Below are 144179 nucleotides of genomic sequence, written 5' to 3'. Positions count from 1 at the left end.
CTAATTAATGTGCTAACTATGAATTTAAAGACATTTCCTAAGTTATTACAAAGTCCATAAGTCAAGACTTCTTCCGGCGAGCTTCCGACGAACTTTCGACGGTCTTCCGATAAACTCTTGGAAACCATTCTACGGACTCCCAGCAAGCTCCTAGACTTCACGATTTGATCTTGGCGAGTTCCGACAAGCTTTTTCAACAAGCTATGATCTTTCTCGGTGAGCTCCGCGAACTTTCGACGTACCTTCCGGCGAGCTTCCGAAAACCCTTCGGCAAGCTACCTACTCATTCTCGGCTAGTTCCGGCAGCATTCCCGACGAACCTTCGGACTTCCGTCGGACTATCGAACTCCCAACGGATCCTTCACGCTTGACTCCGGCACTTTGTTTTGCTTTATTTCTTCATCGTTATCATGGTTAATCCTGCACACACAAGCCAAAACTCTACTCTGATCTAGACAATTATTACAACGCGAATTGACATTCTGTTGCCTAGCACGTCATTGGTTGGCGCTTCGTTCAATTCTTCAGCGCATCGTCCTCTCTTGCGGCTTGTTGCCCAATCGGCGGTTGACCTCCGCAACCCCGATATCCTTGTCGCAATTCTGCTCTCCTTGGCCCGATGCTCGATGTCCGAAGTGTTCTACCGTCCAATATCCTGACATGATCTCCTCCGGCGCAACGTCAATTCCTCCTGCGTCAATTGTCTAATCCTGATAGAGTAGACCTGCATCACTCAAAATGCAATTAAACATCTAAACACAATCAATTAGTTTCATCATCAAAATCCGAGATTCAACACATGAAACACCCACGATATTATTTTGATCCATGCAATGATGAAATATTGATGATGAAAAATTGTTTTGACATTCACAACTTGATTTTTCATCTTTGTTACTTTACCTTTGTCATAATTTGAAAATTGATGTAAAGGGTCTTCCATTCTTTTTAGCAATGACAAAGGAGGAGATAAAAGATGTTAGCTTGCACAATACAAGAAGAAAGCAAATATGCTAAACTTGCACATCTCTAATTTTGCTAGCTTGCATATCATAAAGAGAAGCAAAATTTTGCTTAACCTCATGTTTCACATATTGCTAGCTTACATGCTCTAAAATGATATAAAATTTGCTAGCTTGAATGTTGCAAAACTTGCATATCGTAAATTTGCTAGCTTACATGTTCTAATATGATATAGAAGTTGCTATCTTGAATATCACCCAAGATTTGCTAGCTTGTAATCTAAAGAAGCAAAAAATGTTAACTTGCACATCTAGCAAATTTACAAACTTACAAAACTCATAAAATCTGCTAACTTGCATGATGATTAAACTTGAGATTTATTATGCAATGATTTGAACTGTAATATCTCAAACACTTGAAAATTGAACGTCTCCTTTTTGTTGATAACAAAAGGGGAGAAGTATGATGTTATGCATAAGTTTATTATGACATGTATAACATGTTGCTTGGATTTTTGAATCCAAGAGTTTCTATCAATATAGCATATTGATAGGGGGAGTTTGTTTAAACTCCGGGAGTTAAAGGTTAACTCCGTCATCAATTGGTTGTCATCATCAAAAAGGGGGAGATTGTTGAATTTCATATTTTGATGATGAAACCAATTGATAAGTGTTTATGATTTGATCTGCATTTTGTGTGATGCAAGATGCTTCGATCAGGATGAGACAATTAAAGCAAAAAGAATTATGTTGGGCCAAAGGAAAACATGTCAGAAGATTAGACGTCGAGCCGGAAGATTGGTCGACATATCGATAGAAGGCTTTGGGCCATGGATTCGAGCATTGATCTAAGAAGAGCGGATATTGCACCAAGGATATCGGAGTTGCGGAGGTCAATTGGCCGAATGGGCAATAGGCCGCAAAAGAGGACGATGCGTCAAAGAATCGAACGAAGCGCCGATGGACCAATGACATGCCGAACAATATGATTCATGCTTAGTATTAATTATCTAGATCGATGTGTATTTTTACATGTGCAAGATTAACTATGATAGCAAGGCATGAAGTAAAATGAAGTCACAAAGTCTAGGACGTGATTTCGTTGGGAGTTCGAGAGTTCATCAGAAGTCCGGACGTTCGTTGGAAGTTCTACAGGAACCAGTCAAGAAGTCCAGGAGCTTGCTGGAAGAAGCTTGTCGAAACTCACTAAGCAGATCATCGTGAAGTCTAGGAGCTTGTCGGGAATCCGTTGGAACATTGTCGAGAGATCGTCGGAAGTTCGTCGAAAGATCGCTAGAAGCTCTTCGGAAGAAAACTTGACTTATGAACTATGTTTAGTTTATTAAATGTCTTAAAATTCATAGTTAGCACATAATTGAGGTTAGAATTAGAAAAACCTAATTAGGGGAAAGTTGGGCTAAGAGAAAGGCCCAAATAGTGACCGCCGGACAGAGCTCGAAGACCGAGCTCTGGTAGTACCACTGCTTGACAGGGGTGTACCACCGCTCAGAACTCCTAGGAGACCGAGTCTCCCAAGCGGTGCCACCACCGGCCATGTTTTCAAGTGCTGAATGGGTTGTTCAATCCGGCCCAATTCAACCCTATTAATGGCCCAATTGGCCCCTAACTGAGTTAGCGGGATCAATTCCCAATCCTAACTCAATTTATGGTTCTAACTACAATTAAGGCAAGTAATTAGTCCGGTATGTCAATCTTTCCCTCGACGATCCTCCGACGAACTTCTCAGCGAGTCCTCCGGCGCACTTTCGGCGAACTCCTAACGATCTTTCAGCGATCTTCTGATGAACTCTTAGTGATCTCCTAACAAGCTTTCAGTGATGAACTCTCAGTGATCTTCAAATGAGCTCTCAGCGAGCTCTCAGTATATCGTTTGAATCTTTGACTCCGGCCCATCATTTGCTTTATACCTTATCGCTATCGTAGTTAATCCTGCACACTTATCTTAACACATAGATTAGGTTAAATAATTTACCAATTGATTTCATCATCAAAATCCGAGATTCAATAATCTCCCCCTTTTTGATGATGACAACCAATTGGTGGAGTTAACCTTAATTCCCCCTATCTATATGCCATACTTGAGTAAATATAAACTTGAATTCATAACCTTGAATTCAAGCTTTGATCGAATTTAGAAATATTGTGCATCATCATAATTTCATGTCATCAAGATATTTAAATGTATAAACACTTCATACATTTATAAAATGTTTCATCATAGCCTTTTATCACTACTTGCATGAGGTAATATCATTAGTGCTTGTAGCACTCAAAAGTTAAGAATCTGATATTGCATCATGTATGATTTGTTGAATCTCGGATTTTGATGATGAAGTCAATTGTAATTTATTTAATCTAATCTATATGTTGAGAAGAGTGTGCAGGATTAACTATGATAGTAGTAAGATATAAAGCAGGTGTTATGCTAGAGTCAAGATCGAGATCTCATTAGGAGTTCGAGAGTTCATCGGAAGTCCGGACGTTTGTTGAAAGTTCTGTCAGAACCAATCGAGAAGTCTAGGAGCTTGCCAAAGACGCCCGTCGAAACTTGCCAAGAAAATTGTTGTAAAGTCCAAGAGATTGCCGGGAGTCTGTCGGAGCATTGCCAAGAGTTTGTCGGATGTTCGCCGGAAGTACGCCGGAAGCTCATCGGAAGAGCAATTGACGCACCGAAACAAGAAGTGCAGCAAACATGTCTTAATTGTCATAGTTAGAGCATAAATTAAGTTAAGATTGTGAGGTAATCTCACTAACTTAATTAGGGGCTAATTAGGCCCTTAATATAGCTAAATTGGGCCAAATTAAGCACTCAATTCTGCCTCTGAATTCTTGGCTGATGGTGGCACCGCCAGGGCTGACGGTGGCAATGATTGGAAAACAGTGTCCCAGGAAATCTAGGCTGTGGTACTGCCTAAACTGGGCGGTGGTGCAAGCTTCGTAGTTCTTTTGCCGGCCAATACTCTTCTATCCATGTGCATTAATGATTCAATCATATAAATCATAAATACAGAAAAATTCAAGTCACAAACATTAAGAAATAGTGTATTCATATAACTCCTTTCCTTAGTTAATGCGAGGCAGAATCATGGGAGAAGAGTTTAGTGAAGAGTTTAAAAAGAAATAGGGTGAAGGAATAAATATTTGTATTGAAGAATATCTATGAGAAATAAGAAGATTATTTTATGTATGGTATATCTCAAGTTGTAAATAGCGACATATCATCTCAATAAATCCAAAGTCATCATCACTTTTTGAGAAACCCAATGGAAGCAATGTAGATAAGTTCCTATAAGATTAAGGATAGCTAAGTATGTTGTAGTATTTAAAAAAAAAATCATGTATCATTATTTAAAACCGAAAGACACTACATAAACCATCTTTAATCGAAGGGTTTATCCGAGACTCAAGTATCAAATATCGAAAAATCAAATTCATGATTAGGATAAAACTTTTTTTTAATTCAAATTTTTAAATCATCAAAATCACTTTCAAGAGATAAATAGATTCATTAATTTCTTATTGAAAACATGATAGGATTTAAGGGAAAGAGACATTTTCAAGAATAATGCATTCCCCCTTTTTTATGCGTTTCAACTTATGTGATTTATTTTATACAAGTATGCCTTTGTCTTTTATGCCAAATAAAAACTTACATCATCGTTTAAAACCGAAAACCAAAATAAATCTTCAAGATCAAATGTGTAGCATATAATTTCAAAACATAGGATTTTAAATTACATCAATAAATCATCAAGCATGATTTTATTGAATATAAAAGCATCTTCATTTAAAATTATTTTGTTACCGATAGTTCTAATTCTAATGATATTTCCTTTATTATTTTGGCTAGAGAGCTTTATGAAGTATTTTGGATCTCCGACCATAAGCCTTGACCATCCACTAACAAAATATCATTTTTGCTCTTATGATTGTAAACATATCTAAAAGAGAGTTTTCTTTTAGGTACTCATTTGACCTTGGTTTCCTTATAAATAGATCTACATTAAGCACAAAGTGATGACTTGAATGCTAAATATAGGATTAGTATCATCCACGTAAACATCATTGAATATTGATTTAAATGCTAAATTGCACCACTGGAATACTAAATAGAGTTGCTAGGTTGAAATGTAAAGCTTAAATAGTTGAAAGATAGAATTGCAGCTTGAAAATGGGTAGAAGGTAGTGCACTAGCGGTAGCACCACTAGACTAACGGTGGCACCGCTAGAGCACATTGCCCATTAGGTGGTAGCATTGCCTAGTTGGCAGAACTGTTAGGAACAAGTCGACACTAAAAGGGGGGTGAATTAGTGCAGTAGTAAAAATCACGTCGGTTCTAAAAACATTTTCAATTCGTATGATAAAACTGATTTCGAAAACTTGCTCAACTTGAAAGCATATTCATAAACGTCTTGAAAGTAGTAAGCAAGTAAGGAGGTTTGCAGCAAGATAAATTATACAAAAGAAAAGGCAAACCGATTTATAGTGGTTTGGTCGTCGTGACCTATATCCACTCCTCCGATTCCTCTTCCGTCGAGGCCACCGGCTTTTGTTGGGAAATCCTTGGGGGTGACATCATATGCACAGCGGAAAAACAAGAAAAACAAAATCCCCGATTCCCAAAGAGATGTTCGTCGTCGTGCGAAGATTGGTACGCAAAAATCCGCGAAATATGAAACTGCGTATAGAGTAGATTGTGTTACCTAGGGAGATCGTATATCCCTATTTCCTTGCAGATCCTTAGGAGAGGGTGAAGGAGGTCAAGCATCCTCCTCTCTAGCGGTGATCCACACAGTAGAGTTGCGACGACGCTCCTCAAAACTCCAGACCTACTCTGAGGTGGAGATGGAGAGGAGAATAGGAAAAGGCAAACAAAAGCTCTCTAGCCCATGGGGCTCTGAATCCCTCCTATTTATAGAGGTCCCCTGTCAAACCCTAATGGGTCCTCCCCTAGTGGGTATTAGATCTGCATCCAACAAGAAAAGGGCTCCGTCGGATATCTCATATCCGAACCTATATTCATCGCAATGCCTACCATATGTGTGTGACCCTCTATGCCCAATATCGACCTGGCCGTGAGTCATACCTGTCAGAACTCCTTCTAACTCAGTGAATTGTTATCTCTGTAATAATTCACTCGATTCATCGACTACGGACGTACTAGGCCACTACGCCGTAGTCCCCAAACGATATAGGGGAATCCAATCCATTGGACCTGTCTGTCCTCAGTTACCGTGTACCTATAGTCCCTCATCCATCTAATATACCAGAGACCGTATATCGAGCATGGTGTTGTCAGACCCACACGGTTTCTTCTCGAGTCTCGCTCTAATCGGATTCTCCCGGAGAACAATTTCTCTCTCAACCCGAATGACCGAGGCCAGGGATTTGTCTGAGCAAGAACACATGGGATATTCCTCTCATGATGCCGAGAGTGGATGATCCTCTATCGACACTCAATAGCCCTCGTAAAGTCGACTACCACTCCCAATGACCAGCTGTACTAGATCTGGGTCAGCCAAACCTATAAGTCTGGTATCAAAGAGCGGAGCACTCATACAGAACATCCTTGGTGTCTCAAGTTAAAGGACCATATACACCACTAGGACTACAGAATCGCTGTCTGACAATAAGGCATCATCAACCATCCAGCATTCCGTAAGCGGATCAATCAGTGAACTCATTCTCTAATGAGCACCTATATTGTATCCCTAGTGTCGCTACACAAGCAGCTATGAGACCAGCTGCATCTATCATATGGACGGGTATACAGCACACCAGTCTGTCCGGTTATCACGATATCCCTCTCGAGTAACCTATGACCGGGATTATTTAGGATATGTGTTTAAAGGAGAATCGATCTCACTATCGTGATCTCATCACGATCCGATTCCCATTGCACAAATCCAAGGACATCACAATATATGTATGCATTTATGCAATAGTTATAAAGTGATATATGCCAAAATATAATAAGCAAAAAGATTCTATATTAAGTCACACGTGCCATCACTCACGTGATTGACTTGCTGGGCACCTATGACTAGCAATCTCCCACTTGACCTAAAGCCAATCACCTATGTGTCTGATCCCCAACAGACCCCTGTGACGCTCAAAACAAATCTGAGACAACGGCTTTGTTAGTGGATCTACAATGTTATCTTCGGTTGAAACTCTTTCCACTACTACATCTCCTCGGGTCACGATCTCTCTGATAAGGTGGAACCTCCTCAGAACATGCTTAGATTTCTGATGTGACCTAGGTTCCTTTGCTTGAGCAATCGCCCCATTGTTGTCGCAATATAGGGAGATCGGCTCTTCGCTACCCGGCACGACTCCCAAATCTGTGATGAACTTTTTCACCCAAACTCCCTCCTTTGCTGCATTTGATGCAACAATGTACTCCGCCTCTATGGTCGAGTCAGCAGTGGTATCTTGCTTAGAACTCTTCCAGCACACTGCTCCTCCATTCAAGGTGTACAGATACCCTGAATTCGACTTGCTATCATCGACATCAGACTGAAAACTTGAGTCAGTGTAGCCTTCAACTTTAAGGCTATTACCTCCATATACTAGTAAAAGATCCTTAGTCCATCTCAAGTACTTAAGGATACACTTTACTGCTTTCCAATGCTCCAAGCCTAGATCCGCCTGATACCTGCTCGTGACACTCAGAGCATGCGCTATATCAGGCCTAGTACATAGCATGGCATACATGATAGACCCTATTGCTAAGGCATAAGGTATCATATCCATGTTCGCCCTTTCTTCTGGAGTCTCTTTTGACAATGGTTTTTATGTACCTGGACTGGGACAAGCCAAGCATCCTCTTGGATCTATCTCTATAGATTCTAATCCCCAAAATATATGATGCTTCCCCTAAGTTCTTCATGGAGAAGTGTCTAGATAACCAAGCCTTTACTGTGGATAGCATTCCTACGTCATTCCCAATGATCATGATGTCATCCACATATAACACCAAAAAGGTGATAGCACTCCCACTTACCTTTCTGTATACACAAGGCTCATCTTCGTTCTTAACGAAGTCATAAGATCTGATTGCCTCATCAAATCTTATGTTCCAACTTCGGGAAGCTTGCTTTAATCCATAAATGAATCTAAGCAACCTACACACCTTATCTGGATAGTTCTTGGACATGTATCCCTCAGGTTGTATCATATACACCTCCTCCTCGAGGTTCCCATTGAGGAATGCGGTTTTCACATCCATCTACCAGATCTCATAATCATAGTGTGCTGCAATAGCCAATAGAATTCTGATGGATTTTAGCATTGCTACGGGTCAGAAGGTTTCGTCATAGTCAACACCTTGCCTTTGACGATACCCCTTAAGCACTAGCCTTGCTTTATAGGTCTCTACCTTTCCATCTACTCCGATCTTTTTCTTAAAGAGCCACTTGCAACCGATGGGTACAATACCTTCGGGCGCATCAACTAGGTTCCAAACCTTATTGGAGTACATAGAATCCATCTCATAATTCATGGCTTCTTGCCACTTCCCGGAGTCTATACTCATAATAGCCTCCTCGTAGGTCTAAGGATCAATATCCTCTGCATCCTCTCCTCTAATATGTCCCATATATCTCTCAGGAGGATGGGATACTCTATCAGACCTGCGTAAAGTTGAAACTTGTGTATTAGGTACCTGAACAGACTCAGGCTGTAGAGTGGTGCTTGAGCTTGGTTCTCCAACCTCGCTCAATTCTATCATTCTCCCACTATCTCCGCCAAGAATGTGTTCCTTCTCAAGGAACACTGCTCTCTTAGCTACAAAGACCTTTTGGTCCTCGAGATGATAGAAATAATACCCACAAGTTTCCTTGGGGTATCCCACAAATTTGCATCGCTCTGTCCTTGATTCTAACTTATCGGGGTTGTGTCTTTTAACATTTGCAGGGCAGCCCCAAATCTTAGCAACCTTAAGATCAGGCTTCTTCCCTTTCCATATCTTATATGGTGTAGACACTACCGACTTAGTTGGAACTCTGTTCAGAAGGTAAGCTGCGGTTTCTAGGGCATATCCCCAGAATGAGATGGGTAGGTCAGCGAAACTCATCATGGAACGTACCATATCTAATAATGTACGATTTCTCCTTTTAGAGACACCATTGAGCTGAGGTGTATAAGGAGGTGTCCATTGGGATAATATCCCATGGTCCTTGAGGAACTGAGTGGACTCTGTACTTAAGTACTCACCTCCTCGATCTGATCGAAGAGTTTTGATACTCTTTCCAGTCTAGTTTTCCACCTCATTCTTATACTATCTAAATTTCCCAAAGGCCTCAGACTTGTACTTCATTAAGTACACATATCCATACCTTGAGAAATCATCAGTAAATGTAATGAAGTAGGAGTAACCTCAAATGGCATGAGTTGACATGGGTCCACATACATCACTATGTATGAGTTCCAAAAACTCAGTGGCTCTCTCTCCAGTTCCACTAAATGGAGAGTTGGTCAGTTTTCCACGAATGCAAGGCTCACAAGTTGCATATGACACATAGTCGAATGGATCTAGATATCCATCATTTAGCAACTTTTGAATCCTTCTTTCATGGATGTGACCTAGCCTATAATGCCACAGGTATGCACTATTCAACTCATCTCGTTTCCTTTTGGACACATTTACATTCATGATATGTGGAGTGGTGTCTAATAAAAATAAACCATTATGCAATGTTCCTTTCATTATGATCTTATCATCTAATAATATCGAACAACCATTGTTCTCAAAAATAAATTTATATCCACTAACTATTAAACATGAAATGGAGATAATGTTTTTGATAATAGAAGGAACAAAATAACATGCATCTAATGCAATAAAAGCTCCACTAGGCAGATGTAGGGCGACCTCGCCAATAGCTACTACAGCAACTTTTGCTCCATTACCCATCTTGAGGTCCATCTCGCCTCTCTTTAGTCTCCTAGGCTTTGCTAGAACCTGCAACGAATTGCATATATGATAAGCACTACCGGTGTCCAATACCCATATGTTATCATAAGAGTCTAACAAATGGAGACTGATCATGAATGTACCTGAAGCTTCATCAAGCTTTTGTTTCGCCCTTTCTGCAAGGTACTCTTTGCAGTTTCTCTTCCAGTGCCCATCTTTACCACAGTGGAAGCATTGGCCTTTGTCCTTTGTTGGGTCTTTCTTAGCAACCTTTGCTTTACCTGGTTTGACCTTGCCCTTTCCCTTCTTAAGGGACCTTTCTGCTTTCCTTTTCCTTTTGGTCTCACTTGTGTAGAGAACTGGCTTCTCTTTCTTGATAGTACTCTCTGCCTCCCTCAACATATTGAGAAGCTCTGGGAGAGTCACTTCAAGCTTGTTCATATTAAAATTCATTATGAACTGTGAAAAGGAATCTGGTAGGGACTGAAGCACAATGTCCACACACAAGTTATCCTCTAGGACCATTCCTAGACTTGTGAGTTTCTCTATCCACTCAATCATCTTTAGGACATGGTTATGAACCGGTGTCCCCTCAGTCATCCTAGCGTGGAAGAGGCTCTTAGACATCTCATATTGCTGAGTCCTTCCCTATTCCTCAAACAATTTGCAGACATGTAGGAGAATGGATCTGGCATCCATCTTTTCATGTTGTCTCTGTAACTCAAGAGTCATAGAGCCCAACATATAGCACTGAGCAAGAGTGGAGTCATCAATGTACTTCACGTAGCGAGTGATCTCATCCTCGTTTGCCCCTTCTTCGGGCGCAGGCATCACTGTATCAAGGACGTACGCGATTTTCTCCGCTGTGAGAATAATTTTCAAGTTACGGAGCCAATCCGTATAATTTGGACCAGTGAGGCGGTTGACATCACTTATACCACGTAAGGGATTTTAAAAGCCACATTTTCTGAAAATAAAGATGCAGCAGAAATGAATAACATGTAGATTTTGCAAGAAATTGCTAGTCATAGGTGCCCAGCAAGCCAATCACGTGGGTGATGGCACGTGTGACTTAATATAGAATCTTTTTGCTTATTATATTTTGGCATATATCACTTTATAACTATTGCATAAATGCATACATATATTGTGATGTCCTTGGATTTGTGCAATGTGAATCGGATCGTGATGAGATCACGATAGTGAGATCGATTCACCTTTAAACACATATCCTAAATAATCCCGGTCATATGTTACTCGAGAGGGATATCGTGATAACCGGACAGACTGGTGTGCTGTATACCCGTCTATATGATAGATGCAGCTGGTCTCATAGCTGCTTGTGTAGGGACACTAGGGATACAGTATAGGTGCTCATTTGAGAATGAGTTCACTGATTGATCCGCTTACGGAATGCTGGATGGTTGATGATGCCTTATTGTCAGACAGCGATTCCGTAGTCCTAGTGGTGTATATGGTCCTTAGACTTGAGACACCAAGGATGTCTTGTATAAGTGCTCCACTCTTTGATACCAGACTTATAGGTTTGGCTGTCCCAGATCTAGTACAGCTGGTCATTGGGAGTGGTAGTCGACCTTACGAGGGCTATTGAGTGTCGATAGAGGATCATCCACTCTCGACGTCATGAGAGGAATATCCCATGTGTTCTTGCTCAGACAAATCCCTGGCCAGGGTCATTCGGGTTGAGAGAGAAAGAGTTCTGCGGGCGAATCCGATTAGAGCGAGACTCGAGAAGAAACCGTGTGGGTCTGACAACACCATGCTCGATAAATGGTCTCTGGTATATTAGATGGATGAGGGACTATAGGTACACGGTAACTGAGGACAGACAGGTCCAATGGATTGGATTACCCTATATCGTCTGGGGACTACGGCGTAGTGGCCTAGTACGTCCGTAGTCGATGAATCGAGTGAATTATTACAGAGATAATAATTCACTGAGTTAGAAGGAGTTCTGACAGGTATGACTCACGGCCAGCTCGATATTGGGCCTAAAGGGTCACACACATATGGTAGGCATTGCGATGAATAGAGGTTCGGATATGAGATATCCGACGGAGCCCTTGTCTTATTGGATGCAGATCCAACACCCATTAGGGGAGGACCCATTAGGGTTTGACAGGGGACCTCTATAAATAGGAGGGATTCAGAGCCCCATGGGCTAGAGAACTTTTGTTTGCCTTTTCCTATTCTCCTCTCCATCTCCACCTTAGAGTAGGTCTGGAGTTTTGAGGAGCGTCGTCGTAACCCTATTGTGTGGATCACCGCTAGAGAGGAGGACGCTTGACCTCCTTCACCCTCTCCTAAGGATCTGCAAGGAAACAGGGATATACGATCTCCCTAGGTAACACAATCTACTCTATACGCAGTTTCATGTTTCGCGGATTTTTGCGTACCAATCTTCGCACAACGACGAACATTTCTTTGAGAATCGGGGATTTTGTGTTTCTTGTTCTTCCGTTGCGCATATGATGTCGCCCCCAAGGATTTCCCAACAGAAATAAACTATCAAGATATGGACTTCTATCTTAATATGCTCCCACTGTTTTACTAACGAGTCACGCGACACCCTCAGCACGTGAAACGGAAGTCTCCGGTAGACTTCTAGTGGGGATCAGGATCCAATCAGCATCTTAGTGTAACCTCGAGGGACTCGACCAATCCCACTAAGCCTAAAAGGTAGGCAACTCTTGTCGATCACAACTCCTTGTGATTCCCGTCCTGTTCGGCCTCCAAATCACCATGGCCTCGAGGGACTCGACCAACCATGATGCTCGGTTAAGTCAACACCTTCGTTACAAGATGAGTCTGATTTGATGATATACCCTCGAGGGACTCAACCAAATATACCATGCCCTCAGGTCACCGATGACATCTCTATGTCGTAAGCAAGATAGCGAATCGCGATATAGGTGAGCTCGAGGGACTCGACCACCTCAACTTACGCCGGGAATCGGTTCCTACTTATAACGATGGAAGGCCACGTGGGTCAATCTAATTGCCTCACGTTTACCGACTTAATATTATCGAGAGATTTTTCTATGATTTGGTCTCCTAATATGACATGTCACACATATACATATTTATTATATATCTACATCGCATGCAAATATATATGCATATCTAGTATGTGTATAAGCAATTACACCAGATGATCATGGACCACAACCTAATATGATTAGGCCCGAGCCAGTAGGCCTAATCACTCACATCAAGATCTATGTGTGCAACGGTGCATCTCCATGCCCTATGATCGTCCATTTCGTCCTTGTCGGTTCCGTCGACATCTTGATGCATCTTCATGCATCACGATCGTCCGTCTCGTGGGTCCCGCTATCGCATCCACGCTCCCGCTGTGCCTCCTCATATGATTACAACTTAATCATAGGCATGCAGGCCCGACAATAAACAAGAAATATAATGGAGGTTCACAGACCTCAATAATAATAATCACAAGTACACACATCACACGGTCCATGATCATCCGTCCACACATCATACATCACATGTATAAATAATCATCATCATGTAGGACTCCTTGATAATAATAATAATAAATAATAATCAACTAAACCTTTTAATTAATTAATATTTTCTGAAATCAGGGACATTATAGGGAATTTCTGAATTCATAAGGATATTTTCATAATTTGGACAAAAGATAGAAACTGGAATTTCTCAAATTCCGAGGGGCAAAACTATCTTTTTCCCAGAAAAACCTAATGCCCTTTCCCCTTTTCGCTGATGCCGCCGCCGCCACCCTGCCGACGGCGGCCTGTGCGGTGGGGCGAGGGCACTGCCCTCGCCTGCAGGCGGCACGCCCGCTGGCAGAGCTATCGCTGCGGGTGGGCGCCGCCGCCTCCGCAAGCGGTGCTGTCCCACCGGGCGACTGGCCCTATGGGGGGTTTTGCCCGCGGGAGCAGCGGCGGCGGGCGTCGCTGCCCTGCGGCGTCTCTGCCCGTGGGCTGCCTGCCTATGGCTGCGCTACACGCACGCAGATCGAGGGCAGCAACTGTTGCTGCCCTTCCTTGTTTTTGCGTCAACAATTTTGACGTCAAAATTCTTCCTAAACACAACACACGCAGTTCAAAATCAATCATTCGCATGAGCAACCTAGCTCTGATACCACTGTTGGGAAATCCTTAGGGGCGACATCATATGCATAGCGGAAGAACAAGAAAAACAAAATCCCCGATTCCCAAAGAGATGTTCGTCGTCGTGCGAAGATTGGTATGCAAAAATCCGCGAAACATGAAACTGCGTATAGAGTAGATTGTGTTACCTAGGGATATCTTATATCCCTGTTTCCTTGCAGATCCTTAGGAGAGGGTGAAGGAGGTCAAGCGTCCTCCTCTCTAGCGGTGATCCACACAACAGGGTTGCGACGACGCTCCTCAAAACTCCAGACCTACTCAGAGGTGGAGATGGAGAGGAGAATAGGAAAAGGCAAACAAAAGCTCTCTAGCCCATGGGGCTCTGAATCCCTCCTATTTATAGAGGTCCCCTGTCAAACCCTAATGGGTCCTCCCCTAGTGAGTATTGGGTCTGCATCCAATAAGACAAGGGTTCCGTCGGATATCTCATATCCGAACCTCTATTCATCGCAATGCCTACCATATGTGTGTGACCCTCTAGGCCCAATATCGAGCTGGCCGTGAGTCATACCTGTCAGACCTCCTTCTAACTCAGTGAATTATTATCTCTGTAATAATTCACTCAACTCATCGACTACGGACGTACTAGGCCACTACGCCGTAGTCCCTAGACGATACAGGGGAATCCAATCCATTGGACCTGTCTGTCCTCAGTTACCGTGTACCTATAGTCCCTCATCCATCTAATATACCAGAGACCGTATATCGAGCATGGTGTTGTCAGACCCACACGGTTTCTTCTCGAGTCTCGCTCTAATCGGATTCTCCCGCAGAACTCTTTCTCTCTCAACCCGAATGACCCTGGCCAGGGATTTGTCTGAGTAAGAACACATAGGATATTCCTCTCATGACGCCAAGAGTGGATGATCCTTTATCGACACTCAATAGCCCTCGTAAGGTCGACTACCACTCCCAATGACCAGCTGTACTAGATTTGGGACAGCCAAACCTATAAGTCTGGTATCAAAGAGTGGAGCACTTATACAAGACATCCTTGGTGTCTCAAGTCTAAGGACCATATACACCACTAGGACTACGGAATCGCTGTCTGACAATAAGGCATCATCAACCATCCAGCATTCCGTAAGCGGATCAATCAGTGAACTCATTCTCCAATGAGCACCTGTACTGTATCCCTAGTGTCCCCACACAAGCAGCTATGAGACCAGTAGCATCCATCATATGGACGGGTATACAGCACACCAGTCTGTCCGGTTATCACGATATCCCTCTCGAGTAACCTATGACGGGGATTATTTAGGATATGTGTTTAAAGGTGAATTCATCTCACTATCGTGATCTCATCACGATCCGATTCCCGTTGCACAAATCCAAGGACATCACAATATATGTATGCATTTATGCAATAGTTATAAAGTGATATATGCCAAAATATAATAAGCAAAAAGATTCTATATTAATTCACACGTGCCATCACTCACGTGATTGACTTGCTGGGCACCTATGACTAGCAGCATTCACTATCGATCTTCCTTTAATAGGTGAAGATCAACCTCCTTACACGAATCTTTTCCTTTTACCGGGTTTAGGAGACAACCTTTACAAGCACGCACACTCCTCTCTAAACATAATTCTAAAGTTAGATCTAGAGGAGGGATTTCTAAAGTGATTTCTGCAGCGTTTTCTCACTTTAAAACTCTCTGTGCTTTTGTATGTTAACCAGTGATGAGAGGGGTATTTATAGGCTTCAATTTAATTCAAACTTGGAGCCTAAAAAGGTCTCATCCCATGTTTCCTGGGTATTGATGGTACCACCGCTATTCCTGGGTGGTACTTGATGGGGATATAAAGAGGAATAACCTTTGTATAGGAACAAATACTAAAAGACCATAATACGCTGCGGAATAAAATGGAAACGCAATCAAACAAAACACTAAGATATACGTGGAAAACCCCTTCAATGTGAAGGGTAAAAACCACGGGGGAAACTAGAGATAATCCACTATGAGAATAATGAATATACAAATCTCAATCTCTTGCCCAAAACCCTAGCAACAACCACAAGAGAATAACTGGGATACAAGGATCACGTCACTACCCATAATATCTAAAACCTCCTCCAGTAATCACAGCAAGAGTCTACTGTAGATTTGATCTAACCTGAGATGAGAACACTGCTAGATGATTGAGAACAGTCTCTCTACATTGTCCTTGTCTTCTTCCCTTTATTTCTCTTCCTTTTTTGCCTTGTTCTCCTTCTTCTCTTTGGAATCCCGTGGCTGCAAAAATCTACCTCGTTGCTGCCTTTTTATAGCTTTAATCTGCCTCTAAAACGCAGCCACCACACCCCCCTAATCTTAATTAGCGTTAGGTTAAGAGAGGGTGTGGGCTGTGGGCTGCCCTAGCCCACATGGGCTGAATATGGGCTATCAGCCCAACAACCTCCCCCTTCAGCCCATAAGGGAGGCTATCTCATGACTCCTCAATGTAAAGCCATGCCGACCAACTATCGGCATATCTCCTGTCTTTCTTTTGGTAAGATCTTCGTCAACATGTCTGCTCCGTTGTCATTTGTATGAATTTTTTGAAGCTGCAACTGCTTCTCTTCAACTGCTTACTGGTAACTCTCTGGTTCACCTGCATCAGTAAGCATCACATACTCATCTGTAGAGTATCTTCTGGAAGGTTGACATTGTCTAGAAGATCTTCTCAATTGAGGTTCTGCGGGAACTTGCTCTCCTACTTCTTCTTGCTCAACATGTCTTGCAGGTAAATCAACATCAGGCTCTACACTATTTTCTTGCACATCTCCCCCATCACCCTGATATACTGGAGGAATAACTGGGTCACAATCTGCTAATCCTTCTGCAGAAGTCTTGGCTGGTGCATTCTTCTTCAAATCCTCAAAGGTTTGATCCTCAAAGAAGACCACATCTCTGCTCCTAAACACCTTCTGCTTTTCTGGATCCCAAAGCCTGTAACCAAACTGATCATGTGAGTAATTAAGAAAAATACATTCTTTAGACTTACCATCCAGCTTGGACCTCTCATTATCTGGAACATGTGCAAATGCACGACAACCAAATACTCTCAAATGCCTGTAGGAAACATCTTTCTCTAACCATACATGCTCTGCAACATCACCATCTAGGGCTGTACATGGTGATAAGTTGATCACATCAACTGCAGTCCTCAAAGCCTCATCCCAAAACCTTTTGGGTAGCTTGGCTTGTGAAAGCATACATCTGATCTTTTCCATGATGGTGCGGTTCATCCTCTTTGCAATTGCATTATGCTGAGGTGTACCAGGAACTGTCATCTCATGTTGGATCCCATGTGACCTGCAATAGTCATTAAACAATCCCGTATACTCACCACCATTATCTGATCTTATGCATTTCATTTTCCTTTCTGTCTCCCTTTCAACCCTGGCATGAAACTCTTTGAAGACATTAATAACCAGATCTTTGGTCTTCAAAGCATAAGCCCAAACTTTCCTGGAAAAATCATCTATAAAAGTGACAAAATAAAGTGCACCACTTATACCAAGAACATCAACAGATCCACCAGGAGTTTTTGTCCTTAAAGGACCACATACATCTGTATAAACACGGTCTAAGGCATGTATTTTTCTAGACAAAGCAGCACTAGCAAATGAAACTCTCTATTGTTTACCAGCCAAACAATCAATACAAGGGTTCAGATGTATACCTCTGAGATCTGGCAATACCTCTCTCTTGGAAAGAGCTTGCAGCCCCTTCTCGCTCATGTGCCCCAATCGCCTATGCCACAACTCCATACTGAAGTCTTTCTCTGTAGCATTTAACTGCTCACCATAAGCTTTAGCCTGCAACCTGTACAAAGTATGACATTTCTTTCCATTAGCTATAACAAGAGAACCCTTACTGAGCTTCCATTACCCTTTGTGAAATCTGCTTTCATACTCTTCATCATCTAGTCTTCCAACTGAAATTAAATTCAGCCTCAAGTCAACCACATGCCTCACATCCTTAAGTACCAACTTGCAGCCAAGGTTGGTCTTTAAATGGATATCACCCATGCCAATGATGTCTGCTGTGCCATAGTTGCCCATCTTGACAACACCAAAGTTTCCAGACCTGTATGTAGAAAAAAACTCTCTCTGAGGTGTAGCATGATAAGAAGCACCTGTGTCAATCACCCACTCAAGATCCTGACACACACAAGAAAAAATATCATTAGAAGGAGACAAAATCAAATAATCACCACCCTGCACTGTAGCTGTAGTATTATCCTTTGACTCTGTAGACTCCACTTCTTTTCCCTTTTTCTTGTTCTTCTTAGGTTGCTTACATTGGTTCTTGTAATGTCCATTCTCACCATAGTTATAGCAAACAATATCTTTTCTTGATCTTGACTTGCTCCTACCCATACGTGAACTGCTTCTAGACTTTGACCTTCCTCTGTTCTCTAAGATAAGTGCCTGTGAATCATTCTGAGATGTTGCCGAACTCTTTTTTCTCAACTCCTCATTCAACAAACTACTTGTTACTTGACTCATAGTGACAATACCATCTGGCGCAGAATTACTAAGGGAAACCACCAATGTCTTCCAACTTTCTGGTAATGAACTGAGGAGTAACAATGCCTGCAACTCATCATCAAGACACATTTTCATAGAGGATAATTGGTTAGTAATACTCTACATTTCATTCAAATGCTCAGCAATAGAAGCACCCTCTCTATATTTTAGGTTCACAAGTTTTCTGATCAAAAAAGCTTTGTTGCCAGCTGTTTTTCTTTCATAGAGACTTTCCAATTTTTTCCAAAGAGAATATGCAGAAGTTTCAGTAGAAACATGGTGAAAGACACTATCATCAAGCCACTGTCTAATAAACCCAATTGTTTTTCGATCTAACCTCTTCCACTCATCATCTGTCATAGTTGTAGGTTTTGCACTATCCCCCTGCAAAGGTCCATACAAATCTTTGCAATACAAGAGATCTTCCATTCTTGGTTTCCATATCATCCAATTGTTTCCATTCAAACTAATCATGCGAGAAACGTTACTGGCCTCCATGTTCAAATACAAAAATTAAATCACCAAAACCCTGCTCTGATACTAGTTGATGGGGATATAAAGAGGAATAACCTTTGTATAGGAACAAATACTAGAAGACCATAATATGCAGCGGAATAAAATGGAAACGCAATCAAACAAAACACCAAGATATACGTGGAAAACCCCTTCAATGTGAAGGGTAAAAACCACGGGGCAAACTAGAGATAATCCACTATGAGAATAATGAATATACAAATCTTAATCTCTTGCCCAAAACCCTAGCAACAACCACAAGAGAATAACTGGGATACAAGGATCACGTCACTGCCTACAATATCTAAAACCTCCTCCAGTAATCACAGCAAGAGTCTACTGTAGATTTGATCTAACCTGAGATGAGAACACTGCTAGATGATTGAGAATAGTCTCTCTGTGTTGTCCTTGTCTTCTTCCCTTTATTTATCTTCCTTTTCTGCCTTGTTCTCCTTCTTCTCTTTGGAATCCCGTGACTGCAAAAATCTGCCTCGTTGCTGCCTTTTTATAGCTTTAATCTGCCTCTAAAATGCAGCCACCACACCCCCCTAATCTTAATTAGGGTTAGGTTAAGAGGGGGTGTGGGCTGCCCTAGCCCACATGGGCTGAATATAGGCTATCAGCCCAACAGTACTACCGTCGCAGGATCTACGGCTGGGCAGTACCACCGCCAAATATGGGTGGTACCACTACTCCCAGCATTGCTATCAGCAGTACCACCGCCCAGATTTCCTGGGGTGCTGTTCCCCAAGCGGTTGCACTACCGGCCCTAGCGGTGCCATCGCTAGCCAGGGTTTCAGCACACTGGTTGGGCCTTGAATCCGGCCCAAACCAGCCCAAATTTAGGCCCAGTTGGCCCTTAATAGAGTTGATGGGATTACCTCACAATCCCAACTCTAATTATGTGCTAACTATGATTTCTAAAACATATTCTAAGCAAGATAAGTCTGGTTTCTTCCGATGATCTTTCGGTGAACTTCCGATGATCTCTCGGCAATGTTCCGGTAGACTCTCAGCAAGCTCTTGACTTCACGACGATCTTCTTGGTGAGTTCCAACGAGCTTCTTTGGCAAGCTCTAGGACTTCTCGATCAATTCCGACAGAACTTTCAACAAATGTCCAGACTTCCGACGAACTCTCGAACTCCCAACGAAATCGCGTTCTTGACTCCGGGACTTCATTTTGCTTTATGCTTTGCTATCATAGTTAATCCTGCACACATAAAAATACACTTCGATCTAGACAATTATTACTAAGCATGAATCATGTCGTCCGGTATATCATTGGTCCATCGATGCTTCATCCGATTCTTCAGCGCATCATCCTCTCTTACGGCCTATTACTCAATCAGCTAGTTGACCTTGCAACTTCAATATCCTTGGTGCAATATCCACTCTTCTTGGCCCGAAGCCTTCTGTCGATATGTTGACCAATCCTCCGACATGACGTCCAATCTTCTAACATTTTTCTTTGGCCCAACATGATTCTTCCTGCTTTAATTATCTTTTCCTGATCGAAGCATCTTGCGTCACTCAAAATGCATATCAAATCATAAACACTTATCAATTGGTTTCATCATCAAAATCCAAGATTCAACAATCTCCTCCTTTTTTATGATGACAACTAATTGATGACGGAGTTAACCTTAACTCTCGGAGTTTAAACAAACTCCCCCTATCAATATAACATATTTGAGTTGAACTCTTGGATTCAAAAATCCAAGTAACATGTCATGATAAAATCATGCATAACATCAATATACTTCTCCCCTTTTGTCATCAACAAAAAGGAGAAGTTCAATTATCAAGTATTTTAGACATACCGTCAAACATTGCATTTATTATTATGTAATTTGTAAGCTTGAAAATTTAGCAAGTGCTACATTAAGTAAGCTATCAAGTTTTAGATATGCAAGGTAGTATGATAGCAAGTATATACAAGCTAGCAAAAATTTTGAAAGCAAATGCAAGATCGCTTTCTTGTTGAAGTGTGGAAGCTAGCGATTCTTGCTTTCTATTGCAATATGCAAGTTGCAAGTTTTGCTTCTTGAGATTGGCAAGATAGCGATGTTCAAGATAGCAAGCTCTTTCTTCTCTTTTGAGAAGTACCATTTTTGCTTCCTTTACAAAGTGCAAGCTAGCACAATTTTACATTATTTTACAACAATCAAGCTAGCAATTTGGCAAGTGTTACTTCTCTTTGAAGTATGAAGGCTAGCAAGTTTTTGAAAAATAATACAAGATAACAAGCTAGAAAGATACAATGTTTTACATGAAGCAAGCTACATGAAGTACATTTGCATCTTCTCTTTAGATATGCAAGCAAGCAAGTAAGTTTTTGCATCTTCTTAACTTGTGCAAGCTAGCTATCTCCCCCTTTGTCATTGTAAAAAAGAATGGAAGAATACAATTTTATTTTATTTTTTTTCCTTTACATCAATTTTTAAACCATGACAAAAGTGAATAGTATAGATGAAAATTCAAGTCATGAATGTCAAAATAATTTTTCATCATGAATATTTCCAAAATATAAAATATATGATTCTAAATCATCATTCAATATTTCAATCATAAAAAATGAAAGATCAAGTCTAAAATTCAAGAGATCAAGATCATAATATGAAAAATGTAGAAGAAGAATTTATGTATTTGGAAGATTTAACATGTCTAAGTTTATCATTTAAGCTAGCAATTTTCTTTCTCCCCTTTGTTATTGTAAACAAGGAAGAAGTAGAGTGGAAGAATACAAATACATGTTAGATCTTACACATCATGTTATGGAAGATAATAATATCAAATCATGAATGCTACAAGACATGATTTATTTCATCAAATCTCTTCTTTTTATAAATAGCAAAAAGAAACATAGGAGATCAAATGATATAATATCTTGATTTATGCATAAGAAATCTCAAGTTATAAATCTAAAAAAATCAAGATAAAGCTCATTCAAATTCAAATCGTCAAATCAAAATCATTTTCAAAAAATTCTAATAATAAAGATAGGTTCATTAGTATCTCCTTTTTGAAAAGTCAATAAAGTAGAGATATTTTTCAAGGAGAAAGCTTTCTTCTTTTTAGTAATTCAATTCATAAGATTGATTTCATAGATGCATGCCTTTTTCATTTTTGCCAAATAAAAACATGCATTAACGTTTAGGATCGAAAAGTAAATTTCATCATAAAAAACCATCAAGACCAAAAAAGTATAACATATTAAACATAAGGCTTCTTTAAACAAAATATTTGATTTATCATTTTAATTCCAATGATAATATATTTACCTTTTTATTTGTTTCATTTTAAGTGATTGATTTCATATAAGCATACTCAAGTTTTTTCGTATGAAAACCATACATCAACGTTTAAAACACAAAGATCAAAAATCATCAAGATCAAAAAGTATAACGCATAATTCAAAAACATATGATTTCAAATCATTACTTCAAGTCATCATGCATAAAAATCACCAAGCATGATGCAAATATTTATTTTCAAAACATTCATCATGATAAGGCATACAAGCCAAAGAAAACATAAAGCATATTCATCGATCATGGTTTCATTGAGCATAAGACATTTTCAAACAAAATAAAAAATCAATACAAAAATCATCAAGATATACATTATTTTTTCTTGAAAAACATACATAGGATTATCATTAGATTTAAATCTAACATTTTATTCCTTTAACATAAAACATGTAATTTTTATTATCATTTTCAAAATTACTAGCATGATAAGCATGATCCTATTTTATTTTTGTATCTTTCATTACATCATTAAACATGCAAATTTCAAGAAAAAAATTAAACTAAAGCAAAAATAACTCATTAAAAGTATCATGTAATTTTTAAATAAATTAAAGGAGTTTCATTTGAGTTGTTTACCTCATTGTAGAAAGCCGTTAAGGCATAGTTTGCCACCTCACCTTTAATTGAATTTCTCCTTGTCTTCGGAGAAGCTTGATTCGTCCTAAAGAGCTTCCTTCTTCTTACATTCATAGCAAGTAGTTACGTTATTTTTAAGTTTATGTTTGTTCTTTTACTCTTGTTTCATGAACCTTTTAAATTTCATAGTGAGGAGTTCATGTTCACCATCACTTGAGCTTATGCTCTAGTGGTCTTCAATTATTCTAAGTCTGAAATCCTTCATGTTCTTTGGACGGTTATTCTTGAGTTTCTTTTTTGTCATATTATTCATTTCGTAGATCATTAAAGACCTAATTAGTTCTTCGAGTGGAAGGTTGTTTAGGTTTTTAGCTTCTTGTATGACAGTTACTTTTGAATCCCAATCTTTAGAAAGAGAACGTAAAATTTTGTTTACAAGTTCAAAATCCGAAAAACTTTTACCAAGTGATTTTAAACCATTGACGACATCCGTAAAACGGGTGTACATGTCAACAATGGTTTCGCTTGGTTTCATATGAAACAATTCGAAATCATGTATTAAAATATTAATCTTCGAAACTTTTAATCTAGTAGTGCCTTCGTGTATGGTTTCAAGAATGTGCCAAATATCGAAAGTTGTTTCACACAAAGAAACCCGATTGAATTCGTTTTTGTCTAAGGCACAAAATAGACCATTCATAGCTCTAGCATTTAGAAAAAACGTCTTCTTCTCCAAATCATTCCAATTGTTCATTGGAAGAGAAAACCTTTGAAATCTATTTTCGACCATATTCTATAAATTTAAATCAATCGAAAGCAAGAAAACTCTCATTCGAGTTTTCCAATAAGTGGTATGTCCCATTGAAAAAGGGAGGACGAATGAGAGAAAGTCCCTTTTGAAAGCTGAAATGAATCATTTCTCTTGAGTGTTTAATCAAATAAGAAATACGAGGCTTTGATATCAACTGTTAGGAATAAGTCGACACTAAGAGGGGGGGTGAATTAGTGCAATGGTAAAAATCACATCGGTTCTAAAAACCTTTTCATTTCGTATGATAAAACTGATTTTGGAAACTTGCTCAACTTGAAAGCATGTTCGTAAATGAATTGAAAGCAGTAAGCAAGTAAGGAGGTTTGCAGTAAGATAAATTGCACAAAAAAAAAGGCAAACTAATTTATAGTGGTTCGGTCGTCATGACCTACATCCACTCCTCTGATTCCTCTTCCGTCGAGGCCACCGACATCCACTATCGATCTTCCTTTAATAGAGGAAGATCAATCTCCTTCTTACACCTCTCTTCTCCTTTTACCGAGTTTAGGAGACAACCCTTACAAGCACACACACTCCTCTCTAAATAGAATTCTAAAGTTAGATCTAGAGGAGGGATTTCTCAAGTGATTTCTATAGTGTTTTCTCACTTTAAAACTCTCTATGCTTTTGTATGTTAACTAGGGATAAGATGTTGAATCTCGGATTTTGATGATGAAGTCAATTGTCATTTGTTGTCTAATCTATGTGTTGAGATAAGTGTGCAGGATTAACTACGATGAAAGTTAGACAAGCAGCAGGAGTTATGCCGGAGTCAAGATCATGATCACGTTGGGAGTTCGAGAGTTCGACGGAAGTTCGGACGGTCGTCGGAGGTTCTGCGAGAACAGATCCGAGAAGTCTAGAAGCTTGCCAAGCGAAGCTCGTCGGAACTCGCCAAGTGGATCGTCGCAAAGTCCAGGAGTTTGCCGGAAGTCCGCAGAAGCATCACCGAGGGTTCATCGGATGATCGACGGAAGTTCGTCGGAAACTCGCCGGAAGAAGAGATTGACGCACCGGAGCAAAGCTGCAGAAATTGTCTTAGATTTAATCGTAGTTAGCACATTGATTAAGTTGGAAAATGGGAGGTGATCCCATTAGCTTAATCTTGGGGCAATTGGGCCCCTGAAAAGATTGAAATTGGGCCGAACGGAGCTAACCATTCGGACCCTAATTGCACCAGGAGGTGCAACCGCCTAGGCCAGGAGGTGGCACCGCCTGGGCTAAGTCTCCCAGCGAGACTGGGCGGTGCAACCACCCCAGCCAGGAGGTGCAACCGCCTGAGCTCAGTCTTCGAGCTAGACTGGGCGGTGCAACCTCCCTGACAGAGAGGTAGCACCGCCTGAGCTCGGTCTTCGAGCTCTAGCAGAGAGGTGCAACCGCCTCAGTCAAGAGGTGGCACCGCCTAGGGCTCAGTCTCCGAGCCAGACTCAGGCGGTGCAACCGCCCCTGACAGAGAGGTGCAACCGCCTGAGCTCAGTCTTCGAGCTCTGCCAGGCGGTGCAACCGCTCCAGTCAGGAGGTGCAACCGCCTGATCCTGAAATTCCGGGATTTGATCGTTTTGAGCTCCAAATTTGAACTGGGTTGGGGCCTATAAATACCCCACCCATTCAACACAGAAATTATATAGACCTACACCGAAATCTTGATTCTTTCTGTGATTCTAAGAGCTCAAAATTGTTGTAAAGCCTTTAAGTCTCCTCCTTTTGTTCTTCAAGCTTTTGAATTGTAAAGTGAGGAGAGAAAGGTTCTGTAAGGGTTGTCTCTTGAGCCCATCAAAAGGAGTGAAACTGTAAAAGGGCAGTTGGCCTTCGCCCATTGAAGGAAGGCAGCTAGTTGACGTCGGTGACCTCGTCGGAGGAGGAAGCCAAAAGTGGAGTAGGTCAAGACTGACCGAACCACTCTAAATCTTGGGTTTGCTTTTATTTCGAGTACCTTATCATTACTGCAAACCTCCTACATAACTACTGCTCTCTGCGCCTTTACGAACAAGTTCTAAGTGCTGATCTTTTCGAATCTGCATTCAGACGTAAATCTGTGTTTTTCGTACGATCAGCTTACGTTTGCGTTTTGAGTCTGCAAAACTGTCTTCTGTGCTTTTACGAACTAGCTTCTAAGTTTAGATCCATTTGAAACTGTTTTAGATGCAAACTACGTTTAGACGTAAAACTGCGTTTAGACGTAAAACTACGTTTAGACGCAAACTGTGTTTAGACGTAAAACTGCGTTTAAACGTAAACTGCGAAAACTGTGTTTAAACATAAAACTGTGTTTTAGACGTAAACTTCTTTTAAACGTAAAACTACGTTTAGACGTAAAACTGCGTTTAGACGCAAACTGCGTTTAGACGTAAAACTACGTTTAGACGTAAACTGAGTTTAGACGCAAAACTGTGTTTAGACGTAAACTGCGCAAACTGTGTTTAGACATAAAACTGTGTTTTAGACGTAAACTACTTTTAGACGCAAACTGCGTTTAGACGTAAAACTGCGTTTAGACGTAAACTAAGTTTAGACGCAAAATTGCGTTTAGACGTAAAATTGTGTTTAGACGCAAAACTACGTTTAGACGCAAACTGTATTTAGACGCAAACTGCGTTTAGACGTAAACTGTGCTTAGACATAAACTGTGCTTAATCTTAAGTAATCTTAGAATCGGCTTTTACATCGAAATCGTTTTTATCGGACGAATGCAGCTTTCGTTTTTAAATCGCTGAAAGATTTCCACTGCACTAATTCACCCCCCCCTCTTAGTGCTCTCGATCCTAACATAAGAGAGGTATTTATAGGCTTCAAGTTGATTCAAACTTGGAGCCTAAAAAGGTCTCATCCTAAGTTTCCTGGGTACTAGAGGTACCACCGCCGTTCTTGGGCGGTACTACCATCGCAGGATCTACGGTTGGGCGGTACCACCGTCGAACAGGGGCGGTACCACCGCTGGCAGCATTATTGCCGATGGTACCACCGCCCAGCCTAGGCAGTACCACTGCCCAGATTTCCTGGGGTGTTGTTCCCCAAGCGGTGCCACCGTTGGCCAGGGTTTCAGCACCCTAGTTGGGCCTTGAATCCAGCCCAACTTCGGGCCTAGTTGGCCCCTAACAGAGTTGATGGGATTACCTCCCAATCTCAACTCTAATTATATGCTAACTATGATTTCTAAGACATATTCTAAGCAAGATAAGTCTAGTTTCTTCCGGTGAGCTTCCGATGATCTTTCGGCGAACTTCCGATGATCTCTCGGCAATGTTCCGGTAGACTCCCGGCAAACTCCTGGACTTCACGATGATCTTCTTAGTGAGTTCCAATGAGCTTCTTTGGTAAGCTTCAGAACTTCTCGCTCAATTCTGGCAGAACTTCCAACGAACGTTTGGACTTCCGACGGACTCTCGAACTCCCAATAAAATCACGTTCTTGACTTTAGGACTTCATTTTCCTTTATGCCTTACTATAGTAGTTAATCCTGCACACATAAAAACACACTTTGATCTAGATAATTATTACTAAGTATGAATAATGTCGTCCAACATGTCATTGGTCCATCGACGCTTCGTTCGATTCTTCGGCGCATCGTCCTCTCTTGTGGCTTATTGCCCAATCGACCAGTTGACCTCGCAACTTTGATATCCTTGGCACAACATCCGCTCTTCTTGGCCTGAAGCCCGAATCCATGGCCCAAAGCCTTCTATCGATACGTCGACTGATCCTCTAGCGCGACGTCCAATCTTCCGACATGTTTCTCCAGCCCAACATAATTCTTCCTGCTTTAATCGTCTATTCCTGATCGAAGCATCTTGCATCACTCAAAACACATATCAAATCATAAACACTTATCAATTGGTTTCATTATCAAAATTCAAGATTCAATAGGAACCACCACCCAAAACTTGCCCTATAAAAGGGATTTTAGGGCCGGTGGTAGAACCGCCCCCAAACCCTCCTCATCTATCGATCCAATAGTAACTCGACTAGATCAAATTAAACTATGTCAAGATCATATCTTAATCGAGATGCAGCAAATTCGTCGGCAACTGAATACTTTGTTTAAGTATTTTGATTTACCACCACCTGAATAAGTTGTGTATTTCCTCTTGCTGATAAAAGGGAGTAGGGAACTAAAAAGTACCATGATGACTTGTACTCTTTGATATACTATACTTCTTATATTTTATGACGTACCTTTTAACATTATGTGCTTTTCAATATTATGATATGCTTGTTGATGATGGTTTAATGCTTGCAACACTCTAAGAATTAGTCATGATAAATCTTTTGAATGCATAAATTCCTTGATACATTTTTTGAATTTCTCAATTTTTTTTAAATCGATATCATTTTTCTTTCTTGTGATGTTTACAAAAGAAAATATTTGGCTTTTGGTATTTACAAGAAAAGGCATTTGATTTATTCATGGATATTTTATCCTTCATTTGATGATCCTCTCCTATGAATTATTCCTCACTCTTCTCACAAAAAAAGAATTTTTATTCATGGACTTTTAGTATGTGATGATCATTTGCAAGAATAGGGATTTGATTTTGTATAGACATCTTGATACTTTTAATGAATCCTTTCTCTTTGTTAGAATAGAAGCTTGATATAATGAAACTCATTTATTATAGATTTGACTTGGTTCAAATCTTTTCATGAATTTGGTTCTTGATTTTTTTTTTGTGAAGAATGAATTCATCCCTTCCTCTTCTTCTTATCTTTCTATGACAAAGAAAGAAAGAAACTTGCACATCTTAAAAAGAACTAAAAAGCTCTTAAGCAAAAATACTAGCTTCTCATTTTTCATGCAAAGTTTTTGCTTTTCTTTTTTTGACTTAGATAAATTGGTGTAGAACTTACTTGAATATTTTTTTTTAAACACTTGTATTGTTGAATGGTTCTCCTTTTTGTTGATGATAAAGGGGGAGAAATGTGGCAAATTGATGGCAACTTGGCATTATGAATATTTGAAATAATGTGTAAAATGCATCGTATCATAAATGCTTGAATGTATTACGAATACTTGAAATACGATTGGTATCGTCAAATACACCGTAAATATTTGAAAAATATCAAAATGTATCGCATATGCATCATATGTATTGTAGATACTTGAAACGTATCGTAATGTGGTATGGATACTCGAAAATGTTTCATTCTTAACATAATACTTGATTTCGTATCATTATGATGAGGTGTCAAGCTTATCATGCTTAATTTCCTATTTACAATTGGTATATGTCTTGAATTGATGAATTGTCATCTTTTATCAAACTTAAAATTTGAATCTTGTTAAATTTCATATTTGAGATTGGTATCATACTTGAAAATGATGATTATCTATCATCATTTCATATTGGACTTGACAATGGATGTCATGCTTTGACATCTTTTTTATTATGATAAATACATGGTATCATATTTTGAAATGGTAAATTATGATTAGTATCATAATGTGCATGTCAATAAGTTTAAATGCACATAACTTATCGATTTGATGCTTGAATTCAAAATGCCTTGAATTGAATAGTATCTTTTCTCAAGTATGATATATAGATAGGGGGAGTTAATGTTAACTCTGTCATCAATTGATTACCATCATAAAAAAAGGGGGAGATTGTTGAATCTCAAACTTTGATGATGAAATTAATTAGTAAATTGTTTGATCCAATCTATATATTGAGAAAAGTATGTAGGAATAACTACGATAGCGATCAAGGCATAAAAGCAAAATAAAGTGCTAGAGTCAAGATCGAGAATTCGTTAGGAGTTCAAGAGTTCATCAGGAGTCCGGAGGTTCATTGGAAGTGCTGTCGGAATTTGCCGAGAAGCTCGTTAGAACTCGCCAAGAAGATCATCGTAAAGTCTAGGAGCTTATCAGGAGTCCACTAGAAGATTGCCGAAAGATCATCAGAAGTCCGCCGGAAGATCACCGAAAGTTTACTAGAAGAAACCTAGACTTACTAGACTTGTTTTGTTTAGTGTATGTCTTAAAAATCATAGTTAGCACATAATTAGACTTAAGTTTGAAAGGTAATCCCATTAAACCTATTAAGGGCCAACTAGGCTCGTAATTATATTGGTTTGGGTCGGATTCAAGGCCCAACTAGGTTGCTGAACACTGTCTAGTAGCGGCACTACTACACTGGGGTGATGGAACTGCCTAGGGCTCAGTCACCAAGAAGCTTGGGCGGTGGTATCACCGAGACTGAGTGATAGTACCATCAATAATTATTACTACCAGGCGATGGTATTACTAGAGCCTAATCTCTGAGGCTTTGTCAGGCGATAGTATCGTCAGGACGGTGTACGAACTACTTTATTCGTGTATCTAGTTTATGATATATTTTTTAATTGTTAATATGTGATTTTTTTTTATTGTCAAGTTCTTTTCTTGAGAGAAAAAGGGACACTAATCAATAAACTAGTTAATTTTTTATTTTTATTTTTGATTTAAATAAATGCCAATGCAAGGGATAAACAACAAATAAAAAATAGAACTATGATTAGCTAATCTGATTAAAATTTTTTAATCTAGATCAGATAACCCCAACTTAAACTTGAACAGAGTTGCTGTCATTCGAAGAGAGACATCAGGATGCAAGTACATTACATAAGCATTTTATTAATGCTGACTTGGTCAACGTAAGAGGAACGTGAAATGCCTGTCAAATAACGGGAGTAGGGGCCACATGGCACGTGCAACAAAAGAATAGACGTCAATTTAAACTAGGCTCAATTCATAAGCACGAGGGACTTTGGATGGATCTTGCCGCCTAACGTCTTCAAATTGGCTTGAACGGCACGCTTCTAAAAGTTCACACTGTGACGGAGAAGCTACCGATTAAAAAGGGGTTCCGAGAAGCCGGTGGAACAGCCGACCGCACCCCTTCTTCCCCAGCTATAAATATGTGAGAGTGAGAGAGAGAGAGAGAGAGAGAGAGAGGCTTTAATTTGAATCTGTCGGTAATGCTTTCCCTTTGAACTCCTCGGAAGGGGAATTTGACCTTGCTGTTATTGTGGGCATTGTGGCTGCTGATATTTTCCTTCAGAGGTACGTTTGTAAATCTCATGCGAGATATCGAGCCCTTGGATATTCAAGTAATGTTTGATTTGGTAGATATTGCGATACAGAAGTTAAATTTGTTTTCTTTTGAAGTTTTACTAAGAATTTCGTTTGGATTCTGTTCTTGGTTTACGGCTTCATAGAAATTCTTCTCGTTTTTCTATGAGTTCTGGATTTTGGGGGAGTTTTGGTGCGTCATTTGTGCTCAAAACCCGTCGCTTTTATGTTGTCTTTTGAAGGATTTGGTGTTGATTGTGGAAAAGTTGAGTCCTTTCAAGCTCTTTGTTCGTGCCCTGCTACGTTTCCTTGTCTGGTAGTTTTGACCGGATCCGTGGGAATGCAGTATGCTTTGACTTCCCTGAATGCCTTTGTTTGTGATTCTCCGTTTGATGTTTGCGGCACATATAAACTTCAAGCTGTTTGGTTGGTTTGATTAAATTAGTCTCTCCTAACTTTCAAGTTCCCTATTTGTCGTTAGTTCAGTTTGTATTAGCTTAGCTAGTCTGATGTGTTAAAATTACAATTCTAAAGCTGAAGGCCGTCCTAGTGTTTTATTTCAGTAGGATGGCAGGTGGACCATTTCAAACTTTGTACTCGAAAAACATTAGAGTTAGCCTGCATGTTCCTTGCCATATGTCTCACTGATCGTGGTTGGAATCTTCTATTTGGGAACTGAACCCACTTTTGCATCTCTCACTCTCTTTTTCCAACACTCTGTTACAATATTTTGTTTTGCTAATAACTATCATGATCATCAAAATAGACTAAATAGTACTAGTCTACATGTAACCGGTTTCTGAATGTTTCTGACACCAAATATCACGCGCTTCTGTTAGCTGTACTAGCCAAAGGAAACTGGACCAATTTTTCCCCACCATTCCTTTCCTAAAATTTAAAAAGGAATGGTCTGTTTTGGTTGCTCTCTTGGCCGTCTTGAACGTCCCAGACATCCTAAAGCTGAGAAGGTTGTGCATGGATAAGAAGTTAGGGTGATTAAGTTGGTTGTTCTTATTTTTAAGCTGAATAAAAGAGCTGGGGCATAATGTTTGTAATTTATGTTGTGGATGATTCAAGATTCTTCCATTATTATTGCATTGTTAAGTTCAACTTATGCAGAAATTTGTTGATTCCCTTGAATGATATATTCTTTTACATTTCCATTTAGTCTATTGCCTTCTTGCATTTCATGCATTTACAACTAGATACCATATTTATATTTGCTTATTCTTGTAATTTGTCCTTTTCTACATGATGTTCGCTAGGATTAACTCATTTAATTATTAACAAGCTCAATTGATTGACTTGGTTAATTTTGTATTCAGTGCATAATAGTATCTCCTTATGGCATGCTGCTTACTATGATGATATGAGAGTCAGCCTTGAGGTTATTGATCCCCCTAAAATTGAGGAAATGGTGGAAGTAAGTGAGCATGTTAATGACCATGTTCAACACTCACCAAAGACAAATCTTTCAGATGCCAACAGTGTGCGTGAACTTTTGGAATGTCCTGTGTGCTTAAATGCTATGTATCCACCAATTCATCAGGTCTGATTTTATACATTCCTGTTTTTTGCCTGTTTATTTACCTGTGGTTATTCCATCACCATAATTAGTTAAGTTGTGTTGATCTTGATAGGAAGAAAGGATAGAGTTATCAAACAGAGGAAGAGTAGACAAGCTTTAATCTTCTATATTTCTCTCAAGAAAACTCTATACAAATTCAAAAACTCTATCTATTTCATGACTCAACATATGGGGTTTATATAATCCCTAAAGATATATTATATTAATTATATTCAAGATGAATCATTTTTTTCAAGAAACCTTTTCAAGAACCAATAATCAATTTGACTTATCCTTCTATAGACTTTAAATATATTTTTTCTTCTTGATGTAATGAATCTTTCTCTTGATGCAATGAATATTTCTTTTGATGAAATGAATCTCTTTATGACACTTAAACAAGTTTAATTCCAACATTCTTCCCCCTTAAACTTGTAAAATATATTTTTTCTTCCCACTTAAACAACTTTAAATATATTTTTTCTTCTTGATGTAATTAATCTTTCTCTTGATGCAATGAATATTTCTTTTGATGAAATGAATCTCTTTATAACACTTAAAGATATGCTTCGATCTTTCATGATATACTAGATTCTTGGCTAAGGCAATAACTGATTTATTATCAACATAATTCTTGGTTGACTTCTCCTGTGGCATATGAAGTTTTTGGAGTAATCTTCTTAGCCAGATCGCATGACAAACACTAGAAGAAGCTGCTATATATTCTGCTTCATAGCTTGATAGAGCAACGATCTGTTGCTTTTTTGAAGATCAAGTGAATGCAGCTTCACTAAAATAAAATACAAATTCAGTTATACTCTTTCGATCATCGTAGCTTCCGGCCCAATCATTGTCACTATATCCAATAAGCTCTAACTTTTTAAATGATGAATATAATATTCCATACTCAATTGTTCCTTTAATATATCATAAAATTCTTTTAGCGACATTTAAATGAGATATCTTAGGAACTTCCATATATCTACTTATTAAACCAACTCCAAATAGTATATCAGGTCGAGTGCATGTCAAATGCCTTAAACATCCAACTAGACTTTTATAATAAGTTGGATTAGTGTATTTACCTTCACTTTCCTTGGTCAACTTGATGTCATATTCAACAGGTGTATCTGTAGGATGATAATATTCTATAGAAAACTTCTTTGAAACCTCCTTTGCATAATTTTCATGTGAGATAAAAATTTCTCCATTATCTTGTATAACTTCAATACCAAGGAAATAAGTCATTAAGCTCAAGTCGGTCATCTCAAACTCCTTTTTCATAGAGTGCTTAAAGTCTTTAATCATAGAGCTACTATTGCTTGTAGATATTAAATTATCTATATGCAGGCATACAAACAAGATATCTCAATTAGAGTTAGATTTCTTATAGAGAGGATGTTCATGTGGACATTTAGAAAAATCATTTTGAATAAAATAAGCATCTATTCGAGAATTCCATACTCGGGCTTGTTTAAGCCCATAGAGAGCTCTCTTTAACTTGTATACTTTATCCTCTTATTCTTGAATAATAAAACTAGGGAGTTGTTGAATATATACCTCTTCTTCATGAACTCCATTAAGAAATACTGATTTGATATCCATTTGTAAAATTTTTCATTTTATTTAAGCTGTTAGAGAGATAAGTAATCTTATTGTTTCTAATCGAGCAACTGGTGCAAATACTTCTTTATAGTCAATCCCATATTGTTGTTTGTATCCCTTTGCAACCAATCTGGCTTTGTATTTCTTCACCTCTCGTTTTGTATTTCTTTTTGTTTTGAAGATCCATTTAACACCGATAGCATGGTGGTCTTCTGGAAGGCGTAGTAAGCTCCCATGTATTATTTTTGTTAATGGTAAGAATCTCTTTATTCATAGCTTATCGCCATTTTTTATCTCTATAAGCTTTTTCAAAGGTTAATGGATCATATCCTGTAAAAAGATAAAATAAAAAAAGTTCATCATTGTTAGTATCAATTATTCGAGTTATATCATATAGGTCTTGAATCGGTCTTGTCCTTCTTATAATTGGACTTCTTGAATCATGTGACTTAGCTGATCTAGGTGATGATTCCGGCAAAGCCGCTTAGGTGCTTGCTTGTATTATATCATCTTCTTCTGAAGCTATAGCTTTCTTATGCTGCTCATCACTTTTCTAGTTTAAAATCTGTTATTCATCAAACTTAACATTTCTTGCCATCACAACTTTATTTGTGATAGGATTGTAGGGTTTATAACCATTGGAATTCTCTGGATAACTTAGCAAAATGCATTTATGACTTTTATCCTCCAAATTTGTTCTTTTTTCTTCTGGTATCTTAGTAAATGTAACACTTTCAAAAATCCTCAAATGATAAACTCTTGGTTTTTGTAAGCTCCATGCTTTTTCTGGTGTAACGTTACCAATTTATTTTGTCGGAAACCTGTTAAGCAAAGAAACTGCACAAGCAATAGCATCTCCCCAAAATTCTTTAGGAATTTTTTTTTCCTTTAACATGCATCGGACTATATTAAGGATAGTCTTATTTTTTTTTTCTGAGACACCATTTTGTTGAGGTGTGTATGATATGATGAATTGATGTATAATTATATTATTTCTATAAAAACTTTCAAATTCATTTGATATATATTCACCATCCTTATCTGTTCTTAAACATTTAATCTTACAACAGCTTTGTTTTTCAACCAAATCCTTAAATTTTTTGAATTTGCTTAAAACTTTTTTCTTTTCTTTTAACACGTAAACCTAAGTTTTGCCACTATGATCATCAGTGAAGGTAAGAAAATACCTGCTTCATCCAAGTGATACTGGATTGATAGGGTCACAAACATCTGAGTGCATCATATCAAGTCGATGTCATACTCTTTTTATTCTTCTCACTTTGAAAGATTTTCTTTCTTACTTATCTATGATACATACTTTATAAAATTTTGATGAGCGATCAATTTTTGGCATTCCTGTCACCATATTATACTTCTTTAGAAGTTTCAAAGCCTTAAAATTTAAGTGAGCATATCAAAGATACCAAAGTGTAGAAATATCATCAATATCAACTTTAAAACAATTTGACTGATTAAAAATACTTAAATGCAGAGGAAACATTCTATTCTTTATCATTTTTACATGTGATATCAATGTTTTATTCTTGTCACGAATTGAGAGAGCCATATCTTTCATCTCAATATCATAACCTTTTTCAAGTAATTGTCCTAAGCTTAGAATATTATTTTTCATATCAGAAACATAATAAACATCTAAAATGTATAATTCTTTGCCATATTAAGTTCAAGGAGAATTTTACCTTAGCCTCTTACTGGTCTTTGAGACAAATCACCAAATGTAATGTTCCCACAATAACTTGTATTCATTTCTGAAAATAGCTCTTTGATGCCACATATGTGATTTGAAGCTCTTGTATTTAGATACCATGTCATAGACTGATTATTTTTTAAATTATCATAACTCATTAGTAAAACTTGATTTTCGTTCTTTTCTTCCTCAACAAAATTTACCTTATTACCTTGATTGTTAGGATTATAATAACATTCATAAGAGTAATGTCTATACCTTTTGCAAATATAGCATTGTATTTCAGACCTTTTATAATTTTTGCCACGTTCACGGCCTTGGCCATGTCCTTGGTCATAACCTAGGCCTCTTTGGCTAGAATTTTCTCCACCACCTTCATTGTTTGGAGATTCTTGTTTGGTCTGATTTTTGTCTCCTCTTCCTCTTTGTTCTCGTCATCTTCTTCTTTGAGAATTTGATTCACCTTTATTTTTAAGAGTAAGCTTCATTTGTAGTGCTTGCCCTATAGTTTTGTCTTCTCTTCTTTTTGTAATCCTTTGTTCATGAACTTAAAGGGAACCCATAAGTTCTTCTAAAGATATTTTTTTCAAATCTTTAGATTCTTCAATCGCAACAGCAATAAAATCAAATTTTGGATATAGAGATCTCAGTATTTTTTCTATTATTCTTTGATCATTTATTTATTCATCATTTCGTCTTATTTGATGAACAATAGAAATAATTTTTGAGAAGTAATTAAAAATAGTTTTAGAAGTACCTTGTTATAATTTTTCAAACTCGGCTCATAAAACTTGTAGACGAAGTTTCTTTACCTTATCAACACCATTGAATGCTTTTTGAAGTATTTCCTAAGCCTCTTTTGAAGTATTTACTAGAGCGATGATCTTGAACATTGTATCATTAAGCCTTTGGTAGACGTGAACAAAGTCTTTTTCTCCTTCCTTCTTTCTTTGAGTTGTTTTCTTTCTTCTGCATTCATTGCTCATTCTTCTACTGGACTTGGTTCAACAAATCTATCTTCTACAAACTCCCATACATCTTGGGAGCCTAGAAGAACCTTCATTTGGATGCACTATATATCATAATTTTCTTTTGTCAATTTGGGAATCTGGAGTTTGATGGTACTTGAGGAAGAGGTTACAACTTAACCTATGCTCTGATACCAAATGTTGATCTTGATAGGAGAAGGGATAGAGTTATCAAACAGAGGAAGAGTAGACAAGCTTCAATCTTCTATATTTCTCTAAAAAAAACTCTTTACAAATTCAAAAACTCTATCTATTTCATTACCCAATATATGGTGTTTATATAATCCCCAAAGATATATTACATTAATTGTATTCAAGATTAATTATTCTTTTTCAAGAAACCTTTTCAAGAACCAATAAACAATTTGATTTATCATTCCATTGACTTTTAATCTATTTTTTCTCCTTGATGTAATTAATCTTCCTCTTGATGTAATGAACATTTCTTTTGATGAAATGAATCTCTTTATGACACTTGAATAAGTTTAATTCCAACAAGTTAATCCACTATGATTGGCTTTTAACCTGTTATCTTTTAATTGAGCCCAAACCGATGAATTTTTAACAGATTATATATATATATATATATAAATATATAAATATATAAATATATAAATATATAAATATATAATATATATATATATATATAATATATATATATATATATATATATATATATAAAAATATATATTTATAAATAAATACATACATATATATATATCCATACATATATATATACACACATATATATATATTATATATATGTACATATATATTTATAAATATATATAATATAAATATATAATATATATATACATACATATGAATAAAATCAGAACATCTATATACATATGTATATACATGTATATATATATATTTGTATATACATGTATATATATACATATATATGTATATAATTATGCATATATATAAATATGTATATATATATATGTGTATATATATATATATATTTATATATATACACATATATCTGTATATATATATATATATGTATGTGTATATGTATATATAAGTATATGTATATATATGTGTATATATATATATATACTTAAGATTTACGATTTCGAATTGTATCGCCTGTACCGGTCCGACCGCTACCGAGCGGTTTGCTCGATATAACGACCTTGCTGCAGCAAGGCTGAGGGAGAAGCATCAAAGAAGAAAGAAGAAGGAGAGTGCATTCGAAGAAGAGGGAGAATCGGGAGAAACTCGATGCAAACTTGTTTTCATGCCCTTTCTCGATCCTCATCTAGCGCCGCTCTCTCTTGATGATCCCAATCCAGGAGGTAACGACGAGGAGAGTCATAAAAAGGACGATATAGAGGTGTGAGGATTAGGGCAGGTGATGGCTAGAGTAGTGAAAGAGGCGGTCTCCTTCATTGCCTGTCTGCGACTTTGCGACCTTCTTCTTTGTCGGGTTCTTTACCGAAGGCCAGAGATGTCTTTGGCCTTCGTCGCGTTATTTGCCAAAGGCTGGAGACATCTACGGCCTTAGACTTCTTCATCGCCTTCTTCGCCAAATGCCATAGATGAAGCGAGAAGGAGAAGAGAAGGAGGCGATGTCGTTGAGGTTACGTATGCCTTTATTTTTTTAATATTTTTTAATATTTATATATATTAATTTTTATATTTTTATATAAAAATATATATTTTTATATATTAATTATATATATATATATATATATATATTTAGGCATACTGCTCAATATTCCCTGGCATACCGCTCAGTATAATGTACCATACCGAGCAAAGCTCAATACACCAGTATTTTAAACCTTGTATATATATATATATATGTATGTATATATATATATATGTATGTATATATATATGTGTATGTATATATATATGTATATATATATATATATATATATATGTGTGTATGTATATATATATGTATATATATATATATATATACATATATTTATGTACGAAATTTTAAACCTTGTATATACATATATATATATATATGTATATTGTATATACATATCTATATATATATACATATCCATATATTTATACATATCCATATGTATATAAATATTCATATATATATATACCATATACACACACACACACACAACACACACACACACACATATATATATATATATATATATGTACATACATACATATATATAAATATGTTTATAAATGCATATATGTATACATACACATATATATATACATACATATATATGTTTATATATATATATATGTTTATATATATATATATGTTTATATATATATATATGTATATAAATATATATACACATATATATATATACATATATATATATATATATATATACATATAAATATATATATACATATATATACATAAATATATATATACATATATGTATATATATATATATGTAAACATATATATATGTATACATATATATATATATGCATACATATATACATACATATATATATACATACATATATATATATATATATATATATATATGTATATACATACATATATGAATATAAATATATGAATATACATATATATGTACATACATATGTAAATAAATAAATAAATAAATAAATAAATAAATGAATATATATATATATATTTATATATATAATGTTGTATCAGTTGATAGACTAAAGTAGATAATTTTTTGGTTTCTTGTAGATAGTATTTTAATTAGTCTTTTTATAGTATTCTTATTAATAGCTTTTCCTGAGTGCAAATATTCAGATAATTCTTTAGCTGTAATTATTTCCATATATTTTCTAGAATAGCTTTTGGGAATTTTGTTTTATGGATTAGCTAAGAGAATATTTTGCATTTAAATCTGTATTCTCTATTATAAATTTGTAACTGGATCTTTTGATAATTGAATCTTCTGATTTTAGATTGTCTTATGATACTGGAGTGCTTGTTAACGTCAGAGTTTTGTTTAGATATTCTGCTGTTGCTGAACTTCGTCATCGTGTTATGTTGAAAACCAACCAACACAGGTCATGTTTTGCCTAACATGTCAAATCTTCCTACTTTGGTATAAACCCATCAATATTTTTCTCTTAGATGATGATGCTTGTGTTCCATAACCTTGCTGATCCTTTGAATGCCAATTTCAGATTTCAAAAGTATGATCGAATTTATGAATACCTTGAAAGTGAATGGTCCTGTTTCAGTCACATATACAAGTGGATGAATATATAGTATACAACTTGAAAGTGAATGGTCTCTATTGAGACATTGGTTAGTGCATGCACAAGTGATAGGACCTAGGTTTGAGTCCATGTGTTAGCATCATGTACACCACTTAATATATATATTTTTTAAATATATTACATATTTATATTGAGAAGAATACATGATATTGCATCTTTGCCACAAAGCTATATTCTTGTATGATCCCAAATTTTCATTTTAGTCATTTTATTCTACTATTTCTTATATTAAATTTTGTTAATATTATCTCTAATTCTTCTTTGTCGTTCTACATTTATGTCTTTCTTGTTAGCATCTTTATTTTCTTAATGCATTATTGGAAGTTCATTTCACTTTTAGTGAGTCGGACCCTACAAATATTGGTTTTTATTTTAGTTAGTTAGACCTTGCAAAAATATGAATTTGGGCTTTATTTATGTGGAATATTGACATTTTCTCTTCCACTTTAATAAGTTAGATGTATTTGATGATTAGCTGTAACATATGAGCTTTTGAATAATGTTTATATATTCTTAGTTTAACTTTTCTCTCTCTCTTTTAAGTAAATTGGTTTATTTACAAGCCCCTATGATATTACAAAAGTCCCTGGCTATGTTATGTTGTTACTGATAATTTGACCCAAATAAACCATCTCAGTTATTCAACAAAAGCTCTTTGCCAATTATTATCTTGGACAAACAATTTCCTAATATTCTTTAAATTAGTATTCATTGTAATTAAAGAAAAAATTGAAAAAAGCTCATATACCTAACATTTATAATTCTAGCATTATCGTTTTTCTTATAGATTTAGTAATTCTCTCCTCTATTCATTTTCTTCACCATGAAGCTAGCCTTTTGTTACAAGTTCCTCTCCGATCACCACCATAACACCATCTTAGAGCCTTCACTTCCTCCAAATTGGTTATTGCACTGACCTTATGGTCAAGAGAAAAGAGGACCCTAAATTAGTAATTCTCTCCTCTATTCATTTTCTTCACCATGAAGCTAGCCTTTTGTTACAAGTTCCTCTCCGAACACCACCATAACACCTTGTTGGCGGCACTACCTACTCGGATCACGATTTATGCTGAGGACAAACAACATTGCTTTGAGTTATTTCCAAACTCAGAAGAAGCTCTCCCCAAAGCAAGCACGATAGTAGGACTTCCTGATTGAGTTTGATATGGCAATGGAGTACAAGTCCGGAAAAGAAAATGTCATGGCCGATGCATTGAGCCGGAAAGTGGAGTGAGTGAATGCCATATAGTTGGAGGGCAAAGGCCAAGCAAGTCAATTGCACTCCAACTTCCTTTCCAGAATCAGGGATGGATTGTACAGTGATCCCCAAGTAGTAACCCTAATGTAGCTAATCAAAGAAGGTAAGACACGACAATTTTGGGTCTAGGAGGAACTCATTTACACAAAAGGGAATATGATTTATGTTCATCGAGTGGACAATTTGAGGCGTGAACTCTTAAGAGAGTGTCATGATTCTCTTTGGGTTTGACATCCGGACATTCACAGAACCTTGGCTCTCGTGGAGAGGGCTTTCTACTAACCGAAGATGGGGACTGATGTGGAGGAATATATTTGAACACGACTCACTTTTCAACAAGACAAGGTGGAGCAGTGAAAGTTGGTGGGACTTTTGGAGTCATTGCCTGTACCAGAAAGGTCGTGGGAGAGCATTTCCTTAGACTTTATATCAAGCTTGCCGGTAGTAGGGGGACTTGGATTGATACTCGTGGTGGTCGATCGATTTTCAAAGTATGCAACTTTCATTACTGCTCCCTTACACTATTCAGTAGAGGAGATAACCAAGCTGATGATGAAGAATGTGGTGAATTATTGGGGAGTCCCACATAATATCATCAGTGATCAAGACGCTCGGTTCCTAGGATAATTTTGGACCGAACTATTCAAATTGTTGGGGTCTAAGTTATACTTATCCACAAGCCTCCACCCTTAGACAGATGGTCAAACCGAAAGGATAAACTCGCTCCTTGAGCAATATCTTCGACACTACGTGAGTGCCAACCAACGAGATTGGGTGAAGCTGTTGGACATAGCCCAATTCTTCTACAACTTGCAGCGAAGCTCTACATCCAATAAGAGCCCCTTCGAGATTATTATAAGACAATAACCGTCGACTCCTCACACTTTGGCTATCGGGTAAACTAGGAGTAGTCCGTCAGCATATCATTTTGCAAAAGAATGACACCGAAATGCAGATATTGCGCGGGCTTACTTGGAGAAGGCGACCAAAAAAATGAAAAAGTGGGCTGACTTGGGAAGGCGACCGTAGGAGTTCAAAGTCAGCGATTTGGTGTTGGTGAAGCTCCAACCAGCATCACTCCAATTCTTTAGGAACAAAGTACACAAAGGATTGGTGCACAAGTATGAAGGGCCCTTCCTAATTATCAGTAGGGTGGGCAATGTCTGCTACAAGTTGTAGCTGCCGATGTGGCTCAAAATTCATAATGTTTTTCATGCCAACAACTTGAAAGCCTACCACTTAGATTCGCAAGATGTTTCCCAAAGTGTTCCAACTTGGCTACTCCCCACCAGAGCCTCCTACGAGAAGTGAGTTAAAACCATTCTAGCGGATCACAAGATAAAGTTACCTAATGGAGCAGAGCAGATCGAGTACTTGGTGAAGTAGTGAAAGCTTCCCCAAACCAAAGCCAATTGGGAGCCCGAAGACGCCTTACGACATGAAGAAGCAGTCATAAAAAACTACCAACAAGCATTGACGAGGGCGTCGACAATTTAAGTGGGGGAGAATGTCACAAACGGTTGTCGCGCACCTGCAACAACTTCATTCAACGAATCGTTCACCACTTTTGCATACATATATAGATGCTTGACAAGATGTTTTGCCATTGTTTTGTGTGTTTTTGCTTGCAAAAATATATGTTCGAACAGGTTGTAGCGCTACAGTGCGATCGCTCACCACGCCGGGCTAAAAAGCCCCAAAATGCTTCGTTTTCGTGTGTCGCGGGCTGTTTTCTACAGCCCACTGCAGCACCCAAAATGTCAGCTATCTCAGCACCCTAGAACCCCCTGGGTGGCACAGGGCTGGATGGGGCTTCGGTATATTATCGGGCGTTGAAAAATCTTCATAAGTTTGCACGTTAACTTGACGGGAACTTGCCTTTGCTCTCGGCACATAGTGAGCAGTTGTTTGTGGACTTGCAACTCTTCGTTCTACCTTCTAAAGTTCTTGTTTTCCTCCTTCCTCTTTGTTCTCTTATGCATGCAAGGTGCTCGTAACTTTCTCTTTTATAGATCCTTCGGGACCTGAGTGAGGTTGCAAATTGGCTGACCCTTTGCAGATGTATATCGCAAGGGCGCGCCATGACTTAGGCAATCCTAGCTAAGTCCGAGAAGTTGGCGAGAGGGTGCTTTGTGACTTAGGCAACTCAAGCTAAGTTCGCGTCTTTGCCGCAAGGATGCCTCACGACTTAGGCAATTATAGCTAACTCTGTGACAGTTAGCGTATGGAGAAATTGGTTGAGTTAAGAGATAGAGTTGATTTAGAAATGTTAGACTGTTTTGGTTTTGTTTCTAAGGTATAAACATACCTAGAATATCCTCTTAAGATTTGTAAATGGTTGTCATGAAATGATCTATGCATGAGATGACCTCCCAAGACTCTACTGGTGAGTTATATGTGTTGGCTTCCTAAGAGCAGATAGGGTTTCATAATAATTCAAGTATGTTCTTTTATTTATATAGGAACATAACTTTTAATTGTAAATATGCAATTCGTGAGATCATTTTTCTCCTTTGCTTCTTGCTTCCATAGTGCTTCTCAATTCTCATGAATGTCACTTGTCTACAGGCATATTCAGCATTCATGTTTATTTGCTGAAACTTACTGTGACTAGTGGATGTGTAAGATGCTGACTATTGTCAACAACTTTTTTCCTCTACAGTAATATGTTTTTCTCCAATCTTTACAATTATCTTATTCCTGGTTTTCATTTTAAGTAGTATTGCAGATTTAAAGACAATCATGGCACTTGAGCTACAATGAAATTGAAATGATCTGGCACATGGAATTTCTTTTCACAGTATCTTCCTTGTTTGTACACAGTGCTCAAATGGCCATACATTATGTTCTGGATGCAAACCTAGAGTTCACAATCGATGCCCCACTTGTAGTCATGAGTTAGGCAACATAAGATGTCTTGCATTGGAGAAGGTTGCAGCTTCTCTTGAATTGCCCTGCAAATACCAAAGCTTTGGTTGTTTGGGTATATATCCATACTACCGTAAACTGAAACATGAATCACAATGCACATTTAGACCCTTCAATTGCCCCTATGCTGGATCCGAATGCACGAGTATAGGTGACATTCCTTATTTGGTAACTCATCTAAAAGATGATCACAAGGTTGACATGCACAATGGAAGCACCTTCAACCATAGATATGTGAAATAAAATCCACAAGAGGTTGAGAATGCAACATGGATGTTGACGGTATTTCTTCTGATCTTTTCTGTTGTTATTTTTCTACTATGAAGAAAATGTTATTTTGTTTTATTTGTAATCTTATGAGACCTGCTATATTCTATTTGCTTTCTCTGTTTATTGCTAAGAACTTGTTAGGTTTTGTAAACTTGAAATCTAATTAGCCATGTTGTAGCCTTCTACTATTTTCATATCAGAACTATTCTTCGAGTTTTAGCAAAACAGATCACAAGAACATAATATTTGGTTAACAGATCATCGTTTAGATGAATATGATGTAAAGCATTAGTATGTATGGTCTCTTTTCGTCTGCACACATGTAGGACTATAAGCATGATGACTAATTTATGTTTGTCGATAACAGGGGTTCCCCAATCCAAGTTATTTGAAGTTAAATTCCATTGTTAAGTCACATCTAAATATTGTTTTTTGAACTCAATATTTTGAATAGATGTTATTGACAACAATAGGAATAAGTCATAAATTTTATTGAGTCCCAACTATGTAGGGTCAGTTATGTAAATCCTTCTCGATCATTGAGCTATGCAAAATATCCTTGGTTAAATCAAGAGCATTCAAATATGTATTTATAGTTTCCACTAAGATTTGTTTTAGTTCGCCTTTTCTCTCTTCACATCACTAATACTAATTGTCTCATCTCATTTATAGGACTTTTTAGAACATGTCCATATTATCTTAATTATTTACAAACAAAAATGTTTCTTTAAATTTTTGAATAAATGACTTTTGGTAAATGAATCATATGCTGTTCTTAGTTCACTTATGGAACTAATCGGGTGCTACTTAGTTCTTAGTTCACTTTTGGTAAATGGAACTAAGCAGATAAGCTGGCACGCAGTATAGAGCTGTTCTTAGTTCACTTATGTCATCCCCTATGAAATTAGGAGATGACATACAGATGATAATCGGGTGCAATTTCATCCGCGCCATGCAAGGAGGAGTCAGAATTGAAGGAAATACGGTAACCTTCTACAAGAACCTGACCACTATTAACACCCTCCCATATGTTCCAGTTACAGTTGCTATAAAAGAACTGGAACTAGAAGAAGAAGACTACATCCAAATTCAGGAGCTGGTTCTATACTCAGCCGAACCTCAAAAGGACGAAGACAAACTCAGAGCACAGTTTGGAAGCCTGATCGAAAAATTAAAGGCCCAAGGGTACATTGGTGAAAATCCTCTTCAACACTAGAAGAAAAACAGGTTGATGTGTGAACTGGAAATCAAGAACCCAAACCTTACAATAGAGGACAAGCCATTAAAGCACCTCATGCCTCAGGCCAGAGAATCCTTCTCTAAACACGTCAAAGCACTTCTGGACATTGGTGTGATCAGACCAAGCAAGAGCAGGCACAGGACAACAGCAATCATAGTCAACTCTAGCACAACAGTAGATCCAGTCATTGGCCAGGAAAGAAGGGGAAAGGAGAGAATGGTCTTTAACTACAGAAGACTAAATGACCTCACTGAAAAAGACCAATACAGCCTACCAAGGATAAACACCATACTAAGAAAGGTCAGCAACATCAATATATACTCCAAGTTTGACCTAAAATCCGGATTCCATCAGGTAGCAATGCACCCGGACTCCATAGAATGGACGACTTTCTGGGTACCAGATGGACTATATAAATGGCTGGCAATGCCATTTGGGCTAAAAAATGCCCCTGTAATATTTCAGAGAAAGATGGATGTCTGCTTCAAAGGTACGGAACAATTTATAGCAGTCTATATAGACGACATCCTAGTATTCTATGAAAATACGAAGGACCATGCTAGGCATCTTCATAAAATGCTAGAAATCTGTCAAAAAAATGGATTAGTATTAAGCCTGACAAAAATGAAGATTGCAGTCAAAGAAATAGAATTCCTAGGGGCAGTATTAGGAAACTCAAGGATTAAGCTGCAGCCCCACATAATAAAAAAAATTACTGAGTTCAAAGAAGAAGACCTAACAACCAAAAGGGGTTTAAGGTCTTGGTTGGGGATTCTAAACTATGCCAGGAATTACATTCCAAATCTCGGCAAACTCCTAGGGCCTCTCTACTCGAAAACAAGTCCAACAGGAGAAAAGAGACACAATGAACAGGATTGGAAGCTTATCAAGGAAGTCAAAAGCAAAGTCCAAAAGCTTCCTGATCTAGAAGTACCACCCCCAGATTGCTACATAGTTCTAGAAGTTGATGGATGCATGGAAGGATGGGGAGGAGTGGGTAAATGGAACTCCCAAGCCATTGACGCAGAATTACACGTAGTCCTGAAAACTCTCGAAGCCCTAAAGATCTACTATCTGGACAAAAGAGAGATCCTGATAAAAACGAACTCCCAAGCCATAATCAGCTTTTTCAACAAATCAGCTCAAAATAAACCATCAAGAGTCCGATGGATGACATTTATTGATTATATCACCGGAAGTGGGGTTGAAGTCCAATTCGAACACATCGAAGGAACAAGTAACATCCTCGCCGACTCCTTATCTAGATTAATCAACATTCTTTTAAATACAGGATGGAGGGAAGAACAAAAGGACCAACTATCACTATTGGCGGAAGCAACCCAAGAACTCAAAGGCCAAGCCCAACCCAAAGGCGGAAGCCTCTCTGAATCAAATAGTCTACAAAATAATAACCTCCTATTCCAGTACACTGATAAGCTCACCTGCCTTCAAAAGGGAAAGAAAAGGTTACTTAATGACGAAGACTCCATAAAGAGGACGCTCAGAATCTTACAACAGAAGGCAGCAGAATAAGCAATCAATGCCTTGCAGCAATATAGAGACATCCACTCATTTAAAGTGGAAGAGTACCGGTGGCGAAGCTCAGGAAAAGGCAACTGGTATAAAGACAGGCTACCAGCTGTCCTCCAACAACAACAACAGCTGGAGAGAGCCTTGGCGCTTACAAAAGACACCGCCCAAAGGACGCCAAACTTCAGCATCTAGGGACACGGTGGACCCCTAAATATGTTGAAATCATGCAAACCACCGCCACCTAACGCAATAAGTTAGAAAGTCATGGGCTGAGCCTCAGGGAGCCGCCCGACAAGATAAGCTGGCACGCAGTATAGAGCGTACCTTCACTACGTAGCAGCTAAGTAGCACTTTTGAGCTGTGCCTCGAGGAGCCGCTCAAAATTTAAATAATTGTACAAGAGGGAATATAAAAGAGAAAGCGAGAAGAACGCGATGGGGCCCAATGAGTACCCGGTTCTATCCGCCTCTTCTATATAAACCTCTTAGTAGTTCTCTTGCAGGACAGGCAGTTGAACACTGAAGTTCTACTTGACCAAAAATCCCCTAGATCTTTGTAAGAATCCTTCTATTTTTCTAGTTCCTTCGATATAAATCAGTTCTTCGTTATCTAATTGTTATCCTTTGAGTTCTATATAAATCAGTTCTTCGTTATCTAATTGTTATCCTTTTAGTTTCGTGTTCCTTTTAAACGTGATCCTTTTAGTATATCCTTTGAGTTCTATATAAATCAGTTCTTCGTTATCTAATTGTTATCCTTTTAGTTTCGTGTTCCTTTTAAACGTGATCCTTTTATGGTATCAGAGCCTTTCGTAATCCCAGGTTATGGATGTCCAAAACTTTGTTCATAATAGTTCTTTCCTGAAAAAGGAGGACTAGTTTATATAAACTGTAAGTTCCTTCCTATTTTAAGACATTGAAACTAGTGGCACAGAGGCTGGACCTAGTAAGCCCATTGGACTTGAAGTCTTAATTAACCTTGAGGAAGTACTTATCTGATATAGAAGTAAGTCAATCAAAAGACGTAGGGTTTCAAAAGGGCAAGGAGACCCGAAGGAACACCGAGAAGGTGAGACGACTGAAATCTAGAAAGGATAAGGAAAACCAGGTTATGAAAGTCTAAAAGTACATGTCTGAAAAATGGGAAGAAGCCATACAGCAATGGTACACTAGTTCTCACACTTCAAAGCTTGACTACCTTGACCTTGCTGAAACCCATAGCCTCACCAGGAAAGAGCTAGCCTATAATCTTGCGGTTATTTACGACATAACCTGTCTATCTAGTTGAGTCAATTTATAAAACTTAAGGTCATTATTGAGAAAAATCATAGTCTAAAGAGGGAAATCAAAGGACTCAAGCACTCCATAAAAACTCTCACTGCCTTACACTCGGAAAATAGACCCCTCACGAAACAAGAAGTGCGAGATTTGGTTGTAGAAATTTCCAGGCAACCAAACCTTGTGGAAGAAGAGGCTCTCAGACTAACTCAAAGCTTAAATCAAAAGCTGCAGAGGGTTGAACAACTTCTATCAAGGATAGAAAAACAAATATTTGGATGAACTATCTGTTCTCCAAAAACACCGAATCCTACAAAGAAGCCCTCAAGGCCACAGAACCTATTGATCCCCCATCCTTAGGATTTCTCAAAACAAACGACTACTCGGGAACCCTTAGCCACCAAGCAGCTGTGATTAAACAGCACAACACACAAATCCAACTCGTCACACAGATCGCTGAGGATATAAAAGGGATACGAACATAACTACAAGCTGTAAGGAAGTTTCAGCAAGCTAAGACAGAACCACCCCAGAGCATCCCAGAAGATTTGATAGCAAAACTCTCCAATTTAAGCCTAGGTCCCTCAGAAAGACCTAAAGAGGCAAAAGGAAAAATTTTGGTGTTCAAAGATCCTATACAAATCCTGAAACAAGTCCAGAAATGACGACCAGAACTCAAGAAGTCTCCACGTCTGCCCCCTTGATCGAAGATCAAATCCGAGATTACAGAAGAAATCAACGCAGGATCTTTAACGCTCGCCAGGCGACAAGACGTGTAGGACAAAGATTATTTGGAGGTTCAGTCTCCACCCAACATGTCCTAGAACAACAGATAGATCCTCAGGCACAACTAAGGTTATCTATGCGCGAAAGATCTACTATAGCACCAGCTGAAGTGCTATACCACTCAAGAAAGGACGATGCCCATCACAGGGTATTCGTTCACCGATCTGAAGAGGCCATGCTGGTTATAAACAACCAGGAGGATAGATCCTTCATCATGGAGGAAAGTTACGAAAGGCTTCAGAGGTGTAGAATGCAGTATATCCACCTGGGAACACTCCAGGTACAGCTGCAAACCCTGCATCGACAGGAAGAAGGGACACTAGCACTACTAGTGTTCAGGGACAACAGATGGATGGATGATCGGTCCATCATTGCCACCATGGAAGTAGACTTGACTCGAGGGAGTCAGCTGGTCTACGTAATCCCCGACATCATGATGACAATAGGGGACTTTTACCGCAATATTCAACTCTCAATCCTCACCAGAGGATATGACACATGGTGGAATGGTGAAGCTAATTTGCTTTCTCAAGTAAATTAATTTGCAATATGCATATTCTTTTATGGTATCAGAGAGTCAGTTGAATAGCATATTCTTTGCTTTTTCTGGTTTGGCGGCTTCTTTTGTCTCGGCTGATAGTATCTGCTGTTTTTCCTCCATTAGTAAGACATAGGTGTTTTCCTTTTCTTTTTGTTTTAGGAGATCGGTCTCCTTTTGTAAGTCTGCCCTTTCCATGCGGAGTCTGTCAAGTTCCATATTTTCTTGTTCCAGCTCTCAGTATTTCCTTTTCAACTCTTCTACTTCACGTTTTAGCTGGAGGTTCTCCTGGGCAATTGTAATGGTATGTTGATTGGCTTCCTCAATTTCCTTTGCCTTTTCTTTTTCTGCTTCCAGTGTGGCTTTCAGTTTCTTTATCTCTGCCTTACAGTGGTTAATATAATCCTGCTGTTGTTGGAGGAGATTCTTGGGTTCAAACTTGACTGGTTCCTCCAGTGCTACAGGGGTCTTTTTGTTGAAGTAGTAGATGCTGCACATCCCGCACGAGGTGATTTCACACAGCGGGCAATGTCGTCTGTGCCTTTGTTGTGAGATTCTTTTACAGCAGTTGCACCTTTCCAGTCTTGCCGGTAGTTACTCGTTTATCCTCCAGATGTGGTTGCACTCGGCCTGTTTTTGCGAGACTTGTATTCTTGCTCTGTATCCTGACTCTGGTCCAGTCCACCAGGTCCTGCTATTTTCAACAAGAGCAAATATCTTATGGGTGAAGGAGTGTATACCATGTTATAATCCCTCTATGTCTTCTCCCTCAGAAATTGAGTAGATTGCGTCACTTTGGTTTTCTCCTTCTTGGACAGAGATGATTTCATAATCCTCTGGAAGGTTTAATTGTTCAAACATTGCAACCCTCTTTATGTTTTTGCGATCGTTAGGACATTCCCTGGCGAAATGTCCTTCCTCACCACACAAATAGCACTTGCACCTTTTGTTTCTTACCAGGTGCTTTCTTTTTTCTATCCTTGCATGTGATGAGTGGGGCTTGCCTTTATATGTTGTGGATCTCCTAACTCCGTATTTCCTTTCGGGCTTGTTATAATATCCTGGGATGGGTATTTCACTACAGAAAGACAGGTCTTTGAGCGCCCTTTTGAATGCGGCGTCCTTGCATTCTGCTTCCAGATATTTGTAGGAAAATAAGATCCTAGGGATTACCCTGATCGTATTACCCCTGTATTTGGATTCAAAGGCGTCCTTTATCCTTTTTCCTAATTCTCCGGGCATCTTGGGCCATAGTTTTTTAGATAACTCGGGGCTTGTGAACAACCTTCCCGTTTTTTAGGCTAACCTCATGTAGTCATTCAGGAATTGGATAATATGTTTCAGGCTGTTGCACGAAAGCCTCTCCAGGTCTCTGTAGGCTTCTTCTTGTATCCCGGTTGATCCCTGAAATGGTTCTTCAAGTATGAAGATTGTTCGTAATTGAGATAGGATATTTTGGGTACCTCCTACTCCGTCGGCGTTTGCCAGTAGTAGTTGGTATTCGTCAGGGTACGCCATCCTCCATTGGATCCAGGCTAGCTTCTCGGATTCACCGAGCAGATTTTCGATAAATTCCATCTTTGCTTGGGAATCTGTGAATCCTTGGAGTGAGACTAAATTCTTAGTTATTGACTCCCATCTCATAAAAACTTCATCAAACATCCCTAATTGTGTAGGGATAATGAACATGGCTCCATGCTGTTGAAACGCTGAGGGTAGGTTCCATGCTTCAGAAAAATCCTTTGTTTTGAATTTGGCTTGCCTAGTGTATCCTTCGAAGGTAGGCTTATGGATGGTTGACTCTATGTTAATTGCGGGGGGGTAGTTTGCTCGCCCCATAGTAGAGTCTGTAGGTGGTCAGTAGTTTGATACGGTAGAGGTGGAATATACTTGTTGGGAGAGTTTTGCTAATTGTGGGTATTCCACTTCCCAATTTTCCTCAAGTCCTGCTGCTATAATTTCTTCTTGAAATTTTTGGGGATATGACATCTCCCCACCACCTTCTGAAACGTTAATATCCTGAAAATAAAAATTCAGGTTATTCCGCAAGCCTTCCGCCTCATTGTCTTTGCTGCTTGATGTTTATATTATGACAGCTATTGTGTGGCTCCGGATTTCTTCCTCATCGCTGAACGTCTCGTCATCAGCAGTATTGTAGTTGATCCGGCTTGATATAGATGCAGCTTTGTAATTGTCAAAGCTGATAGATATCCTTCCATCTAATAAATTTCGGCTTCGTGCTTCTGAAGGCTGCATTGGTATTGAGACTTGGGTTGGTCGGATGACCCAGTCTCTTCCTTGTATATCTGCTGTAGAGTACCTCTTCCCTGGTAGTGCCCTTACACCGTGGCTGGTGAGGTAGTCCACCACCCTTGATACTTCGTACGCAAAGGCAACATTCGGGGTATTTGAAAGTCGCCCTACCACTCCTCTGGTGACAAGCAAATTAGCTTCACCATTCCGCCATGTGTCATATCCTCTAGTGAGGATTGAGAGTTGAATATTGCGGTAAAAGTCCCCTATTGTCATCATGATGTCGGGGATTACGTAGACCAGCTGACTCCCTCGAGTCAAGTCTACTTCCATGGTGGCAATGATGGACCGATCATCCATCCATCTGTTGTCCCTGAACACTAGTAGTGCTAGTGTCCCTTCTTCCTGTCGATGTAGGGTTTGCAGCCGTACCTGGAGTGTTCCCAGGTGGATATATTGCATTCTACTCCTCTGAAGCCTTCCGTAACTTTCCTCCATGATGAAGGACCTATCCTCCTGGTTGTTTGTAACCAGTATAGCCTCTTCAGATCTGTGAACGTATACCCTGTGATGGGCATCGTCCCTTCTTGAGTGGTATAGCACTTCAGCTGGTGCTATAGTAGATCTTTCGCGCATAGATAACCTTAGTTGTGCCTGAGGGTCTATCTGTTGTTCTAGGACATGTTGGGTGGAGACTGAACCTCCAAATAATCTTTGTCCTGCACGTCTTGTCGCCTGGCGAGCGTTAAAGATCCTGCGTTGATTTCTTATGTAATCTCGGATTTGATCTTCGATCAAGGGGGCAGATGTGGAGACTTCTTGAGTTCTGGTCGTCATTTCTGGACTTGTTTTAGGATTTGTATAGGATCTTTGAACACCAAAATTTTTCCTTTTGCCTCTTTAGGTCTTTCTGAGGGACCTAGGCTTAAATTGGAGAGTTTTGCTATCAAATCTTCTGGGATGCTCTGGGGTGGTTCTGTCTTAGCTTGTTGAAGCTTCCTTATAGCTTGTAGTTCAGTTCGTATCCCTTTTATATCCTCAGCGATCTGTGTGAGGAGTTGGATTTGTGTGTTGTGCTGTTTAATCACAGCTGCTTGGTGGCTAAGGGTTCCCGGGTAATCATTTGTTTTGAGAAATCCTAAGGATGGGGGATCAATAGGTTCTGTGGACTTGAGGGCTTCTTTGTAGGATTCGGTGTTTTTGGAGAACAGATAGTTCATCCAAAAATTTATTTTTCTATCCTTGATAGAAGTTGTTCAACCCTCTGCAGCTTTTGATTTAAGCTTTGAGTTGGTCTGAGAGCCTCTTCTTCCACAAGTTTTGGTTGCCTGAAAATTTCTGCAACCAAATCTCGCACTTCTTGTTTCGGGAGGGGTCTATTTTCCGAGTGTAAGGCAGTGAGAGTTTTTATGGAGTGCTTGAGTCCTTTGATTTCCCTCTCTGGACTGATTTTTCTCAATAATGACCTTGAAGTTTTTTAAATTGACTCTCCTAGGTAGACAGGTTCTGTCATAAATAACCGTAAGATTATGGGCTAGCTCTTTCCTGGTGGGGCTATGGGTTTCAGCAAGGTAAAGGTAGTCAAACTTTGAAGTGTGAGAACTAGTGTACCATTGCTGTATGGCTTCTTCCCATTTTTCAGACATGTACTTTTAGACTTTCATAACCTGGTTTTCCTTATCCTTTCTAGATTTCAGTCGTCTCACCTTGTCGGTGTTCCTTCGGGTCTCCCTGCCCTTTTGAAACCTTACGTCTTTTGATCGACTTACTTCTATATCAGATAAGTACTTCCTCAAGGTTAATTAAGACTTCAAGTCCAGTGGGCTTATTAGGTCCAGCCTCTGTGCCACTAGTTTCAATGTCTTAAAATAGGAAGGAACTTACAGTTTATATAAACTAGTCCTCCTTTTTACAGGAAAGAACTATTATGAACAAAGATTTGGACATCCATAACCTGGGATTACGAAAGGTTCTGATACCATAAAAGAATCACGTTTAAAAGGAACACGAAACTAAAAGGATAACAATTAGATAACCAAAAACTGATTTATATAGAACTCAAAGGATAACAATTACTTAAAAGGATCACGTTTAAAAGGAACATGAAACTAAAAGGATAACAATTAGATAACGAAGAACTGATTTATATAGAACTCAAAGGATAACAATTAGATAACGAAGAACTGATTTATATAAAAGGATCATGTTTAAAAGGAACACGAAACTAAAAGGATAACAATTAGATAACGAAGAACTGATTTATATAGAACTCAAAGGATAACAATTAGATAACGAAGAACTGATTTTTATAGAAGGAACTAGAAAGATAGAAGGATTCTTACAAAGTTCTAGGGGATTTTTGCTCAAGTAGAACTTCAGTGTTCGACTGCCTGTCCTGCAAGAGAACTACTAAGAGGTTTATATAAAAGAGGAGGATAGAACCGGGTACTCATTGGGCCCCATCGCGTTCTTCTCGCTTTCTCTTTTATATTCCCTCTGGTACAATTATTTAAATTTTGAGCGGCTCCCCGAGGCACAGCTCAAAAGTGCTACTTAGTTGCTTAGTAGTGAAGGTACGCTCTATACTGCGTGCCAGCTTATCTTGTTGGGCGGCTCCCTGAGGCTCAGCCCATGACTTTCTAACTTATTGCGTTAGGTGGCGGTGGTTTGCATGATTTCAGCATATTTAGGGGTCCGTCGTGTCCCTAGATGCTGAAGTTTGTGTTGGGCTGATAGCCCATATTCAGCCCATGTGGGCTAGGGCAGCCCACAATCCACACCTCCTCTTAACCTAACCCTAATTAAGATTAGGGGGGTTTGGTGGCTGCGTTTTAGAAGCAGAAAAAGGCTATAAAATGGCAGTAACGAGGCAGATCTTGATAGCCACGAGTTTCCAAAGAGAAGAAGGAGAACAAAGGAGAAAAGGAAGAGAAAGAAAGGGAAGAAGACAAGGACAAGAAAGAAAGGGAAGAAGACAAGGACAACGCAGAGAGACTGTTCTCAATCATCTAGCAGTGTTCTCATCTCAGGTTAGATCAAATCTACAGTAGACTCTTGCTGTGATTACTTGAGGAGGTTTTAGATATTGTGGGCAGTGACGTGATCCTTGTATCCCAGTTATTCTCTTGTAGTTGTTGCTGGGGTTTTGGGCAAGAGATTGAGATTTGTATATTCATTATTCTCATAGTGGATTATCTCTAGTTTGCCCCGTGGTTTTTACCCTTCACATTGAAAGGGTTTTCCACGTATATCTTGGTGTTTTGTTTGATTGTGTTTCCATTTTATTCCGCTGCGTATTATGGTCTTCTAGTATTTGTTCCTATACAAAGGTTATTCCTCTTTATATCCCCATCAGTTTGGCGTCCTTTGGGCGGTGTCTTTTGTAAGCGCCAGGGCTCTCTCCAGCTGTTGTTGTTGTTGGAGGACAGCTGATAGCCAGTCTTTATACCAGTTGTCTTTTCCTGAGCTTCGCCATCGGTACTCTTCCACTTTAAGTGAGTGGATGTCTCTTTATTGCTACAAGGCATTGATTGCTTGTTCTGCTGCATTCTGTTGTAAGATTCCGAGCGTCCTCTTTGTGGAGTCTTCGTCATTAAGTAACCTTTTCTTTCCCTTTTGAAGGCAGGTGAGCTTATCAGTGAACTGGAATAGGAGGTTATTAGTTTGCAGGCTATTTGATTCAGAAAGGCTTCCGCCTTTGGGTTGGGCTTGGCCTTGAGTTCTTAGGTTGCTTCCGCCAATAGTGATAGTTGGTCCTTTTGTTCTTCCCTCCATCCTGCATTTAAAAGAATGTTGATTAATCTAGATAAGGAGTCGGCGAGGATGTTACTTGTTCCTTCGATGTGTTCGAATTGGACTTTAACTCAACTTCCGGTGATATAATCAATAAATGTCATCCATCGGACTCTTGATGGTTTATTTTGAGCTGATTTGTTGAAAAAGCTGATTATGGCTTGGCAGTTCGTTCTTATCAGGATCTCTCTTTTGTCCAGATAGTAGATCTTTAGGGCTTCGAGAGTTTTCAGGACTACGTGTAATTCTGCGTCAATGGCTGATTTGATGGGGCTGAATTTTCCGCTAGCATAGGCACAGATTCTTTCTGTGCTTCTTGGATCTCCTTTCTTATTCTTCCATTTACCTACTCCTCCCCATCCTTCCATGCATCCATCAACTTCTAGAACTATGTAGCAATCTGGGGGTGGTACTTCTAGATCAGGAAGCTTTTGGACTTTGCTTTTGACTTCCTTGATAAGCTTCCAATCCTGTTCATTGTGTCTCTTTTCTCCTGTTGGGCTTGTTTTCGAGTAGAGAGGCCCTAGGAGTTTGCCGAGATTTGGAATGTAATTCCTGGCATAGTTTAGAATCCCCAGCCAAGACCTTAAACCCCTTTTGGTTGTTAGGTCTTCTTCTTTGAACTTAGTAATTTTTTTTTATTATGTGGGGCTGCAGCTTAATCCTTGAGTTTCCTAATACTGCCCCCTAGGAATTCTATTTCTTTGACTGCAATCTTCATTTTTGTCGGGCTTAATACTAATCCATTTTTTTGATAGATTTCTAGCATTTTATGAAGATGCCTAGCATGGTCCTTCGTATTTTCAGAGAATACTAGGATGTCGTCTATATAGACTGCTATAAATTGTTCCGTACCTTTGAAGCAGACATCCATCTTTCTCTGAAATATTGCAGGGGCATTTTTGAACCCAAATGGCATTGCCAGCCATTCATATAGTCCATCTGGTACCCAAAAAGCCGTCTATTCTATGGAGTCCGGGTGCATTGCTACCTGATGGAATCCGGATTTTAGGTCAAACTTGGAGTATATCTTGCTGTTGCTGACCTTTCTTAGTATGGTGTTTATCCTTGGTAGGCTGTACTGGTCTTTTTCAGTGAGGTCATTTAGTCTTCTGTAGTTAAAGACCATTCTCTCCTTTCCCCTTCTTTCCTGGCCAGTGACTGGGTCTACTGTTGTGCCAGAGTTGACTATGATTGCTGTTGTCCTGTGCCTGCTCTTGCTTGGTCTGATCACACCAATGTCTAGAAGTGCTTTGACATGTTTAGAGAAGGATTCTCTGGCCTGAGGCGTGAGGTGCTTTAATGGCTTGTCCTCTATTGTAAGGTTTGGGTTCTTGATTTCCAGTTCACACATCAACCCGTTTTTCTTCCAGTGTTGAAGAGGATTTTCACCAATGTACCCTTGGGCCTTTAATTTTTCGATCAGGCTTCCAAACTGTGCTCTGAGTTTGTCTTCGTCCTTTTGAGGTTTGGCTGAGTATAGAACCAACTCCTGAATTTGGATGTAGTCTTCTTCTTCTAGTTCCAGTTCTTCTATAGCAGCTATAACTGGAACATATGGGAGGGTGTTAATAGTGGTCAGGTTCTTATAGAAGGTTACCGTATTTCCTTTAATTCTGACTCCTCTTTGCATGGCGCGGATGAAATTGCACCCGATTATCATCTGTATGTCATCCCCTAATTTCATAGGGAAAGCATATGTGTATGGGATTCTGAAGGAGTTGTCACCTATCACCATCCTTCCTCCACTCAATTTCTTATCTGCTGTTGTCTTTGATGTAATCCCGCTGAAATGTACCAGGTAGGGATTCTTTTTCAGTGCTTCCCTTGGTATCGAGCCTTCATCTATGCAGCATGTGGTGGCCCCTGTGTCCAGAATGGCATTTACTTTGATTATGGGAATATTGGGTATTTCAAGTTGTACCTTTAGGTTGAATAGCATATTCTTTGCTTTTTCTGGTTTGGCAGCTTCTTTTGTCTCGGCCGATAGTATTTGCTGTTTTTCCTCCATTAGTAAGACATAGGTGCTTTCCTTTTCCTTTTGTTTTAGGAGATCGGTCTCCTTTTGTAAGTCTACCCTTTCTATGCGGAGTCTGTCAAGTTCCATATTTTCTTGTTCCAGCTCTCGGTATTTCCTTTTCAGCTCTTCTACTTCACGTTTTAGCTGGAGGTTCTCCTGGGCAATTGTAATGGTCTGTTGATGGGCTTCCTCAATTTCCTTTGCCTTTTCTTTTTCTGCTTCCAGTGTGGCTTTCAGTTTCTTTATCTCTGCCTCACAGTGGTTAATATAATCCTGCTGTTGTTGGAGGAGATTCTTGGGTTCAAACTTGACTGGTTCCTCCAGTGCTACAGGGGTCTTTTGTTGAAGTAGTAGATGCTGCACATCCCGCACGAGGTGATTTCACACAGCGGGCAATGTCGTCTGTGCCTTTGTTGTGAGATTCTTTTACAGCAGTTGCACCTTTCCAGTCTTGCCGGTAGTTCCTCGTTTATCCTCCAGATGTGGCTGCACTCGGCCTGGTTTTGCGAGACTTGTATTCTTGCTCTGTATCCTGACTCTGGTCCAATCCACCAGGTCCTGCTATCTTCAACAAGAGCAAATATCTTATGGGTGAAGGAGTGTATACCATGTTGTAATCCCTCTACGTCTTCTCCCTCAGAAATTGAGTAGATTGCGTCACTTTGGTTTTCTCCTTCTTGGACAGAGATGATTTCATAATCCTCTGGAAGTTTTAATTGTTCAAACATTGCAACCCTCTTTATGTTTTTACGATCGTTAGGACATTCCCTGGCGAAATGTCCTTCCTCACCGCACAAATAACACTTGCACCTTTTGTTTCTTACCAGGTGATTTCTTTTTTCTATCCTTGCATGTGATGAGTGGGGCTTGCCTATATATGTTGTGGATCTCCTAACTCCGTATTTCCTTTCGGGCTTGTTATATTATCCTGGTATGGGTATTTCACTACAGAAAGACAGGTCATCGAGTGCCCTTTTGAATGTGGCGTCCTTGCATTCTGCTTCCAGATATTTGTACGAAAATAAGATCCTGGGGATTACCTCGATCGTATTGCCCTTGTATTTGGATTCAAAGGCGTCATTTATCCTTTTTCCTAATTCTCCAGGCATCTTGGACCATAGATTTTCAGATAACTCGGGGCTTGTGAACAGCCTTCCCGTTTTTTAGGCTAACCTCATGTAGTCATTCAGGAATTGGATAATATGTTTTAGGCTGTTGCACGAAAGCCTCTCCAGGTCTCTGAAGGCTTCTTCTTGCATCCCGGTTGATCCCTGAAATGGGTCTTCAAGTATGAAGATTGTTCGTAATTGAGATAGGATATTTTGGGTACCTCCTGCTCCGTCGGCGTTTGCCAGTAGTAGTTGGTATTCGTCAGGGTACGCCATCCTCCATTGGATCTAGGCTAGGTTCTCGGATTCACCGAGCAGATTTTTGATAAATTCCATCTTTGCTTGGGAATCTGTGAATCCTTGGAGTGAGACTAAATTCTTAGTTAAGGACTCAAGCACTCCATAAAAACTCTCACTGCATTACACTCGGAAAAGAGGCCCCTCACGAAACTAAAAGTGCGAGATTTGGTTGCAGAAATTTCCAGGCAACCAAAACTTGTGGAAGAAGAGGCTCTCAGACTAACTCAAAGCTTAAATCAAAAGCTGCAGAGGGTTGAACAATTTCTATCAAGGAAGAGACTAGGTCATCCGACCAACCCAAGTCTCAATACCAATGCAGCCTTCAGAAGCACGAAGCCGAAATTTATTAGATGGAAGGATATCTTTCAGCTTTGACAATTACAAAGCTGTATCTACATCAAGCCGGATCAACTACAATACTGCTGATGACGAGACGTTCAGCGATGAGGAAGAAATCCGAAGCCACACAATAGCTGTCATAATACAAACATCTGGCAGCGAAGACAATGAGGCGGAAGGCTTGCGGAATAACCTGAATTTTTATTTTCAGGATATTAATGTTTCAGAAGGTGGTGGGGAGATGCCATATCCCAAAAATTTCAAGAAGAAATTATAGCAGCAGGACTTGAGGAAAATTGGGAAGTGGAATATCCACAATTACCAAAACTCCCCCAACAAGTATATTCCTCCTCTGCCGTATCAAACTACAGACCACCTACAGACTTTACTATGGGGCCAGCAAACTACCCCCTCGCAATTAACAGAGTCAACCATCCAGAAGCCTACCTTTGAAGGATACACTAGGCAAGCCAAATTCAAAATAAAGGATTTTTCTTATATCGATCTCTAGTTGTTACTGATGTATTGACACATTGTAGGTCGTGTGTATCGAAGACTTGAAGAGGAAGAAGGAGAAGATGAAGGAACAAATGTCGATGAAGGAAGTCATCTATTTGGTGGAAGGATTTGTTAGGATCAAGAGTGCACTAAGAGGGGGGTGGGGGGTGAATTAGTGCAGCGGAAAATTTTCATTGGTTAAAATCTGATTTCATCGAAAACCATTTCGGAAAGATCTTTAAATTGAAAATATACGGAAGTGTAGTTGATAAAAAGTAATGAAGGCAGTTTGCAGTTAAGATAAATAGCAGAAAGTAAATGCAAACCAAGATTTATAGTGGTTCGATTAATCTTAACCTATATCCACTTTTGGCTTCCTCCTCCGAAGAGGTCACTGACGTCCACCAGAGGCTTTCCTTCAATAGGCGAAGGCCAACCACCCTTTTACAGCTTTTCTCCTTTTGACAGGCTTAGGAGACAACCCTTATAAGTTTTCACTCCTCTTTGAATGATCAACATTTAGAAAGAAAGAGGGAGAAAAACTCTAGCCTTTATAACACTTTTAAGCCCTCAATTACTCAAGATTAAAGAGGGTGAATTAGTGCAGCGGAAAATTTTCATTGGTTAAAATCTGATTTCATCGAAAACCATTTCGGAAAGATCTTTAAATTGAAAATATACGGAAGTGTAGTTGATAAAAAGTAATGAAGGCAGTTTGCAGTTAAGATAAATAGCAGAAAGTAAATGCAAACCAAGATTTATAGTGGTTCGATTAATCTTAACCTATATCCACTTTTGGCTTCCTCCTCCGAAGAGGTCACTGACGTCCACCAGAGGCTTTCCTTCAATAGGCGAAGGCCAACCACCCTTTTACAGCTTTTCTCCTTTTGACAGGCTTAGGAGACAACCCTTATAAGTTTTCACTCCTCTTTGAATGATCAACATTTAGAAAGAAAGAGGGAGAAAAACTCTAGCCTTTATAACACTTTTAAGCCCTCAATTACTCAAGATTAAAGCAAGCTTTTCGGTGCCCTTTCATGTAGGAAAGAGTGGGGTTTATATAGGCCCAAATTAGTTTGAAAATAGAGCTCAAAAGTGTTAATTCCTGGATTTTCGGGGTCCTGGCGGTACCACCACCATAACTGGGCGGTACTATCGCTTGTCATCTGTCACTGAGCGGTACCACCGCTCAGTCTGGGCGGTACTACCGTCTGACTGTTAGGACTCTAGCTAGTAGAGTCCTAATTGAGAGAGACATTCATGTAAAACCTACCTAAGCCGACACCTATTAAAGAGGTGAAGAGGCCGGCTAGGGTTAGGAGATTGTTTCTTAGAGATAAATTAGGAGTTGTAAAGAAATAGGAGTCTTGATTAGAAGTCTATTAGGAGTTGGTTAGAAGGAGTCTTGAGTAGGAGTCCTATTAGGAGTTAGGGTTTAGAAACCCTATAAATAGCCATGTATTCCTCCTCTTTTCACAAGCAATAGATGAATCTTTTCTGTAGCCTTTGAGCAGCAACTTGGAGGGAGGAACTCCTATAGAGTTCCAAGGAGGCCGATCCCCTAAAGAGATCAACCCCAAGTTTAGAATCTGCAAGGGTTCTAACACCTGGTATCAGAGCAGCGTTCTTGGCGTCTCGCTGCCCTTCCATAGCCATCCATCAACCCTCCACAACCGCCCAAAGCAATTCCCACAATTGCTTAAGAGATCGTTGTCAAATTCCACCGTAATCTCCACCACCACGGATCATCCTTTGATCTCCCCGTGAATTGTAATAGGTTCTGGTTTTCTACTTTACTGCTGCTGCAATTTAGTTATCCTTATTAGAAAATCCCAAAAAAATTATTCCTATATTGCTGCATATACTTTTCGTCATAAAGTTTTCATCTCTACGACGAAAGATACATTGCAGAATTCCAACCATATAGCACCGTCTGTTTGATCTTGCTACTGTGTTTTTTCTATCCAAATCTCTACGAAATTTTTATGACATCTTTGACATTTCCTAATAGCAGATTCCCTTTGGTTTCATAAAAAAATTCTCAATATAAACCACTGATCTTTTACGTCTAATCTGCTATACTTAAAAATCTGTGCTGCAGAAAATTTCAGCCGCATATTGTTGCCTTAACCCATCTATTTGCAATCTTTTTTGAATGAAATTTCTTATACACTTCATAGATCATCTTGGCTTCCATCTAAGATTGATCTATAAAGAAATTCATCTCTAAAAATGATTTTGTGTTGCTACAAATTTTCGTCGTAACCTGCTGGAATTTCTCGACGAGAATTCTACAATCGCAACTTGCACCAATTTCCTTGCTGTTATACTACCGAAATTTTCTTGATTAAATTAGATATCCTTGCTGTCATATAAATTGTGATTTTGCTATCAATTCCCTCCTCAATTCTCTCACGTTTTTGGTGGGAATTACGTCGAGAAACCGTTGTTTCTTCGACGACAATTCTACTCTTACAAGACAGCACATACTTGCTGCAACTTCCATTGATTTCTACCAAACCTTTGCTACCATCTATCACAGATCCAAAATTTTTATCTATAGCCCTAAAACTCTACCAAACCACACCCTCAACCTGCACCCAAAATAGCCACAAAACAAGCCTAAACCGTAGCCTACATCCACCAATCTACCAACCCTTTCGACCATCACCTCTCTCAACCAATACATACCTTTAACCCGACAACAAAAGAGAGATCTTGATATCACAGATTAGACGGCATATACTATGATATTTGAGGAGGTATTCAACGCTAAATTCGAAGCCTTCGAGGCGCGAATGGAGGATAAGATTGGGATGCTCTTTACCGAACTCAGATTGGGCCGACCACTAAGCCTGAAGAAATCACATCAAGGAGAGAGCTTTGCCCAATCGTACCAAGCCCAAAGATATGACTTCCAAGAGAGGAGAAGCTCTATGACCAACCTCAACTATCCATGCATGAGAGTGGACTTCCCTAGATGGGAAGAAGGAGACCCGATTGGTTGGATCTCGCGCGCGGAGCGATATTTTCGGTACCACAAAATCACAGATGCATCTATGGTGAAAATTGCAGCTATACATCTTGAAGGGGATGCTATACAGTGGTTTGACTAGTTTGAACATACTTATGGAGTCTTTTCATGGCAATAATTCAAAGAAGGACTGCTGAAACGCTTCAAACCAACCGATTACGAGAATATTGATGGACAACTAGCAAAGATCCGACAAACCTCCACCATTCAGGAGTACCAAACCAGGTTTGAAAGGTTATCTAATCAAACTCATGATTGGTCTCAAAAATAGCTATTGAGGACCTTCATTGAGGGCTTGAAGCCGGAGATCCGAGGAGAAGTTAAAGCGCGACAACCGTATACGCTTATGGCAGCCATCTCTTTCGCACGACATCAAGAGGAGCAATTGAACCATAAGGCTCGGAGGACTAGGGTCACTCCTCAACCAGTAATATTGAAGCCCTCAGCCCCCCCTACTGTCGACCAAGTCCCTACACCAAAGAGGTTAACAGGAGAAGAGCTTCGGGAGCGATATGTGAAGGGGTTATGTTGGCATTGTGACGAGCCGTGGAGCCGTGAGCATCGCTGTAGTAAAGGGAGACTTCTTATGATTGAACCAATAGAAGAAGAGGTCATTGAATATTCAGAAGAGAGCCTGGAACATGAAGAAGAAGATACAGAAGAAGAGCCACAATCGATCGAAGTTACGGTACATGCACTAGCCGACTACTCAAACCCGCAAACGATGAAAGTTGGAGGCCTTCTCAAACAACAACCAATCATTGTTCTCATCGACACGGGCAGTACTAATAACTTTCTAAACAGTAAGGCTGCTGTCCAGATAGCTTTACCTATTGAGAATTGCAGCAGGTTTGACGTTAAGATCGCCGATGGATGAATTTTGAAGTATGATCGTAGGCGCCCGCAAGAGAAACTATTGTTGCAGAACCAAGAGATAATTGCAGATTTCTTCCTTCTCCCGCTTGATGATCATGAGGTCATGCTCATAATTAAATGGTTGACAACATTAGGTAATATTTCTTGGAATTTTATGCAACTAATTATGAAATTTTACAGTAAGGAGAAACAGGTGATACTGAACGAGAAACATGGGGGCGACGTAACGATGATTTGCACACAACAAATGGAGAAGATTTTGCATAAAGCATATCACAGATTTTTGGTACAACTTGAGTAGCAAACTAAGGGAGAGCAATAGAATTTGAAGATCCAAACCTACTTCCTTTGCTTGCTGAATTTTCAGATATATTTGACGAACCTTACAACCTACCTCTTAGCCGTCGGCATGATCATTATATAACGATTCTTTCAGACAAACCTCCAGCAAATACTCGGCCATAACAATATCTACATCTCCAGAAGGATGAAACAGAAAGGATTGTAAAAGAGATGCTCCAAACAAGAGTTATTCGGCCAAGTTGCAACCTCTACTCTTCACCGGTGCTACTTGTACGCAAGAAGGATGGAACATGGCGATTATGCATTGATTACCGAGCTTTAAATGGCATCACCGTCAAGGACAAGTACCCAATACCAGTGGTGGATGAACTTCTTGATGAATTAAAAGGAGCTCGAGTCTTCACGAAGTTGGACCTCCGATCAGGTTACCACCAAATTCGGCATTTACGGATTGTTCTGACGATCCTTCGGGAGAATACTCTTTTTGTAAAGCAACCAAAGTGCAGCTTTCTCCAGCAAAAAGTAGAGTACCTTGGGCATATAATATCAGAAAAAGCAGTGGCAGTAGACCCAGCAAAAATTGAGGCAATGCAAGGCTGGCCGAAACCTACAAACGTGAAATTACTACAGGGGTTCCTTGGACTAACGGGCTACTACCAAAATTTTGTTAAGGACTATGGGAAGATCAGTGCACCACTCATCATTGAGGCAGCCATGACAACGACGCCGGTGCTTGCGCTACCAGATTTCAATAGACCCTTCATCATTGAGGCCGATGCATCTGGAGTCAGAATTGGAGCCGTTCTCATGCAAGATGGTCGACCACTCACATACACTAGCAAGACACTATCTCCCTCCAATCAAAATAAGTCAATATATGATAAGGAGATGCTTGCCATTGTGCGCGCAACAACGAGGTGAAGACCCTACTTGAATGGTCGACGATTTCAAATTAAAATTGACCATAAAAGCCTCAAGTACTTTTTGGAGCGAAAGATATCATCCCTTAAGCAACAAAAATGGGTAACAAAACTTCTTGGATTTGATTATGAAATAACTTACAAAAAGGGGAAAGAGAATATTCTTGCAGATGCGCTTTCGCAACTACCCGAGCAAACTGAAGTTTCAGCCATTTCACTTCCGACTAGTGACTTCCTTGAGGATATTAAGATGGAATGGCAGGAAGATTCAAAGATAAGTAAGATTATAAAAAAATTGCAGGAAGCACCAAGCTCCGTGGCTCATTACAATTGGGACTCAAAAGAATTACACTATAAGGGACGCATCGTGCTTATGATAAATTCTACTTGCATCTTCACGAGCAGATTTTGGACAAAGTTATTCTATATACAGGGTACTAAATTGAAAAGTAGTATGACATATCACCCGCAAATCAACGGCCAGACAAAATTTGTAAATAGGTGGTGCTTGAAGACAGCCCAAAGCCACCCACCAAATATGACTATCCAAGGAGAACTCTAGACCTAGCCAAGTGTCATTATTGATCGACGGATCGTGACTCGACGACGACGACCCACTACTACAGTGGTAATACAGTGGGTGAACCTACCAACAGAAGATGCCACTTGGGAGAACTATGACGACTTGGAGATCAAATTCCCAAAATTCATGAATCGTCAGCCTCGAGGACAAGGCTGATTTGAAGAGGGCGGGTTTGTTAGGACTCTAGCTAGGAGAGTCCTAATTGAGAGGGACATTCATGTAAAACCTACCTAAGCCGACCCCTATTAAAGAGGTGAAGAGGCCGGCTAGGGTTAGGAGATTGTATCTTAGAGATAAATTAGGAGTTGTAAAGAAATAAGAGTCTTGATTAGAAGTCTATTAGGAGTTGGTTAGAAGGAGTCTTGAGTAGGAGTCCTATTAGGAGTTAGGGTTTAGAAACCCTATAAATAGCCATGTATTCCTCTTTTCACAAGCAATAGATGAATCTTTTCTGCAGCCTTTGAGCAACAACTTGGAGGGAGGAACCCCTATAGAGTTCCAAGGAGGCCGATCCCCTAAAGAGATCAATCCCAAGTTTAGAATCTGCAAGGGTTCTAACACCGACAGTGCTCGAAGACCGAGCTCATGCGGTACTACCGCTTAACAAGGGCGGTATCACCGCTGGCAGTAATAACTGTCGGCGGTACCACCTTTTGACACGGGCGGTACTACCGCTTAGAACTTCTGGGAGATCGTGTCTCCTGGGCGGTGCCACCGTCGGCCAGGAATTCTGGGTCCAAATAGGCTATTCCATTCGGCCAAATTTGGGTCTGTTAAGGGCCCAATTTGGGTCTATTAAGGGCCCAATTGGCCCCTGATTAAGTTAGTGGGATTACCTCCCAATCATAACTTAATCTACATACTAACTATGACAATTAAGACATCATTACTGCAATTTGTGTTTCGGTGCGTCAATCGCTTCTTCCGACGAGCTTTTGGCGAACATCCGACGAACCCTCGGCGATGCTACGACGGACTCCCGACAAGCTCCTGGACTTCACGACGATCTTCTTGGCGAGTTCCGATTAGCTTCTTTGGCAAGCTCTTGGACTTCTCGGATTGTTCCCGCAGAACTTCCGACGAACGTCCGGACTTCCGATGAACTCTCGAACCCCCAACGTGATTCTGGTCTTGACTCCTGCTCAACACCTGCTATTGTAGTTAATCCTGCACACTTATTTCAACATATAGATTAGATAAACAAATGACAATTGACTTTATCATCAAAATCCGAGATTCAACAGGATTTAGTGATCAAATTCTTTTTCCGAGCAGATTTATGCTTTATGGAAGGATTAATCTGGACATTGGAAATTATAAATCTAAAAGAGAAAAGGATTAGATTGTTTCTTGAAAAAGGAATACCTATTTATATAATTGTAAAGAGATTTCTTGAGTAACAAGCTTGGACTTAGCTTCTGATGGTTTCTCTTATGTTGCTACCACTTTCTCTTTGCCCTCTTCCTAGGGCTAGTACAAGTTTAGACCCTATTCACCAACTTGATCAATAGATTAAGAAGGTTGGGTGGTAGCATGTCTAGTATAAGTCACATTATAATAGCCATATAAGTTAATGATCATTTTTTCAACTTCCCTTAATTTTTTACTAATATAAACATCTAAATGTAAATAATCATAAATAGTACTTAAATAATAATATAAACCATCTATTCTACGGTGAGGATAAAAAACAAAAACAACAAGATGAATAGGTAAAATATTAAGTCATTTAGTTTTCATTCCCATAGTAGTCATATTCAATTAATCTAATGCCCTAATAATATTAATATATTTAATTAAAAATATCTATATTAAACTTCTAAAATATCTAATTTTATTTTAAACATTATAATATTATGGTTATAAATTTGCTTAGCTTACAATATTTATAATAAAAGTATAAAATAATTTACTATATTTAAAACTCTCATTAAGTAATTCAAAAGTTGAATTTCACTGGGTAGAAATATTCTGGGAAATTTTCTAGGAAGATGAAGACTAATGAAGATGAGATGACAAACTACGGTATGATGGCTCTCAACGACGAGGTATGTGATTTAATCGAAACCCATTTATCTTATGATGAATTACTTAATACTTTTTATAATTTATATAATGATTTTAAATTAATTGGTAAGAAGTATGAATTTCTAAAAACGGATTATATTTCTTTTATTAGCAAATTTAAAAAATTAAAAAATAAGCATGATAATTGCATGTTAACCTCTTGTACTCAATATGAAGAGTTAGACTTAGTCAAAAGGGAAAATATAGTATCATAACAAACATTAAAAAAATTTAAAATTGAAAATAAATTATTAAACATAATCCTTGCTAATAAAGGTCATGCATATAGAAAAGAAGGAATTGGCTTTGTGAGATGTAACACTCAACAAAAGCCGATTATATTTATTAATGGACCCACATTGCATGTTTTCCCTAAAATTAAATGTAATTTTTATGGTAGATGTGGTTATTGTGCGTATAAATATTTATTTAAAAAATATAGTTCGTATAAATTAATTTAGGTTCCTAAATGGATCATAAATAACTTAATGCCGATAGTCAAGATAGGTAGATCTATTTATGAGAGACTAACTGATATTTATATATATTTATTTGGACCAATTGATATCACAAGTCTAGGAGATAGTAAATATGTTTTTGTGATTATTGACGATTATAGTAGATATACTTGAATATACTCCTTGGCATATAAAAGTGATTGCTTTAAATATTTTTTAAAGTTTTACAAACAAGTTCAAAAAGAGGTTTTATGATTTCCTCTATTCGTAGTGATAATGGTAATTTAAAAATCATGAATTTTAAGATTTTTATAATTTAAATGAGTATAACCATAATTTCTCTACTCAAATAAGTCCATAATAAAATAGAGTGATTAAGAAAAAATATAAGAGTTTACAAGAGATGACAAGAATCATGTTTAATAAACATAGCCTACCCAAATATTTTTTGGGCCGAAGCCGTTAACACAATATGCTGTGTCATAAACAGGGTTCTCATAAGACTACTATTATCCAAAACTACTTATAAATTATGGAACAAAAAAAGACCCAACATTTCATATTTTAAATTTTTTGGTTGTAAATATTTTATTTTAAATAAAAAGGATGCCTTAGGAAAATTTTATGCAAAATCCGATAATGGTATTTTTCTTAGATATTCTTGTATTTTAAAAGTTTATCGGGTTTTTAATAAAAGAACCTTAGTTATCGAGGAATCTATCTATATTGTTTTTAATGAGTTTTTTAAATTTAAGAAAAATGATCTTGATAATGATTTTAATTTTAATATTTTGAATTTAAATGAAAATTCTCCTCTCCCAAGCAACTTGGATGTATCTATTTCCAAAATATCTTTATCTAAGTTATGAAAGTATGTAGATACTTATCCTAAGAAGCTAATTATTAAAGATACATCAAAAGGTGTCCAAACTCGTTCTTTATTTAAAAATTTTTATACTAATGCTGCCTTTCTATCTCAAATTGAAACTAAATGCATTAATGATGCGTTAAAAGATGACTCATGGGTTTTTTCAATGTATAAAGAATTAAATTAATTTGAGAGAAATAAGTTATGAAAGCTTGTTCCTAGATTTAGTGATTATCTTATAATTGGCACCAAGAGAGTCTTTAGGAATAAGTAAGATGAACTTGGTATCGTGGTTCGAAACAAGGCTAGATTAGTGGCCAAAGGTTTCAATTAAGAAGAATGTATCAACTATAAAGAAACCTTCGCTCTTGTGGATATGCGAATGGCAGCCGGATTGAGAAGATGACTATAGGGGACACCGTGGTAAGATTGGCCACAATGTCCATAAATGTAGAGATATATAGGGGACACCGTGGAAACGTATATGTAGCCACGTTTCCAAGGCACCCGTCGACACCGTGGCTTGGAAATGATAGTACAATACAGGCTAGGCACCCGTCGACACCGTGGAAACATATCCTTCTCTCAAAGGATAGTACATATCCTACTCAAGGTCTTCCGGAAGACTTGATCACCAAATTATCAAATCTAAGCCTAGGATCTTCGGAAAGACCTAAAGAAGCTCAAGGAAGAATCCTTGTGTTCAAGGATCCTATTCAAATCCTCAAGCAAGTTCAACAATGACGACCCGAACCTCTAGGCAAGAAGCGTCAACATCTGCCCCCTCTCGTCGAGGATCAGATCCGCGATTACAGGAGGAGCCATAGAAGGCTATTCAACGCGCAACAAGCGACAAGGCGAATCGGGCAAAGACTGCTGGGAGGACCAACCATTTCCCAGCAAGTACTTGAGCAACAGATAAACCCCCAAGTACAACTAAGGCTCTCCATGAGGGAAAGGGCAACAATAGAACCTGCAGAGGTGTTATACCACTCCAGACGTGATGATGCCCACCATCGCGTGTACACACACCGATCGGAAGAAGCCATGCTGGTTACTAACAACCAGGAAGATAGAGCTTTCATTATGGAAGAAAGCTACGATCAATTGCAGAGAAGCCATATGCAATACATCCACTTAGGAATACTACAAGTCAGGGTGCAAACCCTTCACAGACAGGAGGAAGGGACACTAGCACTACTGGTGTTCAGGGACAACAGATGAACAGATGACAGATCCATCATAGCCACCATGGAAGTAGACTTAACTCGAGGCAGCCAACTAGTCTACGTGATCCCAGATATAATGATGACAATTAGGGATTTTTTTCACAATATCCAACTATCAATCCTCGCTAGAGGCTACGACACATGGCGGGATGGTGAAGCAAATCTGCTAATTACACGAGGCATGGTGGGGCGACTTTCAAATACCCCGAATGTCGCCTTCGCGCACGAAATATCAGGGGTGGTGGACTACCTAACAAGCCACGGTGTCCGGGCACTCCCCGGAAGAAGGTACTCTACAGCTGAGCTACGTGGCAGAGATTGGGTTATTCGACCAACCCAGATTATGGTACCAATGCAGCCTGCAGAAATAAGGAGTCGCAACCTTATTGATGGAAGGATATCCATAAGTTTCGACACCTACAAAGCTGCATCAACATCCAGCCGAATCAACTATAATAACGCAGACGACGAGGCACTCAGTGATGAAGAAGAAATTCGGAACCACACCATAGCCGTCAACATTCAACTATCTGATGACAGCGAAGATGAAGCTAATGAATTACGTCAATATCTAAATTCTTATCAGGAAGTTGACGTTTCTGAAGATGGAGGGGAATTACCATACCCTCAAAAATACCAAAAGGAAGTGGTTGCAGCCGGATTGGAAGAAGATCTAAAGATGGAATACCCCCACCTGGCTAGATTATCTCAACAGGTATATGCATCGTCGGCAGTATCAAATTACAGACCACCCACCGACTCAACAATGGGACCAGCTAACTACCCCCCAACAGTAAACATAGAATCAACAAGCCAGAAGCCTGCGTACGAACGCTACTCCAGGCAGCCAAGGTTTAAATCAAAAGACCTGTCTGAAGCATGGAATCTCCCGTCAGCATTTCAACAGCAAGGGGCGATGTTCATAATCCCATCCCAACTTGGGATGTTTGAGGAAGTATTTATGAGATGAGAGTCAATAACAAAGAATTTGGTCTCCCTACAAGGATTCACCGATCCCCATGCCAAAATGGAGTTTATCGAAAATCTGCTTGGTGAAGCAGAAAAACTAGCATGGATCCAATGGCAGATGGCGTACCCTGAAGAATACCAGTTATTAATGGCCAACGCGGATGGTTCAGGAGGAACACAAAACATCCTCTCACAACTGAGGACAATTTTTATTTTAGAAGACCCCTTCCAAGGATCCACCACAGCACAAGAAGAGGCCTACCGGGACCTTGAAAGGTTATCATGCACAAACCTTAAACATATTATCCAATTCCTGAATGACTATATGAGGCTTGCGTCAAAAACAGGAAGGCTATTCACAAGCCCAGAACTCTCAGAGAAATTATGGTCTAAAATGCCCGGAGAACTAGGCAAAAGGATCAAGGAAGCATTCGAAACAAAATACAGGGGAAACACAATAGGGGTAATCCCAAGAGTATTATTTTCCTACAAATACCTAGAGGCAGAATGCAAGGACGCGGCTTTCAGAAGGGCCCTTAAAGATCTATCCTTTTGCAGCGAAATTCCCATTCCACGATACTACAATAAACCAGAAAGAAGGTATGGCGTAAGAAGATCAACAACCTACAAAGGAAAACCACACTCCTCCCATGCTAGAATTGAGAAAAGGAAGCACTTGATTAGAAACAAGAAGTGCAAATGCTACCTATGCGGGGAAGAAGAGCACTTTGCAAGGGAATGCCCCAATAATCGCAAAAATATTAAAAGGGTAGCCATGTTCGAACAGCTTGACCTCCCAAATGATTATGAAATCCTATCAGTACAAGAAGGAGAGAATCAAAGCGATGCAATTTACTCCATCTCTGAGGGAGAAGACGTGGAAAGTCTACAGCATGGTATCCATTCCTTTACTCATAGAATATTTGCCCTCATTGAAGATAGCTGAACCTGGTGGATCGGGCCTGACACGGGATATAGGGCCGGGGTGCAAGTCTCCCAAACACAAGCCGAATGCAAACATATATGGGAAATTAACACGGAACTACCAGCCAGCATGGAAATATGTAATTGCTGCAAAAGGACAACCGAAAGGAGGCATAGGAGGCACTGCCCTCTATGTGAAATTACTTCATGCGGAATGTGTAGCATCTATTATTTCAGAAAAAGAACCCCAGTAATGACCGAGGAACCACCGAGGTATGAGCCCAAGAATTTGCTTCAAAACAGCAAGATTACATTAACCATTGTGAAGCAGAAATCAGAAGACTGAAGATGGCTGTAGAATCTGAACAACAGAAGGCAAAGGAATTAGAAGAAATATAAATACAAGCCATAGCAACTGCCCAAGAAAACCTCCGGTTACAGCATGAGATATGCGAATGGAAGAAAAGGTATGATCAGCTGGAAGGAGAGGCAATAGAAATTGATCGACTAAGGTTAGAGAAAGCTGATTTACTAAAAGAAATGCAAGAGCTTAGGACAAAAGAAGCGGAGGAAAATGAAGAAATGTTCGTCCTACTGACCGAAGAAACACAGAAGGCTTTATCTATAGAAACAAAGGAAACAGGAGGATCCAGAAAAGCCAAAAACATGCTCTTCAACCTAGAGGTACGAATTGAAATCCCAAGTATCCCCTCCTTTAAGATAAATGCCATATTAGACATAGGAGCCACCACCTGCTGCATAGATGAAAATTCCATACCAAAAGCAGCAATGGAGGAAAATCTCTACATTGTACATTTCAGCGGGATAACATCCAAGACAACGGCCAACAAAAAACTAAAAGGTGGCAAGATGACTATAGGGGATAACACATTCAGGATCCCTTATACATATGCTTTCACAATGAAGCTAGGAGACGATATCCAAATGATAATAGGGTGCAACTTCATACGGGCCATGCAAGGAGGAGTAAGGATAGAAGGTAACACCGTTACTTTCTACAAAAATCTTACTACAGTCAACACGCTACCCTATGTCCCAGTATCAGCAGCAATAGAAGAACTGGATTTTGAAGAGGATGAGTATATCCAGATCCAGGAATCTGTCCTCTTCTCCGTAGCTCACCAAGGCAGTAACCTGATCAAAGAAAGGTTCGGAGGCCTACTGAATCAGCTGAAGGCCCAGGGATACATAGGGGAAGACCCCCTAAAACACTGGGAAAAGAACAAAATTATATGCAAACTAGAGATTAAAAACCCAGACTTCGTAGTAGAAGACAAGCCCCTTAAGCATCTTACACCACGAGCAAAGGAGGCTTTCTCTAAACACATAGACGCCCTTCTAAAGATTGGAGTAATAAGGCCAAGCAAGAGCAGACATCGCACAACTGCCATAATAGTCAACTCCAGAACAACAGTAGACCCAAACACCGGAGTGGAAAAAAAGGGCAAGGAAAGGATGGTATTCAATTACAAAAGGCTGAATGACATCACGGAAAAGGACCAGTATAGCCTACCAGGGATAAACACCATCCTACGAAAGGTCAGTAATAGCAAAATTTACTCAAAATTTGACCTCAAATCAGGATTTCACCAGGTAGCCATGCATCCTGACTCAATTGAGTGGACTGCCTTTTGGGTTCCCGACGGACTATATGAATGGCTAGCAATGCCATTCGGATTAAAAAACGCATCCGCAGTATTTCAGAGAAAAATGGACGAATGTTTCAAAGGTACGGGAGAATTTATCGCAATATACATTGACGATATTCTAGTATTCTCGAAAAACGAGAAAGACCACGCCAGGCACCTGGCCCAAATGTTGGAAATCTGTCAGAAACATGGCCTGGTACTAAGCCCATCAAAGATGAAGGTGGCGGTCAAAGAGATAGAATTCCTTAGGGCAATCTTGGGAAACTCAAAAATTAAGCTATAGCCCCACATCATCAAAAGAATCACAGAGTACCAAGAGGAAAATCTCACCACAAAGAAAGGTTTAAGATCGTGGCTAGGCATACTAAATTACGCCCGTAATTATATCCCTAATCTGGGAAAACTCCTGGGACCACTCTATGCCAAAACAAGCCCGACTGGTGAGAAGAGGTTTAACGAACAAGACTGGGAGCTGATCCCGAACAGGAATCCCCCTTCGAGATCTCGAAACAGTTGAAAAAGAGCTCAAAATTATTCAAAGAGAGGCCGCCCGACAAGCCTGCGTCACACTACGGTGCCTCCTCAGCATCCACTCAGCAAAGACGGAAGAATACCAAAGGAGGAGTGGAGGAAAAGACAACTGGTACAAAGACTGGCTACCAGCTGTCCTTCAGCAGCAGCAGCAATTAGAGAGGGCCCTCACACTAACACAAGATGCTGCCCACAGGCTGGAAAGCTTCAACTTTTAATAGTTATGGCATTTTTAGGTCACTAGCTGTCGCACTGAGCCCCGGGGAGTCGTGCAAAGTTTGGAGTCTAGCGTCGGCGTTCTTTGCCTTTTAAGAAATCTGGAGTCTAGCGTCGGCGCCCACAGAAGGGCGCCCTTGGTTTTTAGCGTCGGCGCCCACAGAAGGGTGCCCTTGGTTTTTAAAGGGAACGGCTGGATAAAGGGTGTCGACGGGGGTACTAGAGATCACCCGACCCTATGCCTTCAGTTCTCTATATAAACAACTGCATCTCTCATTGCAGAACACAGAAAAATTCTGAAGTTCTACTTTGAGAAGTCTTTCCAAGGTTTTTATCCAGAGTCTGTAAGTTTCTTACTAGTTCTTAATACATATCTCTACCTTTAAATCTTGAAGCACGCATTCCCTATCTAGACTATAAAAAACTGCCGACGATGGGTCTTGAAGCATATACCTGTTCGTCCTTTAGGGAATGACGATGGGTCTTGAAGCATTTTTAGGTCTTGGGCTCATACTTCTATAGCAAGCCTTCTTTTGTCCTAAGCTCTTGCATTTCTTTTAGTAAATCAGCTTTCTCTAACCTTAGTCGATCAATTTCCATTGCCTCTCCTTCCAGCTGATCATACCTTTTCTGCCATTCGCATATCTCATGCTGTAACCGGAAGTTTTCTTGGGCAGTTGCTATGGGAAATTAACACGGCAAGGTGGCAAGATGACTATAGGGGATAACACAAGCCGAATGCAAACATATATGGGAAATTAACACGGAACTACCAGCCAGCATGGAAATATGTAATTGCTGCAAAAGGACAACCCAAAGGAGGCATAGGAGGCACTGCCCTCTATGTGAAATTACTTCATGCGGAATGTGCAGCATCTATTATTTCAGAAAAAGAACCCCAGTAATGACCGAGGAACCACCGAGGTATGAGCCCAAGAATTTGCTTCAACAACAGCAAGATTACATTAACCATTGTGAAGCAGAAATCAGAAGACTGAAGATGGCTGTAGAATCTGAACAACAGAAGGCAAAGGAATTAGAAGAAATACAAATACAAGCCATAGCAACTGCCCAAGAAAACCTCCGGTTACAGCATGAGATATGCGAATGGAAGAAAAGGTATGATCAGCTGGAAGGAGAGGCAATGGAAATTGATCGACTAAGGTTAGAGAAAGCTGATTTACTAAAAGAAATGCAAGAGCTTAGGACAAAAGAAGCGGAGGAAAATGAAGAAATGTTCGTCCTACTGACCGAAGAAATACAGAAGGCTTTATCTATAAAAACAAAGGAAACAGGAGGATCCAAAAAAGCCAAAAACATGCTCTTCAACCTAGAGGTACGAATTGAAATCCCAAGTATCCCCTCCTTTAAGATAAATGCCATATTAGACACAGGAGCCACCACCTGCTGCATAGATGAAAATTTCATACCAAAAGCAGCAATGGAGGAAAATCCCTACATTGTACATTTCAGCGGGATAACATCCAAGACAACGGCCAACAAAAAACTAAAAGGTGGCAAGATGACTATAGGGGATAACACATTCAGGATCCCCTATACATATGCTTTCACAATGAAGCTAGGAGACGATATCCAAATGATAATAGGGTGCAACTTCATACGGGAGATTCCATGCTTCAGACAGGTCTTTTGATTTAAACCTTGGCTGCCTGGAGTAGCGTTCGTACGCAGGCTTCTGGCTTGTTGATTCTATGTTTACTGCTGGGGGGTAGTTAGCTGGTCCCATTGTTGAGTCGGTGGGTGGTCTGTAATTTGATACTGCCGACGATGCATATACCTGTTGAGATAATCTAGCCAGGTGGGGGTATTCCATCTTTAGATCTTCTTCCAATCCGGCTGCAACCACTTCCTTTTAGTATTTTTGAGGGTATGGTAATTCCCCTCCATCTTCAGAAACGTCAACTTCCTGATAAGAATTTAGATATTAACGTAATTCATTAGCTTCATCTTCGCTGTCGTCAGATAGTTGAATGTTGACGGCTATGGTGTGGTTCCGAATTTCTTCTTCATCACTGAGTGCCTCGTCGTCTGCGTTATTATAGTTGATTCGGCTGGATGTTGATGCAGCTTTGTAGGTGTCGAAACTTATGGATATCCTTCCATCAATAAGGTTGCGACTCCTTATTTCTGCAGGCTGCATTGGTACCATAATCTGGGTTGGTCGAATAACCCAGTCTCTGCCACGTAGCTCAGCTGTGGAGTACCTTCTTCCGGGGAGTGCCCGGACACCGTGGCTTGTTAGGTAGTCCACCACCCCTGATATTTCGTGCGCGAAGGCGACATTCGGGGTATTTGAAAGTCGCCCCACCATGCCTCGTGTAATTAGCAGATTTGCTTCACCATCCCGCCATGTGTCGTAGCCTCTAGCGAGGATTGATAGTTGGATATTGTGAAAAAAATCCCTAATTGTCATCATTATATCTGGGATCACGTAGACCAGTTGGCTGCCTCGAGTTAAGTCTACTTCCATGGTGGCTATGATGGATCTGTCATCTGTCCATCTGTTGTCCCTGAACACCAGTAGTGCTAGTGTCCCTTCCTCCTGTCTGTGAAGGGTTTGCACCTGACTTGTAGTATTCCTAAGTGGATGTATTGCATTTGGCTTCTCTGCAATTGATCGTAGCTTTCTTCCATAATGAAAGCTCTATCTTCCTGGTTGTTAGTAACCAGCATGGCTTCTTCCGATCGGTGTGTGTACACGCTATGGTGGGCATCATCACGTCTGGAGTGGTATAACACCTCTGCAGGTGCTATTGTTGCCCTTTCCCTCATGGAGAGCCTCAGTTGTACTTGGGGGTTTATCTGTTGCTCAAGTACTTGCTGGGAAATGGTTGGTCCTCCCAGCAGTCTTTGCCCGATTCGCCTTGTCGCTTGTTGCGCGTTGAATAGCCTTCTATGGCTCCTCCTGTAATCGCGGATTTGATCCTCGACGAGAGGGGCAGATGTTGACGCTTCTTGCCTAGAGGTTCGGGTCGTCATTGTTGAACTTGCTTAAGGATTTGAATAGGATCCTTGAACACAAGGATTCTTCCTTGAGCTTCTTTAGGTCTTTCCGAAGATCCTAGGCTTAGATTTGATAATTTGGTGATCAAGTCTTCTGGAAGACCCTGAGTAGGTCCAGTCTTTTGCTGCTGGATTTCTCGTATTGTTTGTAACTCTGTTCGTATCCCCTTTATATCTTCAGCGATTTGTACTAGTAGCTGTATTTGGGTATTATGCTGTTTGATTATGGCTGCCTGATGGCTTTGGGTTCCTGGGTAATCGTTAGATTTCAGGAATCCAAGGGATGGAGAATCAATAGATTCTGTGGCTTTGAGTGCTTCTCTGTAGGACTCGGTACTCCTAGTGAATAAGTGGCTCATCCGCAGATTTGCCTCTCTATTTTTGTTAGGAGAGTTTCTATTTTGGAGAGTTTCTGGTTGAGTCCTCTTTCTTGAAATTCCTTTGATAGTTCTATTATCAGGCCTTTTATCTCCTGTCTTGATATTGGGTTGTTTTCGGAGAGCAAGGCTGAAAGTGTCTCGACTGAGGATTTTAGTGCTTTGATTTCTTTTTCGAGAGACTGGTTCTTTTCTATCAGAATTTTGAAGTTTTTCAGTTGAACTCTACTTGATAGGCAGGTTCGGTCATAAATGACAGCAAGGTTCTGGGCTAGTTCTTTTCGAGTTGGGTTCTTGCTTTCGGCAAGGTCTAGGTAATCTAACTTAGAGGTGTGAGTGTTAATATACCATTGTTGTATAGACTCTTCCCATTTTTCAGACATCAACCTTAGGCCTTTCTAACCATCAGATTTCCCCTTGCTTATTTCTTTCTTAGATTGTCTCACCTTTTCAGTGTTTCTTTAGGGACTTCTTGCCCAATTACACCTTACGTCTGTTGACAATCGTAGTCAGGTTATAAGCAAAGATATTTTGACAGCTATTTAGGCTTTCTCGATTGATTCTAAGTTGTGGGTAGAATCTAGCAACAAGATAGACTAAAACACATAGGATGGATAAAATAAAGCTCTGATACCATTAGAAGGAATGCGTGCTTCAAGATTTAAAGGTAGAGATATTAGAAGAGATATTAGAAGGAATGCGTGCTTCAAGATTTAAAGGTAGAGATATGTATTAAGAACTAGTAAGAAACTTACAGACTCTGGATAAAAACCTTGGAAAGACTTCTCAAATTCTGAAGTTCTACTTTGAGAAGTCGCTTTCTATGTTTGAGAATGCATCACTGGGATATGCGAGCCATCATACCTGCATCTTCTCAAAGTATCAAACTTATGGAACCGGCTGCCATTCGTATATGTACTTCCACAACATAGATCTGTTAGCGTCGGCTAGCAGATTTTGAGGTACAATATGTACAGTCCTACATATGTACTTACACATATGTACAGTCCTACTGTACACATATGTACAGTCCTACCGTGGAAACGTATTCTGTGTTCTCCACAGAATGGCCATCATACCTGTATCCCTCGATGTACATTGAGGGTATGGTATGATGGCTCGCCACATTACCTTCATACGCTTATAGACTCAGGTATGATGGCTCGCATATCCATCAATGGAACTACCTCTCATTGTGCATTTAGTTTCTCAAAGTTGATACATAACAGATTTCCAAGCGAAATAACCACCCCTGCGGGTGCCTTAGAAAGAGTCTAGCGTCGGCGCCCTTTTTCAACCTTGGAAACATAGTTTGATACTGTAGTAAGATTTTGAGAAGTCGCTTTCTTATAGGGATAGTATTGCAGGTATATGCTGAAATACGCTAGCCTTCGCAGTCTAGCGTCGGCATTCTTCCCATTCCTGCGTACATATATGTACTTGAAGCGATAAGAATACTCCTTGCCTATGCATATTGTAATAATTTTGAGTTATTTTAAATGGATGTCAAAAGTATTTTTTTTAATGACTTTATTTTCGATAAAGTTTATGTTGATTAATCACCCGGATTTGAGAATGTTTTTTTTCGAACCATGTTCTTAAGTTATTTAAGCTTTTTCATGGATTGAAGCAAGCCCCAAGGGCTTGGTATGAGAGACTTTGCTCATTTTTTATTAAGAATAATTTCTTGAAAGGTAAGGTCGATACCATACTATTTATTAAATATTTTTTTAAAAAAATTCTTATTATTTAAATTTATGTTGATGATATTATTTTTGGTTCTATAGATAAGTCTTTGTATGAGTCTTTTGCTAAAAGTATGAGCCAAGAATTTGAAATGAGTTTAATGAGTGAATTGATATTTTTTTTAGAATTATAAATTAAGCAACTAAGTGATAGAACCTTTGTTAATCAAACTATGTATCCTTTGGATATATTAAAACGATTTTATATGGATAGTGCTAAGGTCATTAATACACCAATGAGCAACTCTATAAAATAGATATGGACAATGAAGGGGAATATTTTGATCAAAAGACTTATAGAGGTATAATAGATAGTTTACTATACCTCATAGCAATTAGACTTGATATTATGTTTACTATTAGACTTTGTGCTAAATTTCAATCTAATCCTAAATAATCTTATTACAAAGTAGTTAAAAAGATTTTTAGATACTTAAAACTAACTCCTAATATAGGATTATGATATCAAAAATTTAAAAATTTTGAATTGATTGCTTATGCTGATGTTGATTTTGCTGGATATGAATAGATATAAAAAGTACGTTTAGAATATGTTAAATCTTAAGTCATGCACTTGTTTCTTGGTCTTCTAAGAAATAAAATTCTGTTGCATTATATACAGTCGAGGCTGAATATGTAGCAGTAGGTGCATATTGTGCATAAGTTATTTGGATAAAAAACACTTTAGAAGACTATGAATTTTACTTAAAAATATTAATATAAAATGTGACAACACTAGTGCAATTTGTTATTCAATAGTCTAGAACTAAACACATTGATATTAGACATCATTTTATTAGGGATCATGTTAATAATTATGATATATCTTTAGATTTTATTAACACAACATCAACTAACAGATTTTTTTACGAAACTATTGAATGAGGAATAATTCGATTTTATCAGAAGAGAGTCATGTTAAATATTCCAAATGTATGAATTCTTCTTATATATTTTTTATAGATCATTATCTTGATTTCTTGGTTTTCATGACGAGTTTTCTTTTGAATCAAGATCATTTCCTATGATTCATTCTTCTTGCTATTTACAAAAGAAGAGATTTGTCAAAATGATTCATGGTCTTCGACTTGATCTTTCATTTTTCGTGTGTTGATTGAAACATTGATGTAAATATTTGCATCATTGAATCCTTCCCTACTCTTTCTTGTTTTGATAATGAGAAAGGGGAGAAAGAGAAATGCTATCTTGCACATCTCAAGAGAAGCAAAAATTGCTAGCTTGCACATCTAAAGAGAAACAAAACTTGCTAGCCTTCATATTTCAAAGAGAAGCAAAACTTACTAGCTTTTATGTTTCAAAATCTTACTAGTTGTACTTTTCTACTTTGTGTAAATGACAAAGGGGGAGAAGTAATGATAATTTAAAATTTTAATATTTTGGAATTATGTATATTGATTTGAAGTTATACCCAAAGTTATGATGATTTGTAATTTTTATGTTTTGGAATTATGCATTATGCCTTGATGATTTAAAATCTTTGATATTATGATGATGCATATGATGTATGCAATGATATGTTAACTATGCAGGTGACTTGTGAAAGTTACCTTCATTAAATTTTTTCGACTTAAATTCAAAGATATTATGATTAGAAGGTTATCATTTTCTGAATTCAAGTTTATTTCGATATGACATATAGATAGGGGGAATTTAGTTAAAACTCTATCATCAATTAGTTGTCATCATAAAAAAGGAGGAGATTGTTGAATCTCGGATTTTGATGATGAAATCAATTGATGAGTTTATGATCTAATCAACGTTTGAGAAAAGTGATGTAAGATTAACTTCGATCATAGAAAGGCAAAACGATTGAAGCAGGAGAAGTAAACGTTGGGTCGGAGTCAGAGATTAAGCATCAGGTCATAAGAATCAGATATTGTGCCAAGATCGGATGTTGCGGGAGTCAATATGTCGATGGATCAGATAATACATCGAAAGAAAGTACGATGCAACGAAAGTTCGGATGAACCAATGACATGCTAGACAATATAATATTTATGTCTTGTAATCGTTTATGTCTTGATCATCGTAGTTTAGGTCTTAATTGAGTTAGTTTTAGGTGTAATTATGCTAACTTAATTAGGGGACCATTAGGTCTGAATCAGGACTGATTTAGGCCTATTAGGAGGCCCATTCAGTAACCCACAGTTGGGTCAAGTGGTGGCACCATCAGACTGGGCGGTGGAACCGCCTATGAGCTGGAACATATAAAGTGTACATTTTTCGGAAGACCCGACGATGGCATCGCCAGTGTATACTACCCAGACTAGCGGTAGTACCACCAGTACATGGTCTTCTATGTTGTCAGGTGGTAGTACTGCCCAGACTGGATAGTGGTACTATTAATGCTCAGTGTTGCAAGCGGTGGTGCTGCCTAGCACTAGCGGTAGTGCCGCTTAGCACTGGCGATAGTACTGCTAGGACCTCGAAAACCCGAGGATGAGACTTTTTGGCTATTTTTAAAATCATTTGGGGCCTATAAATGCCCTACTCATTCTTGCTTGAATAGTACGAAAAGTGAATGAAAAGGCTTATGATCCTAAGTTGTAAACTTCTGAAAAGTGTTGAGTATTCCCCTCATCCTCTTTAAAGTTTAGAGCTCATTTTAAGGGAGGTGTGAGCCCTCACTATTCTCTTTTTTTGTTTCATACAATTCCATGATATATCTATATTCGTTGCAATCATGGTACTAAATATCATCCAAAGACTTAATATTTTATCTTGACTTGCCATGTTGAGATTCACCATTGTCTGAAATCATCCTCGACAAACTCTATCCTGATTAGCAAATGCCTCACTCTTCATATTCCTAAATTTATCCTTTATCCTGATAATGTTGATAATGTTAGACACCAAAACTTCTTCAACTTATTCTAGAGTTATATATTTTCCACTTAGAACAAAGTTGCCATTGGATTTGAAAGTGATGTAGGAAGTAACATCTTATCATCTTTATCAATCTTTACATCAATTTTATTTAATTGATTGGATATTCTTTTGAATATGTTAGATGACTTACTAAGTCTTCGTTTTCCTCCATCCTAAGCTATCATAACTTTCGCATTATATATAACTTGTTCAATCTTTTAACTAGATAAAACATTTCTAATTTATTTCAGATAATCGCGATAGAGTCCTCGTCAATAACATTATTAGTAATATCATCAATGATAAAAAGATGAATATTACTTGCACTTTATTTTAAGCTCCTAATTGTTGAACAACTTTTCAATCATGTCTACTCGTCCCTTCAACATCCTTGCTGTTATATTGAAAATTTTTTATCCCCAAGGTTGAAATTGTTTCTTCCATCAAATTTCTCCATAATAAAATTTATGAAATCAGCCAATAACATTCTTCTTTTATCTCTGATTATCGTGTCTTTTGGACTTTGAGACTAGTTTATTAGTGGAAAGAAGATTTTAAAACCAAAAGAGAAATTTCATATATTAACAATCAAAGACTATGCTAGAAAGTCGGTAAATGATATACATGGTTCAGCACTTATTGTCTATTCTTCATTATATGAGAAAAATCAAATATAAGGAAAGACCTAAAGTGAGAATATTCTGGTTTTCATTTGAAAAAATCAAATAAATGGACAAATCTCAACTTATTGATACCAGAATTTTCAAAGACCCCATAAAAATCTTCCAAGAGGCAAGAAGATGACCTCCAGAACTCAAGAAGTATCTACATCAACTCCTCTCATGGAAGACCAAATCAGGAATTACAGGAGAAACCAGAGGAGAATATTCAACGCCAGAAGGCGACTCGGGCAGCTTATCTCCAGAAACACGAACTCGAATACACAAATTCTGGAACAACAGATAGACCCTCAAGCACAGCTACAATTATCTATGAGGGAAAGGGCTGCAATAGCACCTGCTGAGGTGCTATATCGTTCAAGAAGAGATGATGTACATCATAGGGTCTACACACACCGGTCTAAAGAAGCCATGTTGGTCACAAATAACCAGGAAGACAGGGCTTTTATACAAGAACAAAGTTTTGACCAACTGATCCGAAGTGGAATGAGATACATTCATCTCGGGATCCTTCAAACGAGAATTCAGACACTCCACCGACAAGAAGAAGGAACGCTAGCACTATTGGTGTTCCGCGACAACAGATGGGCTGATGACAGGTCCATCATTGCGACTATGGAAGTAGACCTGACTAGAGGGAGCCAATTGGTCTACGTGGTACCAGACACCATGATGACGGTAGGAGATTTCTACCGTAACATACAACTTTCTATACTAACCCGTGGTTATGATACATGGCAGAATGGAGAGGCCAACTTATTAATCACCAGGGGATTGGTAGGGCGACTTTCAAATACCCCGAATGTCGCCTTTGCATATGAAATCTCAGGGGTGGTGGACTACCTAACAAGCCATGGTGTAAGGGCCTTGCCAGGCAGGAGGTACTCCACAACAGAAATTCAAGGAAGAGACTGGATGATCAGACCTACGCAGGTCTCGATCCCCATGCAACCTATCGAGCTCAGAAGTCGGAACCTGATCGATGGGAGAATCTCGATTAGTTTTGAGAATTACAAAGCTGCATCAACATCTAGCAGGATCCAGTATAACAACGCTGATGATGAAACGTTCAGCGATGAGGAGGAAATACGGAGCCACACAATAGCTGTCAATATCCAATTAGAAGATAGTGAAAATGAGGCCGAAGAATTACAAGAAAACCTCAATTTTTATTTCCGGGATATTCATAGTACAGAAGAAGAAGTAAAGCTGCCATACCCCCGGAAGCATCAGAAGGAATTAATTGCAGCAAGACTAGAAGAAGAACTGATAATGGAGTATCCACAACTTGCGCGATTATCCCAACAGGTATACTCATCATCTGCTGTTTCAAATTACAGGCCACTAACAGACTCAACTATGGGGCCAGTAAATTACCCCCCCGCTGTGAATATAGAGTCTACAAGCCAAAGGCCGGTATATGAGGGATACTCAAGGCAACCTAGGTTCAAGACAAAGAACTTTTCAGAAGCCTGGAACCTCCCTTCGGCCTTCCAGCAGCAAGGAGCTATGTTCATAATCCCATCCCAACTAGGGATGTTTGACGAAGTCTTCATGAGGTGGGAATCAGTAACGAAAAACTTGGTATCCTTACAAGGATTTACTGACCCCTTAGCAAAATTGGAGTTCATTGAAAACCTGCTCGGGGAAGCAGAAAAATTAGCATGGATCCAATGGAGAATGGCCTACCCAGAAGAGTACCAACTACTGATGGCTAATGCGGATGGAACGGGAGGAACGCAAAACATCCTCTCACAGTTAAGGACAATATTCATATTGGAAGATCCATTCCAAGGATCCACCACGGCACAAGAAGAAGCCTACAGAGACCTTGAAAGGTTATCCTGTACTAATCTCAAAAATATTATTCAATTTTTAAATGATTATATGAGATTAGCATCAAAAACAGGAAGGCTATTTCTAGGACCAGAATTATCTGAAAAATTATGGTCTAAGATGCCAGGAGAATTGGGAAAAAGGATCAAAGAAGCTTTTGAAGCAAAATACAGAGGAAACACCATAGGAGTAATCCCAAGAGTACTTTTCTCCTATAAATACCTGGAGGCAGAATGCAAAGATGCTGCCTTCAGAAGAGCGCTAAAGGACTTATCTTTCTGTAGCGAAATTCCTATTCCAGGATATTACAACAAGCCTGAGAGAAAATTCGGGGTAAGAAGATCAACTACTTACAAAGGAAAACCCCACTCATCTCATGCCAGGATTGAAAAAAGGAAGCACTTAATCAGAAATAAGAAATGTAAGTGCTATCTTTGTGGAGAAGAAGCACACTTTGCGAGAGAATGTCCTAATGATAAAAAGAATATCAAGAGAGTTGCAGTGTTTGAGCAACTAGATATCCCAGAAGATTATGAGATATTATCAGTACAGGAAGGAGAAAATCAAAGTGATGCGATCTACTCAATTTCTGAAGGAGAAGACATTGAAGACCTGCAGCATGGTATTCACTCGTTTACTCATAAAATATTTGCCTTAATTGAAAACAACAGGACTTGGTGGATAGGCCCTGAGACTGGCTATCGTGCTAAGATCCGGGTCTCACAGGCTCAGGCAGAATGCAGACATATATGGGAAATAAATACTGAGCTCCCACCGGAACTAGAAAAATGCAAGTGCTGCAAAAGGATCTCCCAAAGAAGACACAGAAGACACTGTCCATTATGTAAAATTACTTCATGTGGGATGTGCAGCATATATTATTTTGACAAAAGAACCCCTGTTATGATGGAGGAACCACCAAGGTACGAGCCTAGAAACTTACTTCAACAACAGTAAGATTTTATCAATCACTGTGAAGCAGAAATAAGAAGGCTTAAAGGGGCTGTGGAATCTGAACAACAAAAGGCCAAGGAGCTAGAAGAGATGCATGCTCAATCTATAGCCGTGGCTCAAGAAAACCTCCGCCTCCAGAACGAGGTAACAGAATTAAAGGCGAATTACAAAAAATTAAAGGAAGAAGTACTGGAAGTAGACCAACTGCGACTGGAAAAGGCTGACCTCCTAAGGGAAATACAGAGATTGGGGAAAAGAATAGTGGAGGAAAGCGAAGAAGAAGAAGAAGAAGGCGAAGGAGCCCTCGTCCTTCTAGAAGAAGAAACCCAAAAAATTCTGTCAATGGAGACAAAGGAAACAGGAGGAGCAAGGAAAGCCAAAAACATGCTCTTCAATTTAAAGGTACAAATGGAAATTCTTAATATTCCCGTTTTTGAAGTAAATGCTATACTAGACACAGGTGCAACCACCTGCTGCATAGACGAAAGGGCTGTGCCAGAAGCTTCATTAGAGGAAAACCCTTATATAGTACACTTCAGTGGGATTACCTCCAAAACAACTGCAAACAAAAAATTAAAGGGAGGAAGAATGACTATTGGGAATAATACTTTCAGGATCCCCTATACTTATGCTTTTACAATGAAGCATGGGGATGACATCCAGATGATAATTGGATGTAATTTCATAAGGGCAATGCAAGGAGGAGTCAGGATTGAAGGTAACACTGTTACATTCTACAAAAATCTAACTACTGTCAATACTTTGCCCTATATCTCGACGGCTGCAGCAATAGAAGAATTAGATTTGGAAGAAGAAGATTACATCCAAATCCAAGAAGCAGTACTATATTTAGCAGGAACTCAACAAGATGATGGGGATATAAGAAGAAAATTTGGGAGTCTGCTGGATCAACTAAAAGCCCAAGGCTACATTGGAGAAGATCCGCTTAAACATTGGGAAAAGAATAAAATTACATGCAAATTGGAAATCAAAAATCCAGACTTTGTGGTAGAAGACAAGCCCCTGAGACATCTGACACCACAAGCAAAAGAGGCCTTCTCTAAGCATATAAAAGCATTACTAGACATAAAGGTAATCAGGCCAAGCAAAAGCAAGCACAGAACCACTGCTATAATTGTCAACTCAGGAACTACTATTGATCCCATAACAGGGATAGAAAAAAGGGGAAAGGAAAGGATGGTCTTCAATTACAAAAGGCTAAATGACATCACGGAGAAGGATCAATACAGCCTACCAGGCATTAACACCATTCTCAAAAAGGTCAGCAATAGTAAAATTTATTCAAAGTTTGACCTAAAGTCAGGGTTCCATCAGGTCGCCATGCACCCTGATTCCATTGAATGGACCGCTTTCTGGGTCCCTGATGGATTATATGAATGGCTGGTGATGCCATTTGGTCTCAAAAATGCCCCTGCAATATTCCAAAGGAAAATGGACAATTGCTTCAAAGGTACGGAACAATTTATTGCAGTATATATTGATGACATTCTCATTTTCTCAGAAAATGAAAGGGATCATAAACAGCACCTAGCTAAAATGCTAGAGATATGCCAGGAAAACGGCTTAATTTTAAGTCCAACAAAGATGAAAATTGCCGTAAGAGAGATTGAATTTCTTGGAGCAATTCTGGGGAACTCCAAGATCAAGTTGCAACCCCATATTATCAAGAAAATAACAGAATATCAGGAAGAAGATCTTACCACCAAAAGGGGCCTCAGATCGTGGTTAGGACTTCTAAATTATGCAAGAAGCTACATTCCTAATTTGGGCAGACTCTTAGGCCCACTATATTCAAAAACAAGCCCAACTGGGGAAAAAAGGTTGAATGAGCAAGACTGGAAACTGGTCAAAGAAATCAAAAGACTAGTACAGAATCTCCCAGACCTGGAAGTACCTCCAGAAGACTGCTTCATAATACTGGAAACTGATGGATGCATGGAAGGGTGGGGAGGTATTTGCAAATGGAAGAAACAAAAGCATGACCCAAAAGGCACTGAAAAAATATGCGCCTACGCCAGTGGAAAGTTCAACCCGATTAAGTCCACCATAGACGCTGAAATGCATGCAGTCATGAAAACCCTGGAAGCATTAAAAATATATTTCCTGGACAAGAGGGAAATAATCATCAGGACAGACTGCCAGGCAATTATAAGCTTCTTCAACAAATCTACCCAGAATAAACCATCCAGGGTCAGATGGATGGCCTTCGTAGATTACATCACAGGAAGCGGCGTTGATATCAAGTTCGAACACATTGAAGGCACAAGTAATGTTCTAGCTGACTCTTTATCCCGATTAATAAATATTCTGATTGCAGGATGGCCGAGCGAAACGTTACTACTACTCACAGAAGCCACCCAGGAAGTGCAAGCCAGACCAGACCCCAGAGCAGCATTACACCTGAATCAGTTAATAAATCAGGTGATCTCCTCAGACAATATCAACAGGAGCTGGATAAGCTCAGAGCCAGAACACGACAAGGAATACCAATTGAAGAAAAAGGATTGTCTGAAAGAAGGCTTGGAGCAATCCAGAAAGAAGCCGCCCGACAAGCATGTGAAGCGCTTCAACAATTCAGAGACATCCACTCAATCAAAGCAGAAGAATACAAAAGAAGGAGTGGAGGAAAGGATAACTGGTACAAGGACTGGTTGCCAATTGTCCTCAAACAGCAACAGCAATTGGAGACGTCCCTATCCCTAGCAAAAGACGTCTCACAAAGGACAACCAGCTTCAGCCTTTAGGGAGTGGCGGACCCCTACAATCAGCTGAAGGAATCTACTTTCTCTTAGCCGCCAAGTAAAGACAAGAAAAGCCTCCAGGAACCACTTGTAGTGTCCACCAGCTGACAACAGCTGGATTGCATTTACTTTCCTTAGTGTCTAAGTAAGAAAGAGCTGAGCCTCGGGGAGCCGCTCGAAAGCTGGCAACATCTGGACATAGGAATATAAAAAGGAACGGATATAAGTGCGATGGGGCCCAATGAGCACCCGGCTATATCCTTTCTTTCTATATAAACCCTCGCCCAGACTCTTGCAGGGCATCAGTCGAAAACCACCAAAGTCCTACTTGAGTAAACACATTTTCCTTTCGGTGTCCAAACTTCTGTAAGCATTTTAAGCTTTCTTCAAGTTCTTTGTGCTTATCATTTCTTACGAAGTCTTTTGGATTTCTTGAACCTAGGTTGCCTTGAGTATCCCTCATATACCGGCCTTTGGCTTGTAGACTCTATATTCACAGCGGGGGGGTAATTTACTGGCCCCATAGTTGAGTCTGTTGGTGGCCTGTAATTTGAAACAGCAGATGATGAGTATACCTGTTGGGATAATCGCGCAAGTTGTGGATACTCCATTATCAGTTCTTCTTCTAGTCCTGCTGCAATTAATTCCTTCTGATGCTTCCGGGGGTATGGCAGCTTTACTTCTTCTTCTGTACTGTGAATATCCCGGAAATAAAAATTGAGGTTTTCTTGTAATTCTTCGGCCTCATTTTCACTATCTTCTAATTGGATATTGACAGCTATTGTGTGGCTCCGTATTTCCTCCTCATCGCTGAACGTTTCATCATCAGCGTTGTTATACTGGATCCTGCTAGATGTTGATGCAGCTTTGTAATTCTCAAAACTAATCGAGATTCTCCCATCGATCAGGTTCCGACTTCTGAGCTCGGTAGGTTGCATGGGGATCGAGACCTGCGTAGGTCTGATCATCCAGTCTCTTCCTTGAATTTCTGTTGTGGAGTACCTCCTGCCTGGCAAGGCCCTTACACCATGGCTTGTTAGGTAGTCCACCACCCCTGAGATTTCATATGCAAAGGCGACATTCGGGGTATTTGAAAGTCGCCCTACCAATCCCCTGGTGATTAATAAGTTGGCCTCTCCATTCTGCCATGTATCATAACCACGGGTTAGTATAGAAAGTTGTATGTTACGGTAGAAATCTCCTACCGTCATCATGGTGTCTGGTACCACGTAGACCAATTGGCTCCCTCTAGTCAGGTCTACTTCCATAGTCGCAATGATGGACCTGTCATCAGCCCATCTGTTGTCGCGGAACACCAATAGTGCTAGCGTTCCTTCTTCTTGTCGGTGGAGTGTCTGAATTCTCGTTTGAAGGATCCCGAGATGAATGTATCTCATTCCACTTCGGATCAGTTGGTCAAAACTTTGTTCTTGTATAAAAGCCCTGTCTTCCTGGTTATTTGTGACCAACATGGCTTCTTCAGACCGGTGTGCGTAGACCCTATGATGTACATCATCTCTTCTTGAACGATATAGCACCTCAGCAGGTGCTATTGCAGCCCTTTCCCTCATAGATAATTGTAGCTGTGCTTGAGGGTCTATCTGTTGTTCCAGAATTTGTGTATTCGAGTTCGTGTTTCTGGAGATAAGCTGCCCGAGTCGCCTTCTGGCGTTGAATATTCTCCTCTGGTTTCTCCTGTAATTCCTGATTTGGTCTTCCACGAGAGGAGTTGATGTAGATACTTCTTGAGTTCTGGAGGTCATCTTCTTGCCTCTTGGAAGATTTTTATGGGGGGTCTTTGAAAACCAGAATTTTTCCTTTTGCTTCTTTAGGTCTTTCCGAAGGACCTAAGGAAGCAAAAGGAAAAATTCTACCGTAAATTCTGGTTTGGACACCGAAAGAAATCCAAGACTTAAGCATTTAGTCTAAGAAATAGCACCTGCTAAAAAAGACTTCGTAAGAAATGAAAATGTGTTTAACAAGACTTCTGAAAATTCTGGTATCAGAGCCCAATGAGCACCCGGCACTTAAGCATTTAGTCTAAGAAATAGCACCTGCTAAAAAAGCCCTCATCCCTAAGGGATATTTAAAATGGATTTCTTTAAACACCATAAGTAATATCTAAGTTATCTATTTTATCTATCTACTTGTTAGATAGATAACCCTTTAAATAGACAAGAGCTTTGATTTACTTCCCTTAGATAGCCCTTGTCTATTTTAACCCTTTAAAATAGCCCTTAGATGGCTTTAAATAGCCCAGTTCTTTGGTGTAAATAGGGCTATTTACACCACAAACAGCAAAGCCCAGTTCTTTAAGCCCAGTTCTTTGATCCCTTGTCAGGGTTATTTAGACCAGTTCTTTGATAGACCTTAAATATCCCTCATATAAGCTCTGTCTCAGGGCTTAAATAGCCCTGAGGGATATTTAAGCTTAAATATCCCTCAGGGCTATTTCAGATATTTTGGTTAAATATCTCAGAAATACAGGGATATCAAAGAAATAGCCCTGTATTTCTGAAATATTTAAAATGAAGTAGCCCTGGAAAACTCATCAAGGGCTTAAAATATCTTAAAATATCTTATATAACCCAAACTTTTCAGAAGCCTGGAACCTCCCTTTGGAACGAAATTCCCTTCGGAACGAAAGTCCTTTTAATATTTCTCAAGATAACCCAAACTCAACCCCGAAACCCTTGTATATCTCTTATATAAATCTTGAAGAATTCTTTTCTCAATTATCTCTAGAAAAACTAGAGAAAACCCTACGAGCACCAACATATCTTTCTCCATGTCTCTTCCTCTTATCAAAAGCTTGAGATATATTATATATTTATATAAATAAATTCTAATTTATTAAGGACTCCTTTTCCTACTTGAATTCTTAATCAGAGTCTTAATCCTCCAAGTAATATGAATCGAAGTAGGAGTACACAAGCAGTTTGACTCTAATTTGGATTCCTAAAACACTTACCATTCTTAACAAGTTTTGGGCTTATTTCTGGTGCCTTCAAAACAAGAGTCCCTTTCTAAAATGCATTACTGTTTGTGAATGAACTGCTGGGAATTGACCAAGCCAGTCTTTGCTGTTTGTTATGTATGTCTCTCTTCTATTTCTTTTATGATAATTAATCCTACTCTAATGAGTATGCTGCTGACAGAAAATATTAAAAAATGTGCTTATCAAATTGGATCTCACATTTGTAGTTAAAATAATTTTGTACAATGGTCTACATATTAAACAATGACCCAAAATCAGTCTTAAGTTCAATCCTGATAGGCAGAGTTGTTGAAAACAAGCAAGACTTTTAATTCTGCCTCCAAGCTGTTGCCATCTCATTCTCTGTTGTGAAATCTTTGAATACCATACCTGAAATTATGATTGCATATTTGGGCTAAAAATTTGGATTCAAAAGTGGTTCATTTGTTATATGAAATTTACTATAGTTTAATTTTTTTGCATTGCTCCTCAAATATACTTGAAATTATGCTATGAAATGTTACCAGCATTTTCGTTTGACCTTATTCAATTGCAATATCCAAATGATGTTAATAAACTATGGGAACAGTGGCAACAAAATTGCTTTATGGGAAGAGCCTCTGTACTTGCTTACTGCTTAGTTATTGCAATTGATTTTGATGCAATTATATATCTTGAATATTACTGTAGGAGCATCATTAATCTTCTTCAACCATCAAGAGATTTGCTAGGAACTCTGTTTATCACTAGTCCATAAATTGATTAAAAAAATATTAGTACTTTTTTTACTACTGAATAACTTGCTAATCGAGATAAAGCTTCAGATTATTTCAAGTCTCAAAAGCAAACTGAAGATCTTTCTAAACTATCCCTGACCATTATCCTTGATGTAATTGTTGTCTTAGAATGCATGTAAGTTTTGGGTCCAAGAACTAATATAGAAGATATTGTGTAAACTGTTATCCACCAAGTTTTGGGTACTGCTTATCGAAAGTTCTTTTTCTTATTCATGCAACTATTATCTTGACCTTTAGAACTATATTACAAGTTCTACAAAGAGTTTCCTTCTAGTTGATTGTGATTGCACCATCCCTTTAGTCACAATTTCTGTGCCTCTTAAGTACTTGGATTTTTCAACAATACTCTTGTGCAGTTGCTTTTATCAACTATGTAGCATTTGTTGATCGTGTATATTATAAAGGTGTTGTTTCACTGTGAAGTTTCTAATGGCAGTGCGGTGCTGTAGTTACAGAAACTATATGTTTATATTGCTGGTTTGTATTGGTTGTTTATCTGCCCGATCTTGATTGATCGAAACGAATAGCATGGTATCTTATGTAGGTTTTCAGTTGCTTTGGACAGCACTTCTGCCTTCATTTCGAGGCGTTTCAGCTGGGTAGCACACCTGTGTTCATAGCATTCTTGAGATATATGGGGGACGATATTGAAGGTAAAAACTACAGCTATAGCCTTGAGGTTGGAGGCTATGGAAGGAAAATAACTTGGCAAGGAGTTCCCCGAAGTATACGAGACAGTCATCGGAAGGTGAGAGACAGTTACGACGGGCTTATAATCCAGCGAAATATGGCTCTGTTCTTCTCAGGAGGGGAACGGAAAGAGTTGAAGCTGAGAGTAACCGGAAGAATTTGGAAGGAACAATGAAATATAAACCATCCATTGCAGTGTCTCTTCTCCTCTGGACGATATAAATTTTGGAGGTAGTTAATGTATCACTAAAAGCAAACTCTCTTTGCTTGAACTCGATAAGACTGCGTGACAACGTCACTTAGAACTCTTCTTTGGACCCGTAGATCCTATGCTGCAATAAAGAAATCCTACGTTCTGCTGTAACCCTCCTCTTCGGTTTTCTTTTTTTCTTAAATTTATTATGCAATTTTTGTTCACTTGTTTTCTTTCTTCTTTAAGATTTGCTATGCAGTTCTTGTGCATAGTAAATAATATAGGTAAATTATAGATTATCCCTATAGTTAAATATCTTTAGTATCTCGGTTTTTAAATTTTAAAAATTTATATTCAAATCCTTATAGTAAACATCTTTAATATCTTGATACTTATATTTAAAAAATTTATATTAAATATATATATATATATATAAAGGTAAAACATTTTAATCTTATTTATTTTGATATCATTAGCTTTATTGATGGAAGATATGTTACGTGATAATAGGAATGACATGAAATTGATAAGCAAAAAGATAATTTTAATAGCGTGGTCGATGGCTGTGGATGATTATTGTGATGGTGGTTAATAAGAAATATATTATGGTAAACTTTGTTGATATCATGAATGATACAAAAATAATAGATAAAAAAGTAATTTTGACTCGATTTATATATTTTGTCAATAAAACCGATGGTGCTACAGTAAATAAGATTAAATATTTTACTTTAATAATTATAAAATTTTAATATAATTTTTTTAACTTTAGAGATCAGAATGCTGAGGTCTAGCCATAAGGATTTCAATATAATTTTTTAAATCTAAATATCAAGATATTAAAGAGGATTAATTACATAAGATAATATATAATTAATCCAAATAATATGTAGAACTAATGACTTGTTCATGTGGTTGATCAGATAGGTCGCTTGGCCGTCTCTCTTCTCACGGTGGTGTGTAATTGACTGACTGATGTCAATATGTACTAAGTATGTCCTCTCAAGTCACACTATGTACATACTAAATCATCACAGAATGGTGATTTGGCTCCTCAAAATGTACAGATTTCAGCTCCAAAACTTCAAATTCTCTTTCGTTCAACAATAATATACACAACAAAAACGTGCATCTCAATTTCCAGTACAATTGAACATAGAATTTAAAATATCTATTCATGTAAATCTGGGATAAAAGCAATAAAAAATCCATCTTTTGTGTAACGTTAACTACTTCAACATCCAAAATTTTAGAATAATTCAAATTCCAGTTTTCATCAATAATTACCTCTAGTCAATATAAGTTAGATCCATTCTTTTTATATCATAGTGTTATAGACTTAATTGATTTTATCAAATTGTATAGTACCATGTCAATGCATAAGAGGTCAATTTTACTAAGATCTCTTAAAAGAACTATAAAAATAAAGATGGGATAGAGGAAGTATTTAAGTTGAGATTCATAAATAATTATTTTAGTAAATACTTGATAGACAATATAAATTATAAATATATATTTTGTAAACATTAAACGACTGTACGATAAAAGATCCAGGGTAGTTCATTGTGATCAAAAATTTTTATTAGTGCCCACATGATATTATTATAGAATAAGATCATGAATCAGTTTGAGACATTACCCTAAAGGTCTATCTAGGCATATGCTATTCGGGTAGTGTTATGATCAATATGGCACTAAAAGGGGGGTGAATTACTATAGCGATAAAACTTACGGTTGTGACTTTAAATTTTTCGAGTTGAAAAAAACGTAATAAAGGGATAGTATCGAGAAGATGTCAACTTGAAGTAAATTAATAATGCAGAGTGCAACTAAGTAATGAAAGTAAGTAGTAAGGAAAGAACACATCGGATTTATAGTAGTTCGGTAGTTGTGACCTATGTCTACTTCCGTTCCCTCCTCCGTTGAAGTCATCAGTGTCCACTAATGGTCTTCCTTCAATAGGCGAAGACCAACCACATTCTTACAACACTTTCTCTTTTTTAGATTTAGGAGGCAACCCTTACAAACCTCACATCTCACTTATCACAAGACTTAGAAAGAGAGGAGGACACTTACTTTCACACTCCAATACTTTAAGATTTTGTTCACACTTTGTTGCTATCTTATGTAGAAAAGAGTGAGATATTTATAAGCCCAAATTGTTTCAATATTGGAGCTAAAAAGTATCTCATTCCGGATTTCCGAGGTATTAATGGTACCATCGCTTGACACTCTAACACTATACAGTACCACCGTCCAATCTGGCAGTACTACCACTTGACAAAGCCTCAAAGATTAGGCTCTAGCAGTATCACTGCCTGACAGGACAGTACCATCGCTGTTGGGAAATCCTTGGGGGCGACATCACATGCGCAGTGGAAGAACAAGAAAACAAAATCCCTGATTCCCAAAGAGATGTTCGTCGTCGTGCGAAGATTGGTACACAAAAATCCGCGAAACATGAAACTGCGTATAGAGTAGATTGTGTTACCTAGGGAGATCGTATATTCTTGTTTCCTTGCAGATCCTTAGGAGAGGGTGAAGGAGGTCAAGCGTCCTCCTCTCTAGCAGTGATCTACACAGTAGGGTTGCGACGACGCTCCTCAAAACTCCAGGCCTACTCAGAGGTGGAGATGGAGAGGAGAATAGGAAAAGACAAACAAAAGCTCTCTAGCCTATGGGGCTCTGAATCCCAACTATTTATAGAGGTCTCCTGTCAAACCCTAATGGGTCCTCCCCTAGTGGGTATTAGATTTGCATCCAATAAGACGAGGGCTCCGTCGGATATCTCATATCCGAACCTCTATTCATCGCAATGCCTACCATATGTGTGTGACCCTCTAGGCCCAATATTGAGCTGGCCGTGAGTCATACCTGTCAGAACTCCTTCTAACTCAATGAATTATTATCTATGTAATAATTCACTCGACTCATCTACTACGGATGTACTAGGCCACTACGCCGTAGTCCCCAGACGATACAGGGGAATCCAATCCATTGGACCTGTCTGTCCTCAATTACCGTGTACCTATAGTCCCTCATCCATCTAATATCCCAGAGATCGTATATATAGCATGGTGTTGTCAGACCCATATGGTTTTTTCTCGAGTCTCTCTATAATCGGATTCTCCCGGAGAACTCTTTCTCTCTCAACCCGAATGACCCTGGCCAGGGATTTGTCTGAGCAAGAACACATGGGATATTCCTCTCATGACGCCGAGAGTGGATGATCCTCTATCGACACTCAATAGCCCTCGTAAGGTCGACTACCACTCCCAATGACCAACTGTACTAGATCTGGGACAGCCAAACCTATAAGTCTGGTATCAAAGAGTGGAGCACTTATATAGGATATCCTTGGTGTCTCAAGTCTAAGGACCAGATACACCACTAGGACTATGGAATCGCTGTCTGACAATAAGGCATCATCAACCATCCAGCATTCCATAAGCGGATCAATCAGTGAACTCATTCTCCAATGAGCACTTGTACTGTATCCCTAGTGTCCTTACATAAGTAGCTATGAGACCAGCTTCATTCTCCAATGAGCACACCAGTCTGTCCGGTTATCACGATATCCCTCTCGAGTAACCTATGACCGGGATTATTTAGGATATGTGTTTAAAGGTGAATCGATCTCACTATCGTGATCTCATCACGATCCGATTCCCATTGCACAAATCCAAGGACATCACAATATATGTATGCATTTATGTAATAGTTATAAAGTGATATATGCCAAAATATAATAAGAAAAAAGATTTTATAGTAAGTCACACGTGCCATCACTCACGTGATTGGCTTGCTGGGCACCTATGACTAGCAATCTCCCACTTGACCTAAAGCCAATCACCTATGTGTCGGATCCCCATCAGACCCCTGTGACGCTCAAAACAAATATGAGACAACGACTTTGTTAGTGGATCTGCAATGTTATCTTCGGATGGAACTCTTTCCACTACTACATCTCCTCGGGTCACGATCTCTCTGATAAGGTGGAACCTCCTCAGAACATGCTTAGATTTCTGATGAGACCTAGGTTCCTTTACTTGAGCAATCGCCCCGTTGTTGTTGCAATATAGGGAGATCGGCTCTTCGCTACTTGGCACGACTCCCAAATCTGTGATGAGTCAACAGTGGTATCTTGCTTGGAACTCTTCTAGCACACTGCTCCTCCATTCAAGGTGTACACATACCCTGAATTTGACTTGCTATCATCGACATAAGACTGAAAACTTGAGTCAGTGTAGCCTTCAACCTTAAGGCTATTACCTCCATATACTAGTAAAAGATCCTTAGTCCTTCTCAAGTACTTAAGGATACACTTTACTGCTTTCTAGTGCTCAAAGCCTGGATTCGCCTGATACCTGCTCGTGACACTCAGAGCATGCGCTATATCAGGCCTAGTACATAGCATGATATACATGATAGACCCTATTACTGAGGCATAAGGTATCATATCCATGTTCGCCCTTTCTTCTAGAGTCTTTAGGGACATACTCGTAGAAAGCGATATCCCATGTCTCATCGGTATGAGACCTCTCTTGGAATTTTTCATGCCAAACCTTTTGACAATGGTTTCTATGTACCTGGATTGGGACAAGCCAAGCATCCTCTTGGATCTATCTCTATAGATTCTAATCCCCAAAATATAGGATGCTTCCCCTAAGTCCTTCATGGAGAAGTGTCTAGATAACCAAGCCTTTATTGTGGATAGCATTCTTACGTCATTCCCAATGATCAGGATGTCATCCACGTATAACACCAAAAAGGTGATAGCGCTCCCACTTACCTTTCTGTATACACAAGGCTCATCTTCGTTCTTAACGAAGTCATAAGATCTGATTGCCTCATCAAATCTTATGTTCCAACTTCGGGAAGCTTGCTTTAATCCATAAATGGATCTAAGCAACCTACACACCTTATCTGGGCAGTTCTTGGACACGTATCCCTCAGGTTGCATCATATACACCTCCTCCTCGAGGTTCCCATTGAGGAATACAGTTTTCACATCCATCTGCCAGATCTCATAATCATAGTGTGCTGCAATAGCCAATAGAATTCTGATGGATTTTAGTATTGCTACGGGTGAGAAGGTTTCGTCATAGTCAACACCTTGCCTCTGAAGATACCCCTTAGCTACTAGCCTTGCTTTATAGGTCTCTACCTTTCCATCTACTCCGATCTTTTTCTTAAAGATCCACTTGCAAACCGATGGGTACAATGCCTTCGGGCGCATCAACTAGGTTCCAAACCTTATTGGAGTACATAGAATCCATCTCAGAATTCATGGCTTCTTGCCACTTCCCGGAGTCTATACTCATAATAGCCTCCTCGTAGGTTTGAGGATCAATATTCTCTACATCCTCTCCTCTAATATATCCCGCATATCTCTCAGGAGGATAGGATACTCTATTAGATCTGCGTAAAGTTGAAACTTGTGTATTAGGTACCTGAACAGACTCGGGCTGTAGAGTGGTGCTTGAGCTTGGTTCTCCAACCTCGCTCAATTCTATCATTCTCCCACTATCTCCGCCAAGAATGTGTTCCTTTTCAAGGAACACTGCTCTTTTAGCTACAAAGACCTTTTGGTCCTCGAGATGATAGAAATAATACCCACAAGTTTCCTTGGGGTATCCCACAAATTTGCATCGCTTTGTCCTTGATTCTAACTTATCGGGGTTGTGTCTTTTAACATGTGTAGGGCAGCCCCAAATCTTAACAACCTTAAGATCAGGTTTCTTCCCTTTCTATATCTCATATGGTGTAGACACTACCGACTTAGTTGGAACTCTGTTCAAAAAGTAAGCTGCGGTTTCTAGGGCATATCCCCAGAATGAGATGGGTAGGTTAGCGAAACTCATCATGGACCATACCATATCTAATAATATATGATTTCTCCTTTTAGAGATACCATTGAGCTGAGGTGTATAAGGAAGTGTCCATTGGGATAATATCTCATGGTCCTTGAGGAACTGAGTGAACTTTGTACTTAAGTACTCACCTCCTCGATCTGATCGAAGAGTTTTGATACTCTTTCCAGTCTGGTTCTCCACCTCATTCTTATACTCTATGAATTTCTCAAAGGCCTCGGACTTGTACTTCATTAAGTACACATATCCATACCTTAAGAAATCATAAGTAAATGTAATGAAGTAGGAGTAACCTCCAATGACATGAGTTGACATGGGTTCACATACATCACTATGTATGAGTTCTAACAACTCAGTGGCTCTCTCTCCAGTTCCACTAAATGGAGAGTTGGTCAGTTTTCCACGAATGCAAGGCTCACAAGTTGCATATGACACATAGTCAAATGGATCTAGATATCCATCATTTAGCAACTTTTGAATCCTTCTTTCATGGATGTGACCTAGCCTACAATGCCACGGGTATGCACTGTTCAACTCATCTCGTTTCTTTTTAGACACATTTACATTCATGATATGTGGAGTGGTGTCTAATATAAATAAACCATTATGCAATGTTCCTTTCATGATGATCTTATCATCTAATAATATCGAACAAACATTGTTCTCAAAAATAAATTTATATCCACTAACTGTTAAACATGAAATGGAGATAATATTTTTTGATAATAGAAGGAACAAAATAACATGCATCCAATGCAATAAAAGCTCCACTAGGCAAATGTAGGGTGACCTTGCCAACAGCTACTATAGTAACTTTTACTTAATTACCCATCTTGAGGTCCATCTCGCCTCTCTCTAATCTCCTAGGCCTTGCGAGAACCTTTAACGAATTGCATATATGATAAGCACTACCGGTATCCAATACCCATATGTTATCATAAGAGTCTGACAAATGGAGACTGATCATGAATGTACCTGAAGCTTCATCAAGCTTTTGTTTCGCCCTTTCTGCAAGGTACTCTTTGCAGTTTCTCTTCCAGTGACCATCTTTACCACAGTGGAAGCACTGGCCTTTGTCCTTTGCTGGGTCTTTCTTAGCGACCTTTGCTTTACCTGGTTTGACCTTGCCCTTTCCCTTCTTAAGGGACCTTTCTGCTTTCCTTTTCCTTTTGGTCTCACCAGTGTAGAGTACTCTCTACCTACCTCAACATATTGAGGAGATCCGGGAGAGTCACTTCAAGCTTGTTCATATTAAAATTCATTATGAACTGTGAAAAGGAATATGGTAGGGATTGAAGCACAATGTCCACACACAAGTTATCCTCTAGGACCATTCCTAGACCTGTGAGTTTCTCTATCCACTCAATCATCTTTAGGACATGGTTCTGAACCGGTGTCCCCTTAGTCATCCTAGCGTGGAAGAGACTCTTAGATATCTCATATCGCTGAGTCCTTCCCTGTTCCTCAAACAATTTGCAGACATGTAGGATAATGGATCTGGCATCCATCTTTTCATGTTGTCTCTATAACTCAGGAGTCATAGAGCCCAACATATAACACTGAGCAAGAGTGGAGTCATCAATGTACTTCACGTAGCGAGCGATCTCATCCTCGTTTGGCCCTTCTTCGTGTTGAATCTCGGATTTTGATGATGAAGTCAATTGTCATTTGTTATCTAATCTATGTGTTGAGATAAGTGTGCAGGATTAACTACGATGAGAGTAAGACAAGCAGCAGGTGTTGCGCCTGAGTCAAGATCATGATCACGTTGGGAGTTCGAGAGTTCGACGGAAGTTCGGACGGTCGTCGGAGGTTCAGCGAGAACAGATCCGAGAAGTCCAGAAGCTTGCCAAGCGAAGCTCGTCGGAACTCGCCAAGTGGATCGTCGCAAAGTCCAGGAGTATGCCGGATGTCCGCAGAAGGATCACCGAGGATTTATCGGATGATCGACGGAAGTTGGCCGGAAACTCGCCGGAAGAAGCGATTGACGCATCGGAGCAAAGCTGCAGAAGTTGTCTTAGAGTTAATCATAGTTAGCATGATGATTAAGCTTGAAAATGGGAGGTGATCCCATTAGCTTAATCTTGGGGCAATTGGGCCCCTGAAAAGATTCAAATTGGGCCGAATGGAGCAAACCATTCGGACCCTGATTGCACCAGGCGGTGCAACCGCCCCAGCCAGGAGGTGCAACCGCCAGGGCTGCGAGGCTGGGCGGTGCAACCGCCCCAGCCAAGAGGTGCAACTGCCCATAGCTCAGTCTTCGAGCTATACTGGGCGGTGCAACCTCCTCTGTCAAGAGGTAGCACCGCCAGAGCTCAAGTTTCGAGCTCTGCCAGGCGGTGCAACCACCGAGCTCAGTCTTCGAGCTCTGGCAGAGAGGTGCATCAGCCTGAGCTCAGTCTCGAGCTCTGCCAGGTGATGCAACCACCGAGCTCAGTCTTCGAGCTCTGGCAGAGAGGTGCATCAGCCTGAGCTCAGTTTCGAGCTCTGCCAGGTGATGCAACCACCGAGCTCAGACTTCGAGCTCTGCCAGGCGGTGCAACCACCGAGCTCAGTCTTCGAGCTCTGCCAGGTGGTGCAACCATCGAGCTCAGTCTTCGAGCTCTGGCAGAGAGGTGCAATCGCCTGAGCTCAGTCGTCGAGCTCTGCCAGGCGGTGCCACCTCTCCAGTCAAGAGGTGCAACCGCCTGATCCCAGAATTCTGGGATTTGATCGATTTGATCGTTTTGAGCTCCAAATTTGAACTGGGTTGGGGCCTATAAATACCCCACCCATTCAGCACTGAAAAGATACAGATCCACACCGAATTCTTGATCTTTTCAGTGATTCTAAGAGCTCAAATTTGTGTAAAGTCCTAAAGTTCTCCTCCTTCTGTTCTTCAAGTTTTGAGTTGTAAAGAGAGGAGAGAAAGGATCTGTAAAGGTTGTCTCCTGAGCCTGTCAAAAGGAGAGAAACTGTAAAAGGGCAGTTAGCCTTCGCCCATTGAAGGAAGGCAGCTAGTTGACGTCGGTGACCTCGTCGGAGGAGGAAGCCAAAAGTGGAGTAGGTCAAGACTGACCGAACCACTCTAAATCTCTGGTTTGCTTTTACCTTGAGCACTTTATCATTACTGCAAACCTCCTACATTGCTACTGCCCTCTGCGCCTTTACGAACGAGTTTCTAAGCTCTAATCTTTCAGAATCTGCATTCAAACGTAAATCGTGTTTTCGTACGATCTTCACACTGCGGTTTACGCTTACATTCGGATTCCATTTATAACTGCAAATTGCTTTCTACGTAAAACGCTTTTCAAGGTTCAAAACTGCTTTTAGACGCAAAACTACATTTAGACGTAAAATTACGTTTAGACGTAAAACTGCGTTTAGACGCAAAACTGCGTTTAGACGTAAAACTGCGTTGAGACGTAAAACTGCGTTTAGACGTAAAACTACGTTTAAACGCAAAACTGCGTTTAGACGCAAAACTGCGTTTAGACGTAAAACTACGTTTAGACGTAAAACTGCGTTTTGACGTAAAACTGCGTTTGAACGTAAAACTGCGTTTAGACGTAAAACTGCGTTTAGACGCAAACTGCGCTTAGACGCAAACTGTGCTTAGACGCAAACTGCGCTTAGACGCAAAACTGCGCTTAGACACAAACTGCACTGTGATTCTGCTTTTATATCGAAATCATTTTTTATCGGACGAACGCAGCTTTAGCTTTTAAATTGCTGTAAGATTTCCGCTGCACTAATTCACCCCCCCCTCTTAGTGCTCTCGATCCTAACACTTCGGGCGCAGGCATCACTGTATCAAGGACGTACATGATTTTCTTCGCTGTGAGAACAATTCTCAAGTTACGAAACCAATTCATATAATTTGGACTAGTGAGGCGGTTGACATCAAGTATGCCACGTAAGGGATTTGAAAGCGACATTTTCTGAAAATAAAGATGCAGCAGAAATGAATAACATGCAGATTTTGCAAGAAATAAACTATCAAGATATGGACTTCTATCTTAATATGCTCCCATTATTTTACTAACGAGTCACGCGACACTCTCAGCACGTGAAATAGAAGTCTCCGGCAGACTTCTAGTGGGGATCAGGATCCAATTAGCGTCTTAGTGTAACCTCTAGGTAGGCAACTCTTGTCAATCACAACTACTTGTGATTCCCGTCCTGTTCGGCCTCTGAATCACCATGGCCTCGAGGGACTCGACCAACCATGATGCTCGGTTAAGTCAACACCTTCGTTACAAGATGAGTTTGATTTGATGATATACCCTCGAGGGACTCGACCAAGTATACCATGCCCTCAGGTCACCGGTGACATCTCTATGTCGTAAGCAAGATAGCGAATCGCGATATAGGTGAGTCTCGAGGGACACGACCAACTCAACCTACACCGGGAATCGGTTCCTACTTATAACGATGGAAGGCCACGTGGGTCAATCTAATTGCCTCACGTTTACCGACTTAATATTATCGAGAGATGTTTCTATGATTTGGTCTCCTAATATGACATGTCACACATATACATATTTAATATATATCTACATCGCATGCAAATATATATACATATCTAGTATGTGTATAAGCAATTACACCAGATGATCATGGACCACAACCTAATATGATTAGGCCCGAGTCAGTAGGCCTAATCACTCACATCAAGATCTATGTGTGCAACGATGCATCTCCATGCCCTATGATCGTCCATCTCGTTCTTGTCGGTTCCGTCAACATCTTGATGCATCTTCATGCATCACGATCGTCCGTCTCGTGGGTCCCGCTATCGCATCCACGCTCCCGCTAGGCCTCCTCATGTAATTACAACTTAATCATAGGTACGTAGGCCCGACAATAAACGAGAAATATAATTGAGGCTCGCAGACCTCAATAATAATAATCATAGGTACACACATCACACGGTCCATGATCATCCGTCCACACATCCTACATCACATGTATAAAAAATCATCATCATGTAGGACTACTAGATAATAATAATAAAAAAATAATAATAATTAACTAAACTTTTTAATTAATTAATATTTTTCTGAAATCAAGGACATTATAGGGAATTTCTGAATTCATAGGGGTATTTTCATAATTTGGACAAAAGACAGAAACTAGAATTTCGTAAATTCCGAGGGCTAAAACTATCTTTTGCCTAGAAAACCCTAATGCCCTTTCCCCGTTTCGCTGCTGCCACCACCGCCACCCTATCGGCGGCGGCTTGTGCGGCGGGGCGAGGGCATTGCCCTCGCCTGCAGGCGGCACGCACGCTGGCACCGCTGCCGCTGCGGGTGGGCACCCCTTTCGGGCGCCGTCGCCTCCGCAGGTGGTGCTGTCCCGTTGGGCGACCGCCCCTGTGGGGGGTTTCGCCCGCGGGACCAGCGACGGAGGGCGCCGCTGCCTTACGGCGCCTCTGCCCGTGGGCTGCCATCCCCGCCGGCAGCAAGCTTGCTACAAGCAGGCCCCCGGTCGGCTGCAGCAGACGCAGCCCCTATGCTGCCCGCCTTCGGTTGCGCTGCACGCACGTAGATCGAGGGCAGCAACTGTTGCTGCCCTTCCTTATTTTTGCGTCAACAATTTTGACGTCAAAATTCTTCCTAAACACAACACACGCAGTTCAAAACCAATCATTCACACGAACAACCTGGCTCTGATACCTATATTGGGAAATCCTTGGGGGCAACATCACATGCGTAGCGGAAGAATAAGAAAACAAAATCCCCGATTCCCAAAGAGATGTTCGCCGTTGTGCAAAGATTGGTACGCAAAAATCCGAGAAACATGAAACTGCGTATAGAGTAGATTGTGTTACCTAGGGAGATTGTATATCCCTGTTTCCTTGCAGATCCTTAGGAGAGGGTGAAGGAGGTCAAGCGTCCTCCTCTCTAGCGGTGATCCACACAGCAGGGTTGCGACGATGCTCCTCAAAACTCCAGGCCTACTTAGAGGTGGAGATGGAGAGGAGAATAGGAAAAGGCAAACAAAAGCTCTCTAGCCTATGGGGCTCTGAATCCCTCCTATTTATAGAGGTCCCCTGTCAAACCTTAATGGGTCCTCCACTAGTGGGTATTGGATCTGCATCCAATAAGACAAGGGCTCCGTCGGATATCTCATATCCGAAACTCTATTCATCGCAATGCCTACCATATGTGTGTGACCCTCTAGGCCCAATATCGAGCTGGTCGTGAGTCATACTTATCAGAACTCCTTCTAACTCAGTGAATTATTATCTCTGTAATAATTCACTCGACTCATTGACTACAGGCATACTAGGCCACTACGCCATAGTCCCCATACGATACAGGGGAATCCAATCCATTGGACCTGTCTGTCCTCAGTTACCATGTACCTATAGTCCCTCATCCATATAATATCCTAGAGACCGTATATAGAGCATGGTGTTGTCAGACCCATACGGTTTCTTCTCGAGTCTCGCTTTAATCGGATTCTCCTAGAGAACTATTTCTCTCTCAACCCGAATGACCCTAGCCAGGGATTTGTTTGAGCAAGAACACATGGGATATTCCTCTCATGACGCCAAGAGTGGATGATCCTCTATCGACACTCAATAGCCCTCGTAAGGTCGACTACCACTCCCAATGACCAGCTATACTAGATCTGGGACAGCGAAACCTATAAGTCTGGTATCAAAGAGTGGAGCACTCATATAGGACATCCTTGGTGTCTCAAGTCTAAGGACCAGATACACCACTAGGACTACGGAATCGCTGTCTGACAATAAGGCATCATCAACCATCCAGCATTCCGTAAGTGGATCAATCAGTGAACTCATTCTCCAATGAGCACTTGTACTGTATCCCTAGTGTCTCTACACAAGCAGCTATAAGACCAGGTGCATCCATCATATGGACGGGTATACAGCACACCAGTCTGTCCGGTTATCACGATATCCCTCTCGAGTAACCTATGACCGGGATTATTTAGGATATGTGTTTAAAGGTGAATTGATCTCACTATCGTGATCTCATCACGATCCGATTCCCATTGCACAAATCCAAGGACATCACAATATATGTATGCATTTATGCAATAGTTATTAAGTGATATATGCCAAAATATAATAAGAAAAAAGATTCTATATTAAGTCACACGTGCCATCACTCACGTGATTGGCTTGCTGGGCACCTATGACTAGCAATCGCTTGACAGGATTAATTGCCGATGGTACCATTGCCCAGACCACTTCAGAGGCTGAGTCTCAAGCAGTTCCATCGCTATCCCGAGGCGGTGCCATCGCCTAGCATGGCTCCAAGTGGCCAAGTTGGCCATCGATCTGCCTAACTTAGCCCTATTTTAGGCCCACATTGCCCATAATTGAGTTAATGGGATTACCTCCCAATCCTAACTCAATCTAAGTTCTACCTATGATAATTAAAGCATTAACTAAGCAATCTTTGTCTGGTATGTCAATTGTTCTTTTGGCAAAATCTCGACAAACTTTTAGTGAACTCTCGATAAGCTTTTGGTGAACTCCCAATGAATTCTTGGTGAATTCCTGACGAACTCTCAGCGAACTCCCGACGAACTCTCGACAAGCTCCCGATGAACTTTCGGCGAGCTTCCGGCACATAATCTGAAACTTTGACGCATCATCAGATATTTGACTCCGGCCCAACATATGCTTTATACCTTATTCATTATCATAGTTAATCCTACAATACTTATCTCTGATAAGCAGATAAGATTTCTTCAAGGCAGTTGAGGAAATCTCTAAGCAATTGAGGAAATCTCTAAGTAGTTGAGAAAAATCCTCCCTGTTGAATGTATATAAATAGCTATCAAGAGCTCACTATCTACAATTTCTTCTACAATTTCTTCTACAATTTCTATTTTCTATCTTCTTCATTTAATTCTTTACATAGTATCAGAGCCTTCTTCCTTGTGGATGTAGGCAGCTTTGCCGAAGTCTTCTAATGCTCCTCTTTTCTGTTCAGTTGGAAAGAGCAGTGCTGCTGCTTACCTCTCCTCTGGCGTCGCTGCTTCCTATTCCAGAGTCGAAGACTGCTCTGCCACCTCCTACCCTCACAAGAACCTCGCCTACACTACCGTGGTGGTCGCTGTCCTCGCAACTACTCCCCGGCCAGCAACCTCTCCTCCTCATTCCCACATCTCGCTTGAGCAAGAAGTGCTACTACTGCAATCCTTGCCGCACAACCTCATCGAGGTGCTCGACGCCGACGTTGCTTACTATTGAATCTCGGATTTTGATGATGAAGTCAATTATCATTTGTTATCTAATTTATATGTTGAGATAAGTGTACAGGATTAACTACGATGGCAGTTAAACATGCAGCAGGAGTTGTGCCGGAGTCATGACCATGATCACGTAAGGGGTTCGAGAGTTCGATGGAAGTCCGAACGGTCGTCGGAGGTTCTACGGGAATAAATCTGAGAAGTCCAGGAGTTTGCCAAAGAAGCTCATCGGAACTCACCAAGTGGATCGTCGCAAGTCTAGGAGATTTGCCGGAAGTCCGTCGGAGCATCGCCGAGGGTTTGTCGGATGTTCGTCGGAAGTTCGCCGGAAGCTCGTCGGAAGAAGCGATTGACACACCGGAGCAAGTTGCAACAAATGTCTTAAGAAATATCGTAGTTAGAATGTAGATTAAGCTAAGAATGAGAGGTGATACCATTAACTTAATCTGGGGGAAATTGGGCCCTTGATAGACCCAAATTGGGCCGAATGGATTAGCCCATTCGGACCCAAATTTTCTGATCGGCGGTGGCATTGCCTGGGCTCAGTCTCCGAGCAAGACTGGGCGGTGGAACCGTCCCAGTCAAACGGTGGCACCGCCAGAGCTCGGTCTCCGAGCTTTGTCAGGAAATCATACCACCCAGTCTAGGGGTAGTACTGCCAGGACCCCGGGAATCTAGGAGATGACAATTTTGAGCTCCAAATTCAAACTAGTTTGGGGCCTATATATACCTCACCCTTTCCTGCATAAAAGGGCATCGAAAATCCAATCTTACTCTACGATTTTTAGAGATCAAAAGTGTTGTAAATGCTAGAAGTTCTCCTTCCTCTTTTCTTCCATGTTTTGATCTTTCAAGAGAGGAGAGAAAATTCTGTAAGGGTTGTCTCCTAAGCTCGTCAAAAGGAGTGAAACTGTAAAAGGGTGGTTGGCCTTCGCCTATTAAAGGAAGGCCTCTAGTGGACGTCGGTGACCTCATCGGTGGAGGAAGCCAAAAGTGGATGTAGGTCAAGATTGACCAAACTACTCTAAATATCAGTTTACATTTACTTTTTGTTTCCTATCTTAACTGCAAACTACCTCCATAGCTTTACTTTAACTGCACTTCACCTAATCTAAGTTAAAGCAATTTTTGAATCGACTTTCATACCGAAATTGCTTTTATCACACTAACGTTATATTTCGGTTTGTAATTACATTCTATTCTCTATCTTAACTACAAACTGCCTCTATATCTATACTTTAACTGCATCTTGCTTGATCACAAGTTAAAGTGATTTCCGTATCGGCTTTCTTACCGAAATCGTTTTTATTGTACGAACGTCATTTTAAATCGTCGAAAGTTTTTCGCCGCACTAATTCACACCCTCTCCCCTCTTACTGCTCTTGATCCTAACAACTGGTATTAGAGCGGGATTAACTCTTATGCAGATTAAAACCCAAGAGAGATGACATACGCCGGAATCCAAAAGGGGCACTCTATTACACGTTCGTCCATGTTCAATGGGACGGACTACACCTATTGGAAGACCTGAATGAGGATCTTCCTTATTTTAATGGATTTTAAACTTTGGAATCTTGTCGAAAATGGATTTTCAAAGTCTTCTCTTCCAATGATCGATTGGAATGAGTAGGAAAAAAAGATTTTCGCTCTTAATGCAAAGGCTATGAATGCCTTATTTTGTGCGCTTGATAAAAATATGTTCAATCGTATTTCGGTTTGTGAAACTGTGTTTGATATTTGGCATACACTCGAAGTGACTCACGAAAGCACAAGTAGAGTGAAAGAGTCAAAAATCAATCTTTTGATACATTCTTTTGAACTTTTCCGAATGAAATCGAGCAAGACTATTGACGACATGTACACCCGTTTCACGGATGTCGTCAATGGTCTAAAAGGACTCGGCAAAAGTTTTTCGGATTTTGAGCTCGTAAATAAGATTCTAAGATCTCTTCCTAAGAGTTGGGACCCTAAAGTCACTGCTATTCAAGAGGCTAAAGACTTAAATAACTTCCCTCTTGAAGAACTAATTAGGTCATTAATGACCTATGAAATGACTTACAAGGCTCATGAAGAGCAAGAAGACATCCTTCTAAAGAACATGAAGGATAAGACACTTAGAACTTTAGATGACCACTTGAGAGAAAACTCAAGTGATGAGGACTATGACGATGAACTGACACTTCTAACAAGGAAATTCAAAAAATTCATTAAGAGAAACAAGTTTAAAAATGACACAAAAAATAAATTTGAACCCAAAAAGGACCAAGTCATTTCTACGAGTGCAAAAAGCCAGGACATTACAAAAGTGATTGTCCCTAAGTCAAGAAGAGAACATCAAAGAAGAAGGCGCTCAAAACAACGTGGGATGACTCAAGTGCGTCCGAAGAAGAGGAGTCCAACACCGAGCAAGTTGCTCATTATGCCCTAATGGCCATCGGAGAGGACGTAACAAATTTAATTGATGCAGATTTATCATTTGATGAATTATTAAAGCCTTCCATGACTTATTTGATGAATGTAAAATAATTAGTAGAAAATATAAATTGCTGAAAAATAAGCATGATAGTCTTGTTAGCAATTTTGATAAATTAAAAACTGAATATCATGAAAGTTTAGCTCAATGTGAAAAATACCATGATCTAGAAACTCTCCAAAAGGAGAATTTGCTACTTAAGGACGCTTTGAAGAAATTCGAGGTTGGTAGCAAGTCTTTGAATATGATTCTCACAAATAAGGGTCACGTTCCCAAAACAAGTGGAATCAGATTTGTGAGAAGTCCTTATCAAAATCGAACCACATTCATAAAAGGTCCTATCTTACCTGTTCGGCACCAAAGCAAATGCAACTTTTGTTGCAAATATGGACATAAAACGTATCATTGTCCATTCAAGAAAATTAGCCCGAACAAACTGATTTGGGTTCCTAAAGGAACCATGATAAACTCTATGCAACATAATAAACAATGTAGATCAGTTTTTGAGGCACCCAAAAGTAAATACGTACCTAAAAATTATCGTTTCTTGTAGAGACATATACCATCACAAGTTAGGAGCAAGAGATGGTACCTTGATAGTGGATAGTTAAGGCATATGATTGGAGATCTATCTCAATTCTCTAAGCTCACCAGCATAGACGAAGGCTATGTCACATTCGGAGACAACAACAAGGATAAAATCATTGGCAAAGGAACCATAAGTAACAAATCCAACTTTTTTATTAAAGATGTTTTGTTAGTTGATGGTTTAAAACATAACCTCTTGAGCATTAGTCAATTATGTGATAAAGGATATATCATCAAATTTGAATCTAATGCTTGCATCATTGAAAAACCATACAAAAACACATTTATGATTGCATTAAAATAGAATAATGTATACACCATTGACATCAATGATCTTTGCAATGAAATGTGTTTCTCAGTTTTGAATGAGGATGCTTGGCTTTGGCATAGGAGATTAGGTCTGCTAGCATGAAACTAATCACCCAAATATCATCCAGAGAACTTGTACGAGGAATTCCTCATATCAAGTTCATTAAAGATAATGTGTGTGATGCTTGTCAATTAGGAAAACAAATTAAAGGTAGTTTCAAATCTAAGAATCAAATAAGCACCTCTAGGCCCTTACAATTGATCAATATGGACTTGTTCAGACCAATCTCTACATCAAGCCTAGGAGGTAGCAAATACACCTTCGTCATTGTAGATGACTATAGTAGATACACATGGACTTATTTCTTGAAACACAAAAATGAATGCTTTAGATATTTCACTAAGTTTTGTAAACTTGTTCAAAATGAAAAGGGTTTTATGATTTCATCAATTCGAAGTGATCACGGTGGTGAATTTCAAAACCGTGATTTCTAAGAATTTTATGAATCTAGGATACAACCACAACTTCTCTACTTCAAGAAATCCTCAACAAAATAAAGTAGTAGAAAGAAAGAATAGAAATGTATAAGAAATGGCAAGAACCATGTTGAATGAACATAGCCTACCAAAATATTTTTGGGCCGAAGTCGTAAATGTTGAATCTCGAATTTTGATGATGAAATCAATTGATGAGTTAATTGATCTAATCCATATTATTGAAGTTGAGTGTGCAGGATTTACTATGTCGGTCTAAAAGCATAAAGCAAGGATACCGAAGTCAAGTTCGATAGACGTTTGAGAGTCCGAAGATTCGTCGGAGATGCTGTCGGAACCAACCAAGAGAGATCGGAGACTTGTTGGAACTTTTGGAAGTCTGCCGAAGAGATCATTGGAGGTTCGCAGAGATCACCAAGAAGGCTCGGCTACTTGATGAACTTGTCACAAGATCGGGAGCCTGCTAGGAGTCCGCTGGAAGAAACCAGAAGGCGTATCGGAAGTCCACTAGAAGAACGCGGGAAAGCTCACCGAAACAAAACTTGACGTTGGCGGTTAAATACTTGCTTAGGATTATGTTTTTAGGTATGTCGTTCACATGTAATTAGGGTTAGGATTAAGGGATAAATCTATACCTTGGTTAGGGGCCAACTGGGCCCACAAGTAACGTAGTTTGGGTTGGATGTAAAGCCCAACCAGAAACTTGTAAGACCAGGCAGTGGCACAGCCACAAATAGGCGATAGCACCGCCAGACTCGGTGGCACCGCCCAGCACCCGAGACCAGGCGGTGCCACCGCCAGTACATCTGCCTGATAAGACTTTGATAGGCGGTGGCACCGCCAGTCTCGGAAACCCAAGAGGAATTCAAAATTGGAGCCCAAATTTTGAATCCTCATGGGGCCTAAAAATACCCCTCGATTCTCAGTTGAGAAAATACCCTTTTTGCAAAGCAATAGTTTGGGTTAAGAGCTTTAGAATAGTCTTGGCAAGTCTTGATTTTCATATTGCTTAAATGTTCACCTCCTCCCATCTTGTTGAAAAGAATTGTAAGAGTGTGAACCACTTGTATGTTGAATCTCGTATTTTGATGATGAAACTACTTGATATATGTTTATGATTTAATCTGCATTTTGAGTGACGCAGGATGCTTCAATCAGGATGAGACAATTAAAGCAGGAAAATCATGTTGTGTAGAAGGAACATGTTAGAAGGTTGGACGTCGGGCCGGTGGATCGGTCGACGTATCGATAGAAGGCTTCGGGCCATGGACTCGGGCATCAGGCCAAGAAGAGCGGGTATTGTGCCAAGGATATCGGAGTTGCGGAGTCAACTAACCGATTGGGCAATAGGCTGCAATAGAGGACGATGTGCCGAAGAATCGGACGAAGCGTCGAGGGACCAATGACATGCCGGACAACTTGGTTAATTGCTAATGATTAATTGTCTCAATCGAAGTTTTGTTTTAAGTGTGCAGGATTAACTCCGATGAAAGTTAGACAAGCAGCAGGAGTTGCGCCGGAGTCAAGTCAATGATCACGTTGGGAGTTCGAGAGTTCGACGGAAGTTCGGACAGTCGTCGGAGGTTCTACGGGAATAGATCTGAGAAGTCCAGAAGCTTGCCAAGCGAAGCTCGTCGGAACTCGCCAAGTGGATCGTCGCAAGTCCAGGAGTTTGCCGGAAGTCCGCAGGAGGATCACCGAGGGTTCATCGGATGATCGACGGAAGTTCGCCGGAAACTCGTCGGAAAAAGCGATTGACGCACTGAAGCAAAGCCACAGAGATTGTCTTAGAATTAATCGTAGTTAGCACATTGATTAAGTTGGAAATGGGAGGTGATCCCATTAGCTTAATCTAGGGGCAATTGGGCCCCTGAAAAACTAAAATTGGGCCGAATGGAGCTAACCATTCGGACCCTGATTGCACCAGGAGGTGCAACCGCCCAAGCCAGGAGGTGGCACCGCCTGGGCTAAGTCTCCTAGGGAGACTGGGCGGTGCAATCGCCCCAGCCAGGAGGTGGCACCGCTGGGGCTCAGTCTCCGAGCGAGACTGTGGCGGTGCAACCTCCCCTAACAGAGAGGTAGCACCGCCTGAGCTCGGTCTTCGAGTTCTGGCAGGCGGTGCGACCGCCTCAGTCAGGAGGTGGCACCGCTTGGGGGTCAGTCTCCGAGCCAGACTCAAGCGGTGCAACCGCCCCTGACAGAGAGGTGCAACCGCCTGGGCTCAGTCTCCGAGCTCTACCAAGCGGTGCAACCGCTCCAGTTAGGAGGTGCAACCGCTTGATCCCGGAATTCCGGGATTTGATCGTTTTGAGCTCCAAATTTGAACTGGGTTGGGGCCTATAAATACCCCACCCATTCAACACAGAAAGAATATAGACCTACACCGAAATCTCTGATCTTTTCTGTGATTCTAAGAGCTCAAAATTGTTGTAAAGCCTAAGAGTTCTCCTCCTTCTGTTCTTCAAAGTTTTGAGTTGTAAAGAGAGGAGAGAAAGGTTTTGTAAGGGTCATCTCCGGATCCTGTCAAAATGAGTGAAACTGTAAAAGGGCAGTTGGCCTTCGCCTATTGAAGGAAGGCCTCTAGTTGACGTCGGTGACCTCGTCGGAGGAGGAAGCCAGAAGTGGAGTAGGTCAAGACTGACCGAACCACTCTAAATCTCGGTTTGCATTTACTTTAAGCATTTTATCATTACTGCAAACCTCCTAAATAGCTACTGCCTTCTGCGCTTTTACGAACAAGTTTCTGAGTTCGGTTCTTTCCGAATCTGCGTTTCGACGTAAATCGGCGTTTTTGTACGATCATTACATTGCAGTTTACGTTTACTTTTTAACTCAATTTATAACTGTAAACTGCCTTCTGCTCATTTATAAAACGCATCTCAAAGTTCAGTATTTTCAGAATCAGTATTTAGACGCAAACTACGTTTAGACGTAAAACTGCGTTTAGACGTAAACTACGTTCTGACGTAAAACTGCGTTTAGACGCAAACTGCGTTTAGACGGAAAACTACGTTCAGACGTAAACTAAGTTCAAACGTAAAACTGCGTTTTGACGCAAACCGCGTTTAGACGTAAAACTGCGTTTAGACGTAAACTACACTTACACGTAAAACTGCGGTTAGACGTAAACTGCGCTTAGACGCAAACTGCGTTTAGACGTAAAATTGCGTTTAGACGTAAACTGCGCTTAGACGTAAACTACGCTTAGACGCAAACTGTGTTTTGATGTAAACTACGTTTAGACGTAAACTACGCTTAGACGCAAACTGCGTTTAGACGTAAACTGCGTTTAGACATAAACTGAGCTTAATCTTAAGTAATCTTAGAATCGGCTTTTACATCAAAATTGTTTTTATCAAACAAACGCATCTTTCGTTTTTAATTGCTGAAAGATATCCGCTGCACTAATTCACCCCCCCCCCCCCTCTTAGTGCTATCGATCCTAACAATTGGTATCAGAGCCCGGTTTTTCTCATTTCGGATTTACACCCGTGAGAAATGGCTCTTCATGGCTTTCAAGAGGGATTTTCGATCTTTCGTCCACCGTTGTTTAACGGACTGGACTACACTTATTGAAAAACTCGAATGAGAGTTTTCTTGATTTCTACAAATTTAGATTTATGGAGTATCATTGAAAACGGTTTTCAACTTCCCTCTAAACCGATGAACGAATGGTCGGATTTGGAGAAGAAGTATTTTTCTTTAAACGCAAAGGCTATGAATGCCTTATTTTGCGCTTTGGACAAAAATGAGTTCAATCGGATTTCTACGTGAGAAACGGCTTTTGACATTTGGCAAACGCTTGAAATCACGCACGAGGGAACTAGTAGAGTCAAAGACTCGAAAGTTAACTTTTTATTGCATGACTTTGAGCTTTTTCGAATGCAACCAAGCGAGGCTATAGGCGACATGTACACCCGTTTCACGGATGTCGTCAATAGTTTAAGAGCTCTTGGAAAATGTTTTTCGGATTTTGAACTCGTAAACAAGATTTCGCGTTCTCTTTCTAAAAAGTGGGATTCAAAAGTAACTGCAATACAAGAAGCTAAAAACCTAAACAACTTACCACTTGAAGAACTAATTGGTTCGTTGATAACATATGAAATGGTGCACAATGCACATGATGAACATGTTGAACATAATCACTTTCCAAAGAATAGGAAGGATTTGGAACTCTGGACAAATGAATGCCACTTGAGCAATGACTCAAGTGATGAGGACCATGATGAACAAAACAACCTTCCAAAGAACATGAAGGATTTGAGACACAGAACATTTGAGGACCACTCGAGCATAAGCTCAAGTGATGGTGAACTTAAACTACAAATGAAAAGAAAATTAAAAAGCAAAAAGAATAGAACTACTTGCTTTAAACTCAAGAAGAAGAACAAAAATTGGGATGAATCGAGCTCCTCCGAAGACGAAGAAAAAATCAACAAAAGCGAGGCGGCAAACTACGCCTTAACAGCCTACGACGTTGAGGTAATTAAAATGCCTTTGGTTTATTTTGAAATTACTTGACGCTTTCATGATTATTTTCTTTTTTAGTTTAGAATTAATTTTCTTGAAAATTACTTGATCATGCTAGTAATTTCGAAAATAATAATATTGCATATTTTATGATAAACAAACAAAATGATTTTGATTGAAAATATGAAATGATACCATGGTTTTATTCTATGCATGAGATTTTAAAAATCATGCTCATTGGTTTTATAATTATGGATGATGAATCTTTTGATTTTCGATTTTAAAACATGCTACATGTTTGGCATAGATGAAATAAAATCATATGAACTAAAAAGAGAAAAGTATTTTTCTTGAAAATTTATTTTTCTCTACCGTATTGACTTTTTCACTAAGAGATCAATAAAATTATCTATGCCATTTTGAATCTCTTGAAAATAATGTTGAGATTTTGATGATGTGTTCCTATTGAAATTTATTGAAATGAATCGTGATTTCTTGGAATTATAACTTAAGAATTCTTTTTATAAATCAAAATAACTTACTATGATTCTTTCTTGTTGCTATCTAAAAAGAATCATAATGTGTCTCTTAATATTCATAATTTGTCTACATGATTCGTAAATCTCATTACCAACTCTTCTTGAAATACCTTATGTGATGATATGAATACATGAGATATTCATTAATTTGTTTTGATGTATACAAATGAAAAGTTATGATCATGTATGGTAAGATATAATTTGACAAAATTGATACCATCATGATATGAAGCATTTATGATTTGCAATGATGCATGCAATACTTGAGCTTTTTAATTTTGATGTGATGTATTGCATATGATGTAAATCATGATTTAAAATGCTATGAGTTGTTACTAAAATGATGTATGTTGATTTAATGTCATGAATACTCTAAATGATGAATGGTTGGTATCATGATTAAAATGTTGAAAATTTTTGCTAGCTTGTATATTGTAAACTTGCTATCGTACTATCATGATTATGATCATGTCTTATCTTCATAATTGTATTTGAAAAACTATGACACAAATATGTCCGAATGATTGAACTTGTTAAAATTAATTTTTGGACTTTCTTGATTGAATGATCAAATCACTTGATTGGCATAATGACTTACACAAATACACGTTGGAAAATTATGTGCTTAAATACAAAACTTCCATGATAACAAGCATGCTTTACCTTCATGATTGTAATTGAAAATCTATAGCAAAACCTTGTCCGAATGCAAGAAAGAGTCAAATTTCATTTTCGGATTCTCTTGATCCTAAAATATCAAGTTTACTCTCTTCTGAACTTAACAAGCATATGTCATATCAAGTTTAATTCATATCATTAATTTTTGACATATGGAATCAATCAGCAAATACATCTCTTATACACTTATCATGTGAACAATATTTTGTTTTGAGAAATGGATTTGATGAATATGGATAAGAGGTGTTTTTATGTACAAGGATTTGATACATATCTTGATACTTGTAAAAATGAAGCGTGCTTTAATATCTTATCGATTTTAACTTCAATCGAATAAGCTCAGAAATAGCTTTCCTCCGTCATGCAAAAAGAAAATAACAAATAAAATGGAAGAAGTTTTCAAAGCTATGTCCATGTCATGTTTTCCTTGAAATATTTGAATATTTGGTATCTTATCACTTATTGTTGAAAAAATGACATGAACCTGCTTATGGCATCGCACTTATATTTAAATTTTTCTTATATCGTTCTCCTTTTTGTTGACAACAAAGGGGGAGAAATATATGAATTGATGCTATGAACACTGATGCTATGATTGCCAAATTTGCATTATGCCATGTCTGCATCATGTGTTAAGATGTCAAGAACTTGCATCGTAATTCTACTTGATGATATCTTGCCTTGTGATGAAATGCTACGATTTGTTGCTAAAACGATGCATGCAATGATAAAATATTCATGATGAAAAAATTGTCTTGACATTCATGACTTGATTATTCATCCTTTGTCATGATTTTGAAATCATTGTAAAAGGAAAAAGAACTACAAAACAGTATTCTTCCTTTCTCTTTGACAATGACAAAGGGGGAGATAGCTAGCTTGCACAAGTCAAGAAGATGCAAAAACTTGATTGCTATCTTGCCTATCTCAAGAGGCAAAAATGCTAACTTGCACATCTAGCAAAACTTGACAAATTTGCATGTCTCAAGAAGCAAGAGTTGCTTTCTTGAACATCTCAATATTGCTAGCTTGCACGATGTAGAACTTGCTATCCTGAACATTACCAAAAGTGCTATCTTGTATGCTATAAAACTTACATATCTAAAACTTGATAGCTTGAATGTTCTAAGCATTATGTAACACTTGCTAAATTTTCTAGCTTCAAAACTTGCATGATGATAAAACTTGATATTATGTTTTTCATGCAATAAGTTGAACCAATATCACAAACGCTTGATTGTGGTACTTCTCCTTTTTGTTGATGACAAAGGGGGGGAAGTATTATGTTATGCATAAGTTTAAGTATAGGTTAATGATGACGTGTTGCAAGTATTCATGATGAATATTGCAATGACTTGAATTCAGTTTGAATTCAAGGTTCTATCAATATGACATATTGATAGGGGGAGTTTGTATAAACTCCAGGAGTTAAGTTTAACTCCGTCATCAAGTGGTTGTCATCATCAAAAAGGGGGAGATTGTTGAATCTCGTATTTTGATGATGAAACTACTTGATATATGTTTATGATTTAATCTGTGTTTTGAGTGACGCAGGATGCTTCGATCAGGATGAGACAATTAAAGCAGGAAAATCATGTTGTGCCGAAGGAACATGTCAGAAGGTTGGATGTCGGGCCGGTGGATCGGTCGACGTATCGACAGAAGGCTTCGGGCCGTGGACTCAGGCATCAGGCCAAGAAGAGAGGGTATTGTGCCAAGGATATCGGAGTTACGGAGTCAACTGGCCGATTGGGCAATAGGCTGCAGGAGAGGACGATGTGCCGAAGAATCGGACGAAGCGTCGAGGGACCAATGACATGCCGGACAACTTGGTTAATTGCTAATGATTAATTGTCTCGATCGAAGTTTTGTTTTAAGTGTGCAGGATTAACTACGATGAAAGTTAGACAAGCAGCAGGAGTTGCGCCGGAGTCAAGTCAATGATCACGTTGGGAGTTCGAGAGTTCGACGGAAGTTCGGACAATCGTCGGAGGTTCTGCGGGAACAGATCCGAGAAGTCCAGAAGCTTGCCAAGCGAAGCTTGTCGGAACTCGCCAAGTGGATCGTCGCAAGTCCAGGAGTTTGCCGTGTTGAATCTCGTATTTTGATGATGAAACTACTTGATATATGTTTATGATTTAATCTGCATTTTGAGTGACGCAGGATGCTTCGATCAGGATGAGACAATTAAAGCAGGAAAATCATGTTGTGACGAAGGAACATGTCAGAAGATTGGACGTTGGGCCGGTGGATCGGTCGACGTATCGACAGAAGGCTTCGGGCCGTGGACTCGGGCATCGAGCCAAGAAGAGCGGGTATTGTGCCAAGGATATCGGAGTTGCAGAGTCAACTGGCCGATTGGGCAATAGGCTGCAGGAGAGGACGATGCGCCGAAGAATCGGACGAAGCGTCGAGGGACCAATGACATGTCGGACAACTTGGTTAATTGCTTAGGATTAATTGTCTCGATCGAAGTTTTGTTTTGTTGTGCAGGATTAACTATGATAACGATGAAGACATAAAGCGAAACAAAGTGTCGGAGTCAAGCGCGACGGATTTGTTGCGAGTTCGAGAGTTCGACGGAAGTCCGAAGGTTCGTCGGGAATGCTACCGGAACTGGCCGAGAATGAGTTGGGAGCTTGCCGAAGGGTTTTTCGGAAGCTCGCTGGAAGGTTCGTTGGAAGTTCGCGGAGCTCGCCGAGAAAGATCGGAGCTTGCCGAAGAAGCTCGTTGGAACTCGCTAAGATCAAATCGTGAAGTCTAGGAGCTTGCCGGGAGTCCGCAGAATGGTTTCCGAGAGTTCATCGGAAGACCGCTGGAAGCTCGCAAGAAGAAGTCTTGACTTGCGGACTTTGTAATAGCTTAGAAAATGTCTTTAAATTCATAGTTAGCACGTTAATTAGGGTTAGGATTAGGTGTTAATCCTATAACCCAAGTAGGGGCCAATTAGGCCCAAGTTCGGACTGGTTTGGACTAAGTTTGGAGCCAAACCAAGTGAGCTGGAATAGTGAAAGAGGTGCAACCGCCACAGCCAAGAGGTGCAACCGCCCAGGGCTCAGACTCCAAGCGAGACTGGGCGGTGCAACCTCCTCTGTCAAGAGGTAGCACCGCCAAAGCTCAAGTTTCGAGCTCTGCCAAGAGGTGCAACCACCGAGCTCGGTCTTCGAGCTCTGGCAGAGAGGTGCAACCTCTCTGGACAGGAGATGCATCGCTTGAGCTCGGTCTTCGAGCTCTGGCAGAGAGGTGTAACCACCTTTGGCAGAGAGGTGCAACCACCTCTGGCAGAGAGGTTCAACCTCTCTGGTCAGGAGATGCACCGCCTGAGCTCGGTCTTCGAGCTCTGGCAGAAAGGTGCAACCACCCCTGACAGAGAGGTGCATCCGCCTGAGCTCAGTCTTCGAGCTCTGCCAGGCGGTGCAACCTCTCCAGTCAAGAGGTGCAACCGCCTGATCCCGGAATTCCGGGATTTGATCGTTTTGAGCTCCAAATTTGAACTGGGTTAGGGCCTATAAATACCCCACCCGTTCAGCACAGAAAGGATATAGATCCACACCGAATTCCTGATCTTTTCTGTGATTCTAAGAGCTCAAATTTGTGTAAAGTCCAAAAGTTCTCCTCTTTCTATTCTTCAAGTCTTGAGTTGTAAAGAGAGGAGAGAAAGGATCTGTAAGGGTTGTCTCCTGAGCCTGTCAAAAGGAGAGAAACTGTAAAAGGGCAGTTGGCCTTCGCCTATTGAAGGAAGGCCTCTAGTTGACGTCGGCAACCTCATCGGTGGAGGAAGCCAAAAGTGGAGTAGGTCAAGACTGACCGAACCACTCTAAATCTCTGGTTTGCGTTTATTTTTTAGCACTTTATCATTACTGCAAACCTCCTACATAGCTACTGCCCTCTGCGCTTTTACGAACGATTCTCTAAGTTCAGATCTTTCCGAATCTGCATTGAGACGTAAATCGGTGTTTTCGTACGATCTTTACATCGCAGTTTATGCTTACGCTTTGATTCCATTCATAACTGCGAACTGCTTTCTACACATTCACAAAAAGATTTTCAAAGTTCAGTTTCTGCGTTTTGACGTAAAACTACGTTTAAACGCAAAACTATGTTTAGACGTAAAACCACGTTTAGACGCAAAACTGCGTTCAGACGCAAAACTGCGTTCAGACGCAAAACTGCGTTGAGATGTAAAACTGCGTTCAGACGTAAAACTGCGTTCAAACGCAAAACTGCGTTCAGACGTAAAACTGCATTCAGACGTAAAACTGCATTTAGACGTAAAATTGTGTTTAGACGTAAAACTGTGTTTAGACGTAAAATTGCGTTTAGACGTAAAACTGCGCTTAGACGCAAACTGCATTTAGACGTAAACTGCTCTTAGACGCAATCTGCGCTTAGACGCAAACTGCGCTTAAATACAAACTGTGAATCGGCTTTTGCATCATAATAGATTTTATTGAACGAACGCACCTTTCGGTTTTAAATTGCTGTAAGATTTCCGCTGCACTAATTCACCCCCCCCCCTCTTAGTGCTCTAGATCCTAACATGCCGGAAGTCCACAGGAGAATCATCGAGGGTTCATCGGATGATCGACGGAAGTTCGCCGGAAACTCGTCGGAAGAAGCGATTGACGCACCGAAGCAAAGCTGCAGAGATTGGAAATGGGAGGTGATCCCATTAGCTTAATCTAGGGGCAATTGGGTCCCTGAAAAACTGAAATTGGGTCGAATGGAGCTAACCATTCGGACCCTGATTGCACCAGGAGGTGCAACCGCCCAAGCCAGGAGGTGGCACCGCCTAGGCTAAGTCTCCTAGGGAGACTGGGCGGTGCAACCGCCCCAGTCAGGAGGTGGCACCGTCGGGGCTCAGTCTCCGAGCGAGACTGGGGTGGTGCAACCTCCCCTGACAGAGAGGTAGCACCGCCTAAGCTCGATCTTCGAGCTCTGGCAGACGGTGCAACCGCCTCAGTCAGGAGGTGGCACCGCTTGGGGCTCAGTCTCCGAGCCAGACTCAGCCGGTGCAACCGCCCCTGACAGAGAGGTGCAACCGCTTGGGCTCAGTCTCCGAGCTCTGCCAGGCGGTGCAACCACTCCAGTAAGGAGGTGCAACCGCCTGATCCCGAAATTCCGGGATTTAATCGTTTTGAGCTCCAAATTTGAACTGGGTTGGGGCCTATAAATACCCCACCCATTCAGCACAGAAAGAATACAGACCTACACCGAAATCTCTGATCTTTTCTGTGATTCTAAGAGCTCAAAATTGTTGTAAAGCCTAAGAGTTCTCCTCCTTCTGTTCTTCAAAGTTGAGTTGTAAAGAGAGGTGAGAAAGGTTCTGTAAGGGTTGTCTCCCGATCCCGTCAAAAGGAGTGAAACTGTAAAAGGGCAGTTGGCCTTCGCCTATTGAAGGAAGGCCTCTAGTTGACGTCGGTGACCTCGTCGGAGGAGGAAGCTAGAAGTGGAGTAGGTCAAGACTGACCGAACCACTCTAAATCTCGGTTTGCATTTACTTTAAGCATTTTATCATTACTGCAAACCTCCTAAATAGCTACTGCCTTCTGCGCTTTTACGAACAAGTTTCTGAGTTCGATTCTTTTCGAATATGCGTTTAGACATAAATCGGCGTTTTCGTACTATCATTACATTGCAGTTTACGTTTACGTTTTAACTTAATTTATAACTGCAAACTGCCTTCTGCTCATTTATAAAACGCATCTCAAAGTTCAGTATTTTCAGAATCAGTATTTAGACGCAAACTACGTTTAGACATAAAACTACGTTTAGACGTAAACTACGTTCTGACGTAAAACTGCGTTTAGACGCAAACTGCGTTTAGATGTAAAACTGCGTTCAGACGTAAACTACGTTCGGACATAAAACTGCGTTCAGACGTAAAACTGCGTTTAGACGCAAACTGCGTTTAGACGTAAAACTGCGTTTAGACGTAAACTGCGCTTAGACGCAAACTGCGTTTAGACGTAAAACTGTATTTAGACGTAAACTGCGCTTAGACGCAAACTGCGTTTAGACGTAAACTGCGCTTAGACGCAAATTGCGTTTAGACGCAAACTGCGTTTAGACGTAAACTGCGTTTAGACATAAACTGCGCTTAATCTTAAGTAATCTTAGAATCGGCTTTTACATCAAAATCGTTTTTATCGAACGAACGCAGCTTTCGTTTTTAATCGCTGAAAGATATCTGCTGCACTAATTCACCCCCCCCCCCTCTTAGTGCTCTCGATCCTAACAATGTAAAGGTTATAAGAGGGGTATTAGTCCTTCCCCTACAAGAGATTTGCTAGTGGAAGTTGGGAGCCTCTTCGAAGAAGGGTTCGCAAGTGGATGTAGGTCATTTTGACCGAACCACTTTAAAAACTGCTGTGTTATCTGGTTTGCATCCTACTCTTGTTATTTACATACTGCAAACTTCTCTACTTAGTCACTATGCTTCCATACATTTCTAAGTTATCAAGTGTCTGAAATCGGTTTCCATTGACATTGCTTTTTATCGTACGAAAGATTTTTCCAAAACCAAAATTTTAATCCACTGCATTAATTCACCCCCCCCCCCTCTTAGTGTTGCTCCGATCCTAACAATTGGTATCAGAGCAAGGTTCACTCTCGTATTTGGTTTAAAACCCAAGAGAGATGGCTTACTCCAACATGCATGAGGGACATTCTATCACACGTCCACCTATGTTTAATGGGTCGGATTACACGTATTGGAAGACCCGTATGAGGATCTTCCTCATTTCCATGGATTTCGAGCTTTGGACTATTGTCGAAAACGGATTTCAAAAATCTTCTCTTCCGATGAGTGAATGGAATGAATCAGAGAAGAAGGTTTTTGCTTTAAACGCAAAGGCTATGAATGCCTTGTTTTGTGCACTAGACAAAAATGAGTTTAATCGTGTTTCAATTTGTGATTCGGCATTTTGATATTTGGAGAACTCTTGAAGTCACTCATGAAGGCACTAGCCGATTGAATGAGTCCAAAATCAACATCCTTGTGCATTCTTATGAACTTTTCCGAATGAAACCAAGTGAGTCGGAGACATGTACACCCGTTTCACGGATGTCATCAATGGACTCAAAGCTCTTGGTAAAGATTTTTCTAACTTTGAACTAGTAAATAAAATCTTAAGATCTCTTCCTAAAAGTTGGGATCCAAAAGTTATGACCATTCAAGAGGCCAAGGACGTCAAAACATTCCCTCTTAAAGAACTTATTGGGTCTCTAATGACCTATGAAATGACGTGACAAGATCATGATGAACTCGAGAACCCCCTTCCAAAGAACAGGAAGGATATGGCACTCACATCACAAGAAGATCACTTAAAAGGAACATCAAGTGATGAGGACAGTGAAAATGACATTGCACTCTTGACTCAAAAATTCAAAAAAAATTTAAGAAAGAACAAATTTAAGAACAACACCAAAAACATACTTGAACATAAAAAGGATCAAGTGATATGCTATGAATGCAAGAAGCCAGGGCATTTCAAAAATGAATGCCCCCAAGCTAAGAAGAAGCAACCAAAGAAGAAGAAAGCTCTAAAGGCAACTTGGGATGACTCAAGTGATTTGGAACGTGAAGAAGCTAGCAATAAAGAGGAGGCAAACTTCGCACTAATGGCTTTAGGAGAAGAGGTATGTGATTTATTTAATGAAGATTTATCTTTTAAAGAACTCTCTATCGCTTTTCATGAATTATTTGATGAATGTAGAACTATTAGTAAGAAGTTAAGTATCTTAAAGAAAGAGCATGTTTTACTACAAAATAAGTTTGATAGTCTTCAAACTCCTCCATGCTCTAAATGTGAATATTTAGAAGTAATAAAAAATAAAAATTTGGTTCTTAAAGAAACCTTAAACAAGTTTAAGGTTGGTAGCAAAGGATTAGATATGATCCTTGCAAACAAGGGTCACATCGCAAATAGAAGTGGAATTGGATTTGTAAAAGGATTACATTAAAATCCTACCACTTTCATAAAAGGACCTACATTACATGTTTCATCTTATATGAAATGCAACTTTTGTTGCAAATCCGGACATATTGCCTACAAATGTCCATTTAAGAAAATTAGTTCGCAAAAATTAATATGGGTTCCTAAAGGAACTATAAATGATTCAATCATAAATAACAAAGCTAGTGGATCAATTTTTGAGGCACTCAAAATCAAATGGGTACCTAAAAATCATCCTCTTTTGTAGACAAACACACAAGCTAGGAGCAAGAGATGGTATCTCGATAGTAGATGCTCAAGACATATGACTGGAGATCCATCTCATTTCTCTATGCTCACTAGCAAAGAAGAAGGATACATCACCTTCGGAGACAACAACAAAGGCAAAATCATTGGCAAGGGAACTATTTGTAACAAATTAAGTTTTTCTATTGATGATGTTTTACTAGTTGATGGATTGAAACATAATCTCTTGAGTATTAGTCAACTATGCGATAAAGGTTATATCGTTAGATTCGAATCAAATGTGTGTGTTATTGAAAAACCAAACAATAACATGACTATGATTACATTAAAATAAAATAATGTCTACACCATCAACCTTGATGAACTAAGTAATGAAATGTGCCTCTCCGCTCTAAATGATGATGCTTGGCTTTAGCATAGGAGATTAGGCCATACAAGCATGAAACTAATATCTAAGATCTCATCTAGAGAATTAGTACGAGGGATTCCAAATATGAAGTTTACTAAGGACAAAGTATGCGATGCATGTCAACTAGGTAAACAAATAAAGACTAGTTTCAAACCAAAAAATCAAATTAGCACCACTAGACCACTACAATTGATCCATTTGGACTTATTTGGACCAATTGACACAACAAGTCTAGGAGGAAGCAAATATGCTTTTGTAATTGTGGATGACTATACTAGGTACACTTGGACCTATTTCTTAGTCCACAAAAGTGATTGTTTCAAGTGCTTCTCAAAATTTTGTAAACTCACTCAAAATGAAAATGGCTTCATGATTTCATCAATTCAGAGTGATCACGGTGGTGAATTTTAAAACCATGACTTCCAAAATCTTTGTGAAATTAATGGATACAATCACAACTTCTCCACTCCAAGAAATCCTCAACAAAATGGAGTAGTTGAAAGAAAAAATAGAAGCCTACAAGAAATGGCAAGAACTATGTTGAATGAACATAGTCTACCTAAGTATTTTTGGGCCGAAGCCATAAATACGGCTTGCTACATCATGAATAGGGTTCTAATAAGACCATCTTCATCAAAAACCCCCTATGAATTATGGAATAACAAAAAACCAAATATTTCTTATTTTAAAGTTTTTGGTTGCAAATGTTTATTTTGAATGAAAAGAATGTCTTAGGAAAATTTGATGCTAAATCCGATGAAGGCATCTTTCTTGGTTACTCCTCCGCTTCTAAGGCTTTTCGTGTTTTTAACAAAAGAACCTTAGTTATAGAAGAGTCTATTCATGTAGTCTTTAATGAAATTTTTGATTTAAAGAAAAATGATTTTGATGATGATCTTGGTTTTGATAATTTGAATTTAAATGAACCGCCTCCTCAAAATAACCACTTGGATGCATCTTCTTCCGAAATTTCCTTACACAAGGAATGGAAGTATGTGGATGCTCATCCAAAGGAGCTAATTATAGGAGATACATCAAAAGGGGTTCAAACTCACTCTTCTTTCAAGAATTTTTGTGCCAACACCGCATTCCTTTCTCAAATCGAACCAAAATGCATTGACGAGGCCTTAAAAGATGATTTTTGGGTCATTGCAATGCAAGAAGAATTGAACCAATTTGAGAGGAATTAGGTATGGAAGCTTGTTCCTAGACCTAGTGACCATTTAGTCATTGGTACTAATTCACCCCCCCCCTCTTAGTACCGCTCCGATCCTAACAATATTTAGCTTATAGTAGACCATTTTGACCCTTTGTTGTGTAATTGTTCAGAGCTTGTAAGGTCTGTTTGTAATTTACATTGGCTACAAAGTGTTTTCTATAATGTTTGCTTATGGATCCCGAGTGAGGTGCTTTTTCTAATTCATTTTCTCTTTGTAGGTCCTAAGGGACCATGAGATGTTTCAGGGAGGCTGACATTTGCGAATGGATACGCAAGGGTGCCGTATGACTTAGGCAAAACCAGTTAAGTCAATGACAAATGGTATCAGAATGGGACAAGCACTCATAGAAATACTTGGCATACAAACATGGGAGACCTAGTAGGACTACGTTGAGGGCAGTCAGCATGCATGACCATTTGGGGGAAAACGGGCATGGAGATGTAGGGAAAAAGAGTTGCTCGGAGGAGCGGGCATATGAGATTAGCATTCAGAAGAATGACCAACCCTTCATGTAAGAGGCACTACGAGAACAAGCAAGCTAGGAAGAATGCATAGCACATAAAGATAGGATGGTTGAGTTCGAGCTATAGCTTGATGTTGACAACTATACTTAATGGTGCTCAAGGCAAGCGAGGCGCTTGGTAAAGGATGAGACCATACGAGGTAGAATGGGTTGCTCAGTGACCGAAAGAGTTATGCAAAGCTCACAGAGGTGAGGAGAATTGCTGACTCAAAGAATTTTGTACTCATGCAAGGGCTTGTATGCAGACGATGGAATGTTCACGGCCATCCCAATGCGATCGAAACTCAGCCCCATGGAGCATTGAAACTTTCTCTTCGGCATAAGAAGAATATGTCTATAGGAGGCTAAAGTGTACAGCGAGTTCAACTTGTTGTTAGGCCTTGAGTGATGCAGCAGGGGTTGTATTAACGTGGAGTCACAATCTAGCAAGTACGTTTGCAGGAGGCAGAATAATGCATAATTTGTTCAATAAGTTGGAGTAGTCTAAGGGGATAGTGGTCTCCGAAACTTTCAAAGGGAAGGAAATGAAGAGAGATGTTACTCCAATGGGATAGATATCTATGAGAAATAAGTCCCGGCTCTCTAGAGGGAGAATCAAGTGCAATAGACCACACATGTTGAGGAGGAGTACCTCAAAAACAACAACTCCATGAAGCTCAATGGACTGAGTGAGCGGCGAGAAGTCGTCACATGATCTCGCTTGAGAGAATGCATTGCGAGATCAAGTGGGGGTGTGACCCAAAGCAACACAAAGGCAGGCACACTTGGAGTCGAAATGGTGATCGAACTCAATGGAGGGCTGACCTATGGAATGGTGGGCGCGAGAGCCACCATCAACTCAATTTAAAACGAGGAGTGGAGCAACTTGGGTGTAACTTGGCGAAGTACCCAAGCTGTATGAATAGAGCTAGCATAGAAGATGGAACATGGAGCAGAGGCACAGAGCTTTCCTTGGACAGAGGTCAAGGATATGAACTCTTGTAGAGGTAAGAGCGGGATCATGTCATTCTATGGGTCCTTCATTCTGATAGAGCAGACTCATCTTACATGGTGCCAAAGATGAAGGGAGCTTCTAGGCACATGCACCTTATCTCGAAGAAGCATTTGATGGAGGAACTAAAGAGACTCAACTTACAGAGGCAAAGTTAGGTTTAGAAGGCCTTAGCATGAGGCAAGGGGATGCGAAGGCAGATACAATTGAAGAATATACCACAATGTTGCCATTCAAGTTGCCATGAAGGAAATGGTGCACAACAGAGATTGTGCTGGTAGGGGAAGGGGTCTAGGATCCAAACAATGATGGATTAATTTTAGCAAAGTTAGTGGACTTCGAGAGCTACTAGGTGACGGACTATCCTAGAGCGGTGCTTTGTCTAAGTGTGACACGAGAGTAGGGGAACAAAGGTCGATTACCCAAGGAGCGAACACAATTGAAGGTGAAAGAGGCCTAGTGATGTGTTGGCAAAGGCCACACATGGAGGGATCACAAACCGAGTTCATCCCATAAGGATTAGAATGCAATAGAGATGTTACCAGGAGGCGACATAGTGCAGCAGATCATGGTGGAACAGTTCTGCGATACACATGAATATAGTCTCATAAGGGACTATATCATATATAGGCATGATCGAGAGCTACTGGGAGCTCCACTTCGGTGAATAACACGATGACAAGAAGGACTATGGATTCAAGGAGTGAAAGTCATAGTACCATAGAGGTAGGTCTTCTATGCATGCATCGAATTTTGCATCGGATGAAAGCATTGGTCAACAGCATATGAGGGCTGTGTACCACCAAGGGAAAAGTTTGAATCCAAGTACTATTGAGTCCTATGGGAGGGAATTGATCATGGAGAGGTAGGATCAGAGTAGTTGGAGAGTTGGACTGCTCCAGAGCTCCTATTCACTTAAGGGAGCCCAACAAGTTAGAGGATAAGGTCGAATAGGCAAACGTTACTACCAAGAAAGCTAAGGAGAATAGAATCGGTGCAAACACTATAACATGATGGCAGAGGCCATACATAGGAGTTATAGTTTGTCTTTCCATCAACCAAAGGAGCTGCTTGGAGTACATAGATGTATTGAAGTAGGGGGTCGAAAGAGGCGAGGAAGCGAAGATGAGTCTAGAGAGACTTAGCTACCCAAAACCGAGTATCAGTTAGAATGGAGGTGGACTCGGAGGAGTGCCACAGAGACATATCTACTGATTATGAAGAAAAGGGATGCAGATGCGAGGCGATGGATAGTAGGGCCATGGGCATGATAGCGCCATGGTACCATAGAGGCAGGATTTTCGTGAAGTCATCGATCCCTTGCTCTCATGAAGGGAGAGCACTTAGTCATGAAAGGGGCCGAGGAGGTAGAGTATATAGAGGCAAACTCCAAGTACCAAGATAAGGATGAATGACATAGGCCAAGGAACTTCGTAAGACCGATGTCAACGAACTTCTCATCAAGATAGCTAAGAGTGAAGGACTTCAAGTCGTGTAAGAGTGCACAACCAAGGAACGAAGCAGATAATATGCGGTGTTGTACCTTTGCTACTAAGTAGAGTAGGCGGTAGGGTTGATAGAGAATACAGTACAATCTCAAAGGTGACCAAAACTATTAGAGACTTACTCCAAGTTGGGGTGAAAACTTCCTGCATTTTAGAAGTTCGATGGCATTGAGAAGGTGAATCATAGTAGCCAACTCAACATAAGGAGTGCAAACACTTCAATTGCTTCAGAAGTATGAGCAAAGAGCAGGCGAAGGTTAGTAACCAGCTCGATGCATGGAGTACAACCCTCGAGGAGGGGGGTGAAGTCAAATAACCTTTACCTTCTCTACTCCTTTGAGAATGGGTGAAACCGAGTACCCCAATTCACTTATCTATCCAGTAGAGGAGCTTTGCACAGGTTCAAATACCCTTCGAAGATAATTGAAGATAATAGTTGTCAAATCCTCACCAATGGTGATTAGTACTACTGATAGTAGATTATCCGCTTCATTTCCCAACAGAATGCCAATCGAAAGTGAAAGTGATGCGAATCTACTTGGAAGTGATAACTATATGAAAGAAGAGTCAATTGGCAAATTTTGTGGAGGAAGGACCCAAAACTTCAAAAGTTTACGAGACAATGCTCATTATAGCTCTAACAAGCATCCACCCAATTCAATCAACATAAGGCATTTGAGAGACTGGCGCTTAGTAAGGATGATCTTTTCCTTTATTTGGAGGATCCGTAGGAACCAATAGGGATCAACACAACTTAGCTAACACCACACTAGAATCAGAGTTATTAGCGAGTTGAAGCAGCATGGTAGATCCAAAGTTCGACTACTCAACAACAGTAGTATAGAATAGTTGGGAGCCAAGAGGCGCATTGTAGCTGGAGCAGAAGATTGAAGACTCAGCAAAGGCGAGGGGTTACAGTGTTGACAAATGCTTCAATGAGAACATCGAAGGAATAAGTGGGGTAGAATGTCATGAACAAAATTTTAAACAGTATGTTTAATGTAATGCTTATATATGTCTGTATATTTTGGTTTGTTCATGCTTTGCACAACATGTAGTGGGACAGTCGAAGGCTTAACAGCCACATTTTAGTTGGGTTTGGTGGTCGTTTTAGGCTTGTAAATAAAGATTATGTCATGTGGACACTTGTGAGAGATATTCGATTTGTAGTGGACCATTTTGACCCTTTGTTGTTCAACCGTTCAGAGCTTGTAAAGTCTATTTGTAATTTGCATTGGTTATGAAGTATTTTATTTAATGTTTGCTTGTAGATCGCGAGTGAGGCACTTTCTCTAACCCGTTTTCTCTTTTGTAGGCCCTAAGGGACCATGGGAGGCTGACCTTTACAGACGGACACGCAAGGGTGCTACACGACTTAGGCAAAACTAGCTAAGTCAGTGATAGTACGGTGGTGGTTGCTGCGTGTCTATTTTTGTCATACCACAGAAGGAGTTGGCTGGAAGGGCTAGGAGGAAGTGATGGTGATGTAGCTAGGGCAGCACTACCAAGGGCTCGCAGCTGCGATGGTTGTGATGGCGCGGATGGAAGGCAGCATTACTCTATCTATATCGCACTATGGAAGGAGGCACTAGTGATGCTGAGGGATCACATGCGGTTGAGGAAATGGTGGTCGCTGCCGTGGTCATGGTTGCATTGTTTTGATCGCCATGAGGAGGGATGGTCGAGCAACTATAGCTGCAACCCAAGAGGGCGGTACGATGGAGGTGTGGCTAGGGCAGCATCGCTAACAGTATAAGCGACGATGGGGTGGTCCGTTGGCTAGGAAACGACGACCGCGACCCTTCTCGCTTACATCGATAGTATTGATGCCCTTAACCAGACATCAGAAACAAGAACTGGGGATTATATATTTGTAGTCTTATACAATGGCTACCGATACCTCAGTGAAAGCACGAATGGAAGTATTGGAAATCAGAATTGAGAACCGGTTGCAAGAAACACTTAATGATTTCAAAAAGAGCCTACTAGAGAGCCTCAGCAAATTTCAAAATAATGGGCAGCTCGTCAAAATTTATCAGATTTCTACAATGTTAAAATATCAGAGCAGATTTGAACAATTGTCAAATCAAGCCAGAGATTGGTCTGAATGATAATTGGTGAGAACATTTATTGAAGGACTTAATCTAGATATCCAGTGTGAAGTTAAGGCTCGTCAACCCCACACTCTTATAGCTGCGATCTCATTCACATATCTACATGAGAAAAAAATTAGTAGGAAAATCATGGAAACAGAAGTGACAACAACCAGATGATCAGCAAGCCACCCGCCCTGTCTATTCCCTACTAAAACCCTAACACCAGAAGACTAACCTAAGAAGAACTCAAGGAAAGATCAGCAAAAGATTTGTACTATGATGAAAAGTGGAGTATGGAGCATCGATGTAAACAAGAGCAACTTTTGATTGTTGAACCAATTGGAGAGGAACTAGAAGCTAAGAATGTGGACTCCAATCATGAAGGTATAGATTCTAATGAAGATATTGGATCTATCATACATATAATGCATGCATTAACTAGCTACTCTAACCCGTAAACTATGAAAGTTAGCGTAACTCTGGAACATCAGCATGTTATAGTTTTGATTGATACTAGTAGCATTAATAATTTTATGAACAGTGAGACTGTTGACCGATTGGCCCACCACATTGAAGGCTATGACATATTCGAAACAAAGATCGCTGATGGATGGATTTTAACTTATGATAGCAAATATTGAAAGATAAAATTGATTATATAGGGCCAAGAGTTTCTTGCAATAATTACTACACTAAAAGACAGATATATTGCTTACACTATCAAAAAGTGGAGACCATTCTTACATGATCAATGGGTTGTGATGCATTGCAGATAGCCTATAACTGAAGTGCTGAAAGAGAAGCTCCTCGAGTTTGATGTTGCTCAGCCTTGAGGACAAGGCTGATTTGAAGAGGGAGGAATTGTTAGGACCCTTTTATTTTAGGATATTTTGAATAATGTTTATTGAGTTTATTTAGTTTAGTTCGAGTCGGGAAGTGTTTTATTTAATATTTATTTATTATTAAGAGTCTAAGTCCTGGTAGACTCTAGGTGGAACTCTATAAATAGTTATGTAACCCTTTCTTTTCGATAATCAATTAATCAATGAAATGTTATTCCTGTCTATGGACAAACCCTAGGAGGCTAATCCCCTCGAAGTGATCAAGGAGCCTGATCCCCTTGAAGTGATCATCCCTTTTATCTTCCTTCTTTTATGATAACTCTATGGTCTTACCATCGTTATCATCATCACTTAAGTTATCACTCAAGTGGTATTCGATTGTTTGAAGTGTTAAATTCTTTCTATTCTTTGAAAAGTTATTCTTATATTTGTTTTATACTATACAACTCATTTTATAGGTCATTAAAGTTCCGATAAGTTCCTCAAGTGGAAAATAGTTCAAATCCTTAGACTCTTGAATAACTGCTACTTTAGGGTCCCAACTTTTTAAAAGGGATCTCAATATTTTGTTAACAAGTTTAAAGTTAGAAATCTTTTACCAAGCGCTTTTAGACTATTGATGATATCCATAAACTAGGTGTACATGTCTCTAATAGTCTTACTTGGTTCCTTATGAAATAATTCAAAATCATGCATCAAAAAATTGATTTTCGAATCTTTAAGTTTACTAGTGCCTTCATATGTGATTTCAAGTATATGTGTGATTTCAAGTGTATGCCAAATGTCAAAATCCATTTTGCTAATAGAAACTCGATTAAATTTAGTTTTATTCAAAGCATAAAAAAAAGCATTGATAGCTTTGGCATTCCAAATAGAAAGTCTTCTTCTCCAAATCATTCCAATCATTCATTGGAAGAGAAGACTTTCAAAATCCATTTTCGATAATATTCTATAAATTTAAATTAATAGAAAGTAATAAAACTCTTATTCGAGTTTTCCAATATGTTTAGTCTATCCCATTGAACATAGGAGGATGAATGATAGAAAGTCCCTCTTAAAATCTAAAAAGAGTCCTTTTTCATGTTTATTAAATCAAATGAGAAAAATATGTGGTTCTAATATAATATGTTAAGATTAAGAGTGGCACTAAGAGGGAGGGTAAATTAGTGTGGTGGATAAAAACGTCGGTTTTGAAAATCTTTGTATAATAAAAATTGATTTCAATGAAAACCATTTGTATGACTCATATAAGTTTGTAAGTGAATAGAGAAGAGGGGATTGGATAGTTTGCAATGCAGTAAATAGAATAAATAGTAAGGAAAGAACACATCGAAATTTATAGTGGTTTGGTCATCGTGACCTACATCCACTCCTGATTCCTCTTCGGTCGAGGCCACCGACATCCACTAGCAGTTCCTTCAATAGGTGAAGACCAACCACCTTCTTACAAATCTATTCTCCTTTTGACAGACTTATGAGAGAACCTTTATACCCCCATTACCTCATCTCTTAAACTTCACTAACACTTTAGAGTTTGAGAGGAGTTCTCACAAGATTACAATAGCGTTTTATTCCTTTTTTTGCTCTCAATTATTGTATATGTTAACCAGGGATGAGAGAGAAATTTATAGGCCTCAAGTGGATCAAACTTAGAGCATAAAAGTATCTCATCCTCGTTTTTGGGGGTACTAGCAGTACCACCGCCTTTTTTGTGTGGTACCATTGCTTATAGCACTAACACTAGGCAGTACCATAGCCTAGTCTGGTGGTACAAATGCTTGGGAGACTATATTTGGGCGGTACCATTGCCTGACAATCTCGGAGATTGAGTCTGGATAGTACCACCACCTAGACTGATAGTACCACTACCTGACATAGTCTCGGAGATTGTGCCACCGATGTTTCCATTTGTTAGGTCATTATTTGGGTCTTTCACTTGGCCCAACATAGCCCAAACTTGGGCCTAATTGGACCCTAATTGAGTTGGCCTAATTCTAACCCAATTACGCCTAAAACCTACTTCGATCTAGACAATTATTATAAAGTTAATCAAATATTGTCTAGTATATCATTGGTTCATCGATGCCTCGTCCGATTCTTCGATGCATCATCCTCTCTTGTGGCCTATTGCCCAATTAGTCAGTTAACCTTTGTAACTCTGATTTCCTTAGCGTAATTTTTACTCTTCTTAGCTCGATGCCCAATCCCATGGCCCGAGACCTTTTGTCAATACATCAACCGATCCTTTGGCTCGACGTCCAATCTTTTGACATGTTCCACTACGGCCCAACATGATTCTTCCTGCTTTTAATTGTCTCTCTCTGATCGAAGCTTCCTACATCACTCAAAACACATATCATATCATAAATACATTAATTGGTTTCATCATCAAAATCCAAGATTTAACATAATGAATATAGCTTACCTAAATATTTTTGGGCCGAAGCCATTAATATAACATGCTATGTCATAAACAAGGTTCTCATAAGACCATTACTTTCCAAAACTCTATATGAATTATGGAATAACAAAAGACCCAATATTTCATATTTTAAAGTTGTCGGTTGTAAATATTTTATTTTAATAAAAAAGATGCCTTAGGAAAATTTGATGCAAAATCCAATGAAGGCATTTTCTTAGTTATTCCTCTATGTCTAAAGCTTTTCATGTTTTTAATAAAAGAACTTTGGTTATAGAGGAATCTATTCATGTTGTTTTTAATGAGCTTCCCAAATTTAAGAAAAATAATTTTGATGATGATTTTGATGCTTTAAATTTGAATGAAAACTCTCCTCTCCCTAGTAACTTGGATGCATCTTCTTCCAAAGAATCCTTACCTAAGGATTGGAATCATATAGGATTTCCATAAGAAGATGCCATTCGTTTGATGAGAAATAAAAAGGAATATCGAAAATTCGCATGGCTGAAGCTGAAGCAGCTACTTTCGAAGTAACAGAAAGAAAAGCAACGATTGGAGTGGGAGAGTCAGAGTCAAAAAGAGGATTCCTCACTTCTTTCTCTCATTCAAAAACGATACTCATCCTAAGGAGCTAATCATTAGAGATACATCAAAAGGTATTCAAACTCGTTCTACATTTAAAATTTTTTATGCTAATGCAGCCTTCTTATCTTAAATTGTACCTAAATGCATTGACAAAGCCTTAATAGAATATTCATGGGTCTTTGCAATACATGAGAAATTAAATCAATTTGAGAGAAATGAGGTATAGAAGCTTGTTTTTAGACCTAGTGACCATTTAGTAATTGGTACTAAATGGGTCTTTAGAAACAAGCAAGATGAACTTAGTATCATGGTTAGAAACAAAGCTAGATTAGTGGCCAAAGGTTTCAACCAAGAAGAAGGTATCGATTATAAAGAAACATTCACTCTTGTAGCTAAACTTGAAGCTATAAGGATCCTCCTTTCTTATGCTAGTTGTAATAATTTGAAGTTATTTTAAATGGATGTTAAAAGTGCTTTTCTAAATGGCTTTATTTTCGAAGAAGTTTATGTTGAAAAATCACCCGGATTTGAAAATGCTATTTTTCTGAATCATGTTTATAAGTTGTTTATGGCTCTTTATAGTTTGAAACAAGTCTCAAGTACTTGGTATGAGAGACTTAGTTCCTTTTTAATTAAGAATAATTTTTGAAAGGCAAGGTTGATACCATATTATTTATTAAATATTTTAAAAATAATTTTCTCATTATTTAAATTTATGTTGATGATATCATTTTTGGATCTTCAAATAAGTCTGTGTAAATCTTTTTCCAATAGTATGAGTCATGAATTCGAAATGAGTTTAATGGAGGAATTAATCTTTTTCCTAGGTTTACAAATCAAATAACTTAGTAATAGATTTTTTATTAGTCAAACAAAATATACTTTAGATCTATTTAAATGATTTAATATGGAAAATGCTAAGGCTATTAATATACCAATGAGCACTTCTGCAAAATTAGATATGAATATTAATGGAGAATATTTTGATCAAAAAATTAGACGGGTATGATAGGTAGTTTATTGTACCTCACAACAACTAGACTTGATATTTTGTTTACTATTGGACTATATGCTAGATTTTAATCTAATCCTAAGCAATCTTACTTAAAAGTTGTTAAAAGGATTTTTAGATACCTAAAAGGAACTCTTAATCTAGGATTATGGTATCAAAAACTAAAAATCTTGAATTGATTATTTATGCGGATGCTAATTTTGTTGGTTGTCAAATAGATATAAAAAGCACATCTGGAATATGTGTGACTCTTAAGTCATGCACTTGTCTTTTTGTCTTCCAAGAAACAAAACTCGATTGCATTATCTATCACCGAAGCCGAGTATATAGCAGTAGATGCATGTTATGCACATGTTATATAGATGAAGAGCACTTTATAAGATTATGGAATTCACTTGAAAAATATGCCTATAAAATGTGGTAATACTTGCATAATTTGTTTAACAAAAAATCTCATTCAACACTCTAGAAGTAAACATATTAATATTATGCATCATTTTATCAGAGATCATGTTAATAACCATGATATATCTTTAGAATTTATTGATATAAAATATCAATTAGCTGATATTTTTATAAAACCTTTAAATGAGGAATAATTTGATTTTATTATAAGAGAATTAGGCATGTTAAATCTTTCAAATGCATGAATTCTTTTATACATTTTTCGAATTTCTCAATTTTGCGTAACTTGAGTTTTCTTTTCAAATTGAGATCCTTTCCTTCATTCCTTCTTCTTGCAATTCGCTAAAGAAGAGATTTTATTTATGGATTTTTGATCCATCATGAAAGAAGAGTTTTTATTCATAGACTTTTGGTATACTTGATCTTTCATATGATAATCAATTCCTATGAATCCTTTTTCCTTCTATTTATAAGAATAAGGATTTGATTCATGAATTTTTAGTATACATATTTTGATCTTTTATGATAAATCATTTCTCTTTGCCAAAGTAGAAGCTTGATTCAATGAAACTTATTTTTTCATGGATTTGATTTAGTTCATGGATTTGATTTGGTTCAAATCCTTTCATGGATTTGGTTCTTATAACTTGATTTTTCTTATGATGAACGAATTCCTCCCTTCTTCTTCTTCCTCTTTTTTTCATTTTTATGACAAAAAGAAGAAAGAAATTTGTACATCTCAAGAAGAACCAAAAATTGCTTGCACATCTAAAGTAAAAATGCTAGCTTGCCCATTTCAAGAAGCAAAAGTATTATCTTGAAAAGTTTTTGCTTAACTTCTTATTTCATAAATTTGCAAGCTTGCATAAATTGGTGTAAAACTTACTTGAATAGTTTAAAAAACTTGCATAAATTGTTAAATGGTTCTCCTTTTTGTTGATGACAAAGGGGGAGAAATGATGAATGTTTGGAATCATACCAAAATGATGTTGAATGTGGTATCATGCATGAAGTGATAAATGGTTAAAAATTCTTAAGTATCATGTATATTATGTTCTATTTGGTATCATACATGAAGTGATAAATGATGCTTTAGTATCATATATGTTATGCCCAAAATGCATTAGTATCATGTAGTTTATGCCCAAAGTGATATTGATTTATTATCATGCATGAAGTGCTGAAATTGTGCATGTTATACTTTGATGACTTGAAACTATGATGATGCATAATGTATGAAATTTTGTTATATTGCATTTGATTACTATGATCGAAATTGTTTCACATGAATTCAAAGGTCATGATTCCTTTTGAATTTAAGTTTACCTTATCTTAATATGACATATAGATAGGATGAGTTAAGGCTAACTCTGTCATCAATTGATTATCATAAAAAAAAAAAGGAAGATTGTTGAATCTCAGATTTTGATGATAATCAATTGGTGAATTAATGATCTAATCCATGTCTTGAGATAAGTAATATAGGACTAACTATGATCGTGAGAGGCAAAATGATTAAAGAAGAATCAAATGTTTGGCTGGAGTCAATGATCGGGCATTGGGTCAAATGAATTGGGGGATACACCGAAGGATCAGACTATGTAGTGAAAGCTTACCAGAAGTTCATTGGGAGTTCACCGAAAGCTCACTAGAAGTTCGCCGAGAGTTCGCCAAAAGCTCATTGGAAGATTGTTAGGGGTTCACCGAAAGATCACCGAGAGTTTAGTTGACTAATTAACATGTCGAGCAACTTAGATGACTTATATTGTAATTGTTTTAGCCTCAACTATCATAGTTAGAACTGTTGAATCTCGTATTTTGATGATGAAACTACTTGATATATGTTTATGATTTAATCTGCGTTTTGAGTGACGCAGGATGCTTCGATCAGGATGAGACAATTAAAGCAGGAAAATCATGTTGTGCCGAAGGAACATGTCAGAAGATTGGACGTCGGGCCGGTGGATCGGTCGACGTATCGACAGAAGGCTTCGGGCCGTGGACTCGGGCATCGGGCCAAGAAGAGCGGGTATTGTACCAAGGATATCGGAGTTGCGGAGTCAACTGGCCGATTGGGCAATAGGCTGCAGAAGAGGACGATGCGCCGAAGAATCGGACGAAGCGTCGAGGGACCAATGACATGTCGGACAACTTGGTTAATTGCTTAGGATTAATTGTCTCGATCGAAGTTTTGATTTGTTGTGCAGGATTAACTACGATGAGAGTAAGACAAGCAGCAGGTGTTGCGCCGGAGTCAAGATCATGATCACGTTGGGAGTTCGAGAGTTCGACGGAAGTTCGGACGGTCGTCGGAGGTTCAGCGAGAACAGATCCGAGAAGTCCAGAAGCTTGCCAAGCGAAGCTCGTCGGAACTCGCCAAGTGGATCGTCGCAAAGTCCAGGAGTATGCCGGATGTCCGCAGAAGGATCACCGAGGGTTTATCGGATGATCGACGGAAGTTGGCCGGAAACTCGCCGGAAGAAGCGATTGACGCATCGGAGCAAAGCTGCAGAAGTTGTCTTAGAGTTAATCGTAGTTAGCATGATGATTAAGCTTGAAAATGGGAGGTGATCCCATTAGCTTAATCTTGGGGCAATTGGGCCCCTGAAAAGATTCAAATTGGGCCGAATGGAGCGAACCATTCGGACCCTGATTGCACCAGGCGGTGCAACCGCCCCAGCCAGGAGGTGCAACCGCCAGGGCTGCGAGGCTGGGAGGTGCAACCGCCCCAGCCAGGAGGTGCAACCGCCAGGGCTGCGAGGCTGGGAGGTGCAACCGCCCCAGCCAAGAGGTGCAACCGCCCAGAGCTCAGTCTTCGAGCTAGATTGGGCGGTGCAACCTCCTCTGTCAAGAGGTAGCACCGCCAGAGCTCAAGTTTCGAGCTCTGCCAGGCGGTGCAACCACCGAGCTCAGTCTTCGAGCTCTGGCAGAGAGGTGCATCAGCCTGAGCTCAGTCTCGAGCTCTGCCAGGTGATGCAACCACCGAGCTCAGTCTTCGAGCTCTGGCAGAGAGGTGCATCAGCCTGAGCTCAGTTTCGAGCTCTGCCAGGTGATGCAACCACCGAGCTCAGACTTCGAGCTCTGCCAGGCGGTGCAACCACCAAGCTCAGTCTTCGAGCTCTGCCAGGTGATGCAACCATCGAGCTCAGTCTTCGAGCTCTGGCAGAGAGGAGCAATCGCCTGAGCTCAGTCTTCGAGCTCTGCCAGGCGGTGCCACCTCTCCAGTCAAGAGGTGCAACCGCCTGATCCCAGAATTCTGGGATTTGATCGATTTGATCGTTTTGAGCTCCAAATTTGAACTGGGTTGGGGCCTATAAATACCCCACCCATTCAGCACTGAAAAGATACAGATCCACACCGAATTCTTGATCTTTTCAGTGATTCTAAGAGCTCAAATTTGTGTAAAATCCTAAAGTTCTCCTCCTTCTGTTCTTCAAGTCTTGAGTTGTAAAGAGAGGAGAGAAAGGATCTATAAAGGTTGTCTCCTGAGCCTGTCAAAAGGAGAGAAACTGTAAAAGGACAGTTAGCCTTCGCCCATTGAAGGAAGGCAGCTAGTTGACGTCGGTGACCTCGTCGGAGGAGGAAGCCAAAAGTGGAGTAGGTCAAGACTGACCGAACCACTCTAAATCTCTGGTTTGCTTTTACTTTGAGCACTTTATCATTACTGCAAACCTCCTACATTGCTACTGCCCTCTACGCCTTTACGAACAAGTTTCTAAGCTCTGATCTTTCAGAATCTGCATTCAAACGTAAATCGTGTTTTCGTACGATCTTCACATTACAGCTTACGCTTACATTCGGATTCCATTTGTAGCTGCAAATTGCTTTCTACGTAAAACGCTTTTCAAGGTTCAAAACTGCTTTTAGACGCAAAACTACATTTAGACGTAAAATTACGTTTAGACGTAAAACTACGTTTAGACGCAAAACTGCGTTTAGACGTAAAACTGCGTTTAGACGTAAAACTGCGTTTAGACGTAAAACTACGTTTAGACGTAAAACTGCGTTTAGACGCAAAACTGCGTTTAGACGTAAAACTGCGTTTAGACGCAAACTGCGCTTAGACGCAAACTGTGTTTAGAGGAAAACTGCGCTTAGACGCAAACTGCGCTTAGACGCAAACTGCATTGTGATTCTGCTTTTATATCGAAATCATTTTTTATCGGATGAACGCAGCTTTGGTTTTAAAATCGCTATAAGATTTCCGCTGCACTAATTCACCCCCCCCCCTCTTAGTGCTCTCGATCCTAACAATTGGTATCAGAGCGGGGTATTTCTCATTTCGGATTTACACCCGAGAGAAATGGCTCTTCAAGAGGGCTTTTCGGTCTTTCGTCCACCGTTGTTTAACGGATTGGACTACACTTATTGGAAAACTCGAATGAGAGTTTTCTTGATTTCTACGAATTTAGACTTATGGAGTATCATTGAAAACGGTTTTCAACTTCCCTCCAAACCGATGAACGAATGGTCGGATTTGGAGAAGAAGAATTTTTCTTTAAACGCAAAGGCTATGAATGCCTTATTTTGCGCATTGGACAAAAATGAGTTCAATCGGATTTCTACGTGTGAAACGGCTTTTGACATTTGGCGAATTCTTGAAATCACGCACGAGGGAACTAGTAGAGTCAAACACTCGAAAGTTAACTTTTTATTGCATGATTTTGAGTTTTTTCAAATGCAACCAAGCGAGACTATAGGCGACATGTACACCCGTTTCACGGATGTCGTCAATAGTTTAAGAGCTCTTGGAAAATGTTTTTCGGATTTTGAACTCGTAAACAAGATTTTGCGTTCTCTTTCTAAAAAGTGGGATTCAAAAGTAACTGCAATACAAGAAGCTAAAAATCTAAACAACTTACCACTTGAAGAACTAATTGGTTCATTGATGACATATGAAATGGTGCACAATGCACATGATGAACCTGTTGAACACAATCACCTTCCAAAGAACAGGAAGGATTTGGAACTCTGGACAAATGAATGCCACTTGAGCGATGACTCAAGTGATGAGGACAATGATGAACAAACCAACCTTCCAAAGAACAGGAAGGATTTGGGACATAGAACATTTGAAGACCACTCGAGCATAAGCTCAAGTGATGGTGAACTTAAACTACAAATGAAACGAAAATTAAAAAGCAAAAAGAATGAAAATACTTGCTTTAAACGCAAGAAGAAGAGCAAAAATTGGGATGAATCGAGCTCCTCTGAAGACGAGAAAGTCAACAAAAGCGAGGCGGCAAACTACGCCTTACCAGCCTACGACATTGAGGTAATTAAAATGCCTTTGGTTTATTTTAAAATTACTTGATGCTTTCATGATATATTTTCTTTTTTAGTTTAGAATTAATTTTCTTGAAAATTACATGTTTAAAAAATAAAAATACAAAAATTATGATCATGCTGATAATTTCTAAAATGATTTTGATCATGGTTAAGAAGTAATAATGTGTCTCATGTTTGATTAACATTGTTGAATGAAATCACGTTTGATTTAAAGTAATGCATAAAGATGTAATATTAAATGGTTATTAACAATTTTATGCATAAGATTTTAAGTTATCCATGATCATGAGCTTGTTTGATCTTCTTGATTTAATTTCAAGATCTATAGCAAAAATCATGTCTGAATATATGAAAGTGTTAATTTCATTTTTGGATTCACTTAACAATTGGTATCATAACAATCAGATTTTCTCATACACTTATGAAAAATATTTTTCTAAAATAGATTTGATGAAATGACTCCTGCTTATAAATTCCATCTTAAAATATGAATGATAGTGTTTTTGCTTGCAAAGATTTGTTTCACATTCATATCTCCTATGATTCATGTGAAGAAAAAGAATTTATAAATCATAATACAATGAGATTTCTTATGCAAAAATAAAGTGCTTTTGTGATTCTTTGCTAAGGAGAATAATTATTAAAATCATGATCTTGGTAATTATAACATGAAGCTCTTTATAAATCAAGATCGTTCATTATGCTCCCTACATTTATCAAAAAGGAGTTCTTCAAATGAAATGCAATTCAATGAAGTGTCATATTGATATCTTGAAACTTGGAATATTTTAAAATGTGATCTTGATAAGAATGTTTCAAGTTGCTCTTTGTACTATATCTTTTCGAATGAATCATGAGCCTTGATATCATATATTTCATAATACAAGATTTATTTGCCTTATGTCTTGAACTTTCATGCTTATCTTAATTTGGCATATAAAGACTAAGGCATGCTTAGATGAAAAAGAATCTGTTAAAAAATGATTTTCCCATCTGATCGAGATTAATGATTTCATGATATTTTGTGAATCTCGAAATTAATTTTAATGACTTGATTATGAATTTCAAGTTAATGATTTGATTTGAATAAGTTTTATCTAAATCATAATCTTAATCTTGCAAAATTGAAGTCACAAATAATATCTTGTGGTATTCATGGATTGAAACATTGTATGCTTAAATTAATCATTCTTCTATGTTTCAAAAATTCCTTAAAAGCCTTATGTGATGATTGAAAACTAACTTGCTTTATGATGAATCACGAATCATGACTTGATCTATGATGTAAATGCTTTGAAATGATTGAAATATTTAACACTTTTATGCTCTTCCCCCTACTTTCTT

At 39.5% G+C, this 144179-nt stretch overlaps 1 pseudogene; it reads left to right on the top strand.

Moving 5' to 3' along the window:
- Window positions 1-30668: 30668 nt before the first annotated feature.
- LOC135625163 (E3 ubiquitin-protein ligase DIS1-like) lies at window positions 30669-93788 on the top strand (annotated as a pseudogene).
- The last annotated feature ends 50391 nt before the right edge of the window (window positions 93789-144179 follow it).

Source organism: Musa acuminata, chromosome BXJ2-10, assembly GCF_036884655.1.
Source record: "Musa acuminata AAA Group cultivar baxijiao chromosome BXJ2-10, Cavendish_Baxijiao_AAA, whole genome shotgun sequence".
Classification (NCBI taxonomy): domain Eukaryota; kingdom Viridiplantae; phylum Streptophyta; class Magnoliopsida; order Zingiberales; family Musaceae; genus Musa; species Musa acuminata.
The sequence above is the reverse complement of the archived record's forward strand: the minus strand, read 5'-3'. Positions and strand labels throughout refer to the sequence as shown.